General features: G+C 36.7%; 1 protein-coding gene across 5 annotated transcripts; it reads right to left on the reverse strand.

Annotated features, from left to right (window-relative positions):
• Positions 1-1,625: 1,625 nt before the first annotated feature.
• On the reverse strand, positions 1,626-102,608 carry LOC105056363 (sodium/hydrogen exchanger 7). Of its 5 annotated transcripts, none has more exons than XM_010938530.4 (23): positions 102,121-102,607; positions 95,343-95,393; positions 95,126-95,217; positions 93,993-94,070; positions 93,655-93,812; positions 85,268-85,369; positions 85,073-85,190; positions 84,425-84,477; positions 84,280-84,345; positions 68,909-68,953; positions 46,393-46,448; positions 40,906-41,090; positions 14,409-14,462; positions 14,218-14,325; positions 13,620-13,851; positions 6,597-6,899; positions 5,960-6,057; positions 5,538-5,669; positions 5,210-5,428; positions 4,907-5,113; positions 3,592-3,856; positions 2,434-2,738; positions 1,626-2,341 (listed from the first exon to the last, which is right to left on the reverse strand). In XM_010938530.4, exons 1-23 carry the CDS (start codon positions 102,314-102,316, stop codon positions 2,003-2,005), a joined length of 3,462 nt encoding a protein of 1,153 aa, XP_010936832.1. In that variant the 5' UTR covers positions 102,317-102,607; the 3' UTR covers positions 1,626-2,002. The 5 variants fall into 5 exon arrangements, with proteins under 5 accessions (XP_010936832.1, XP_010936831.1, XP_029123758.1 ...); XM_010938529.4 differs by having other exon boundaries at positions 2,434-2,750; XM_029267925.2 differs by lacking the exon at positions 68,909-68,953 and having other exon boundaries at positions 2,434-2,750.
• Positions 102,609-142,401: the final 39,793 nt, after the last annotated feature.

The following is a 142,401-nucleotide window of genomic DNA, read 5'->3' on the forward strand; positions in this document are numbered from 1 at the left end:
AAGCCCCAAGCGTGATGCCTGGGCCTGGACCGGCTCGCACACACGGGCTCGGGCCGTGCCCCGCGCGCCCCACATCGGGCCACGCCCTGTGCACTTGGCCCGCGCACTGCAGCATGCTGGGCGGCTCCCCGCCGCGTGCGGCCGCACCGCCGCCAGCCCCCGACGGTCCTCCGCCGTCTCGAATCTCGTGCTAACTTCAAAAACTCATATCTTCTCCGTCCGAACTCCGTTTGGGGTGATCTTGATCTCGTTGGACCCCATTTTTCATCGTGAATCTCGCTGTGGATCAATATGGATCGAATCTCGAGACATCAAATCCTAACAAATTATAAAAAAAAAGTTCAAACTTAAAACTTCCATTTCGTATGCTTTTATACATGGAGTTTCCGTGCAGGCATCAGATTTCTTACGGGCTCTGCCACTGAAAAGCTCCTCGCCACCGAACTGGGTATTGCCTCACTTGTCTTATGGAGTTTATACTCGATATCATTTGGACAAGTTTCCAACATACAACGAACGAAGGATTTCAATCATGTAATGCCAAAAAAATATGGTCCATGCCCGACATGACAAAGCCTCGGATTTCAGGTTGTCATGAGGCCATTGGATTTGGAAGTACAACTCTGTTTGAGCAAACATGAAAGAATGGATTTTCTTTAAGATTCTTCTTCTTTTTTTCCTTTTTTTTTTCCTTCCCCGTTTCCTACTCGTGAAAAATCAGGTGCATCCTTGCCTTCTCGTTCAGATAGCCCCGTTTGGCAAAGAAATATGTTAATGTTTTCTTTTTCTTAGAAAATTAAGGTTAGCTTTAAATAGTTGTTTGATTGCCAAAAATAAAAAAAAGGTTTGGAAATGAAAAGAGTCATAGGATGGCAGAGACAAAAGCGCGAATTTGCAAGATTATAGCCAATGTTAGAAATTACAATTTCCTGATTTTACAGCGTTAATGAAGTTCCCATGTACACTCGTTACCATGCACAAGATAGCATCATATATAATCTATAGTTCCAAACTCCAAAAAATACCATGATTTTTTGGTTGAAAATCCTAAAACACCCTTGCACGTTAAGTGGGAATTAGAGTTTTGACATGCATATAGAACGTTCAAATGTCACAACACTAGAAACTAAAACTTGGAGATGGTACAGTATCGTGATAACTTTTTTGAATATTTAAACCCCGGACTCATTGTATATAAGTGCCTTATGAGCAAAAGCTAATTTTCTCTTGGTCAGAAAAAGTTCTTTCAAGATTATTATTTCTCATTTAACTCTGTCGGTGAACGTTAAAAATTAAGCCAATCCAATATATCTTCGACACAGATTCATCAGAATCACCGAACAATATAATGTATTACCATCTTAGAGCCGCTTGGATGCGTAGTTTCCCAATTCTAGAGTTTTCATCCATGACCTCATCCACGACCCCTGAAACAAGAGTTTGAGCACAAATTTGGAAGTCCAAAAAGAAACGCAATCATTGGCTAAAAGTATTGATCTTAGTTGGGAGAATTAAAGATACTTCCACAATCCACTAAAAGATCAAACAGGATACCGTGTAGACATGCTTTTGGATCTCTGGTCTCCCATTATTCTTATAGTAGGGAGAATGAAAGAGAAACATCATTTCTATGTAAACAATATAATAAAATAGGAAAACCAGATTAAATGTAAAACTTTATCTTTTTGGTTAGATATAGCAAGATGCACAAAGAAACATAAAAAAACAGCTTAATGCACAAGGCTTTCTGCCATTGCAAGGTCCAGAGAAAGAACTGTCCATCAGTGAAAGGTTACTCTCCTTCCCTAGGCTTTCCTCCTCGAACTACCTTTTATTATAGGCAGCCTCAGTCAGATGTAAGCAACCATTTCCCCCACGTGAGAAAAAGCTGTTTCCTTATTTTGAAGTTGTGACCTCCAGATCAAAGCGAAACAACTTCATCCTACCAAGGCTTGCCCTCAAAATGCACACCCCACATTGTGGCAGATTTTCACAGTATTGTTTATTGTGGTGGAAACAAACCTCCTGAGGCCTGACGGAAAGAAAGTGTACTCGGGGAATCAATCCTCACAATAACCTCTTCACCTCCAGATTCATCACTTGAATTGCCTTCAACAGCCTTTGTTTTTCTTCTTCTGACCGGCAGTGGAGTGGTTGAATTCAATTTGGTGGAGTCTATGGAGCACAGCCTCCTGTTGATGCCACCTCCTTCGGATTGGACAGAAAGGAGAGGTCGGGCATGCACCGTCCTTGATGGAACTCTAGGGTATGACAAGCTGTGTGTATAATTAGCTTGAGAAATCCTCCTTAAGTTTCTGGAGTGCCTATACATGTCATTCACCTGTAGTTCATTGTTCCAGCACAACCATTGTGTTAGGTCCAAAATTGCAATTGAAGAAAGCCAGGCATGATGCAAATAATTGGCCTACATACCATGCTTCCATAGATGCTCAACTCCATTGCCTTGGCTGACAAACTAATCGGTTGCTTGTCAGATTCATCAGGACTCTGATTACGTCCCTTTGCTTTATATAAACTTTCAGGCCAGCTAAGAAAACCTCCATGCTCTCGGCTTAGGCTTCGCGGAGGTTCAATGGCAGCTTGGGAGACCCATGATGCAGACGTCCTCTGAAGAACACCTTCAGCCTCAACTGTACCTATGTCGAAAAAGATCACCCTGGCTCTTGTTTCAACCTGATACCAGGATCCCATGTGACAGAAGCTCTTGTTGTTCGAACCTGCAATTTCTTCTGCAGTTTAATTGAGGATAACTGAGATTGAAAGACTACCATCAGTTAAAATATACCCTCCAGTTAAAATTGTTAGCTTTTACTGATACAGTTGTACTGTCTGAATAAAATTCATGACAAAGAGTCATTAATTAAATTTATCACTACATGAAGTATTAAAGTGATTTTTTTTTTTAATTAGCAACATGATTAATTTTGCTGAAAAGAAGAGAAGAGAGTACATTACACCCAGATAGTGTTTGCTGGTAAAACAGAATCTACAAAGATCTGAGCCACAATCCTACTAGGAAAATTCGCACCCGAACCCTATTAGATAGAGCATATGATGAATTGGCTGAAGCAACAATGTGCTAATGACTTGTTTTTGTTTTGGCTATTAAGTCATTTTACATTCTAAAATACATCAGTTTTTCCATTTCATTTTTCATCTCCCCTACCTTTTTTATAATTATTGGTACTATATTCAACTGGCTTCATGTGGATAAGACATAGGTATGGGATCACATTTCTTGGTGTCTACTTGCCTCTGACCAAATAACTTGGTCATTAGAGGTTCAGTAGTAGGGAAGCAAGGTTTCTTTTTTTTCTTTCTTTCTTTCTTTTTTTTTTTTTTAACGGGCCGGCAACTTGTAGAGCACATTGCAGATAAAAAAATATAAAGTGAAAATTTTCCTTCAATGTTCCTCTATTTTATTATGATATGCCATAATTTGCTGCATTGTAAGTCCCAAAATATGTAGTAAGACTGTTTATTGGCCATCCACCAAAGTAAAACTAATGTTCGAATTGCTGTAAGAAAATAAGTTATTCATATAAATAAATAAAATTAACTCTCAATAACCTGAAGATTCTAGATCGAGAAAGCTATGGTCACTGTGTGATGGAACCAATGCTGCAGGAGGTGTAATCAAGTCTTGCTGACCATCTTGGGTCTTTATAAATCCTTCTAACAAAAAGCCAATGGAATTGTGTCTTATTTCTATGACCTCTCCTCTTATATAAATGTTCATATCTGATCTTTCAGAAACAAGACCTCTCAGCTCTTGCATTGTCATTTTTTCAAACATCTGGGGAAGTAAGAGTTTGGCTATGACTATAGCACTTTCCTGCAAATCAAATGTGCAAACTGTAAATACAAGAATAGGAAAATGGAATCACTTTTAACTTTAAAATTTGAAAGTGCACATCAAGCCTCACACTCCAATATATCTTGCCTCAAATTTATATTTAGTTGCAACTAACAGTACACATACTCCCGAAACTTTAATCGCAAAAAGACAAATAAAAGACTATCGCACATTATCTAATTCGAAAAAAAATTGCCATCATGCATATAAGTACTCATGTCAGAAAGTACGCCGCTTGGTTTTACCATGCATCCTATACTGTGGTTATGATTATCCCCAAAAGAAATCTGGCATGCGCTCCATTCAGTAATAAAACTTAAAGAATATCTTTATCTGGTGTTTCACATCTTCCTTCTCCTTTTTTATGCCCCTTAAGATATACGTTGCCTTTTAGCACTTTCTTCGAGCATTTACCTATCTCATATAGCCTTCAGGTTTTCTACCGCATCACTACAAGACTTGTTGAGTCATCAGCTACCCTGGTCAGATTGCATTCAGAAACCCATCCATACCCTACTGTACTGGCAGTATCTCTGTAATGCTGAGAATAATGTTGGTAATCTGAAAACACATGAATATTCCCATGTAGGTTTATCATGAACTGCAAACATAATTTCCCTGTTAAATAATCATGTTATATGACTATGAAAAATCACTCTAAGTTATGATGTGCACATGTTCAGACTGCAATCAGAACAACGATCTAGAAGTGATGATCCTAGATTTTCATAAGTTAAAAGTTGTTTTGTTTGTTCAAATATACCTACAATATGAGGTTGGATGCAAAAGAAAAGTTCATGGTAATAAAAGCTTAAAGCTAATATAACGATGAACAATTAGATAAAAGAAGCTGAATATTGAAAATACTTAAATGTAAGTAGACCAGAAACTAGCGTATGTAATTTTTGCACAGTAGCCATGATTGCTGCTACTCATTATCTGTAGCTACAGTAGAAGTTGTTTGCATGTACAAAAATGGAATGCAAATATAATAGATATCAACATAAACATGAGATAAGACATATATACCTGCCATAGAAAATCTTCAATAGGGGGGCCTGATCCAAGTAAGGACAGTATCTTTTCAGTTTCAATAAAGAAACAGTGTACTACAGAGTCTGTGATCATATCGCAAATATAAGGCTTTCCAGTTAGCACTTCATATAGGCCCAAGGTGGTTCCATGTGAAAAAGTTGGATGTAACGAATGTTTGTTGCTCAGACTCTTACTTGTCCACTGCAGGTGGAAAACGAAGATTTACTACCTCATACAAAGAACTGCCAAATCATAGGGCCTGATGATATTAATTATTATTTTGGTATTAAAACTAACCTTAACCACTCCTACTGATATCAGCCACATCCCATTTGGCCTGGAACCCTCTTTATACAGCGTCACACCACGAGTTTTCATTATTTCTTTCGTAGATACTTCAATTGGTTCACGGACTGCAGAAGGCAGTGCACCCAATAAAGGATGTGCACTTAATAGATCACTTACTTTTGGCATTTTCACCAAAGGTGGATTTCTTAGAAGCTTTTTTAAGTCAGTCTGCAATGTCAGATGAAATTTTATGCTCCTTAGTAACAGCAGAATGTTAGAAAATTGATTGGACTAACAACATAACTAATAAACAACATTTATTAAAAGCACCAGCTACCTGCACAATATCATCAAGATGATCCATCTCTTTTTTTTCTAGTAACCCAACCTTCTCAAGATTTTGCACATATTCACTCAGATGTTTCAATATTGAATATGTTACTTGTCTTGTTTTCACAACACGGAGAACCTGAAATTATTCCAAACATGTTTATATAATCATTGCTGACAAGATCTACTATAACATACTAAAATGAAACAAATATGCTTCGCTTAGAACAAATATTTCAATGGCAATATATATGTGTGTGTGTGTGTGTGTGTATCTGATGCAAGTGAGTCAAATCAATGAAAGAAATTGTATATACAAGTCGAGAAATGATGCTGGAATGTGACCATGAAGCTTATTGATTTCATAGAAACAATTCCAAACAAGTTTGTCGGAGCTAATGATGTTGGTGCAAACAATGATTTGGATACCTGAGGAAATGTGACATGAACATCTTCCAAGAACTTTCTAGCTTCCTCCCCCTCAGCGTTGCTTTCATTAATAACAGTAGTAGCAATTTCACTGTCACCTAGCATAGGAACAGCAAATTTTCAAGATTGCATTAGGTGCAGATAATCATGGACAATTCAAATATTCCTATTATTACACAAGATGCCGGAGATGTTTAAGAACGGATGTAACAGATAATATGCTCCTAATTGCATAATAACGATAAAATAATCAAGTCTTCCTGTCTGTGAGCAATTTGATCCAACAGGTCCTATCTTTGCACATGACTTTCTTATTGTCTTATCCAGTTTCATTTCACTCTCTTATGGATATATTACCTTTTCCGGGCATGTAACTAAAACTAGAATTTCCTTTTTGCCAAGAAAACATACACAAAACCATCTCAAGACAACAGGGTATGCCAAATTTCTGGAATCCATGGAAATAATTTGCTAATATCTGTAACATACTGTGAAAATTACTTTATCACATACACAGCAATGTTTCTTAACAGGACTGGCACCGGAAATGTCTAATAACAAGAAGAGAAAAAGAAAAGAAAATAAACTAGCACATAAGGACACATGCAACATTATGGCTACTGAGGAATGTACTTACCAATAAAATCACGAAGTTGCCTCCTAGCTATTCTGTGAGCACGAAGAAATGCAGCGCATATATAACATGCTGACTCCAACCTTTCTACTGTGAAATATGTGATCAGCCTTCGAGGGAGTCTGCTCATTTGGAGGAATCTATAATAGCTTGGAAAATGTACATTTGACTTTAAACCCTTCCAATCACCTAGAGGTTCACCAGATACCACATCCATAGCCTCATCAACAGATCGCATCAGAAGAATTGCAGTAGTCTGGGTTATCCTTCCCTCTTCAAGCATTCCCCAGTAAGCAGCCTGCACACCTGAACAGGAAATAACTTCAGATGTATAACAATAGTTTTTTATTTAATCAATACTTTGCACAGAAATGGCATGCTCAGTGGTAAATTAGGTCCCACTAAATGCGGATCATCTGACAATAACAAAAAAATTGATAAAAAGGGAATAAGCAAAACCCATACATGAATTTCGATCAAAATCAATAGCAGCTCAACATGCGGTTATAGGAGAAGCAGGCAATCAGTTTGTAACACAAATGCAACTGCATGTATCACACCACAAGGTCTGTGCACAATGAAATAGAGTAAGCATGAGATGGAGAAAGCACCATACACCAAGCAATAAGATAATTCAAAAGACAGCAACACTTTCTCCAGAAAGTAATAAATATAACAAAGAGTACATAAATCTGTCTCAAGCAGTGATCTCCAAACCAACCAGAACCAGTGGTTTGGCCCATACTGAACCAAATTGGTACCCAATCGAAATGGCTCAGTAGATTGGATTGGTTTGAGAGCCTTTGATGACTCCTTGTTCGCTTCACCATCAGATGCTACTTGCTGCTCCCCTATTTGATGCCGGCCGTCACCCGTAAGCCTACCCCTCCTGCATCCACAATGGCTCTCCAAGGATACCGACCCTCCCTAGCGAACATTAACCCTCTCCCATGGACCCCAAACCTCCGGTGGCCCTCGATCAAAGCCATCCCACTGGATCTTGACCGATTTGAAGGGATTTGCCATTATGCATGGTGTCCACGCTTCTAACCAGCCAGAATATGAGAGATTTCTCCTAAAATCTTTGCTTAATTCGAAACAACCCCTTCTCTCCACCCGATGCCACCCTCTTCGACACCATGATGCTACACCGGTAAGCCTCCCCAATCTCCCTCCCCACTTCTCTCTCTCTCCCTCTCTCTCTCTCTATTTCGGTACACCTCGGAATAGCATGGTAGAAGCCCATACTGTGCTAAACTGATCACCAACCTATACGAGACCTGAAATCGGTTCAACAGATTATAGTCTCAAGTGTTCCGATAAGCATATCTGGTATTTAGAACTAAACAAATTTCCATCTTAAACCATAGTTTGTAAAGGCACATGAAGACTATTTGAAGGCAATAGGCAAACCTAGCAAGGCAAAGGAAGTTAAAATGACATCTTCTTCCAACAAGAGAAGTTATAATAATTGTAAGGACCATGAGGTACCATCATATGAAAAGCTGAATGCACTATGGAATTTTTCTTCATTTTTTATGGCTAAGAAGGGTTAGAGACCTAAATCTCAATGTTCTTTTTTTTTTTTTTTGTATATCAACTAAGTTATGGACATAATGCCATTCAGTTCAAAAGTGACAATACTGTTAAATTTTGTTGCAAATTAAATTGGAACCAGAATAAAAAAAATCATGGTCAGCCATACCACCATGAACATCTAGCTCGGGGCATGCCCGACCATACCACCTCTAATCCAGGATGGTTTGGCATTTCAACATGAGACAGATCCTAAATCGCATAGTTCTAAACCATACCAAGCAGAACTGCTTGGTTCTATTCAGTTCAAGGTAGTTTGGGCCCTATTTTGCCTTAAATGATTGAGGAGGAGGCAAAGAAGGCTCTTGTGTCTTCTCTGCCTCTCTCTATTTTTTTTCCACTCAAAAATAGTAGGAAAGGAGGGGATTTTTGTGAATTTCCACAAAAATCAAATCCAAAATTAGGTAAAGGGCCCTCTCCCCTTCCCTCCTCTTTTTTCTTTTTCATGCTAAAAATCAGCCAAAATGGGAAACAATCAGGGACATCATGCCAAAATTTTAGATTTTAGCATGATTCTATAATGTGTTGTAAATCTACGAATTATCTACGTAATGCAGCCAAAATCATAATTTTTGGGCAATCATCCAAAATCCTAAGAAGGTTGGCAATCTAGATCCTTTCACAGATATTCCTATAATGGCTGCAAATGCAACTAGCCTACCTTCATCTTGATCCACAGCAAATAGAGGAACCACCTCACATGGAGGCACTTTAATGACTTGGTATATGTTTATTACAATCTAAGGCTCAATTAAGTTTAATGAAGAGGAAGCAAGTTGAAGAATAACAATTCACTTCATAATGATTTCACATATGATAAGAACGAACAGATGATTGGTTGGTTTGAGGGCCACCAGCAACAGTCAAAGCTTGACAATCCAGGATTGTCTCTTTGACTGACCAATATTATATCAAGGAGATTGGGGTGTGTGCAAAACAATCAGCATTATAACACATGCCACACTCACCTCCAACTGAGCAGCCACAGAGTTCAAGGGGAGTCGATCATCATCACATGGCTCCATATATGGGACATCCTTTCGAAAGATTGGACAGAGAGATGGTACCCACTCTATTAAGTAGGTAGGACCAGGCAAGGTGATAGGTATGGTCAAACCATCCAACAGAGCAAAGAGAACAGAGGTATCCAAGGAAGGAAGGCAGTTCCTAAAAGTCAGTAAGGAGGAGGAAGGGGAAAACCTATAGTTCCATTGAAGAGAGTGGATGAGGAGTATATACACTCTGATTTGAAGACTAGTGAGCCCTTGGATGATGGGCTGCCTAGATCATCTAGCAATACCAGCAAATGATTATAATGATAATGTAAGCAACGGTGCATCTGGTACCCAAGGATAGAGATATGGACATGGCATGGCTATATATGACTCATAGTCCTAGGATCTTCGATTCATCAATAAGTCTAAGCTCAGTCATGACATACAGGATAAGGACTGGACACAACCTGGTATAGCCCACGAGGATACCATGGCATATAGGAGATGGGGCTCTCGAGCTCGTTCAGGGAATAAAGCCGCTATAGCAAATAACCTTGAATATGGAGTAGGGTCTCTAGACATATCTAGATATTAGTTGTATTCCAAATCCTATTCTACATGGCCAGGCTATGACCTGCATAGATATCTTTCATCTAGGGCATCGTATTCGAGTAGCTACTACCCTCCATACTGTAGGTAGCTCATGGCTTGAATGTCGCTGCAGCATATTCAGATGGTCAGTACAGTATCAGATAGAGGATCAATATTAGGATGGCTATCCAACAAGTGCAGCTTATGAGATGCAAGGACAAGGGGCAGATTATCTAGAAAGTTAGTAATATCCTAGGTTAGATAATGACCATGATCCAACGTCTACCAGGAACATAGACACTCCACAAAATTTTAGATGTTTGTATGCATTTTGCACGTTATGTCCATGTGATAATATATGATATGTGTGTTCAATTAAATGTATTCATGCATTCAATTATGTTACAATTGCATTAATTGTACTTCAAATCCATTAGATGACAAAAAAGACATCAAAACAACAAACTCTTAAATTAAACAGTCACAAGATTAAAATAGTAACTGAAAATAAAAAATGGCAAAACAAAAAAATAAAAAAATAAAAAAATAAAAATGGCATATTGGTCAGATGATCAGTATGCTATAGCATACTGTCCATTGTATCATACATAAATAATACCACAGTACTGATCACCAACTGATACAACACCGAGTATCAGTTTGGCAGACCTTGAGTGAAATACAAACACAACAATCTATATACTAAAACATCTAATCTACAATGAAGAGAATGACTGGCAGAGTTCCAACACCATCTTCAAATAATATTAGCAATTGTAAAAAATCAATCAACAAATTTCAAGGTTACGACTGTTGTAAGTCAAACAATCTTTGAGATGAGTTTTCAACCTTAGACAATCAGCTTGTACAGACATCTATCCATGCAGTCTTGCACTATTTTATGCTATCCATGAAAGGCTTTGAATCAACATTTTGTTTTGGAGCATGATACCAAGGACCCAATAGGAGAAACACAATAATTAATATTTAAACTGTTTCCAATGAGACCAATTTCATGTGCAATAGAATAATATTTATGCCAACATTCTGAAGGTTGATGTTAATACTCAAAAGTCAAGTTAATTAAGATCATATAAAGAATGTGCATACATCAAACTAAAAAGCAAATAAACCTTCAGTCAATAATAGTCATGCGCTAGAGGTCTGAAAAATTCTTGATCTCTCTATTGACCTCCAACCAATCATGATGTATATAGCTTGGCGCCAAGCCCCAATAAAAGATCAATAATTTGGTGCCACGTACCTCATGGAAAAAGAGATAGATAACATCAACCATTAGTGGGTGACATAGCTCAATACATGCACTTCCATATAAAATTAAAGCCAATGGCATGAACACATGCTAGCAACAGATGTGTAAACTAATTCCTCAAGCATTCTTATTTACAGCTGGCTTTCATGTTACTTGAAACTTTTCTAAATCCTCCATCACAACTTTCGTCCATGTAACCATGGTTCGCCAAACCAGTGCCAAACCTACTGGCGGCTGACCGAGACAGTTCCAGCATTTAAAACGAGAAAACAGCAAGGGAGAGAGCGAGAAGGAAAGAGAGGAAGAGAGAGAAGACAGGAAGGAGAGGGAGAGGGAGAGGGAGAGGGAGAGAGCCTTCGGAGGTCATTGGAGGCAACTGAGCTCACTGTGCTGCTGCCAAGCTCGGTGGAAGCTGGAGGACAGAGGGAGGGAGGAACATGGAGAGGGAGAGGAGGCTACTGGAGGCCTCCAGAGGGCTGGCAAGGCCGTCACGCCGCCGCCAAGGCCAGTGAAGGTCAGAGGAGGAGCTCTGCAGTCCTCCCGATCAAAATAGGGGCTTCAGCCCCTATTCTTTTTTTTTTTTTTTTGGAATTTATCAGATAAAGCCAGCAACACAATTGCGAACTTCACTATTTTTTTTTTTTTGAGATTTTCGGTTGAAGTCAGTCCCCTCTCCCTCTCCCTCTCCTTCCCCCCACACCCTCCTCCAGCTTCCACCGAGCTTGACAATAGCATAGCGACCTCGGCAGCTTTCCAGCAGCCTCTAGAGGCTCTCTCTCCCTCTCCCTCTCCTTCCCTCCCCCCTCTTTCTCTTCCTCTCCCGTTCTCCCTCCACCCTCTCTATGTCAATTTGAGCTTGGTATAGAACGGCACAAGGAAAATACCGAACCGTATCACCAGCAAACCAATTTGGGCTCAGGTACCAACATGGCAAACCTTGCATGTAACCTTAGAATTTCCCTCCTTTTACTACCTATCTTTAAAGCCCCTAGATCAAAACTAATAGCATTTCATTGCCAAAATTTGAACCCAGACATCTAGAAGCCACAAAGATAGGAAGCAAAGCATATTGACCAGTAGGCATGAAGTTGTGTAACGTCCAAAACAAGCAGAGACAAATAAAAGAAAACAAAAGGATGTAAGAGCAAAGCCACTACAAATGCTCTTAAACAGACAATCTAAGGAAAAATTCCATGAAAATAACAAACACAGAATCCCTTAGCTTAGAAAGCAATTCTAGAGACTACCAACCACAACTAATTTTCATCAGGGAATGGTTTCTTTTTCTTCCAAACTTCCTACCACATGATGCCAAAGCAGGGATAGCCGAATCATGCCGTACCAGCCAGTTCAAGGCATATGGAATCGATTACCAATAAGGTTCAACCATTTGAAACAAGATATAAAAGCCTCAGTCCCATGGTATTTTGTATCGGCCCGAACCAACCAGTACACCCGATACCGTACCGTACCAATGGGGAACCGGTCCGATTCAGGCCAAATTTTCGAAAAAAGATTTGAACCGGACAGAACCAATAAGTTCCGTATGGTATCGACCCAAACCGCCTGATATCGGTGGTTTGGTCCGATACAGTACAATACCAATTCGATCTGATTCGACTCAATTTTTTTTTCTTTTTTTATGTTGTTAGGTGGGATTTTTTTGATTTTTTTTATTATCGTTACGGGCCGGTATGGTACCGTGGGATTTTTTTGATTTTTTTTATCGTTACAGTCCGGTACCGTACCATACCGGCTGGCAACCGGTACAGGTTCCGATATCGAGTCTGTGTACCTTGCTCGGTCCTATTTGAAGCTTTGTTTGATGCTTCGTCCCTCTTCAAAGCCCTCAATCCACATAGTGAGGGTGGTGGAAGAAACATCCAAGTGAGTCTATCTCTCCCTCCAGATAAGTAGAAGAAACATCTAGGTCAATCTCTCCCCCACCCCACCCCTCTCCCTCTCTCTCTCCCCCTTTTTCTCTCTCTCAGTCCCCTTCGTCGGATCCAAAGCTCTCGAAGCTCCCCTAAGGCCTTTGCCTCTCTCTCCCTACTCTCCTTTCCGTTCCTCTCTCATCCTCCCTCTCCATCTTCTCTCCCTCTCCCTGTTTCATTACACTCCGGCATGGTACAATATAGGCCCACACCATACTGAATCAATTGCCAGCCAATACGAACTCCATTACCAGTTCGGCAAACCTTGGCTAAACGGAAATAGGGCCTTCCACATCCACGTAATTAGATGACTAAACTATAATGAAGAGGCTAGAGATAGAAATAGGGAATGAAAAAGATCATAATCAAACAGCCACTAGCACAGTACAATCTTCAACAATTTAAAAAGATAACTAAGCGTCTAGAGTGATGAAAAGAAATAAGTGTATACAACAGCTGTTAGATGACATCATGAAAGAAGACAACTATATGTGCAAGAATGTAGCTAACTGAACACGTGTATGTGTGCACACATGTATTCTTTCTGGTGCACAACTGATGCAGGACCAAACACATGTCCACATCATGTCCTCACAATATGAAAACAACAGGAATATGAAAATGTGAGACAGCTTACCATTTAGAAGGCGTACTCGAATGTCTCTCAAATTCATAGACTGCAGATGATACTCGTTTTCAGCAACAATGTGAGGATGTACCTGTCCTTCATCCATGTTACTTAAGCAAGTGATATATCTCTGCACAGTGGACCAATCAGCAGGCCCTAGTTCCTCATCATCACCAAGATCACCAAATGCCTCTAATGCCTTGTTTAACATTTCATACCTTGTATAGTTCAATATACGAATCTGCAATTACAGGCAGATACAATGATAAAATTGCAGTAAGATTCCAACATAACTATGAATGAGATCTAAATGCGAAACTGCATCTATCATCCCCAATTTGACAAACTCAAGAATAATTACATCGAGCCAATTTCAGAAGCAAACAATGCATAATTGAGATGTCTCATCCAGCCATAGTCACTCCAAGGTCCCATGTACAACTTTGAAACCTTGCAAATATCACTGCCCACGCACACCCCCACCCCCCAACCCAAAAAAAAATCCACCCCAACATTTTTAGAGATCGAGAAAGAGAAGAAAGACAGAAACATTAGAACAATATAATATGCAATGAAATAGAAAAGACAAAATAAACAACAAAATAACCTTTGTTGCTGAGAGTTTATCCATTTCTAGAAGATGCAACAAGAACTGAGTGGTTGATCCATTGATAATCAGTGTCAGGAAAACAATCCCACCAGTGAAGAATACAAACTGCAATATGGATCATCATATCTGAGGACACCATAATCAAAAAATAACAAGAAAATTTTGGTAACTCTAACACAAATGCATACCAATGTTCCAACTTCTGGTTTGAGATGAGTATGGTCCAAGTTATCGCTAGCACGCTAATAACAATACAAAAACAATTAATTAAAAATAATGAAGCATAAAGGGAAATGCATTCAAGCAGTAGATACATGTCTAATTACAGTATAGAGTGGAGAAAATGTATTGGCATAAAAACAAATATCTATACAACGAGTTTGGTAATATGGATGTCATTAGGGGACCAAGTAAGAATATACATTGAACTGTATACGAGGTGTGCTCACCAGCACAGCAAGAATATCATAAAAGGATATTATAAATATGAAAACCATACATAATAAATTATGCACATGTTCATCCAACCATCTGGCCCACCCCTCAGACTCAAGCATCATGAATTTGCTAAAGGAGATGTAATAAGAGATATTGAACTTTCTAAACGCACAGGAAACAGTCAAACATAATACTAAAACCAACTACATAAATCCTCCGCCCCAGCCCGTATTGGATGTATGCCCTAGAAGCCAGATTGGCCGATACTTGTAAAATATTCTTAAGACATAATTTGTAAAATTAACTTTGATATTAATAAAATTGAAATATTTCAATTCACATTGTGTTTAATAGTATCTGTGAATCGTCCATTGGGTTAATGGATATGATGACACATATTCTCAAGAGTTGAAAATTTGAGACGTATTATTATAGTTAACTCATAAATTGTTACCGATCATAGGATCATCACGAGGACGGTGATCGATCCGAAAGATTGGTGTATGATCGCTTTTTTCGGATAGATGAGTCTTGAATCTACGATGTAGAGACACTGGAGCAAAAGTACAGATGCTTGTTAAAACAAGGATAATGAGCATGACTATTTACGAGCAATCACAATGATATCTACCTTCTCGTCAATGACATGCTCATAGCTGCAGTTGCATATTTAGTTCTCTGACCTGAGGTGCATCGGTCATCCACCTTGAGGGTGCTGTAGTTTGACTACTGAAGGAAAAAAAACTTTCTCCTAGGAAGGTCCAGGTTGCATCTAAAAATTTTTCTATTCATCTACATGATTAAGGATCAAATCCTTACCTGATTAGCAGCGGAACCAGAGATCAAATCTCAATTTATCTGGATTAAACCTTCACGGAGGCCTGAATATGCAGATTCTCTACTTCGCATGCACGCTAGACGCCGCAGAAAAGTGGGATGAACTCCAATCCAATTACCTTTGCAAGCCAACCAAATGAGGGAGGAGATGTACTGGTGTGACACCTCACATCAGCAAATGGGATGCCCAAGAAAGATCCACGCCCAAAAAGAAAAGGCGGCAACAAAAGGAGAGATGTAGGAGAAGATTAAGGATCTCTCTCTTCACACGCCTCTCTCTCTCTCTTCTCTCAATCTAATTTGTTTGCTATGCATCCATAGGTAGAAACCCTCTCTATTTATAGATGATTCTCATGACCCAATGAGAGTAGGACTCTTAACTCAAATCTGATTTAAATTGATCCAATACTCATGAAAGAAGGATTCCTCCATGAGATAGAATTGCCATCATATATGACAATCAACTTGCACCCACTCCCTCACCCACATGGGGCACCCTAAACCAACTTCATATCAGATGTTGGTCGGCCCACATGGGAGGGTATTCCCAGTGCAAGTAGGAATACTCATAGCTCATTCAAAATGGATCCAATTCAAATCCAATTCAAAGCTGGTTCGAAATAATTTCGAAAGGCTGTCAATCCCAAACTCTTTAGGACTTTTGTACCAAATCTAACTTGAATTTTGGATCCAATTTAAGATTAATTAATTCAGATCTAATTTGAAATTAATCAGCACTTAAATCTAATCTTTCATATGCTCCATAGATCATAGATCAGAAACTATTCATCTCCGGGATCGAACCTGAACCTCATATGTAGTGCTAGCTAGACATAGTCAACTCTTCAATCCCATTTGACCCATAACTTAATTCTCAATCAAGTTAGCTTATATGTTCAATCAAGTCTAGTACTTTCAAATTGGACATATAAATATAGACCAATTTCTTTCTACTTTGTCTGACTTGTGTACGTGACTCCATAGGTTCAAACATTAAACCGGTAGCACAGGAATCAATTCCTGCACTAATCGAGATACCATCTAGCAATGATTTTCGACGTCTAGATAGATCGAATTATCGCAAAAAAATATTGCAGAACCTATACACATGGTTACCGCATAATTCATCTTTTTGATCCTGAATGCTCTAGGATGGTCTCAGGTTCACTGTCACTGAGATTGCTTGATCCGCATTATATTTCAACCTTTCAAATCTATCTCATGGATTATCCTGATCAAGACTTTGCTAAATTGAAATACAGTGATACATCAACTCCAATAATCCAGAGGGATCAATCCAATCTTGATCCACACATAGACTTCACAAGTACTTGACCGTATCCAGTAGCCTTCCGTCACTGCATTAGAAATCCAAATAGTCCGACATCAAAGCACAGTGAGTTGCTTGCAAGTCACTATGAAAATCTCAGATCTGAAGGACACTTATACCCGTGTTTCGCGAACAGCTCTTGACAGCAGAACGCTCAGCAGGTGAGTCACTTGTTCAGTGACGATGTACCCCTATATCTCACCTGTATGCCATATCAGTGTCACAACATTTCTTGATTAAGAGGACAACCAATCCATATGGCACACAACGACCTCCACTCGATAAACGTCATCATCCTGAAATGACGTATCATTTGGTCGCGAACATATTTAAGAACTATACAATAAATCCTCTCTTTATCGCACATTAGCATAGTTCTAAGGACTTCATCACAACACAAGAGTTCAAAGAAGATGTTACTTTGTGATGAAAAATGCTAGAATAACTTTTATTCATTAGACAATAATTCATATACAAGGATGAACTCAATCGTCACACGATTGATTTTAGGACACAATTCCCAACAACTACACCATAACTTGATCTTCTAGCCATATGGAGCCTTGAGATGTATGTTGGCTGCAGTATATTTATTGTAGGAATTAGGTTGCATCAAGATGAAATCTATCAACCTCGGTAGAGGAATAGTCCTATGTAAATCATGAGATTGAGTCCAAAAGTCCATGACCATGGCAGTGTGAAAGATAGAAAGATGTTTCTATTGAATTTTACATCAGACTCGAATCGAATGATTCTATCATATGACAGGAATGAGGTTTGATAAGTTAACCTTGATCTCAGTCCTGTCGGGACTTATGACAAAAGAATCGGATCACACAATAACTGCACCTAGAGGTTCTTTTTCAGTTCTGATGGGTTGCCACTACATACTTTTAGGTGTCATTGGTAGATTGTGGGATCAATTAAAATTATTTTGATGATCAATAATTTTAATTAGCTCAATTGAAAAGAGTTTCAATCCATCGAAAATAGTTTCGATGATGTTACTAATAGAGATCACAACATGTCCCATTACCATGCAGAATTGAACCTATAGGATCACATAACAAAAGACTTTGGTCTAGGATTGCTTAATTAGACTCAATTGGTCCAATTGGGTCTAAGGCAATCATGCTAGCACATGATTAGACCCGAGTTTCTCCAAGATTGGGCTCCCTGTTAGGACTCAACCTAATCTATTTGGGCTCTTAATTTGGCACCAATGAGTTGATTGCATTTAATCTTCTTCAGTTAAATTTGAGTTAGATTCAAATTTCAAAGGATGCACGCCCATTTGAAAGTCAAATGGGGTGCACGAAAAATGGGATGAGAAAGGAGGGGCGCCAAATGTTGTCACCCTCCCCTTTTCTGCTTTCTCCGTGTGTTCTTAAGAGAGAAGGGATGCACGCCCCTTCTGGATAAGATCCAGAGGCATGCACCCCATATGGATAAAGATGAGAGGTTATGGTGGTTACCCATTTGAATCCACATTTGAATTTGAAAGGGTTTAAATTCAAATAAGGGATGAGATCCAATTTGATTTCAAATGGATTGTTGTAAATGTCCTAAAAGAATGATATGAAGAAGTGGGCATCCACCCTCTTCTTATTTTCATTCAAGGATTTCTGAGGGGCGTCACCCCTGCTTGATAAGAAAGATATTTGGTGGAGAGGTTAGGGGACACCCCATCTAAAATTTGATTTCAAATGGGAGCCATTCCATGTTGGTTGGAGAGGATTAGAATTTCGTATCTATAAAAGGACCCCTTCCAAAGGGTTCGATATCTTATCATTATTAAGACCTAAAACTCTACTTCCCTTCCACCTCCACTTCCCTCCTCACACACCTAGAGTAGGCTGCTGCTATATCCCACGCCCAAAGGTGTTGGGCTGATCCTCGAAGAGTGCTTGAAGGAGTTCAAGCACCGCCCGATTGAAGGAAGAAGCAAGGCTGCTGCAAGTGTTGATCCGACAACCCCAGAGATTGCTTCATCGCTGATCAAGAGCCCTCAGATCCACCTTGGAGAAGGCAGATCAGATCTGGAGAAAGAGTCCTAAATGAAGGTCCAAGTGGATACCTGTAGAGGCCGAGCATGTGCACGGCTCAACTGTGGACCTCAGCTTTACCCAAGGTGGATCATATCTGGAGAAAGAGTCCTAAACGAAGGTCCGAGTGGATGCCTGTAGAAGCTGAGCATGTGCACGGCTCAACTGTGGACCTCAGCTTTACCATAATCATCAAACTGCAGAGATCGTCTACCCGTGCAAGGTAAGGTAATGTGATCACTCCATATATGCATGCTGATTTTTATGCTTGATATATGCTTAATATCTGATTTAGATCTACACCTTGCGTGTCGGGTCGGATCAAAAATTTTTGAATTTCGCTACCTCTGATCCGAACCGATCCGATGCACAACCCGATCCTTCAACTGGTATCAGAGCCAGGTTCTACGGATCATATATCTAGATCTGATCTGATTCAGATCTGATCTGTAGTGATCAGATCTAATAAAATTAGATTAGATATAATTTTCAGCATGTTTACATAAATCTAAAAATAGTTTAGATTTGATCACAATCATGTTTTTAGATTAGATCTGTTTTGATATATGAGATATATGTGTAAATCTAGTTTAAAGTCTAAGTAGCCAAGCACTCCAATTAGATTTATCACCAGACTATCCGATCATAAGAGGAAACAGGGATTAAAGTCCTCTCGCCCAATCAAAGGATTCTTTTATAACGTGTAGGGGTGCCGTATGATTATATCCCATAAAGAAGAACAGCGAAAGAAAAAAATTTAATTTTCTGCAAAATTCTAGATCCAAAAATCTTAGGTTTTGATACATAATTTAGTTGTTTAGATTTTAAAATTATTTTAATTTCTAAATTAAAACTTTTTATTATGCATGGATCATTAAAATTTGTGAAACTCGTTGCTGGTAGCTCGTCGAGTTGACTCAGTTCTTCTTCGAGTCGACTCGAGATCCTGTGGAGCCGGCTCGGTTTGCAGACGAGCTGACTTGGTTCAGCGGACTGTGGCAAACGGATTCTCTATTCATCATAGGGAGCCAGCTCGATTTAGACTCAAACCGACTCACTGTGATGAGTCGACTCGAGTCCAGGATGAGTCGACTTGAGGGTGAGCAGAAAACTTTGTATGTGATGCAATATTGATCTAAATTATTTAGACATCTGATTAGACCCATGAACTTAATTAAGAATTAAAATGTGTTAATGGAAAAGGTAATTTTTGTATTTCTCCTTTTTCATCTTCATGAATACAACTCTTTAAATAGACTAAAAGGAAATAGCTATACAATTGTATCCAAACACATATGGAAGCTATACAATTGTGTCTAATAATCAAATAAGTATGCTAAATTTAATCCTGAAATCTCTATAGTAATCACTACCATGATATTTACGATCATAATAGCTATGATATTCTGACCATAATAGCCATGATATTCTGATCTTGAAATCTTTGAGAATAGCCATGATATTCTGACCATAATAGTCATGATATTCTAATCTTGAAATCTTTGAGGTCATGCTTATCATAGTAGTCATGATCTTGACAACTCATTATGATATTCATCATGATTCTATGTTTTATTCTTAACACTCCCCCTCAAGCGGGAGCATAGATATTAATCATGCCCAGCTTGTCACAAATGTAATCAATCCTAATCCGGATAAGACTCTTTGTAAACAAATCGACCAGTTGATCCCCTGAGTGTAACTGGTGGAAATGAGCTTTTGCTAAATCTTCTCCCTCACAAAGTGACAATCTACTTCGATGTACTTCATCCTCTCATGAAACACTGAATTTGATGTAATATGCATAGCTGCCTGATTATCACACCACAGCTTCATAGGAGAAGAATCTATAAGACCAATCTCTTCTAGAAGATGTCAAATCCACATCGATTCACATATTGTCTGCGCCATGGCCGGGTATTCTGATTCTGCACTTGACCAAGAGATTATATTTTGCTTCTTACTCTTTCAAGATATTAAATTTCCTTCCATAAATACACAGTATCCTGTTGTAAACTTCCTATCATTAGGCGAACTTGTCCAATCAGCATCAGTGAACCCCTCAATCTGTATACCACCATGATCTCCATACACAATATCCTTTCCTAGGGTTCCTTTCAAGTACCTCACTATATGGATTAAGGCATCCAATGTACAGCAGTGGGTGCTGTCATGAACTGACTCAATACACTCACAGAAAATGCAATATCTGGTCGAGTGATTATGAGATAGTTGAATTTTCCAACAAATCTTTTGTATTTCTCTGATTCAGTAAACATCTTCACCTCATCTACTATAAGTTTGACATTTGGATCTATAGGAGTTTCACAAGGTTTTACTCTAAGTAGACCAGTATCTATCAAAAGATCTAGAACATACTTTCTTTGAGAAAGAAATATACCTCTTTGAGTAAGCTAGTTCAATCCCAAAGAAGTATTTCAATTGTCCCAAATCTTTTGTTTGAAAACTTGCTTGAAGAAACTCCTTTAGTGAAGAAATAAATACCCTATGCATCGCTCCCTGTAATCACAATATCATCAACATACACAATCAACAAAATACAACCACTGTCAGTATGTTTGAAAAACATAGCATGATCACATGAACTCCTCTTCATGCCACACTCTATCACTACATCACTGAACCTGCCAAACCAAGCTCTGGGAGACTACTTCAACCCATATAATGATTTTTTTAATTTGCACACCTTACCATACTCCCCCCGAGCAACAAACCGAGGGGGTTGCTCCATATACACTTCTTTCTGCAAGTCATCAGCTGTTCCCTGACCCAGCCTACTTCGATGAATTCCCCTTCGCTTCAACTAGTGCTTTGGTAAATGCCGTACTAGGTGAAGGTGACTCCTTTGCTACCTGGAACTATAGTACCGACCGAGGGCCAACAATAAGTAGCAGTCAAAGAAATAAATATGCAAATAGATGTCATCTTAGCCACAGGAGAGAAAGTATCAGTATAATCCACACCATAAGTCTGGGCATATCTCTTAGCTACCAAACGAACTTTCAATCTATCAACAGAACCATCAGCCTTCATCTTCACCACATATACCCACTTACACCCAATAGTACACTTACCTGATGGGAAAGAAATCAGATCCCAAGTGTCATTAGCCTCAAGAGCCGACATTTCTTCCTCCATAGCTATCCTCCAGTCATTGTGTGACAACTCATCTAATATCTTAAGAATAGTCATAGAATCAAGAGAGATAACAAAAGAATGGATTGACTGTGATAAATGATTATAGAAAATAAAAGATAAAATAGGATGGGTACAATTGCGTTTACCTTTTCTAAGAGCAATAGGTAGATCAAGATTAGAATCAAACGACGCGAAAGCCGGTAGAGATGAGATAGCCATTGGTGGATCTGCTGGTTGAGAACCTACAACATCTGACTGGAGAGGTTTATCAGGACAGGTGTAGACATAAGTAATGGGAGAACGAGATAGATCAAATGAAGCTGTAGGAGTGAGATAATTGACTGTGTAGATCAGAAAGTCCTCCATAGAATCCATCTCAGAAGTAAAAGGAGAGGAACTAGCAAAGAAATGACTCGATTCAAAGAAGGTGACATCTCGAGACACAAGGTATCGACCTAACATAGGAGAATAACATCGGTACCTTTTTTATATACGGAAGTACCCAAGAAAGATGCACTTTAGTGATCGAGGGTCCAACTTATTAACCTGGGATCTCATATCCTGTACAAAACAAGTGCAGCCAAATGTCTTTGGAGGAATGAGAAACAATGACCGAGTAGAGAACAAAACTGTATAAGGTGCACAACCATTAAGAACAGAGAACGGCATGCGGTTTATAAGAAATGCAGCAGTATGAACCGCATCTGTCCAAAACATTTTAGGTACTCTCATTTGAAACATTAAGGCTCTAGCAACTTCCACAAGATGACGGTTCTTCCTCTCAGCTATTCCATTTTGTTGAGGGGTAACAACACATGATGATTTATGGATAACGCCATTCTATGTCATATAAGTGTTAAATTGGTCAAAAAAATATTCCTTGACATTATCACTGCGAAGAATATGAACATTGTAATTATACTGAGTACGAACCTCGAAACAAAAAATAGAAGAAGTTTAAAACAACTCTGATCGAGATTTCATTAGATATAACCAAGTATTTCTTGAATAATCATCAACAAAAGTTACAAAATATCGAAAGCCAGACATGAAAGTAATAGGACATGGACCCCAGACATCAGAGTAAACAAGATCAAAAAAAAGACAAGGCTCGTTTATTTACTCTTGGAGGATACGACACCCGATGGTGTTTAGCAACTCACATGACTCACAAAACAAACTAGTTATTGAACTTAACTCAAGACACATTTTCTTCAAGACTTCTAGGGATGGATGATCAAGACGACAATGAAGTTGAAATGGAGAAATATCAGACCTAATGGTAGATGCAATATCAGATGGGATAGTAGTAGCAAACTCATCCAGCAGATACAACCCATTTGACTCGCTTCCCTTACCAAAGATCTTTCGAGTCGATAGATCCTGAAACAAACAGTAGCCAGAAAAAAATATAACATAACAATTTAAGACTTTAATGATTTGGCTAACAGATATCAAGTTAAAAAAAAATTTAAGAAGATATAATACAGAAGACAAGAGTAGCGAAGAGGTAATGGATGTATCTCCACTACCTAAGACTTTGATAGTGGATCCATCTGCTAGTGTTACATTAAAGCACTCATCAGACGATTTATAATGGGATAAGATATCTTGATCACCTGTCATGTGGTCGGTGGAACCTGAGTCAATAACCCAGTATCTGAATGAGGATGAAAGGTAGACGACAGGGTTACCTATCTTGACTAGAGTAGCTTTAGAGGAGGATGTCGACTGCTGAGACTGCTGAAACTAGATGTACTTTGCAAACTCCTCATCAGACATGACTACGATGCGATCCTCTGGATGATGAGTAGCTGAATCAATTGGATGTGATACAGCATGAGCAAATCTGCATACCTGATACTGAGGTTGCATCTGCTGTGCTTGTGGAGGTTTAGAACACTGATGACGAAAATATTTTGATTCTCCACAGTTATAGCATACCCTCTGGCTCCCACGACCACCATATCCTCTACCTCCACATCCTCTACCACCACGTCCTCCATCTCTCCCTCCTCTATATCCACACTACCATTATTCTGAAATACAAAGACAGATCCACCAGACATATCCTTAGTACCTAAGGTACTCTCCCGGACTACACTGAGTACAGTAGTGACAACATCGAACAAGGAATCCACATTCTTGTTGGCCAACAAATGTGATCAAATCACCTCATACTCTGTACCCATCCAGACAACCAACCAAATACAAATAGTCTCTCACGTTGCTCCATCGTAGCTACATCAGTGGAGATCGACATTGCCGTACAAAAATCTTCTGTGGCTCATTTATACTCATAGTAATACTCCATGATACTTCACCCATTCTGACTTGGATGACTAACCTCTTGAGCCAAACTATATAACCTTCTTATATTTCTAATCCCAAAAAAACACTAATGCAATAACTCTCATAACTCTTCACCGTCGTAACATGCTGCATTGAGAGAACCATCTTTCTATCAATGCAATTGACAATCTGAGAAAATAGTCTCTTATCTTCAGCCAACCATAGTTTGGCTTCCCTTTCTCCCTTAGGACATAACTCAGTAAGGTATTCTTCCTTGCCAAGTCCTCCAACATCAACCTTGACAAGAAAATGCCATTCCACAAAATTAGATCCATCACCAACTAGCATCATATCAATTAATTTCTGATGTAAGGACACCACTTCAACACTCTTAGGACCCTCTTCTAACGCCATTACTCAAACACTTTATTAAACAATACCACAAGAAACTACACCCTTACACCTCCACAACTCGCATCATGCTACCACAAATAATCTGGGATCAACCCATCATCCCTATTAGACTTCTAATCCATAAGTTATTATCACACAACCTACATCCCATCAAAACAAACTCCACAATCATTGTAAGAAATCTGCACTGAAAGGCACAAACCAATAAACACATAAAGACACAAATAGTAGGCTGTAAAAGGACTGATCTGAATGGCGGTATGGCAGATCTACAGATCTAATTCTGAGGTAGATCTGATGGTCGGCAGGGGCTGCAAGGGTTAAGAGATGATGGGAGGCGGAAAGAAGATGGCGGCTAGACAAAGAAAGGGGGGGCGGCCGCTTGCTTTGGTTAGGATTTTGGCTCAAATACCATATTAATGAAAAAGATCATTTTTGTATCTCTTTTTCATCTCCATAAATATAACTCTTTAATAGACTAAAAGAAAATGGCTACTATGGTAGCTTTACAATTGTATCCCAACACATATGAAAGCTATACAATTATGTCTAATAATCAAATAAGTATGGTAAATTTAATCCAGAAATCTCTATAGTAATCACTATCATAATAGCCATGATATTTCTGACCATAATAGCCATGATATTCTGATCTTGAAATCCTTAAGAATAGCCATGATATTCTGACCATAATAGTCATGATATTCTGATCTTGAAATCTTTAAGGTCATGCTTACCATAGTAGTCATGATCTTGACAACTCATTATGATATTCACCATGATTCTATGTTTTATTCTTAACAATATGAAATTAATCGGATCTAAAAATTAAGAATTGAAGATCTAAGTCAATTTCATAATATATGGGTTCAGGGAGTGGATAGCTCAATTAGGTCTTGTCAAGGACCGCTGTACCGGTACCAGACATCGTATCGATGGCGAATCGATATGGTACGATACCGGTACCATACCATACCGACATACGGTATACTTCGACGTACCAGTTCAATACCGGTATATTTTTTGTTTCATTTTTTTGTGGGTGTTCAAATTATTAATTCATAAATATAACTCCAAAATTACATTATATTGCATATTATTGACATATTTGGGTTCAATTTTTGAGTTAGCGGTACAAAGACTCTTGATCCAAAATTTCAAATATATATTTATTTATATTATATTACAACTATACCATCCTAAAATTAAAAAATACATATATAAAATATGCATTAAAATGTATCTAAACGTTTAAAGTACAAAGCACAACAACTGATATACTAACCTCAAGATCTACTCTGCATTTAATTTCTCATCGAGTGTCTGTGACGCTCGTAGATATCTGGATCATTAACATAATCTGGAGGAACATCAGTTCAACTTTCTAACCAAGATGCACCGTACTCTTAAATATTCATCCCATAAGACATCCTCTCTGGATTGTAAGACATCTCAGATCTCTCACTCAAACTCTGGCTTTGAGAAATATCCTCGAGATGATGATATGGCTGTATAGGAGCCCATTTGAATATATCGGTAGCAAAATCTGATCCGTAAAATGCTTCAGACTGCATAGGATAGTTACCACTAGAAGATGATGTCTCGAATGCACCATATCCATATGGATCATAAGATGGCTGCGGATAATAGGATCCATAATGCGAGGATGATCCAGATACATCCATGGATCCTACTCTATGTGCAAGATCGTCTACAGCTGCATCGTGTGCTGGATGACCTCTAGGAGCCTGTCGTTTATATGAAATCAGCTCCCCACGGTCTCTACCGACTTGTCCACCATGATCCCTATCTTGTGTGGCATATGTAAATTGGGACTCACCGATGAATCGAATATCATCCTGTGGCTCTCATAAACAATGATCTCCTGTCCTTCAGTTCCTCCCTGATCATCAGATCCATGGCTACTACTACTAGTATCATCATCACTCTCTCTGATATCTAAATCTGAGTCAGATAGCTCCTGTACTCTCGAGAGTGGTGCATGTGCAACTGTCTTTTCTTTCCCCCTTGTGCCCCTCTGACTTTCTTGTGATTGAAAGGATGGATGTCTTCTTGCTGACTGCCGACCTCGTCTATACATCTGTCGCTCGAACCTCTGCAAAGATATATCGGACATCGAGTCATGTGATGAATGAGTCTCCTGTATCCTCTCAGACTGTGGTTGATCAGCTGAAACCTTATGTGAAATATTTTTTTCTGCCCATTGCCCTGGATCCACCCTGATCTCCCTAGCTACCACACTGGCTGGTCGTGGAGGGGACCCCGACTCATCAAGCTCTGCTCCTGCTGCTGACCTGCAAACCATCCAATGATTGGATCGTCATCCTCGTCGGCATAATCATCTAGCGTTGGATCAGTATACTTCAGCTGTACTTTCTTCTGAATATATTTTAGCCTTAACTTCAGATTGTAGTGAACATATACAAGATCATCGAGACATTTTTGTGTCAGACGGTTTCTCTATTTGCTGTGGATAAGGGCGAAAGTCGATCAATTGCGCTCACAACCACTAACAGAGACCATCTGAGAAAGAATACGGACAGCCACACCTCTCAAATATTCTGCAGACATTCCAAAATTTATCCATCATTCAGCTGCAAAAGCAAAATTACATATCAAATTTTATGATATTATTAAGTAAAATTACATATTAATCTATGCTGCTCATTATTGATATGTAATTTACTTAGATTCATCTGTTTTTTTGTTTACAACTGATGGAACTTCAAAACTGTCTGATCCCTCTCTAAACTGTTTCATCTGTAAAAAAATATATTTATTAAATTTATAAATATATCGTTGAGTACAGATCAAATTCAGTTGAATAATCATATTTGTTTTAAACTAGTATGCCTCTTGCAGACACAACGATGCGATTTTTAGATCGGACACTATCTTATATATCATATTACGAAGAGCAGCAAGAAGCTCGTTGTCTATATCTATCTCGAGAATGGTATACTGAAATCTCAGATTCAAATAATAAGCTGCAGATAAATTTCATGACTGATTAAGTATACTTTTACAAGTATAAAAAAATATTTTAAAATATTCTTGAATCCATGCTTACCGACTAGATGCAAATCTCTACCCATCTGATAGTCCCAACGATACTCAATGATGTTAATGAATTCTTGAGCATGCTTCGGCTCATTCACACTAATATATTTTTGTCCTCTCCATGTAATATAAGAAGCCCATCTGGAGGTATCTTTCACTATCCACGGTGCGAAGCACCTCATATAATGGCTTAATAGCCTTCACTATCTTTTCAGCCCGCTGCCAGAATGACTAACTCGTTATCAAGTTCTCCATATGACTTCCATCAGCGCCGACCCTCGCATATCTACTCTCCTACCACTCGACACTAACAAACATCTGATGTAAGACTACTTTCTTCTGAAGAAAACTATCAAGTGCTATATAATTAGTAGCAAATCGTGTGATATCCGATCTTAAGATCTCCCCTCAGTATACGTCCGCATCAATGAAAGAACCCATGTGTGGTTGTAGATGAATCTAGTCTGGGCAATCTCCACTACCTGCTGCACCCTACGAATCTTCCTAATATCCATCAATATAAGATCAATGCAATGTGCAGCACATGAGATCCAGTATGTAGTCGCTGCTCCATCAGCAACTCTCCGGCAGCCTTATATTGTGGTCCATTATCTGTAATGACCTGCACGGCATGCTGCTCATCCACTGAATCAATCACCTCCTCCATCAGACCAAAGATACATATGGCATTGTGCATCTTATCTGAAGCATCAATTGATTTGTGAAAAAATATTTTTTCATCACAGTATGTCAAAAAATTAATGATGCTCCGTCTAGTATGACCGGTCCAACCATCACACATCACTGTCAGTCCGTATGTAGACCATTTATTTTTGTAAGAAACAATCTATCTCTGCAAATCCTCTTTGTTGTCATAAAGCTGACCATAGATGTCTTTAGATCCTGACGGATCTACACCCTGACCGGCAGCCTCTATGGTTGAAATAACAGATCGGTAGTAAGGATTGGCTGCTGCATTTGCTGGAATATAACTGAAATGAAACCATGATCCAATAGCTCGCCACTTTCCTTCTTATCTTTTTTCACCATAGTATCAATCCTCTGCTGCTTTGAATCCTTGCTGGGCAAAGCATGTGGATCCAAATCATGGATGGTGGCTCCTGCTGGAATATCTCTGGAGGATCTCTTACTATCAAAAGCTCCCAACAAAGAAGACATGCTGTGTCTGCTCCCTCTACCACCGAGCTTTCTGACTGAGGTAGTCCTCCTGAACTCGAATTATCCCCCATCGATCGCTGATTCAGACCCCAATTTGTAGCATGATGGCCCAAATCGCTCTCTATACCAGGCCATCTCCTCCTACTAGTACTGATCAGCCAAGCTCGCCTGAATGACAGCATCAATCTGTACCTCATCATCTGAAGTGGAAGCCTCCTCTGACTCTCTAGAGTGATAAGGTGGCTCTACAGCTCGACGGTCTACTTCGGTCCTTTTCTACTTTGCCCTTTTCTTCGCTACTTTCGAATCAGCAAAGTATTTTTTCATCAATTGTTGGATCTCTTGCGGATATTTTCAACACAAACACATCAGGATAACTAGTCAGGTGCTGCTTCAACCTAGTCACCCCTCCTCTCTTGAACTCTATGTTGCACCATTTGCATCTCCAATGATACCGAGCCGAGAGCATCTCACCATGATCCCAACCAATGTCACGCTCTGAATCTTTTTTCTCACTCATTTCTATAAGTATAACAAAATATGACAGTTTAATAATTATTAAAAAAATTTTATATATAAAGAAAATTTATAAATTTAGAAAAATATGTTGTGCTTCAAATAATATTTTCAAATTAACTGTAATATAACACTAATTTTATATATTTTTTATTTGATAATATTTTTTACTATTTAAATATTTACAAAAATATTTTTAATTCCAAAAATTTCAAAAAAATCTCATTAGATTCAAATATTTCAATTGCTTGAATCATTCTAAACATTATTCTCAATTTCAAAAAAACTCTAATTTTTTATTTTTTATTTATTTTTTGAATAATTTGTATAAATAAATATATATTAAAAAATATATAATTAATTAAAGTCAATGAATGCCACGTTCTAAATTTTTTTATAAATATCTGCAAGTATAACAAAACACGATAGTTTAATGATAATTAAAAAAATTATATATAAATTTTAAATAATTTCAATAATAATTTTAAAACTTACAAATTCAAAATAAATATGTTATATGCTTCAAATAATATTTTTGAATTAACTAAAATATTACACTACTTTTTCATATTTTTTATTTTATAATATTTTTTTATTATTTAAATAATTATAAAAATATTTTTTAATTTTAAATATTTCAAAAAAAATTGAGGTTAGATTTAAGTAGCTTGAATCATTCTAAACATGATTCTAAAACTCTGATTTTTTATTTCTTTAAATTTATTTTTTTAATAATTTTTTTATGAATAAATATATATAAATATTTAAAAAATATATAATTAATAAAAATTAACAAATTTAGTGTCATCATGTAGATCTTTCAAAGATCTATCACATATAATTAAATCATACCAAAATCACAAAATTTTGGCATGATTTCCTTTTATTTTTATACTTTCTTATTTTTATCCTATTTTTAACAATAAAAACAAAAAAAAACAAAATATTTACTAAAAGAATAACGCATTACCTTACTTCCGACCAAAAATTAACGTCTCCTCGAATCAGTGCTGCAATTTGACAAAAAAAAATTTTTTCTTATTTTTTTGGCGTCTCGACAATTTCGTTGAGAGCCTCGGGAGTTCTCTGAAAGCTCTCAAGCTTCTCAGAGAACCTAATTACCTGGGCTGCCACCAAAAGACAGCCCAGGCCCCACTCCCCCCCCCCCACTCCCCCCTTTTTCCAAATGAGGCTGTCGATACGATTTGGTTCACATCGAACCGGACCGTACCGGTCCATACCGTCCGATTTTGGGTGGTATGGACTCGAACTGTATCGAACCGAGCGGTTCGATGAGGTTTGGAGGGGTTTTTCGGAGAAAACCCCTGAACCGGATCGACCGACCGCCGGTCCAGTTCGGTACACTATACCGGACGGTTCGGCCCGGTACGGCGAACCCTGGGTCTTGTTTGAGTAATTGATCAAATCGAATCAAATGTTGGTTAGAGTGGGATCAAATATACTTATGACCAACCCAAGTAGTTGTCCTTTGGCCAGATCGATTAACAGTCACATGTTATCGGTCAACTTAAGACCTAATTCGACTCAGTGGTTCAAGTCCAGGTCAATAGACTAATCTGATCGATTCTAATCAACTAATTTGATGTCTAAGTACATAGATGGTGGTTTATTAATTGATTCTATTGTCTGACCTGGCCAATTCGTTGGTGTCTAAGAAAAGCAACGGAGGGATCTTCATATATCTTAACTTATCTGACCATTTTGAAAGATTATGTTTTATATTAAGTTACTTGTTGACTCGAACTAGCCCATATCACTAGATTAGTCATAACCGTCATGACTAATTAAAGAAGAGACCTAAATCAAATCTCCCTAATAAAATATAAAGTCTAGCGGTCTTCCACCGTTGTAGTTGTGCGGGCCCTTCCCAAGGTTGACTGTTCTCGACTGGACACAATGGTTCAGTTGCACCAGAAAAATACAACCATGCGATTAGGCATGAGATGCTACGGGATGGAGATGGGGTTGGACTTAATATTTCGAATATGGTGAGTCCCAATGACGACTCCATTTCGTGTAAATGGTGGATCTGACTTAACTAAGGAGTGGACCAATATTTCAGACACGGTGAGGCTTCACAAATTAGAGACTGGAGATGGCTGCAACATGCTTGGAGAAATATTGGATAAGAGTTGTCTACTTATCGGTTGGCCCATCAACAATAACTGTTAGGTGAGGTGGTAAGCCAATCGGTGAGATCGCAGCACCCACTAGAAACCTTTGATCGCGGAGGTTTTCATTTCTCTAACCAGGAAGTGTGGGGATCCGAGAAAAATAATGGGAGCCCAAATTTATTTTTTAAAATGAAATCTCTAAAATAAATTGATTTAGTCAATTACAAAATCTAACTAAAAACTTTGACTCTCTACGAGAACAATATCTGCTTCCAATCTCCTAGCTAGAATCCTTGAGACCAATAGATTGACCAATCCGAATTTTAAAGATTGGCTCAAAAACTTGAAAATTGTTTTGAGTTCTGAGAAATTGACTTATGTCCTTGACTAGGACCTTCCCCCTCTTCCAGCTCCTCGGACCGCTGATCAGAGAGCATCTTATGAGAAGTGGTTAGACGACGACAACAAGGTTAGATGCTACATATTGGCGTCAATGTCTAATGAATTGCAACACCAACACGAGAACATAAGGACTGCCAGGCAAATACTGGATCATCTGCAAGAGTTGTATGGTGAGCAGAGCAGCACAGCTTGCTACAAAATATCCAAACGACTCCAAAGTGAAGATGCGTGATGGACAGTCAGTCCACGGTCATTGTTTGATAATGATCAAGGATCTTGAGGAGTTTGAGAAGCTCGAGATGTCCATAGATAAAGACTTGCAGATTGATCTCATTCTGCAGTCCTTGACTGATTCATATGGGCAGTTTATAGTAAATTTTCATATGAATAAATTCCAATGCACCATTTATGAGTTGGTCAATATGCTGGTTACGACAGAGGGAATCTTGAAGAGTTCAAAAGGCTATGTACTTGCTGTGGAGCAGACTTCTTTCAAGAGAGTATTGAGAAGAAAAAATCTGCGAAAAAACAGTTGGACAGCAAGAAGGAGAAGAAGGTGGTTCTGAAGAAGGCCGTTGATTAAGAAAAATGTTTCCATTGTAATATTGATGGCCACTGGAAGCGGAACTGCCCTGCTTACCTGGTGACACTGAAGAACAAAAAGGAAGGTGGACCTTCCGAAGCTATGCTCGTCATAGAAACAAACCTCACGATTTCTTCTGCATCCAGTTGGATGCTTGACTCTGGATCTAGTGCTCACTTATATACTTCTTTACAAGATCTTGAGGATAACAAGAGGCTGAGGGATAGTGAAATGATCCTATGCATCGGAAACGGAACAAAAATTACTGCTGTGGCCGTGGGAACGTTCCCTCTACGACTACCGTCGAAGAATCTTTTAATATTAAAAGACTGTTATTTTGTACCTGCTGCGAGCAAGAATCTAATTTCTATCTCTTGCTTAATGCAAGAAGATTATGTAATTAGTTTCTTTAAGGACTACTATAATATTTATTTTGGAAATAATAAAACTGAAAGTAGTTTCCCTATCAATGGTCTCTTTCAGTTATATGCAGATGTTTCTGTGAATTATGTCGAGCAAAATGTGAATGCCATAGGTTCCAAATATCCTAGAGATAGTGTAAATGAAAAGTATTTATGACACCTAAGGCTAGATCACATTAGAGAAGACAGGATTAACAAATTGAAGAAAATCGGACTTTTAGATCCGTTGACTTTCGAGTCATATCCAATCTGTGAATCATGCCTTCAGAAAAAAAATGACCAAGCTGCCCCTTGTAAGACATGGAGAAAAGACCACAGAAATACTTGCTCTGGTGCATTCTGATGTTTACGGCCTATTTGATTTGTCGGCCAGAGGTTTTCTCAACTTCATTACCTTTACCGATGATTTTTCACGATATGAGTATGTGTATCTTATGTGTCATAAGTCTGAGGCCTTTGAAAAGTTCAAAGAATTCAGACATAAAGTGAAAAAACAAACCGAAAAACCCCTTAAGGTTCTTCAAACAGATCAAAGAGGTGAATATCTTAGTGAAAAATTTTTGGATTATCTCAAAGAACATGGTATAGTCTCATAGTAGACTCCGTCTAAAACGTCTCAACTCAACGGAGTTTCAGAATAGATAAATCAGACCTTATTAGATATGATCTATTCCATGATGAGCTTCACAGACCTTCCTATTTTTCTTTGGGGACATTGTCTTTTTACTGCGATTTACGTGCTGAATAGGATTCCATCTAAAATCGTTCCTACCACATCATATGAGATATGGCATGGTAAGAAATTGAGTTTGAGTCATCTCAAGATTTGGAATTGTCCGGCTATGTCAAACGATAAGAGGTGGACATGTTAGAACTCAAGTCTCTTAGAGCTCATTTTATTGGATATCCTAAGGAGTCTTTAGGATATTATTTCTATCTTCCGAAAGACCACAATGTGATTGTGAGTCGGCATGCAGTCTTTCTTGAAAAATAGTCTATTCAAAATGGAGGCATGGAAAAACACATTAGGCTCGAGAAGAAAGTCTTTGGAGAGCAGCAAGCCTTGATACCTTAGAAACCAATTCAGTCTAAGTCGATCCACACACTTCCTCTTCCATCTCGTAAGTCTAGAAGGATTTTCCATCCTCCTAAGAAGTACTCAGATATTATCTCAGAGGATGTAGAGAAAATATTTCTCACAAAAAATGAAGTATATGGAGATGACCCCAAAACTTATAATGAGATGATATTAGATATCGACTCCGAAAAATGGTTAGAGGTAATGAAGTCAGAAATTGACTCGATGCATCAAACCAAATCTGGACCTTGGTAGATCTACCTGAAGATATTGTACCTATTGAGTGTAAATGGATCTTCAAGAGAAAAATAGGTGCAGATAGAAAGGTGGAGACCTTTAAAGCTAGGCACGTGGCAAAATGATATAGTCAGCACGAAAGCATTGACTATCAGGATACCTTCTCGCCCGTGGCCATGCTTAAGTCCATCTGCACATCGCTTGCTGTTACAACATATTTCGACTACGAAATATGGCAAATAGATGTGAAAACGACATTCTTGAAGAGATATCTTGAGAAAGATATCTATATGAAATAGCCGCTTGATTTCACTTTTAGTGATAGTGATCACAAGATTTGCAAACTGCAAATGTCCATTTATAGACTCAAACAAGTATCTCAGAGTTGGAATGCTCGATTTAACAATGCATCAAATCATTTGGTTTCATCAAGAACGAGGAAAAACCATGTGTCTTCAAAAAGGTTAGTGGGAGCGCTATCACATTCCTCGTATTGTACGTGGATGACATCCTCCTAATTGAAAATAATATTCCTATGTTAACCTCGATCAAAATTTGGTTGTCTAAAAAATTTTTCAGAAAAGATCTAGAAGAGGCATCCTTCATTTTGGAGATTAAGATCTATAGAGATAGATCTAGGAGGATACTAGGATTGTCACAAAAGATATACACTGAGGTACTGAAGAGATTCAGCATGGAGAACTCCAAAAGGGGTCTGATACCCTTCAGACATGGCATTCATCTCCAAGAAAATGTGCCCCAACATATCGAAAGAGATTGACAGCATCAGCAAGATCCATTATGCTTTGGCTATTGGGAGCCTCATTTATGCTATGCTTTGTACGCGACCTGATATCGTCCATGCTGTGAGTGTCACAAGCAAATATCAGTCGAATCCAGATGAAGAGCACTGAACTTCTGTGAAATATATCTTTAAGTACTTGAAAAGAACTAAGGATATATTTCTGATCTTTGAGAATGGAGAACTTAAAGTGCAAGGATATACTGATTCAGACTTCATGTCTGATACTGATGATCGAAAATCGACATCAGAAAGCATCGTCTTGTGCAATGATGGTGCTGTCAGCTGAAAGAGTTCCAAGCAGACTGATTGCAGACTCTATCATGGAAGCAGAATATATCGCCACATTAGAAGCGGCAAAGAAGGCGTTCTAGTTCAAGAAATTTGTTGCAGAGCTAGATGTGATGCCATCAGATGCTGTCCCACTCTACTGCTACAACAACAATGCCTAGCCCTAGCTAAGGAGCCGAGATCTCATCAAAAATCCAAGCATATCGAGCGACGGTTCCACCTCATCCACGATTACCTCGAGAAAGGATACGTTAAGATAAAGAGAGTTGACACCGCGGACATGGTTGATCCACTGGCGAAGCAATTGAGCCAACAAAAAACTGAAACCCACCTTGAGAAGATAGGACAGATTTGTAGCCAATTAGCTTTAGAGCAAGTGAAAATTTGTTGGACTGGCCGGCACTTATAAAATATTCTTAGGGCATAATTTATAAAATTGACGTTGATATTTATAAAATTGGATTATTTTCATTCATATTGTGTTTAATAGTGTCTGTGAATCATCCATTGAGTTAATGGATAAGATGATATATATTCTCAAGAATCGAGAGTTTGAGATGTGTTATTATAGTTAACTCATAAATTGCTCCTGATCGTAGGATCATCACGAAGACGGTGATCGATCCAAAAGATTGATGTATAATCGCTTCTTTCAAATAGATGAGTCTTGAATCTACGATATGGAGACATCGAGCGAAAGTACAGATGCTTGTTAAGAACAAAGGTACTGAGCGTGATCATTTACGAGCAGTTACAAAGATATCTACCTTCTCATCAGTGACATGCTCGTAGCTGCGGTTGTGTATTTATTTCTCTAATCTAAGATACATCGGCCATTCACCTTGAGGGTGCTGTAGTTTGACTACACTATAACTCGATCTTCTAGCCATATGGAGCTTTGAGGTGTATGTTAGTTGCAGTATGTTCATTATAGGAATTGGATTGTACCAAAATGGAGTCTATCAACCTCAGTAGAGTAGTCCTATGTAAATCATGAGATTGAGTCCAAAAATCCGTGGCCATGGCAATGTGAAAGATAGAAAGATGTTTCTATTGGATTTCATATCGGACTTGAATCAAATGATTCTATCATATGACAAGAATGAGGTTTGACGAGTTAACCTTGACCTCGATCCTGTCGATACTCACAATAGAAGAACCGAATCATACAGTAACTGCACCTAGAGATTCTTTTTCAGTTCTAATGGGTTACCACTACATACTACTAGATGTCATTGGTGGATTGTGAGATCAATTAGAATTATTTCAATGATCGATAGTTCTAATTGACTGAATTGAAAAGAATTTTGATCCATTAAAAAAAATTTTGATGTTGCTGATAGAGATGACAATATGTCCCATTACCATGCAGAATTGAACCTATGGGATCACACAACAAAGGACTTTGGTCTAGGATTGCTTAATTGGACTCAATTGGTCCAATTGGGTCTAAGGCAATCATGCTAGCACATATTTAAACCTGGGTTTCTCCAAGATTGGGCTCTCTATTAAGATCAGTCTAATCTATTTAGGCTCTTAATTTGGCACCAATGAGTTGGTTGCATTTAATCTTCTTCAATTAAATTAAAATTAGATTTAAATTTCAAAAGATGCATGCCCATTTGAAAGTCAAATAGGGTGCACAAGAAATGGGATGAGAAAGGAGGGGCGCCAAATGTTGTCGCCCTTCCCCTTTCTGCTTTCTCCGTGTGTTCTCGAGAGAGAAGGGACGCACACCCCTTCTAGATAAGATCCAGAGGCATGCGCCCTATATGGATAAGGATGAGAGGTTATGGTGGTTACCCATTTGAATCAACATTTGAATTTGAAAGGGTTTAAATTCAAATAAGGGAGGAGATCCTATTTGATTTTAAATGGGTTGTTGTGAATGTCCTAAAAGAATGATATGGAGAAGTGGGCATCCGCCCTCTTCTTATTTTCATTCAAGGATTTCTGAGGGACGTCACCTCTTGTGGATAAGAAAGATATTCGATGGAGAGGTTAGGGGATGCCCCATCTGAAATTTGATTTCAAATGAGAGCCGTTCCATGTTGGTTGGAGAGGATTAGTTTTCGTGTCTATAAAAGGACCCCTTCCAAGGGGTTCGATATCTCATCATTATTAAGATCTAAAACTCTACTTCTCTTCCACCTCCACTTCCCTCCTCATATGCCTAGAGTAGGCTGCTGCCATATCCCTTGCCCAAAGGTATTAGGCTGATCCTCAAAGAGTGGTTGAAGGAGTTTAGGCGCCATCCGACTGAAGGAAGAAGAAAGGCTGCGGCAAGTGTTGATCCGACAGCCTCAGAGATCGCTTCATCGCTGATCAAGAGCTCTCAGATCCACCTGGGAGAAAGCGGATCAGATCTGGAGAAAAGTCCTAGACAAAGGTTCGAGTGGATATCGGTAGAGGTCAGACACGTGCACAACTCAACTATGGATCTCAACTTTACCACGATCATCAGACTGCGAAGATCGTCTACCCACGCAAGGTCATGTGATCACCCCTTCATATATGCATGCTGATTTTTATGCTTGATATATGCTTAATATCTGATTTAGATCTATACCTTGCGTGCCGGGTCGGATCAAAATTTTTGAATTCCACTGCCTCTATTTCGAACCGATCCTATGCGCAACCCGATCCTTCAGCCCGCTCACCCCCCACCCAAAAGAAAAAAAACAACAAAGGCAAAAACAAAAAAACCAAAAACAAAAAAAAAGGATAAAAGGTTACCCAAAAAAACAGTGGTCATTGAAAAGGCACTCAAAGCTTCAGCAAGAAAACTGCAACTCATAGTGTTATCAGCCAAAGTAGCATTGAAATGTGAAGAAAGCTTGGGCGAAAAGCTGGAAGATGGAAGCATTCTATAGATAATATCAATAAAGAGTGACGTGCATCAGGCAATGGTACATTTGAAAGACATCACCTAATTTTGTAGTATCTATAAGCACAGGGAGTTAATGCAATCATTTATTTATGTATGGATCTTCAGCCTTCTCATAAATGCTGGACAAGTGAGAAAAAGCAGAGAACCAAATGGACAATGAGACAATCATGGTTCAGATGATCTTGGCAACTTCTTAAAAAAGGCTTCTCCAAATTAAGGTTTCACAAACCAGCAGAATGTGATGGTGCCACCAGTATCATAAAATGGTGCTTGGACAGACTCCAGGATGATGAAATCAGTTGGACTGGTACATATTGACCATATCAGTCTACAATGATCAGTACCAGTTGGTATAGGCTGTCCTGACCATCCCTGTTGTTTTTCATTCTTATCCCATTTCAAGACAGAAATGGTATAGGATTCAATACCGGTACTCAAAAGTCAAAACCCTTGCTTCAAATTCCTTTCCAAATGTTTCAAAACATTGTTTGAAAAATGTCATTGTTAAGCACAATTACTTTACTGACCCTTGAAGATTTCACATCCAGCCAATGTCAAACCATACATTATGACGCAAATGCCTCCGAACTAAATCGATTATGAGAGAGCTGATTGTATTTTTTTCAATTGGTTGTTTGGCATTGAGCAATAACTGCCTCACGTATAGTCAAATGCTTTGATATTTCATGTACAGTAAGTAGCTTTGTGCCATGAATCCCTACTACGTATAAATTCAAAAGGCAACCAACATCCCATATCTCAAGTGTAGCAGTTTCTTGCAATCTCTACCAAGGATTCAAGTCTCAAAGGGATGTCCCGCGACACTGAAATGGGGTACCATCTCATGTGTCCGGACAATCCTGCCATCCTCCTAGTGTCCTGAGAGGCATGTCTTGGGACATCCCTTCTTCCAAGTGCAGGACAAGTGGGGACAGCAGCATGTCCCATTCCATAGGAAACCCGAAATAGCCCAGACCCATAGAATTTAAAACCTTGATCTCTGCTACCTACCTTTCAAATATCAAAATGGTATTTGCATGTATAAGAGCAGCTTCTTACACATGCAAAACAGTTCCCATAGTGCAAATGTTAACTAACATGTGCACGACAACTATATAAAAGAGAGGACATCTTAATCAAAAGTCAAAAGCACAACCCACATACTGCACATTGATGAACTGCACATAAGCAGCAGGTAGCTTCTTTATCAAAAACTAATCAAGGATCATGACATCAGCAAGATAGATGGTTTATTTTCACAAAGAAAAACATTTAAATACTTTTGATTTCATCTTAAATTTTCAAATTCTGAACTAACCAAATTAGGTTGACAACTAGACTACCCAAAGATCACTATCCTTTCTTTGGTTCTCTGCCCAATTATTCTCTTTGTGCCAGAGCATTTTCAGCTGAAAAACCACATTATTTAATAACTATTCTTTTCCAATTCTCAAAATAGCAAGAATTTTCAGCGAGGACACCATATGATTCAATGGATGAACCTTGTAGGTTTAGAATCCAAATTTGTTCTTTTTTTCATAATTTGTTGTCACCGCTCTGTTCTTCGACTAGAGTTTACAGCCTTCTAAAGGAAACAACAAAACTGATGGAAAACTTTTACAGTTGTAGCCAAAAAAAGGTAGAATCATATCTTTCTTTTTTTAAAGTTATTCTAATTGAATATATGGTGCAGTCCCACCAAAATATCATAGAAGTTCCCAAAATAGTCATGATAATCAAATTCTTCTTAGAAGCTATAAACCCTCCCCATCTGCTATGCATTTATCACCAACATCACTCGGATCAAATTAATGTCTTGAGGAGATTCTGCTAAGAAACACTTGTAAAATTGTAATACCAGGTGCAATTTTGTGGCAAGCATATCTACACATATGGGAAATGTTGAGACTTCATCCTTAATTGCATAAAAATTTCCATAGTATAATAACATGCAATTGTGAATTTAATACACACACACACACACAGAGCAATGATTTCTAAATGCAAACCTTGGCCAAAAAATTTGTAACCACCATGCAAATTTCATTTCATACAACTTGTAAAAATTATGCCAAAATAATTTAGCACCTCTCCTTTTATAGGAAATACAATGACAAAGGTTTCTCTTAGAAATGGAAAAAGATATTGACTCCTTATCAAACAACTTTCTTGTCATATAAATAATTAGGTACTTGCAAACAATCTAATTAAAAAGGTATTTGATCACTGGAAGGTCAGAATGAGGACATAAGCTGAACAAAATTCATCCATGGTTATTCAATATGTAGGAATTTCTAGTTTTGAATCGAGGGCTTGTAATGTAAGACTTATTTGGTCTTTTATCAATTTTTCAATTTTTTTATCAAATCATGAATTTTGCAGAGCATTACATCAAATGAAAACTTGCAGCAATGACAGATGTTTCCCTTGCTCATCTAGAAAATTCAATAAATAAAGTCAGCAGTCACTTGACAAAGAAAAATCACCCAGAGATTAAAGGCAGTCAATATATATGAATGAATATGAGACAAGAGGGTAAAGACAATCAAATTACTTTGACAGATAGTGATAGCGACAAAGCCACGGCCCCTCGCAATCCCGACCATACAAGAATAATTGCTTCTTTCCAGTCCAAACCATAGCCAAAGTACCGCAAAAATGGATATAGTAGCCCAACAACTATGATTCGAGAGCATTGAACAAAAACATAAAGCAAAACAAGGTGGCCCCATGAAGCACCTGAATATAGATTGAAAAAAAAAAACTCAGAATGAATTTTTGAATCCAATATAACTAAAAATCATAGAATATTGATGATCACTTTCAATAAGATCAACAATGCAATAAGGTTTATGTCAACAATAAGTTAGGCAGTGATGTTGGTATTGTAGTACACATGGTGGAGGGCATTATGGGTATCAAGCAATAATTTACATTGATGGAGGTAACGGCTGATGGTGAGTAATGGTGGAGCCAATGGAGAAAAGAAAAGAAGAGAGGAAGAAGGAAAACAAGAATAGTGTTTGGGTTAGTAAATTAAGTCATAAGTTAATTAATAAACAAACATGTATATATAAAATTATGATATATCATAGTTTTGGTTTTTGTTTGGCTTACTTTGGACCAGGGGATCAGCCCCAGCCTAGCTTGAATTCATTTGGATCCCTGATACGGGGCCTACCCAAGTTCCTTGACCTAGGCCCAGCCAAACATGCCTCAAGCCAACATGAGCCCACTTCCAAGTCCTACCCATACATGGGTTAAAATATAAAGATTAAAGTCAACCACCTCTAATTATTTAAAAACAAAAAAAACAAGGCAAATGAGGTTATTGCATATCAACATTGTGCACTGAGATGCAAAGTAAACCTTGGTGCTAAAGTTGGCCTAACCAAAGGTCACATACACTTAGGCTATGTTTGGATTTTTTGGAGATAAGGAAAAGTGACACCCATGGCATTAATTTATACCAGCATGAATGAGTATAAACCTTAATTTTTGTTAGGGAAACATGGTGATACACCAACTAATGATTGCAATTGTTCTCTCTGTGTGTTTGGATGCGGATGGGGGATCAAAAATGCTAATTGGATATTACTTGGGGATAACTGGATGAAAAAGATTATTTTTTATGAAATGGACAAGTTTTCCCTTCCAATCCCTATTATTCTATAACACAATAGTATATTGTATAATATAACAATATGATAATAACATTATTAAAAATACTAAATATTAGAATACTATACTATGATATTACATGCTATATTATACCATAACATTATAATAGATATCATGATATTATTAAGTATTATGTGGTATAATAAGATCATAATTGTATTTAATATTATATGATGTAATATTATGTTAATGTTCGAGGAGGCCTAATTCAAAATGGTCATTTTATCTAATAATGGACAGGATAAGGGAGCGCATTTGAACCAAGTTATACCAGATCAAACTTCTACTATGGGACCCAGGCATAAATTATACTTGGTATAAGTGTGATCAAGAGAGCCTAATCAAATAAAAGGGCTAAACTTATCTGCCTGACAAGTTATTGCTTTTGTCACATATTCTAGGGATAAATGGGGATAGACCGCTTGATACCCCCAATCCAAATGTAGCCTTAGGCTTCATATAGAACTAGAAAACAAATGTTTATCCCCACTTTATGCAATATATCTTGCTAAACGCTTTGGAGACCAAACTAAATTATACCTTACAATCTAGTCAACACCTAGCATCCCATATATAAACCAAGTTTAAGCTGCAACTAAGGTACCAATGTATTAGTTTCAACCTGGGCTTAACCTGGTTTCAAACCCCTTCCATATCCCTACCACTGACAAGAAATAACCAAGTTAGCCGATCCTTTATAGAATACTACTAATAATAAAATATTTGGGTATGCCGCCTCGATACTAGGCCTCGTATCGGTGCCACCCTATTACTATGTCGATATGCTCGGTACAGGGGCCAATTTGGTGTACCGTGTCCCGGCACAGCCCCCATACCATGTTCCAACTCGGCACCATTACGGTACGACCCTTACCATTTGGTTCAATATGATATGACGTACCTTGAAATTAAATAATATTATAATATTATACCAACAGTATGACATACATACATACGTACGTATGTACGTATATACATACATATATAAAATCATTAGACGATCTCATAATATATGATATACTATAACATGTTATAGTATCATATAATGATATAATGTAATATATCACAAATTCACAATACTTTCATCTTATTTTAACATTATATGATATTATACAAGGTTTGTTACACCAATCAGCACTATACCATATTAGGCATATCATACCGAACAATACCGTACCATACTGGTATGCAATCTTGTACCATACCAACACTCGATATGCGTCGTCATTTGACTCATTTCATACCATATGATATAGCGACACCATAATAGAATGGTACCGGAACGAGGTCCGGCACCAAGACAGCAAACCTTGATATCATAATATAAAGCAATAAAAAATGGAAGGGCAAACTTGTCTAATTCTATAAGAATTCACCATTTTCTCCATTTATCCCCAAGTAACATCTAGCATTTGTTATCCTAGATCAGCATCCAAATGGACAAACAAAAAGGTGCAATCATCTATTGGGATAATAGAATTTTATTACAGATGAAAAAAAAGGATTATTCCCAATAAACCTAAAAAAATCTAAGCTACCTAGATTAACTTCTCCTTGTCTTTGAAAAACCCATCCATACTCCAAATGAAACCATAAGCTAAGGGGGGGATGCTAAAAGCCTTAGTAAAAATTGTTTAGAAAAGCAAAAGCAATTGCACTGTGGACATGATAAGAGCAAAAGAGCTCATAGTAACTAGTCAAAAGGAAATAGGGCATAGAGAATCATTTCCATGTACAATGACTATACAACCAAGAATGGCTTAAATTGGAGGAAAATGGAGAGAAATACCTTAAGCACCTCAAAACAAAAACAACAATGGAGACAGAAAATGTGCATATGATTTCAAGAAAGCCTAAGGTATTTTTGAGGCCACAAGCTAGGCAATCATTTTGGGCCACTGCTGATGAATAGGACAATGAATAAAGAAAAAATTTAGACAAGTTGACGAGGTATGCTGATGAAATGCTCCAAATATGGAGAAGCATTTACAATATTGACATGTTAAGTTCCAAAAAGAGGTTGATCTCTAATACAAATGTAAGAGAAGCACTTGTCAAATTAAGCCCAAGGAACATCTAAGAATGGCATGTAATCAAGGTTCTAAATACCGTAGGACAAAGCCATCCCAATTGTTCAATGGAACGTGATGCCCCACCTACTAACTATTGGGACCCAAGTGCATTTTCTTACTCATCCCATCCTGACAATAGGGTCGCCGGGACCCACACCATCCTACTGATATTTGAAGCCTTGCATGTAATACATATAAAATTACATAAACATGCTAGAAGTATAGGTATGATCAAAAGACCATACCATAAGGGTGCATATGCACAAGTTTAAACATACAAATATAGACCTATGTATTTATTAATCATATCATGATAGCATAAAGGGGCATGTCAATGTTGAAGATAGGTAGATCACAAGACTATAATTTAGATTATCTCAAATGATCCTTCCCATATTTCTCATTTTTTGTGGTAATGTCCCATTCCTAATGCTAAATAGGATAGTGGCATATGGGGTCTCCATTCACATACTAGCTATTACAAATTTTTTGGGACCATCTTAGATCTTGACAAAGCAAGCAATTGGATATTAGTATATTACATCTCTCACTGCTCAGATAAAGCCAAGTTGTGCTAGGCTAGATGTAGTGAAGGGCACTGGCATGGCCCAACCCAGGCCCAGCGGACCTGAGGCTAAACAGGCCGTGCCTGGCATGGCCCGTTACTAATTGTAGTGAAGGGCATTGGGTCGTACCTGAGGATCTTGAAGGAGTTCAGTGAGAGCAAAGACAAGCTGATATGATTTTATCTATTTTTTTTATTAATTGTATTAAATTTTTTAATTGTTGAGGTGAGTCACCTTTATAATTCTTTTTCTTTTCCCTCCTTCCTTATTGTACTCTAGAGGTCAGGCCTAGCCCCCCTCCCTTCTTATACAATTTTGATATTTATTAATAAACTGGTAGGGGTCCACACCAAACCCCCCACCTAACAAGATGCTTTATATTTAAATCCCTAATCCCCAATTTTTTTAATTTATTCATGCATATTTTTTTATAAATTTTAAAAAATCCTAAACGAGCCGTGCCCAAACGGACCGTGCCTTTCAAGGGGGCCGGACTGGCACGCGGGCCATGCCGTGCCTGGGCATGACCCATAAGAGGGGGGTCGAGCTAGGCTAGGGTTTTTTGGCCCACGGATCGTGCCGGCCCAGGCCCTAATGGGTCGTGTTGGGCCTGAGCCGCAGGCCAGAAAACCCTAGCCCAGCCCGGCTTTCCTCTTATGGGCCGTGCCGAGCATGGCCCATCACTATAGCTGACGGGCCGTGCCTGTCTCATGCCAGGCTGAGCCGTATCATGGGCAGCCCGGCCCGTTGCCCATCTCCAACCAGATGCCACTCATGAACTTGTTTGGTTTTCATAACTTCTATTTAGCATGGGTGTAATCATTGGAGGACAGACATCTTTAATCTAATAACCACAACATTGAACTTGCTAGTCCAATCTCTCACATGCTAACTAAATACATCAAGAACATTTACAACTTTGTTTGTTATCACTACAATATTTCTTCATGTCACCCTATTTTTCATCTGAAAATTACAAACTGAAACTTCCACAAAAAGTTGCATAACAATCAATCCTTCTCCTTTTTAGCATACTTGCAATGCTAATGGAATATGAGTTTGAGAACTAGAAATACAAAACGAGGTGCAGCAGAGGAGGGCAGAATTACATTAGACATAAGTATCATGTATTATTTTGCATGTGACTTCCATAAATGATTCATAGTGTAATTTACTATTGTCAAAGTGATATCCTTAGTAAGCTGGTGATGACAATCCTTGTTCAATTGCTTCTTTTAAGTTCATAAGGCTTGTTGGTCTATGATTTACATGTCATGAAGTTATATATTTGCAGAATATGGATGTTAGGGTACATTCACCTCTTTTTCTTTTTGTTTGTTCCCTCTTCCTTCTACTACTAGATTAGTGTGACAAGAAAATGAATGATGGAATCATAAATCATGATTCTCTGGAAACCTCACATGTATGGTTTTATTACATAATGACACAACACAATAGTATGAAGTAAACAAGTCGGTCAAAACTTAATAATAACACAGAAACTGACAAAAAATGATTTAGAAATTAAGAAGGAAAACACGAGCTTACTCATCATTGATTTAGTATCTCTAACACTATGCTAATGCACATGCAATACAAAGTACATTTCTCGTAACTTATCATCCATTGAAATTTCCTTATGAGCAATGTGATTTAATGCTAATAAGCCAAAGATAAGATATGCTGATATTGAGAAGAGGAAGTACATATTGCAAAACATACCATGTTTTTCGAAGTGGTTATCATTCTGCAGTACACCTTCAGCAATAACAACCCCACTGACAACCCAAGATAAAGAATAAATTACTAGGCAATTAATAGAAAGTGAAGAGCCATATACTATTGTAAACTTCCATTCTTCGCATTAAAAAAATCTATCTAGTATTATCCAAAGGCAGATATGCAACAATGCCAACGCATTAACCCATGCCTCAACATGGACAAAACACAACCTAAGCATCTTTACCAATATGACTGTCCTTTTGGCAGGATCCACCAGAGCCTCACCAAATATAAAGAAAAGATCAAGGAATATAGATGAATCAGATTTAATCTGTCAGCCAGCACAAAATGGCTAACTGAAAAAGGTGAATAAATATACAGTTTAAGACATACACATTAGAATTTCCATATATAAAAGCATTTCAATCTACTCCTAGATTATTCTTCATTCAACAAAAGATGGGAAACCTAGGCATCTTTTCCAGCTCCAATGTCATGGTCAAGTATCACATAATGCATCGTCACTGATACACATGTTCTTCAGCTTCATTCTTATACACCATTGTTTCCCAAAATATTTAGTATTGGAGTTATCACATAATGATTACCGACTTGGCATCTGCATTGCTGGCTACCCAGTTTTACATGCATGGTTGAAGTTTAGGAGTTAATACCACCTTGTCTAATGATTCAGCCAGCTACTTAATCATTCTGCTATATTCAATTTACCAAGCAAGTCAAAAAGTTCATGAGAACTCATCAAACATGCTTATAAATTAACCCCGACTCAAATTAGAGAATTCGAGATACTAATGAAAATTAACTAGGCATGTACACAAAATTACTTATACACTAAATGAGAGAGGTGTAGTCATGTAGATGAGGATACTTAATTATTGCTGCCAGTAATTGATCCCATTGCACTATTACTTCTCATCCAATGCTTGGATCCCCAGCACTTGGATACAAGAGAAGATCACAATGTGCACTCAATTAATAATTGCTCATAGGGAAATAATGTCTTAAACATTGCAACACCAAAGATGTTTGCAATACAAACTGACTGACTTAAATCAACTTTGATAAAGCTCTTGAACATGCACATGAAGCATGAATCTTTAAAGTTTAAGCCTTCGCCCATGTAAAATCTCTAGCATGGGTTTTTATTCAACAAAAGAAGAATGATGCATCCAAGGTTTTAAATCTCGTAAGACGGGCTGTCCCGATTTTTCCATGGAACGAGATGCATCGCTATCCCACCCTGTCCCAACACTTGGGACAAAAGATGTCCCAAGGCATCCCGATTAGGACATTGGGACACTAGCGAGACAGTCCTGTCCCGACATATAGGATGATATCCTCATCATGTCCCAGTGTCTTGCAGGACGTCCCGCTAGGACCTGAATCCTTAGATGCATCCATGTTTCGCCATTCCAAGTTCAAGCAACTCATTTTCCTTCTGGCTCATCAGCCCATCAAATCCTATGAACAATTGTACCAAAATCTTTTGCAGCCCAGCACACATATAGCAATTCACATTTGTCTTCCATATACCGATATAACCATCAAATTATCGTGGGCTGAAGAATATTAAAAACCCTATATTTGATGGTTGCTGGTGAATGAAATTAGTTTTTATGAAGTGAAGATAAAATGGAATGATTAGACCTCCAAAGATTTTATAAACAACAAAAATGAAATTAGTACCATAGCAAACTAGAAAATTACGCAAAATGCCTAGTTTTTAAATGACTATATCTTATCTGAAAGAGAGAAAGAGAGAGAAGTTTCACATTTAATTCAATCCAATCATTCTACAGTTTGAGTGATCTGCTGAAAGTTACCCATCCTTGTAAACACAAACCTCTTGAGACCTTGCTCATAGTTCATCACTTCAAATATTCATCATTATATTTTGTTCATTTTCTTTTCAGTATGCTGCATCCTCACATACATTATGAAAAGGTTTCAGCCAACTATTTGAAACTAGCCTGGCCATCTTCATATATATCAGCAATTGAATGATTGCTCTCAAATTCCAAAAGAACTCCAATAATTTTTGTGCAAATCAAGTTGTTTTGGCCCTTTTTGTCTCGTCTGGGTGTGCATAAAAACTTATTGGTAGACAGAAAGGGTATCAAATGGCAAAAGGTAGATATGTGCACCAACATGCCACTAGCATTAGAACAATCAGAAAGATGGTGATCGAAAAGAACATAAGAGTAGCATGGGTTCAATTGCCTTGACCTTTAAGCACTTTTGCCACCATCACTCAACCATTCGAAAAAGATGGATCTACATAGGGATAGGGGCAAGGTTCGCCATCTCAGTATCCGATCCCATATCGACACCATCCTATTACCAATACACGGTTTAGTACGATACAAGATTGTATACCAAGTATCAGTACGGTATGAGATACCGTACCAGGTGTTATAGGATGGTATGACAAACCATGGATACAGGGGTGTAGCCTAGGATACATTAGTAGAAATCTAACTTAGGTTAATACTGCTCCTGAAAAAGCTACAAGTAAACTAAGATAAAGATGCATTGATTTGGATTGTCAAAGGATTAATTACAGAGTACAATTACACTAATTTATACTAAGGAACAAAATAACTAAACATAACCACTGATCCCTGTAGCTGCCCATGTCATCACGATCTTCAGTGATTTTGACAATTCGCTCCCATGATCTCAAGCATAATCGTGAACCACATCATTATTCAACATCCCTCAACTCGTAATTAGTACCAATATATCATGATTAATCACAGCCAGGTTCCAATCTTTCAGCTTGCTTACCCACATCATGCTGAATTCTGCCTCTTCGCCCTGCGCATCCACACCATGTGATTTATAGCCGAACTCTATCCAATTTAGCAAGAGTCACATGACTTTTATCAGCACACAATCATTCCAACCCAACATTCTATTTTGGCTTGCAGTCTTATTTGGCTCTTTCCTATGTTTAGCAAGTCAACACATATTCATATTTGGCTGGCACTCCTATTTGGTCTTTCTCTCTTATTTGGTCTTTCTCCTTGTTTAGCTATTCTACATTTGGTTTCTCTTTACTTAGTATGTAATCGAGATATTCCTTCTTCTTGTAATTGCTACAATAACTAGACCTTGTAATCTATATATACTCCTATTGGAGAACAATGAAATGTAAGAATTAGAAATTATCCTCAATAAAGATATTACCTTCTTTATGGTATCAGAGCCATTGAAGCTCCAACGAGCATCTCTTCTTCTTCCTCTTTCTGTGCTCTCTCATGGCCACCAGTTCATCTATCTCCACCTCCTCCAATCCCTCTTCTCCTCCTCCACCCAACACAACGACCCCTCTCACCTTTCCATCGGCACAGCATTTTCTATATATCAAATTAAATGCATCCAATTTTTTGATTTGGAGAAAGCAAATTACTCCCTTCTTAAAGGGTCAAGGCCTGTTTGGGTTCCTTGATGGCTCTCACCCACAGCCCACCGATCCGATTGCCGCTACTGCTTGGCAACAACAAGATGCCCAACTCGTAAGCCTTCTTGTTGCTTCATTATCTGAAGATTTGGTTCCTCTTCTTCTTGACAAAGAGACTAGTTTTGAGTGCTGGACCACTCTTCATGAAGCCTTTGGTTCAGCATCTCCTACCAGGCTCATGTCTCTGCATCTAGAGTTGCAGAATCTACGTCAAAAATCAGATGAGACCGTCACCTCTCTGCTCCGACGTGCCAAAGCTGTGGCTGATGAACTTGCTGCCTCTGGTAATGCCCTCAAGCCAACCGAATTTAATCTTCATGTATTGCGTGCTCTATGTGATGATCTACAGGATGCGGTCCCTGGCATTCTCAACCGACACACCCCTCCGACATACACTGAACTTCATGGGCTGTTACTTAGCCATGAAAGCATGCGGGCATTTAGAAAATTAACTGTTGCTGATGCCACTCCTACCAATCCTATCGTCAATACTGCTCAACGGTTTGTCCATTCTTCTAATGACCCTAGGCCCTCTATTGGCCGTGGCTTTACTAGAGGTCGTGGAGGACATGGCAAGTTTGGTCGAGGTCGTGGTCGTTTTGGTCCACCTGGTGGCCGTGGTTCTCAATGGTGTTCGTTTTGCAATCGTAACAACCACTCTAATGCCACCTGCTTCTATCGCCCTCAGCAACCATATCCACACTTTTCCTCTCCACAACCCAATGCCAATTTCTCATATTCACCATATCCAAATCCAAATCCAAATCCAAATCCAAATCCATCTCAACATCACCCTAATCCACCACTTCTCCCTACCCCTCACCCCTCCACTGCCCTCACTTGGTACCCAGATACAGGAGCATCTCACCATATCACTCCTAACATTCATTCTATGTCCTCCTATGATGAGTACACTGGTCCTGATCAGGTGCATGTAGGCAATGGTAAGGGATTACATATATCACATATTGGTCATGGTTCTTTTTCCTCTCCCTACTCTTCTCTTTCTTTTCAGTTATCTAACATCTTACACGTTCCTTCTATTTCTAAAAATTTACTTTCCGTACAACAGTTTGCAAAAGATAACAATGTCTTTTTTGAATTTCACCCCTCTCATTTTCTTGTGAAGGATCGAACTACCAAGACCATAGTGTTATCCGGTCCGAGTAAAGGAGGATTATACACTCTCCATTCCATCCCTTCTCCGTTGTCTGCATCTGTTCACGTAGCTGAGAGCACCACTCTTGATGGCTGGCACAACCGTTTGGGCCATCCCCATTATCGCTTGCTTCGCTCCATGGTGAAGACCAATAATCTACCCTGCAAGTCTGCACATCTTCGTTCTCTTTGTCCCTCATGTCAATTAGGCAAGTCTAGTAAGTTGCATTTACCTCCGTCCCATCGTCGCAGTCAGTTTCCATTAGATCTTATTTATAGTGATGTTTGGGGTCCTTCCCCTACTCCATCTTTGTTAAGACACCGCTACTACATAATTTTTGTTGATGATCAAAGTAAATATATTTGGTTTTATCCATTAATGCGCAAATCTGATGTATTCTCTACTTTCTTACAATTTCAAGCCTTGGTTGAACGGCATTTCTCTCGTACTATTAAATCAATCCAAACTGACTGGGGAGGAGAATTTCGCTCTCTTCCTCAATTTTTTCGTAAAATTGGCATTACCCATCGTGTTGCTGCTCCTCACACCCATGAGCAACAAGGGGCTGTCGAACGTCGTCACCGTCATATTACGGAAACCGGCCTATCCCTTCTTGCTCATGGATCCGTGCCCATGTCATACTGGCACTATGCCTTTGAAACGGCTGTTTTTCTCATTAATAGGATGCCATCTAAAGTCTCTAGTGATGTATCCCCCTTCGAACTCATTCACAACAAACCACCATCCTATGCCTTCCTACGAATTTTTGGGTGTCTTTACTATCCTCTTCTTCGTCCTTACAATCGGCATAAAATGGAGTATCGGTCTCAACCGTGTGTGTTTCTCGGCTATAGTCCCTCTCATAGTGCCTATCGATGTCTCGATTTAAAAACAAATCGTACATATATCGCTAGGCACGTTCGCTTCGACGAATCTACCTTTCTTTTTCAATCTCAGTCTTCATTAACTTGTCCACCACCATCATCTCCCTCTTCCCCACCTTGGGGCGTTACATTACTTCACCCTCTACAAGAGGCCACCTCACTACCATCTGTTCCTCCACCAATTCCACATTCTCCTTTGCATCGTCTGTCCAACTCATCATCGGCTGCATCCCCCTTTTCTCGGTCTGCCTCAACACCTTCTCCTATGACCGATCCCACTCCAAGCCCCTTTAGCATTAACGACTCTGCACCTGTTCGGACCAGATTACTTACTGACCTCTCCTCATCAGCAAAACCTTCCCTTCCTACGCCTTCCCCTACAACTAGCTCCCTGCAAGACAAAAACTCCCCTGACCCACCTGCCCAAACCACCCGTACACATTCCATGGTACTTCGACCCCGTTCCAACCAGCCATCCGCCCTCACCACCACTATCCTCACCATAGAACCTACTTGCTTTACTCAAGCCTCTAAACACTCTGAGTGGCGTGCTGCAATGACTGAAGAATTTAATGCCTTAATTCGCAATGGTACGTGGTCTCTTGTTCCACGTTCATCTCATCAAAAGAATTTGGTCGGGTGTAAATGGGTGTACAGGATCAAGAGAAAAGCTGATGGGTCTCTCGAGCGTTACAAAGCGCATCTAGTTGCTAAAGGATTCCATCAGCAACTTGGCCTCGACTACAACGAGACATTCAGTCCGATTATCAAACCTACCACCATTCGATCTATTCTAAGTATTGCAATCTCTCAAGGTTGGTCCATCCGGCAATTAGATGTTCATAATGCCTTTTTACATGGCAACCTAACAGAAGAAGTCTACATGTCCCAACCGCCAGGGTTTGAGGATCGCGACCATCCAGATTATGTCTGTCATCTCCACAAATCTTTATATGGGTTAAAACAAGCACCCCGTGCCTGGTTTCACCGTCTCTCCCAATTTCTTCTCCGACTAGGGTTTGTTGCCAGCAAAACTGATCCTTCATTATTTATTTTAAGGATGAGGTCTCATGTCCTCTATGTGCTCATCTATGTTGATGATATTTTGGTAACCAGCAATGACTCCAGTCAGATTTCTCTTCTTCTTCAAAAGCTTGCTAAGGAATTTTCTATTAAGGATCTTGGTGATCTCCATTTTTTCTTAGGAATTGAGGTTGTTCGGAACTCTACTGGATTATTATTATCTCAAAATCGCTACATTAAAGATCTTCTTTTAAAGGCAGGCATGGTTGATTGTAAACCTGTTCAGACCCCAATGGCCATGACAAAGGATTCTGATTCAGGGGGTGCTCCCCATCCGGACCCCACACAGTATCGCTCCATTGTTAGGGCTCTTCAGTATGTTACATTGACACGTCCGGATATTTCCTTTGCAGTGAATAAAGTATGTCAGTTTATGCAGTCTCCTAATACTGATCACTGGATTATGGTCAAACGCATCTTACGGTACCTTCAAGCTACAGCTGATCATGGGTTACACATTCGCCGATCCACCTCTCGCTCTCTCCAAGCTTTCTCGGATGCAGATTGGGCGGGTAGTGGGATTGATAGGCGTTCCACTGGAGGCTATGCAATCTTTCTCGATCCCAACCTCATTTCTTGGGCATCTCGTAAACAGAAAACAGTTGCCCGCTCATCCACAGAGTCTGAATATAAAGCCTTAGCAGATGCATCAGCTGAACTTATCTGGCTTGAGTCATTGTTTCAGGAACTTGGCCATCCCTTACATGGTCCTCCGATTCTATGGTGTGACAATATTGGGGCCACTAATCTGTCGGCCAATCCTGTTTTTCATGCTCGCACGAAGCATGTCGAAATTGATTTTCATTTTGTTCGTGAACGTGTTGCAAGACATCAACTATCTGTTCAGTTCATCTCCACCCAAGATCAGCTTGCCGATATTCTCACCAAGCCCTTGGGTACCTCCCGTTTTAGGTTCCTAAAGGACAAGCTGAAGATTCGTGCTCCCGATTCTTCATCTTGAGGGGGTGTATCAGCACACAATCATTCCAACCCAACATTCTATTTTGGCTTGCAGTCTTATTTGGCTCTTTCCTATGTTTAGCAAGTCAACACATATTCATATTTGGCTGGCACTCCTATTTGGTCTTTCTCTCTTATTTGGTCTTTCTCCTTGTTTAGCTATTCTACATTTGGTTTCTCTTTACTTAGTATGTAATCGAGATATTCCTTCTTCTTGTAATTGCTACAATAGCTAGACCTTGTAATCTATATATACTCCTATTGGAGAACAATGAAATGTAAGAATTAGAAATTATCCTCAATAAAGATATTACCTTCTTTAACTTTCATCTGTTCTGGCTCCATCTAACTTGATCCATGCAGCACTCATTCACGGCCACTAGCTAGATCATTGAGGGGGTATAAATATGGCATAAATAATGCCCCTCACATGCCATCAGTCAATAGTCAAAAAGGTGATACATCCATCAGCCTGACTTTGGACTTGGTACTCATCTATATTGGCCACTTTGAAGGAAAAGCTAATCTAGACCTTGCAAACCCACCAGTCGCTTCACCAAGGAGGTGTTAATCTATACCATATTGCCTACCATAAAAGTTTGAGTAATGTATACCATAAAAATGTGTAGGTAATATTCTCTAAAATATTACCATATTCCGTACCATAAAAGTGAAGGTAATGTATACCATAAACATGTGTAGGTAATATTTTCTAGAATATTACCATATTCCCTACCATAAAAGTATGGGTAATGTATACCATAAAAGTGTAGGCAATATTTTCGAGAATATTATCATATTTAAATTTACGTATTTGTATGTATAGGCCCTTGTACATTCTTTTGAACATGGGAAAAAAACTTTCTTTCTCTCCTGTGCAGCCGCCTCCTTGATCTTCTACCTCCAATGCGTGTAGTATGTGGTGCTTTTCTAAATAGTATCAGAGTGACAGATAAGCCATTAAATCCAGGCTTTCTCCTTCCCTTATTCAATCTTCTTTCTTCTTCTCTTGTCGCGTTTTGAACCCCTCTTCTCCCCTAATCTCTACATCTTGTCTTTTCTTGCTTTCTTATTCTTTCCTTCTCCTTCTCCCTTTCCTCTTCATCTTTCTTGCAATCTCTTTTTCTTGTCTTTCACATTCTATTTCATAGATCCACTGTTGCTGTACGTTTTGGTGCCTTTTCCGTTGCTTTTGTCTGAATTTTGAATTTGTGGGTCTTCATCTTATGCATTGAAAAATGTGGACTATTGGAAAACATGTTAATCTTGACTTTTCATGCACAATCACTATCAGTACTAAAGGGTAGTGATCCCCATCCTGCATCTGCATCTAGCTTCGTTTCAGATTGTGTGATCCATAAAAAAAAGGGGATCTGATGTTTATTTGTATAGCAGGACATCACGTGATTTCTGGGATCCACTGCAGCGACTTCCATGTCTAAAATCATCCTACATTGATTATTTTACAAAAGACCTACAGTTTTCCTGCCTTTCTTTCTCATTTTCTCTCTAGGCGATCCTTTTGGGATCTGAAAATACACTTTTATCCTTTAGGTACCAGTAACTCATTTAGTCTTATTTGGTTGCCTTTTCTCACTTTTAGTCTTTAATGGTTTCCTTTTCTCTCCAGCCACCCATAAATGCTTCTTTCCTCAGCTTGTTCCTAAGAAATTAACTTCTTCTAATTGTCTTGTGTGAAAACGGCAAACTACCCATTTCATTGAGAGCCTGGATCTTGCTGGCCACTTGGAGGATACTGACCCAACACCACCTCGGCATTTAGAAGAAATACAAGGAGAAGGTGAGAGCAAGCGGATTGCCCTCATACCTAATCCTCTTCACCGTGCGTGGGTGAAACAAGATAAGGTATTGGTGGCCTATCTGTTGTCCACTGTATCTCAAGATATTCTTCTTGGGATTAAGGATGGACTCACTGCAAAAGGTTTATGGGAAAGTCTACATGATCAATTTTCTCTGGTCACATCTTCCAAAGCTATGCAACTCAAGACAGAATCTTAGAATTTGTGGAAGAATGATATGTCAGCAATGGAATACTGGAATAAGATAAAAGTGATAGCAGATGAGTTAGCTCTCATTAGCCAACCAATTTCAGCTGTAGATAAGTTCAGCAAATTTTGACAGGGCTTGGACCAGATTTTGACATGTTGGTCATCTCCCTTGAATGTCAGCCTAAACTTCCATCCTATGAAGCACTACGTCCTATGCTGCTACAATATGAGCAACATCATGTGAAGAAGTAAAAGAAGGTTGAGCAGACTGAATCTAGTGGTAACCATGATGTGCTTAATGTTAATGCTAGATTTGGTAGAAGTCAAAATAATCAGAGTGGCGGATGTGGAGAAAGATGTGGAAATTGGAATCCTAAACATAACAATGGAGGACATGGGCTGCTGCCCATACCCTAGAATGGTGGACAAGGAAATCAGCCATAAAATAATCAAAGAAATAATAATTTGGAAAGACAACAGTGGGGACCAGTATTTTGTCAGCTTTGCCAAAGAAAGGGACATACTGCTACAAATTGTTGGGATTTATCTACTTATGGAGCTGCTGCTACAGGGCTTAGGAATGCTAGAAATGCTAATTATGTGCATGCAAATGATGGTGGACAGCAACAAGTACAACGAGGACATGAAGCATTAGCTGCCACTTTCAAGAATTTGGGAATAAATGATGCTAATCAACAACAGATGTGGTTCCTTGATTCTGGGGCAAGCAATCATATTACTGGTAATATGGGTAAGATTTCTGATGCCAAATCTCTTATGCCTCATGGCTATGTTACTACAAGAGATGGCACCCTTCACACCATCACACATATAGGCAATGCTTTGCTTCCCTGTTCCACAAGTCATCCCACACCTCTTGTTTTGTCCAACACATATTTAGTTCCTGACATTCAAAAAAGTCTTCTTTCTGTTTCCCAATTATGTAATCAATTAGATTCTTATGTTGTTTTTACTCCTGATTCTGTTTTTATCAAGGATCTCCGAACGAACAAAACACTCACTGAAGGTGTTCGTGAGGGGAGCCTATTTGTGTTGAAGGAAGCTCATAGTCATCCATCCAAGTCTAATGTCATTCTAAAGTCATCCTCATTGCTATTCAGTGCTGCCAACGCCAAGAGAAGAGATGCCAGATTGTGGCATCGACGCCTTGCTCATTGTGGTAGTCACTTCTTAGAGTCCATGTTCAAGAAAGGTCTTTTGTCCTATGCCCCATGCAATAATGTTGACTTAGTGAATCATTATGTCCAAAGTATCAAATTTGTAAGACTCATTCTCTCCCTATTCAGATAACAAATAAACGAGCTTTTTTTCTTTTGAAATTGTCTACTCAGATATGTGGGGACCTGTCCCAATTCAAGCATATTCAAGAAATCGCTTTTATGTTACCTTCATTGATTGCTATAGTCATTTTACCTGGATATTTTTCATTAAACAAAAAACTGATGTGTTTTCCATATTTCAGCGTTTTCATTCTTTCATCCAAAACAAGTGTGGCATGCCTATTATTAACTTCCATAGTGATGGAGGTGGGAGTATATTTCCCATCAATTTAAGAATTATTTACATAGTCATGGTATACATCATCAGAAATCTTGCCCACATACACCAGAACAAAATGTAGTGGAGCGAAAACATCGGCATATAGTTGAGAGTGGCACGAGCATGATGCATGGGAGTTGTGCCCATTTTGGATTATGGACCGAAGCTTTCTACACAACAGTCCATATCATTAATAGGCTGCCTATGAAATTTTTGGGGCATAAGTCACCATACAAAATTCTTCATGGTGTGGTTCCCACGTATGACTATATAAAAGTATGGGGATGTAGGTGTTATGTTCATATTCCTAACACTTAAAGAAATAAGTTTGCTCCTAAGGCTAATGTTTGTAGGTTTGTTAGATATGCTGATGACTTCAAGGGATATCGTTGTTGGAATCCCCAAAAATGAAGCATAGTCATTTCAAAAAATGTCATATTTGATGAAAATAACTTTCGTTTGGATGACGAGCAGTGTCCTACTACACCTGTGAAGGAAATGACTATCTCTAATATAGATGATGACAGTGTCAGCTTCCAACCATGGTTTGATGATGTATTAAGACAAATGCAGGTTACAAAAACTGATTGTGATCACTGTAACAAACATGAAGTTGCTGTAAAGACAGACTCTCTGTCCATTAATATAAGTGACATGCATCATAGAGAAGACAGAATGTATGGATAGGTTTATCACAGGCATGTTCCGATGAATACCACTAAAGGAGACCATGCCAGACTTGAAAATGAAATAGGTGAGCAGCAAGGGCAGCAACTTTACACTCCACCTGACGTTCCGGAGTCTGTTGTAGAGACAGTTTTGCAGCGTTCTAGCAGAGAGAGGCATCCAATTGACAGATTGGTCTCATATGAAGCATTTAGTGTTGAGTATCACTTGTACATTTTTGCACTCCAGCATTAGCATGAATCGGTTTCTTACAAGCAAGCTTCCAAGGACCACCGGCACCGATGGATAGAGGCAATGAATGAAGAGATGACTGCTCTAAATAAAAACTATATATGAGAGATCTTGGATAGACCTACTGGAAAGAATGTTGTCGGTTGCAAATGGGTCTACAAAATTAAAAGGCGAGCCAATGGAAGTGTTGAGAGATGCAAGGCTAGATTGGTAGCAAAAGGATACATCCAAAAGTATGGGTTGGATTATGACGAAATTTTCAGCCCAATCATTAAGATAGGAACTATTAGGCTTATTCTGGCTCTTGCTGTTACTCATGGTTGGCATCTGCATCAAATGGATGTAAAGAACGCATTTCTCCATGGGGATTTAAAAGAAGAAGTATAGATAGAGCAACCACCAGGATATGCTATAGATGACCCTGGTAGGAAAGTATGTAGGCTCCTAAAATCATTGTATGGTCTAAAGCAAGCCTCCAGGGCTTGACTCCAGAGGTTTTCTGATGAGATTCGTAGCTTTGGATTCCAGCATAGTTAGGTGGATTACTCCCTATTCATTCATATAGGTATCGATGGAATCACTATATTGCTTATATATGTTTATGACATTGTTATCACCGGATCATCTCAGGAACATATCAACATCCTGAAGGATCATTTGTTGTAAATGTTCCAAATGAAGGATCTTGGAAAGCTGAGATACTTTCTTAGTGTAGAGGTATACAAAGTAAGAGACACTATGTTCCTATCACAGCAAACATATGCTTTAGATTTGCTTAGCAGAAGTGGGATTAAAGATTGTAAGTCAGAGGCCACCCCAGCTGTTATAGGTGAAAAACTTAAAGTAGATGGAGCAGCATATAGATATCCACATGAATATCGTAGCATTGTGGGAGCCTTGCAGTATTTGACATTCACTAGATCTGACATAGCGTATGCTATAAACCAAGTATCACAGTTCATGATCCCCGAGATAGGCATATGGAGGTAGTAAAAAGAATCCTCAGACACATTAAGAGCACTATAGGAGATGGGCTGAAGTATATAGGATCTATAGATAATCCCTTTGTTATTTGTGACTTTACATGTGCCAATTGGGCTGAAGACCCAAATACACGAAGATCAATTTCTAGATTTTGTATCTTCATTGAAAAAAATCTCATAGTCTGGAGCAGCAGAAAGCAACGGACAGTAGCAAGATCTAGTGCAGAGGCAGAGTACAGATTTATGGCCTCTCTTGCAGTAGAAATAACCTGGTTAAGGCAAATTCTTCATGTTTTGAGACAGCATTGGACGGTCAATCATTTATTGTAACAATCAGAGTGCCATCAAAATTTTCTCTAATTTAGTTCATCATGGTAAAACTAAACACACCCAAATTGATCAGCACTTCATCAGAGAGAAGATAGAGGATGGGAAAATAGAGGCTCGTTTTATTGAATCGGATAATCATGTTGCAGATATATTCACCAAAGGATTGTCAAAGGCGAGATTTTGATTTCTAAAGGACAAGCTATCCATGACTCAAACTCATGCATAGCTTGAGGGCTGTTAGTCCATACCATATTTCCTATCATAAAAGTGTGGGTAATATATACCATAAAAGATGTAGGTAATATCAAAGATTCCAAAACCGATACCGAGCCCCATATCAGTTCCGATGCGGTATGATACCATACCATATACCGTACCGTACTGTTAGTGCACCATGGCATACCGATTCAGTACCAATACGCCAACCATTTTTTTTGATTTTTTCTATTGAATTTGATTTTTTAAAAAAATTATTATTTTTTAAATTACTTTATATTCAAATTAATATTTATTTAAGTCATATAACAATTCTACCATCTAAAAAAAAATAAAAAAAAGTCTAAAAGACAAATAATGCAATAAATATATCTAAAATGCAAATTACAAAGAATAATATGCTAACCTCAGAATCTCTACTGATCTAATATCTCATCGAATGTCTCGTAGATATCCAAATCATCCAAATACTCCGAAGGAACATCAGTCCATCCCTCTAGCCAAGAAGCACTGTAATCCTGAATATTCATCCCATAAGATATGCTCTCTAGATTGTAAGATATATCAGATCTCTCGCTCATCTAACTCTGAGACGTATCCTCAGGATGATGATATGGCTGTAGAGGGCCTATCCAAATATGTCAGTAGCAAAATTCGATCCATAAGGTGCTCCAAACTGTATAAGATAATAGCCACTGAAAGCCGATGTCTCGAATATACCATATCCATATAGATCATAAGCTGCCTGCAAGTGATAGGATCCATTGTATGACGATGATCCAAATACATCCATGGATCCTACTCCATGTCTAAGGTCATCTGCAGCTATATCATGCACTAGATGACCTCTGAGAGGCCGTCACCTATATGAGATCGTCTCCTCATCGGGTCTATCAGGTCATCCACCATGATCCCTATCTTATGTGATGTGTTAATTGAGACTCACCGATGAATCGAATACCATCATGTGGCTGTATCTCATGAATAGTAATCTCGTATCCTCCAATCCCTCTCGAATCATTAGATCCATGACTGCTACCATCACTCTCACTGCCATTGGTCTCTGAATCTGAGTCAACTGACTCCTGCACTCTCGAGAGTGCTGCAACTGCCATTCCTTTTTCTTTGCCTTTTCGAGCTCCCTTAGTGCCCTTTTGTGACCGATCTCGTCTCAGCATTTCTCACTTAAATATCTGACTAGATGACTTGAACACGGAGTCACGTGATGAATGACTCCCCTGTGATCCCTCAAGCTATGACTGATCGACTGGAACTCTATATGAAATATTTCTATCTATCCACTGCCCTGGATCCATCCTGATCTCTCTAGCTACCACACTGGCTGGTCATCAAGTTTCAACTCTTGTTGTTGGCCTGCAGCCATCCAATCATTGATCTTCATCAGCAATGGCATAATCATCTATCATCAGATCCGTATACTTCAACTGTACTTCATCCTGGATATATTTTAGCCTCAATCTTAAATTATAGTGCACATAAACAAGATCAATGAGGTACTTCTGTGTCAGACAGTTTTTTTGTTTGCTGTGGATAAGGATGAGAGTCGACCAATTGCGCTCACACCCACTAAAGAAGATCGTTTGGGAAAGAATGCGGATGACCACATTTTTCAAATTTAGTACGGACTGTCCAAAATGGATCCACCATTCAACTGTCAAAAAATTAAACAAAATTATATATTAGATTTTATGATATTTTTAGGCATGTAATATCAACAAAGTTCTCACTGTTGATATATAATTTATCTAGATTCATCTTCTTTTTACTTACGACAGCCAATAAGACTCCAAAGCTGTCCGTCCCTTCTCTAAACTGTTTCGTCTGTGAAAAACATATCATTTTAGTAACAAATATATTATTAAGTTAAACGACCGCACCTTAATTGACCTAACATACCTCTTATAGATACATAGATGTAATTTCGGAATCGGAAACCATCTTATATATAACATTACAGAGAGCAGTGAGAAGCTCATTATCCATATCTATTCTGGATATGCTATACTGAAATCTCGGATTCAAATTGTAAATTGAAAATAAATTTCACAAATGATTAAGTAAACTTATACTGGTACAAAAAAAAAATTCAAATGATTCTTGAATTCATGCTTACCGGCTAGATGCAAATCCCTACCCATCTGATAGTTTCAGCGGCGCTCAATGATGTTAATGTATTTTTGGACATGTTTGGGATCTATCTCACTGATCTATTGCTTTACCCTCTCCATCACGTGATATAGGAAGTCTATTTGGGGGTATCTCTCACTGTCCATAGCATGAAGCACCTAATATGATAGCTTGATAACCTTCATTATCTTATCAACCCATTGCCAGAATGACTGACTAGTCACCAAATTCTCCATATGACTTTCCTCAGTGCCAGCCCTCGCATATCTACTCTCCTGTCACTCGGCACTGACAAACATCGGACGTAAGGCTGCTTTCTTTTGCAAAAGACTATCAAGTGCTATGTAGTTTGTAGTAAACCGTGTGACATCCGATCTCAAGATCTTTTTCTCAATATATTTCCGCATCAATAACAACACCCATATATGATTATAGATAAATTTAATAATAGACTGGGCTATATCCACTACCTACTGTACTCTATGAAGCTTTTCAATATCCATCAACATGAGGTTAATGCAATGTGCAGCACATGGTGTCCAATAAATATGCGATCGTCACTCCATCAGCATCTCGCCAGCGGCCTTATATCGCGGCCCATTATCTATGATGACCTGTACGATATTCTGCTCTCTAACTGAATCAATCACCTCCATCAATTTAAGGATGTATGCAGTATTGTGCACCTTATTTAAAGCATCAATTGATTTATAAAAAAATATTTTTTCATCATAATATGTCAAAAAATTTATGATATTCCATCTAGTTAGACCGATCCAACCATCATACATCGCCGTCAGTCCGTATATAGACCATTTACTCTTGTAAGAAGAGATCCATCTCTTTAACTCTTCTTTATTACTGTCAAGAAGCTGACCATGGATATTTCTGGATGCTGAAAGATCTACATCGGGGCCAGCAGTCTGTACGACTGAAATGACAGACCGATAGTAAGTATTACCCGCTGCATTTGCTGAAATATGGCTAAAATGAAACTATGATCCAATAGCTCGCCACATATCCTTCTTCAGCATAGTATCAACCATTTACTGTTTTAAATCATTGCTAGAAAAAGTATGTGAATCCAAATCATAAATGATAGCTCCTGCTGGAATATTCCTGCCGAACCTACTATCAAAAGCCTCCAACATCGATGAAATACCCATCCTGCCTCTACTGACTGGCTTTCTGACAAAGATGATCCTCCTAAACTCAAACTCTCTTCTAACGATCGTAGAGTCGGACTCTGATTCATAGAATGACGGTCCAAATCGCTCTCTATATCTAGCCATCTCCTCCAGCCTATGCTGATCATCCAGACTTACCTGAATGGTAGTCTCAATCTCTATCTCCTCGTCATATGGAGCAGAGACCTTTGATTCTCTAGAATGATAGAAAGATGACTCTCCAGCTTGATGGTCCATCTCTGTCCTCTTCTCCTTTGCTTACTTCACGGCTTTCTGATCAGCGAAGTGCTTCATAAGCTATCGAACCTCCTGTGGGTATTTTCGACACAACCACATTTCGATAACCACTAGCTAAATGCATCTACAACTTAGTCACCCCTCTTCTCTTGAACTCCCCTCTTCTCTTGAACTCTGTGCTGCACCATTTGCAACTCCAATGATGTCAAATTTAGAGCATCTCACCATGCTCCCAGCTAATGTCACACTCTGGATCCTTCTTACTCATTTTTGCAAGTTTAACAAAATACGACAATTTAATAATTTTTTGATTTTATTTTTTTAAATTTAATTTTTTTAATAATTTTTAAAATATATATATTTAAAAAATAATTAATAAAAATTAATGATTTTAGTGTCATCATGTATATTGTCTAATGATCTATAACATATAACGAAAGCATATCAAAATCACAAATTTTGACATAATTTTTTCTTATTTTTCTATTTTTTGGCTGTTATTGATCAAAAAAAGATGAAAAATAAAATATTTAATGGTAGAACAAAGGATTATCTTGCTTTCGGTCAAAATTTATCGCCCTATCAAAAGAGTTATGGAATTTTTTCTCATTTTTTGGGCTTTGTTTGCACCCGTCGTCGAAGTCTGAGAAGCTGAGAGTTTGCTCTCAAGCTTCTCGGCTCTCAGACTGAAACTACCAAATTATTGATAACCCAGCCTCACAAAAGCAGACAAAAACCACACCCCCGAGCCCCCCACCCCACACTTCCCCCCCCACATGCTGATGTCGGTACAGCTCGGTTCACGTGTGAACCGAGCCGAACGAAGCCAAATCGAATGAAACCACTCAATTTTGAGCGATTCGACAGCAAACCATATCAAACCGCTCAGTTCGATGTGGTTTGCTTGATTTATCGAAAAAAGAGGGTGAACTGAATCGGTTCAATTCAGTACGCCCCATACCAATCAGTTCGGGCTAGTACGGGAAACCCTAAATAATATTCTCTAAAATATTACCATATTTCCTACCATAAAAGTGGAGATAATGTATACCATAAAAGTGTGTAGGTAATATTCTCTAGAATATTATCACATTTTCTATCATAAAAGTATGGGTAATGTATACCATAAAAGTATAGAATTCTCTAGAATATTACCATATTCCTGACTATATTCAGATATATATATTTGTATATATAGGCCCTTGTACATTCTTTAGATATATATATTTGTATATATGCACCCTTGTACATTCTTTTGAATATGAGAAAAAAACTCTCCTGTGTAGCCTCTTCCTTGATCTTCTACCTCTAACGCGTGTAGTGTGTGGTGCTTTTCTACGGGAGGTTGATAGGTTCACCTCTTAGGAAAAATGAATTTGAGCCACAAATACAAACCATGGAAGATTTGGTAGAGCTGTGATTCAAATTTGAGCAAAAGTAAAAATCATGGAGGATCTAATGAAGATAAGAACCAATATTGTAACTGCCCTCCAACTCACCAGTATGACGGATATGACTGATTTGGAGGGGTATGTGCCCAATAAAATGATTGATGCCCCTAGCCCTTGGAGGATTATAGGCCTCTAACTGTTTAATAGATTGCTCTCCAGCATATAGATTTGGCAAAGATGACTACTAATGACAAGGAGGTGATGGTATCCACTTGGGTGGTTGCCCCACAGCCCTCAAAGTAAAGATAAGATGCACTATAGGTGGTCTAAATTGTTGTCCCCCATCCATCACTCGAAGAGGATTGATTCCAATGATGGCCATGTGTTGATGTGATTCCATCGACATTTCCCTTAGTAGCCATTTGCAAACCAGAATGGTTGAAGCCCATCACAGGTTCAAATATCAGTCTAATATTGTCCGAAGCATCATTGATTGCCTCGTATGTCTGATTTGCTCCTGCATTCACCTACAAGATTTCTTCCTCAATTTAAAGATTCCACGGACTCGTAAACATAAGGTTTTGCATCTTCCTTTTGACAAGCCAAGATCTCAAAGTCCGGTTCCTCAAAGCTCCCAACATTTCCATTAGAGCTGATTATAGGCCGGGCTTGGGCATAGGACATGTCAAATTTTAAATAGGCCCGACCAAAAATGACTACAGTCTAGACCTGAGGCCTACCCCATGACCAGCTCTAATTTCAATACAATTCGCGATTCATGTCATAAAGATATGATACAACTAATTCTACCATGGTATGCACCAGAATATAGCTTATAATATTGACTCTCGACAACAAAAACAAGTTTTTCAAATTTGTTCAAACATCAAAGCCAAAGATGTAGGATATCATTCTAAAAGTGGCCTCAGCACAATAGCCACTTTCTCTACAACTACTTCATTGATCTCCTTCCATGGTGACATGATGACAGCTACGTAGTTGTCTCACCAAGTGTGCTAAAAATTTATTTCCACCCTTTTTGTCTCATCTAGGTATGTCAAAGGACTTGTTGTAGACAAATGGCGTGACAAATCAGATGGCAAGAGGTAGGTACATACCACCAGTGTTAGAAGAACCAGAAAAATGGTGATCAAAGGGAGGATATGAGGATAGCGTAGGTCAAAATGCCTTGACCTTCAAGAACTTTTGCCATGGTCATGCCACCATTCAAGGAAAATGGATCTCGATGGGGATAGAGATGTAGCATGGGCCACAATGTAAAGATCTAAGTTAACATGACTCTTAAGAAAGCTATTGGTAAACTAAGATAAGATAACAAACAATACATTGATTTAGATCGTTAAAGGATTGCTTACAGAGTACAATTACACTAATTTATACTCGGGAACAAAATAACTGAACATAATTGCTGATCCCTGTAATTGCCCATGTCATTCCAATCTTCAGCGGTTTCAACAATTTACTCCCATGATCTCAAGTGTAGCTGTCAACCACATTACTATTCAACGTCCCTCCGCCTATAACTCTTATATCTTGGTTAATCATGGCCCGATTCCAATCTTTTGGCCTACTTGTCCAGATCATGATCGAACTCTAACTCTTTGGGCTGCACATCCACACCATGTGATTTACAGCTGAATTCTATCCAGTTTAGCAAAAATCACGTAACTTTCATCTGTTCTAGCTCCATCAAACTTGATCTATATGGCACTTGCTCACAGAAGCCAGCTAAATCGTTGAGATGGGGTGTAGAAATGGAGTAAACAAAAGTCTTAAATGGAACTAAAGAATGCTGCCCAAAATTAAATAGGTGGTACAATCTTCAACATGTTTTACCCAAAAGTCTTTGTTTTGGAATAAGGTTTGGCACTAATCAAAAGTGCCAGGAGACTAGACATATAACTATGATATGAAGCTTACACTAAGGCAGCATCAATACTGACTTCAAGCCATCAATGTAAAGTTAAACATGGTAGACTGGTAGTCCTCTTAATAACCTCCCTCTTTGGTCAATATCACCCCTATCTTTGACCTATGTCAGTTTTATCACCAAACAATCTGATCAATGCTTGAAAAAGATGATGTGGTACTTGAAGCCACTAACATTGTTCGCCGCTACTCCATATCACTTATCATTGTCTACATCATTGTCTGAATCTGGATGATGTCTACTTGTGTTAGCTGAATAATTGTGCTGCTCTGCTGTATTAGTTTAGTCATGTTACTGTCAGCTACTATTGTTATCTCTCCCTATTTTGGTTCGCAACAAGGTGGTAGAGCTAAGAAGAATAAGGTGAGCTACAACTATGAAGAGTATGACTTGCTCACTTGCACTAACTAAGAATAATGTGATAGACAAGGACGATAAAAAGCAACTTAGAATAGACAATTGGACAACAGAAAGGAATGAAGATGGAAGAGCAAAGATGTCCTCAACATGGAATTTTCTCCAGCTTTCTTTCAGATGATATATGATTCATTATTTGGATTAGGAACATAATAATTCAACCTTAATTACGATGTAATGGGCATCAAAGTTAATGAAAGAGCATCTTAGGTCATTTGGAAAATGAGATAATCGATCATTTTAGCACCACCACAAAATTTTCTTGTCATGTCAATTATTGTCTTATTAACTGTGGCGAAATTTCCAAGCCCAGTGCCTAGGTGTCTAGCATTGTAGCATTGAAATTTTTGGCAATGATAAAACAAGTATTCATGGAGATCCTTTATGAATTCAATGGGGTGGAAAATCTGAAATGAGAAGAATAAATATACTAGAAGTAAATACTTTAAGACAACATGTGTCAATGCTTAGAGAGGCACTTACTCCATGTAAGGAAATGTACTTGTGAGGAGCTGTTAATAAATTTGATTTAACCAAAAAAAAAAAAAATTCAGTCTCTTCTTAGTTTTAGTCTTCCACTAACCTTATCATTCCTTCAAATTCTTTGGACAAGTTATAAGTTATATTTACTTGCAAGTAGTTGTTATATTGATTTTATTTTTTTCAATATGATCTCTTGTTGCCTTCTTATCTTCCACCAACCATACCATCCCCTTGAACATTTTAGATAAGTTTCCTTGAATCTTCTCGTGACACATTTTCAATGAATTTCTTTTTCTACACAAGGAAAATTGCAAAGAACATGAAAATTCTTGAACTTACAAATAGCAAAGATGAAGAACAACTGAAATCCCAAATAGTCATTATCCGTTTTGCCTAGACATTAGTCATAAACCAGGGTTTGTCAAACCATTCTAGACTGGGCAATACAAAGCACACCAAACCAAACCAGCTAGGAACCTAGATGGTTTGGCCACTTGATTCAGTCCAAGGTCAGCTGGCCTGAACCAGGCCGAACCTTTTGGTTCCGCCCAGTTTCAAGAAATTTCGGGCTACTCGGAACCAAACAGGATTCAAGCCAAAATAAACTTTCCCCTCTCCCCAGATCCTCCTTTCTTCTCATGATTTCCCCACCAGAGTTAGGGTACCATCACTGCCATTGATGATGATAACAATGATCTCCTTCTCTTCTATCTCACCATGACAATAATGATGAAGATGACAACGATAATGATGACAACCACGACCACTGCAAACAATGATGACGGGTATCAAGGCCGGAGATCGTAGGTTGCAGATCAGAGTTATGCCTGTCCTTCCCTCTCCTTCCCCCTAGTTCCAGTATGCCTCAGGTTGGTATGATACACAATGGTACCAAGAGCAAATTGATAGTGGATGGGTACAAACCCTCGTCTCGGTTCAGTGAATCTTAGTTATAATTATTTTGCATGTAATTTCACTAATCAATCAGAAATAGAATTATCAATTTTACACACAAAAAGTCTATTTATTTATATGGACAAGGATTATGTATTTGTTAGAAGTAACAAGCATTAAAACAATTACCGCAATATGAAATGTCAAAGCATCTAGTAATACCTCAAGATAAAAATTAGAGTATTGGCAATGTAAGCTACCATTTCCCTGAAAAAGAGATGCAGAAACAAAAATAATAAATCCCTCTTCAAAAACTCCACAGAAACAAATAAAGTTATGCATACATTACATAAGATGCACATAAAAATAGAAAATCTATATATTTCCTTAAGCAAAGTATTACAAGTGACTAGGAAATTACAAAATTTGATGCATATTATAATTCTACAGGGTCTGCAACAAGAATGCCCATCTTGTGAGTATATATCAGGGTTACATTCTCCTGTTTTAAACAGCTAGTATGTGCGCATGAAATAGGTATGAGTTTGATCACTGCTACACTTCTAATTCCTTAATATATTATGAGATCCACTTGGAAAAGAAAGCATTCCAAGCTAACAATAGCAGACAAATAACGATTGGTTTCCCATGGATGGCATACTCCATATCAACTGTCTAACCCAGTTAGCACTGTTGTTGCACTAAAAAATTAAGTACCACACCTCCTCTCTTTTCCCATGTTTCAAGAGCAGCAACAACTAGAGAGCATATGATCAACCCAACTCTGCCATTTTCAAACAAACAATCTCAATGTCCACACGAAGTTTACTCATTGCAGGCCCATCATTGTTATCTTCAGCATTGCCACATCCAAACTTCTCCTTGAACTACCTAATGGCTATGCTTGTAGCATCAGAAATCCTCCACATCAAACTATTCCATTCCCTAAGCATGCTGGATACCCTTTCTCCCTTTTCCATCACCGCTTTACAATGGTTTGACAACCACATGCTTAACCAAGTCGAGCTCAAGCCAACTCAAGTTGAATGGAGCCAAGCTCTAGCTAGGCCTTCCCAACTCTTGCTAAGCACAAGTTGGCTTCCACTTGCTTGGCTCATTTACACCTCTAAAGAAGACAATTGACTTGATCAAACATCAAAAATTTGACACTCTAAGTAGATCATGACCTTTCTAGCATTCATACACGTGTGTATATATGTCAATATGCAAACATATATACATTGCACACGCATGCAAGGTTTTAAATCCCATGAAACGGGGCGTCCTGATTTTCTCCCGAAACAGGACGCCCCATGCCCCGTCCCATCTCGTCTCGGTGGCCGTCCTGATCAAGCATCCCGGTACGCACTTGGGACACCCTTTTATACGTATAGATAGTATTTTTTTAAATTTATCTTGAGGTTTTATTGGTCTATTTATTGTTTAAATATATTTGAACTTTAAAAGTGATATATTTATAATAGTTTGGTTCTATCTAATACTAATGCTCTGATGCATTATGATCTTCCAGGTTATTGAAGATCGTTTGTTGATTACAAAATGAAGATTTCTCATACTTGATGCATCCACGAGTATTTGATAAAGTAAAAATGTCGAAGTTTGATGAAAAAGCTATAATCCATATAATTTGAGCTTAGCCACTTGTATATAAAAATATAAATATGCTAATAATTTTAATTTTCAATGTTACACAAAATAGATTCATCAGTTTAAGATAAACATATCAAATTTATTATTAATTCCAAGTGGAATGCCCATGATGCTCATAAACATTTGGATTTTGTTCATAATCCAAGTCTTGAATATGATGCCAATTTTGATACTAAGCCCATCCTTATTCATCTTGTATTTGATGTTGTCCAGGATAACCCTCTTGATAGTATATTGGGTAATAGACTGCCTATCCCTGATTAGGATAATGAAAGGTAATACCATATTATGATCCAAAAAAGTATCCATATAAAGGTAGATACTGCATATGAGAGTACTCCTCAGGATATGACCATTGGGAGGATACATCTGCATCATTCGTAGAAAAAGAAGGGTCATGATGTGCGCTTTGGCTATTTGATGCTCCAACAGATCCTATTCTGGTCGATGATGATAACGATCTAGCTTGCTCAGACTCTAATTTACTTCTCAAAGCTTCTTAGTCCATCCATGCCATAAACTCTGGATATGCTCAACGTCGACGTTCTTCAATTATTCTCAATTTTTCATGAAAACGATTCAAAATATCTACGCCTGTATGCCACGTCCTACAACAATTTTTTCCCCTCCTTCTATAGGCCAGCAACTCCTCATCCTAATATGTAGATTTGATCTAGCTCTATGGTCCTGATCCTATGTAGCATGGATGAAATATGCTTCTTCAGTGAAAGGACTGATCCCATATACTTCACCACCCCCTCCACCCTGACCATCATGATCATCAGATCCATCATCACTTTTGCTATCATTATCATCATCACTATTATCACGAGATGATCTAGGCAATGCGGAATCTGAGGGCTCGGATGTTTCAGTATGACCATCTCGAACCTGCACATCATTAGTAGCCTCTAGGGCATCAATTATTGCCTTCCCTTTTGATTTGGACTTTGCATATCTCTTCTCAACTGCAACTCTCTAACTCTTTTTCGAGCTCTGACTGGCCTTTGCTTGTTGACTTATTTTACCTCTACTACTGGTCCCAATGCCCTGACTATCTTTGAAGATCCTTGTTTGATGTCTTGAACTAAACATTCCACGATCAAATCATTGATCAGAATCTTCAGATTGCCTGCTGTCCAATCCACCATCGTCTCTACCAGTATCTCGCATTCCACTCTGAATGGAGGATAAATAAGAGGCCGTCCATTGGTCCACATCTTGTATCCCTGCTTTATGTGCTATTGTTTGGCATGGTTGGGGGGGATCTCCTAGCTCATCCCATCGGGACAGGGGCCGTCCCATCCATCTCGTCGCGTTCCTCCACAATTTCGATACCTAGAACGGGTGCGGGACCCCGAAACGAGCATCCAGCCATCCCGCTTTGTTTCCGACCGGATCATGCACCAGTACAGCCATCCCGATCGAAACGGACACTATTTTCCTATTTCGATTGACGAATCGAGAGGGAGGACCAGAGGAGAACAGGAGGGAGGGAGCGGTACTGACCCTTTTCGCTTGTTGCCGTCATCATCGTCATCGAAAAGAAGGAGCACAGCCAGCAAGGAGGAGCCGGGAGAAGCACGGACGGGAGGGAGTAGCCGCTCGGGGAGAAGAAAAAAGGAAAGAGAGGAAAAAGAAGGAAGGAGGTGTTCAGATCTCCGACGAGAAAACAAGGGAGAAGGGAGGAGGGAGGGAGGATCGGAGGGGAGGAATGGCCGATCCATCAAAACCCTCAAAACCCTCTCCGCCTCTTGCTATTTTCGCCTCTTTCAGCCTGATGGCAATTATAAGGCCCACCCGATCTCAAAGCATCGAATGGCCTATGCTTTCCCTTGCGCATGTGCGCGTATTGGCTCCGCGAGCATGTGATTCGAGTATGCGCCCATGAATCCGTGAACACGTGATCGCTCTCCGCACATGCCTGCACATGATTCGACTGGCGCCTGCGTGTGATCGATTCTGCCCCCGCCCACATGACTCCCAAAGCACTAGTTGGAATATTTACCTGTCCTTCATATGTGGCTTTTTTATTATATACATCCAATGATCTTTACAACATCCAACGATCTTTACAGCATCCAACGGTCTTCACAACGATCTTCACAACAGTACAATTTAATTCCTATAAATTCTTACATCCAGCTCTCAATTTTCATATCCACAATATTTAGTGAATTCTTACGAACGAATATATTTTTTCTGAGCATTTCGGAACCTTATCTGAGAAAGAAGAAGAAGGGAAATTCTGCAATTTATACAACGGACATGAAAGGACTCACTTGTGGTATTTGTACTCCCATCCATTATTTTTATATTTCATGCTTATTATCAAATAATTTTTTTCTCATTTTTAGTAAATAAGCTGATAATCTGATACAAAAGTGTGCCCAATAGTTTTACAGCACTGCCTTGCCATTGTGAACCATACCCTTGATCCACATAATCAACTAAATATTTTTGAGATATTGGTGCTAAATATTATAAAATATTTATGAATAATAAAAATATATTTTAAAGATTACAAAAATCCTAAACGTAGAAATGGATAGATAACTAGATATAATAAATAATTAAGATAAATTTTAGTAATTATAAACATTTGTAGAAATTATAAAAATATATTCCAAACCTAGAAAAGGGTACATAGTGAATGTAATAAATATATTAAATAACTAAAAAATATTAATTATAAAATATTTAGAAATTATAAAAATATGTCAACAACATTATAAAAATCCTAAGCATACAGATGGTTAGGTAATTAAATACAATAAATAATTTTAATTTTAATTTTTTAACTAGATAGATCCCGAAAGCAAGCAACAAAAGGATACAGATATTGGGTGGCATTTTGGAAAAATAGGGAAGGATCGGCATCAATGGAAATGTAGTTACTGTGGATTAGAAAATAGAGGAGGTGGAGTCACCCAATTAAAACAACACTTGGTGGTTGGCTTCAGTGATGTCAAAAAATGTCCAAAGATACCTGTAGAGGTTCGAACTATGATGAGGGATCATCTACAAAAAGAAAAGGAGGCAAAAATAACATCCAAAACTCAAAGAGAAGCATTGGATCGTCGAACATCTGAATCATATGCTCATATAGACTTAGATGATGATGATTATTATTTTGATCCAGATGATTTAGAGGCAGCTCATCTACAAGAGGCTATTAGGGCCTCCTGACAAGACCAATGGCAACATGAGGTATTGAGACAGAGCACAATTTGGATGTTCTCAATTTGAGAAGGATGGTGGTTCTGATGCAGAAGATCATGTTCACATTTACACTTTACTGGATTAGATAAGAGTCAATCCACGAGAATGGAAGGATCTTCAATCAAGTCATTGTTCGGTGCTTTTGGGAAGAAGTCGAAGAAGAACTCAAGAGATCGCAGTATCCATGATCTAGATCCTACAGCATATCCAGATCCAGAGTCAAAGCAACCATGAATTGATAACTATATAAATAAGGATAAGAAAAAACAAATAGGAAGGGCAATTGCTAACTGGTTTCACTTAGGCCATATTCCAGCATAGATAACGACAAATACGTACTTTCGATCGATGATTAGTATGGTACAAAAAGCCGATCCAGATATTGATCCTCTTACACCCTATGAGATACATGGACCATACTTGCAACAACAAGTCGCAAATATAAATCTTGGATTGAAAGTTATAAAAGGGAGTAAAAGACTTATGGAGTGACATTGATGTGTGATGGTTGGTCTGGGCCTACTAGGAGTATTATCAACTTCCTAGTCTATTGTGATAGAGTGACCATCTTTCATAATTCAATTGATGCTTCATATAAAATGCATGACTCCAATTATATTTTGGACTTAACGAGGGATGTGGTTGATGAGATTGGTGAAGAGTATATCATCCAAATAGTCACAGATAATGGGGCAAACTATATAAAAGCAGGAAAGGATTTGATGCTGAAAAAGCAGCATCTGTATTAGATCCTTTGTGCAACACACTATATAGACCTGATGATGAAGGATATCGGACAGTTACCTAAGGTAAAATCTATAGTAGATAGTGGATAAATAGTACCGAAATACATCTACAATCACATCTGGGTACTTGCTCTTATGAGAAAACATATACAAGGGGACCTACTTAGATCGGGATTGACAAGATTTGCCACTAATTACATAGCATTGAAGAGCCTTCTTGATAATTAGTCTGATTTGACAGCTATGATGACTTCTGATGAATGGAGGGCTTCCAAATATGCAAGGGCGAATAATGGACGATGTGTTGAGAGTATTATATTGAGTAATGATTTTTGGGATAGGTACTCTAAGGTGGTTAAGACAGTAGAGCCCTTGTATATGGTACTACAGATAGTGGATACTGAGAAATTTCCTCAAATGAGCTATGTATATCTTAAGATGTCTGTCGGTAAAAAAGAGATTATAGCAGTAATAAGATAGAAGAAAGCAGCACCATATTTGCGCATCATTGAGGATAGATGGAAAACTCAAATGGGGATGGAATTGCACTTAATAGATAAAATTTATTTAAATCTCAACTCTTATCCTTTATCGACTAAACTGTGAATATCTTTGTTTTTAATCAATATTGTTCTTATTTTTTGTACAACCTATTATTTAAATCTTAAATATCAGTATGACCACAATATTGCCTTAGATGAGAAGCTTCTGATGGCCCTGAGGAATGTGGTGTATAGGCTAGAAAGTGATTTGAACTTGGCTGCAGAAGCCATAAGTGAGATAATAAATGAGTAGATGCTTATTATAGTACGATTGTTGGTATATTTTTGAATTATACTAATTTATTGAAAATTTAAAATTTAATGACCTTCAATGAGAAGTCTATATTGATTGGATAGAAAAAAAAAATTGAGAGAAGGGAGCTTTGGAGAACAAGGAGTACATCGATCCATATTTAAAATGTCACCAGGTATTAATATGAGACTAGTTTTTATTATCTTTACATCTATGTATAGTCCGAGATTTAAAAATTTATATACATATATTTATTTAAATGTAGGAGAGTAGTGGATCCAGTGGAGCACATCCGCACCAAATTTAAAAAAGATTACCATTCGAATTCTATCACAAACTGTCTCATCAAGTGGATGCGAGCGCAATTGGAGTACATTTGCCCTGATCCATACGAAGATCAAAAATCGTCTAACCTCACAAAAATTAAGAGATCTGATTTTTGTCCATTATAATATGAGGTTAAAGCTCAAGTATGTCAATGACGGAAAAGAGCTCAGACAGATGACCCATTTGAAGAGGACTTTGTTCATGATGAGTAGGATCCATGTTGAGCTGGATCGCAGATCAGGAAGCACGAGACCCACTGGTGTTGGATGAGCCAGAAGATCCCCCCGACCATGCAAAACAATAGCACATGAAGTAGAGATACAAGATGTGGACCAATGGGCAGCCTCTCATTTATCCCCCATTCAGAGTGGAATGTGAGATACTGGTGAAGACGATGGTGCATTGGACAGCAAGCAATTGGAAGATTTTGATCAGCGATTTGATCGTGGAATATTTAGTTCAAGACATCAAACAAGGATCTCCAAAGATAGTCAGAACATTGAGACCAGTAGTAGAGGTAAAATAAGTCAACAAACAAAGGCCAGTCCGACCTTGAGAGAGTCAAAGAGTTGCAGTTGAGGAGAGATGCAAAGTCCAAATTAAAAGGGAAGACAATAATTGATGCACTAGAGGCTATTAATGATGTGCAGGTTCGAGATAGTCATACTGAAACATCCGAGCCCTCAAATTCCGCATTGCCTAGATCATCTCGTGATAATAGTAATGATGATAATGATAGCAAAAGTGATGATGGATCTAATGATCATGATGGTCCGGGCCGAGGGGGTGATGAAGCATATGGGATCAGTCCTTTCACAAAAGAAGCATATTTCACCCATGCTACATAGGATCAAGACCATGGAGCTAGATCAAATCTGGATATCAGGATGAGGAGTTACTGGGCTATAGGAGGGGAAAAAGAATTATTGCAGGATGTGGCACACAGGCTGCAGATATTTTCAATCGTTTTCATGAAGAGTTGAGAATAACTGAAGAACGTCGACGCGGAGCATATCCAGAGTTTATGATATGGATGGATCAAGAAGCTTTGAGAAATAAATTAGAATCTGAGCAAGTTAGATCATCATCATCATCAACCAAAATAGGATATGTTGGAGCATCAAATAGCCAGAATGCATATCATGATCCTTCCTTTTCTACGAATGATACAGATGTATCCTCCCAATGGTCATATCCTGACAAGTACTCTCATATGCAGTATCCACCATTATATGGATATATTTTCGGACCACAGTATGGTATTATCTCTCATTATCCTAATCAAGGATGGGCAGTCTCTTACCCAATGTACTATCAAGAGGATTATCCTGAACAACATCAAATATAAGATGAACAAGAATGGACTTAGTATCAAAATTGGCATCATATTTAAAGCTCGGATTATAAGCAAAATCCAAATGTTTATGAGTATCATAGGCATTCCACTTGGCATTAGTAGTAAATTTGATATGTTTATCTTAAACTGATGAATCTATTTTCCATAATGATGAACACTTGAATTAAGTCACTAAAAGCATATAATTCTATTTAATTGTACTTTATTTATTAAGAATTTGATACTCTCTAGTCTATTTTGCAGGTAATTAGGAGTTTGAATTGATACGATTCAAATTAGACTCAAATCGGATTAGATTTAAGTGAATCAGGCAACCAGCTCCTATTTCAGTATGAACGCGACTTAAAGATCAAGGATCAAGAAGTAACCTCTTCAATCAAAAGTCTAGATTAGAAGATAAATGGAACCAAATGTGGACACGACTTAAATCTCAAGAGTTCAGATTAAAAGATCACTCTTTATGAAGATCCAAGTGTGAATGCGACTTATTGATCAACAGAGAAGAAGCAATATGAAGATCCAAGGATCTTTATTCACACTCCCACCTCTCTTTTCATGAAACCCTAGTCTCCTCTCTATAAATACACTCCAACCCTCCTTTCTCAATCCATCAGCCCCCTTGTGGAGTTCTTCATCTTCTTCCCTCTCTTCCACCTCTCCTCTCCTCCATCAAAGCTCTTTCTTTTCTCTCTTCCCATCAAGCCAACGCCTAAGTTTCTCTCCAAGCTGCTGCCCCCATGTCTCTTTCTCTCTTCTCCATAAGTCTAGGGGAGGTACTAATCCTAGCACGACACCATATTCCACCATTGATTCATTCTCCACATCTTAAAAAGTCTAGGGGAGATCCCAAGCCTAGCATTCCTTCCATCAAATCTAGGAGAGGTCCTAATCCTAGTGCTGCTATCCTTTTCATATTCCTCTACCCTCTTCTTTCTACCTTTCTTCCTTGAAGTTTCTAGACCAAGCTTTTCAGCCATCCTGCCGCTATCTGCACAAAGGAAGACGAAGGATTTAAGGAGGCGCATCCACCATCGGATGCAGTGAGAAGTTCAATTTGGTTTAGTTATCTTGTATCATATTTTTGTTTCTTTTCCATTATGTATACTTCTTTATTTGATCAATAAAAAATATTTTTATTGCAATCTTCATATTTCATTCTTAGTTTCTTACAATCTACTATTCTTTTCGTTTGTATTTTCAAAATAATCGACCTGAAATTCCTGTAGATATAATCCCGACTCACCCTATCTACATAGTAGTGAGTAGAGTTAATTTTGATGTACTACGATACATCAAATTTTGGCACCGTTGTCGGAGATCTTGGTATGATTGTTTAAAAAAAAATCAAAAAATTAAAAAAATATATATTTATTACTTTATTTTTCTAGTTGATTATTTTTTCTTTTGCACTCTTATTTTTCATACTTTATTTTGCTGATTGATAATTTACTTTTTATTGTTAATTAATTTACTTTAATTGCTTAATTATCTTCTATTTATTCTTTTTAAAATTTCTGTCTTATATTACTTTTCATATATGGTAGATTTACTGCTCTCTAGTTAGATTACTTTATTTGCATGCATAGAAAAATTTTTTACTTTTTATAGCCTAATGATTTACTGCATTCTATAGCTTAGAATAATTTACTGCTTTATATAATTAGTAATTTTCTATTTTCTAAGTAGATTAGACTTCTTGCCTTTTATTTAGATTACGTAGTTACCTTTTATTCTTAACTATGAGATTATCTTATTTGCATAGTTAAGTAGTTACCTTATTTATTACTGCTCATTATTCCTAGTGATTTACTGCTTTTCATAGCTTAGAATAATTTATTTCTCTAAAAGTAGATTTGATTTGTTGCTTTATTTGTAGGTTACTTACTTGCCTTTTAATCTTAGCATTATTTACTTTTCATTTAGTTAGATTATCTTCTCATACCTAATTAACCTAATTTAAAACTTACCTCTTATTCCTTCTTGCTTAAAGATAACATAAAATAAAAAGAATACAAAGACACCACATAACACTTGACTAATATAAATAAACTAATTAAATCTTAAAAGCTACTTAATATGTTTGGACATCTTTTCTTTTTGCATTGCATATTTTCATAAAACATTTTAAGGGCACTTAATCCAATTAAACAAGATAAGGTGGAGATTTGATCACCCTTTCTTGGCCCGCAAATCACAATCTTGCATTTGCATTAACCAAAACCTCTAACTTAAAATTAATTAGACGTTGGCCTCTAAGGACTCTCGAACTTAATAGGACAAGGAACCCTAAGAGTTGAATCGAATTAAGATTGCTCAGTTTAATTGATATCTAGAAAAATGGTTCAAAAATTACATCCCGAAGGAAGGTGGTTCATTAATTGATTCCGTTCGCTGATCTGGCCAACTTAGTTGGTGTCTAAGAAAAACAACGGAGAGATCTCCACCAACCTTACACTTGCCTGACCAGTTGAGTGGCTAGTCTTTTACTTGGAGTGCTCGAAGGTGACCTTGGAAGTTAAGAGCTATCTAAATCTAGGATAACCTTAGGATAGAGTTGGCTTGATTGCATTACTTGTTTGAAAAATCAAGAAAAATAATTAAAAACAACATTCTCATCTATCGTCTCTAGGTCTAGAACTCTCTTAGGATTCTCATCTTTAGAACTTCTCTTTCTTCATCTTCTCTTCTTCTTCTCTCCCTCTTTCTTTAAAAAAAATCAGAAGAGATTGTTCTGATCTAGACCCCTTGATTATATATTAAAATAATCAGAACAATCCGATAAATTAAATCTGTGCTGGGAATATGGATTTCTACAGTAGAGAGGATGAGCTGTCTCATAAATTAGATCGCCTACCGACTATTAGACACTCTCTACATCTTTTCTTCCTGCACAACAAGTTGAATGCCCAACCATGCGTCAATTTTCTGAGTTTAAGTATGAGCAAGTTCATCAAGATCAAACCCAAATAGCCTACGAACCAGAAAATAACCCATTCTTTAACGACTACAATCCAAGTTGGGGGTTCAACCAAATTTTTCATAGAAACCACAATCAGTGGTTAATCCGGCAACACAACGATCTACGTTTGTAGAAGCACCCAATTAGGACATGCCCTATTCGCAAAATTAACCTTCTCTAACTATCTATAGCCCATCATTTGAAGAGAAGATTTTGCAAGCACTAGATATGATTAAAAGCACCAATCAGCTCCTTCACTCTATGCAATCCTTAACCGAAATAAAAATTCAAATCGATCAATCAGTAATTACAATTCGTAGAAAAGAGGAAAGAAAGCTGTTTAGTCAGTCTGAGAGTAATCCAGAGGGACAATACCTGACTAAAAATTTTAATGTTCCTATAATTTTTTCTGAACAATCGATTATGACTCTCGAAAATGAACTAGTCATAGAACAATCCTGCACAATCAAAACGACCAGCACAGATAATTCGACTAAGGTAGAAATATCTAGAGAAAAATTCAAATAATGGGACGAACTAATTCCATCATCACCTTACCTACCTATAGTCCCATTCTCAAGTGTCCTAGAATCATCCATTCCTTATAACGGGAAAGGAGGACAAATTGATAAAATAGAATTAATTGAGACTTCTCAAGGACCACAAATAAATAACATAATAGAGGAAGTTACACCCACAATTCTCCTCCAAGATTCTTTAGATCCCTGTTTAGCTCACTTCAGGGTAGACGATTTTGATATCGATGGATATATCACAAAAACAAATGATCTAGTCGATGCACCCTACCCTAAAACCACCCTACTTTGGATCGAAAAATATGAGCCATCACCTAACCCCCCAATAGCTCTCTTGTTAGAATCACCACCAACTAAAGCCACTTCCTGATGCACCCACTGACACTCTTCTAATGATTCCTAATCAGGAAGCCCAACTTGTAGGTATTCTAAAAGCACATAAAGAAGCTATTGGGTGAGATATTTCTAAAATAAAGGACAATAATATTGAGATTTTTATAATTGATTTCTCTATTTTTGACACTACTTTCAAAGACTATCTCCAAAATCTTTCTATGGTGTTAAAACAATATATGGAGATAGATTTAGTGTTAATTTGAAAAAAATACCATGCTATAGATTAGGAAGAGATGATGTCGAAACATACCATATCCAAGACAGGGATTAAAGTAGATCAGGTTATATTGAAGAATCTCTTAAACTACTAACCCTAATCTCGATTCAACAAACACAATCCCTTCCTAGTCATTAGAAAAATTATGAAAATATTGTTAGTCCCTGGTATTATGTGCTTGCCCAGTACATTCTATTGGTCTAGACTAATCATTGTAGAGCATTCCATGAATATTTTTTGACTATGATGACAAGGCCTCTTGATTGGTCTTATCCTTTTGAAACCTTTGAGGGACCTATCCAAATTGGTTATAGGTGAGACTCCCTCATAACATCCGACTGAAGATGTTAAACTTAACGCTTGTTGGAAAGCAACCCAGCTTATGCAATATTTTTAGTTTCTTTTCATTTTGTAGGAATCTCTAGAAAGATAATTAGCCAAGTTGAATTTCTAAAGTGGAGTGGATAAGTGATGCTACTAGCCAAGTTGGGGGGAGAGCCACGTTCACACTAGCTGAAATCAAGAAAACACCACATCCAACAATGATCACTCAACAATGAATGCACACATTGAACTCAGGTGGTATCCTTTCCTGTTATGTTATAATTCTCTTCTTCCATTGAGGACAATGAAAATTAAATTGGAGAAGAGAATAACTAATTTAATTAAGTCCTTGAGTATAGTCAGAAATAATTATCTTTGTGTACCTGAATTTTGTCTCGATTTAGAGTTAATCAGGCACCCTAATCAATAAGTGATTGACGGTCTAGATAACTTTAGAGATATCGAGGAAATTATTAAGAAATCCAATAAATGGTAGGATTTAGACCAAAACGAATTTTGGAGTAATTCGAGAATCCTCTTTTTGCCTATCTCAATGAAAAATCTGCTTCATAAGGGTATAGGTGTAAATATCAAATTATGCAAAAAGTCTACCTTAATAAAATAGATTTTTAGCATTTCTCACTGAGTAACCAGATCTCTTTGCCTAAGCATTGTTGTTCACGTCAAAATGTGAGAATGTGAAAAAAATATCTTGTAGAGTCGATCTTAACTCGTAGCCTTTTTGACTCAAGTCAGTAAGTCTGAGGGATGTTTTATACCTAATACCTGAAAATCAACTGATTTGAGAGTCGTTGGCCTAAAGCTCGCTACAAAAGTTAATTAAGAAGCTTAAGGGGTTAAGACATTACACCAACTGTACATGAAAATATACTTTCCAAAAAAAATTAAAAAAAAGAAGAAAGAAGAAAAAGAGAGAGAATAAGGAGAATAAACTGCAAAAAGATATTACACCAAATACACAGTACGTTAGAGAACTTAAAGAGTAGAGTGAGAAGTTGGTGAATGAAGATCTCTAAAAATTTCTATGACTAATACTCAACTACTAATTGGGTCGAATTGATAATCCAATGAAGTACCTCTCCAATGGTCTAGCTGGGTATCAGCTACCGTTAGGAATGCCTAGGATAACTTTCGATTCAAGGACAATTTGGAGCACAATGCTAATATATCTATTTTACTCGAGGATGAGTAAAGTTCAAGTTGAAAGGTGTGATGAATATTTGAATTAAGTCACTAGAGGCACATAATTCTATTTAATTGCACTTTATTTATTAAAAATTTGATGCTCTCTAATCTATTTTGCAGAAAATTAGGAGTTTGGGTTCATACGATTCAAATTGGACTCAAATCGGATCAGATTTGAGTGAACCAGGCAACCAGTTCCCATTCCAATATGAACGTGACTTAAAGATCAAGGATGAAGAAGCAACCTCTCCAATCAAGGATCCAGATTAGAAGATAAATGAAATCAAATGTGAACACGACTTAAATCTCAAGGACTCAAATTAAAAGAACTCTTCGTGAAGATCCAGGTGTGAATGTGCCTTATTGATCAACAGAGGAGAAGCAATATGAAGATCCAAAGATCCTTATTCATGCTCCCACCTCTCTTTTCATGAAATCCTAGTCTCCTCTCTATAAATACACCCCAGCCTCCTTTCTCAATCCATCAGCCCCCTTGTGGGGTTCTTTATCTTCTTCCCTCTCTCTTCCTCCTCTCCTCCATCAAAGCTCTTCCCTTTCTCTCTTCCCATCAAGCCAACGCCTAAGTTTCTTTCCAAGCTGTTGCCCCCATCTCTCTTCTCCATAAGTCTAAGGGAGGTACTAAACCTAGCACGACACTATATTCCTCCATAAATCCATTCTCCATATCTTAAGTTTAGGGAAGGTCCTAACCCTAGCACACCTTCCATCAAATCTAAGAGAGATCCTAATCCTAGTACTGCTATCCTTTTCATATTCCTATACCCTCTTCTATCTACTTTTCTTCCTTGGAGTTCCTAGACCAAGCCTTCTAGCCATCCTGCCGCTGTCTGCACGGAGGAAGACGAAGGATTCAAGGAGGCGCATCCACCATCGGCACAGCGAGAAGTTCAACTTGGTTTAGTTGTCTTGTATCGTATTTTTGTTTCTTTTCCATTATGTATGCTTCTTTATTTGATCAATAAAAAATATTTTTTTTACAATCTTCATGTTTCATTCTTAGTTTCTTGCAATCTACTATTCTTTTTGTTTGTATTTTCGAAATAATCGGACTAAAGTCCCTATGGATACGATCCCGACTCACCCTATCTACATAGTAGTGAGTAAGATTAATTTTGGTGTGCTACGACACGCATCATGTAACATTAAAAATTAAAATTACGAGCACATTTATATTTTTATATACAAGTGACTAAGCTCAAATTGTATGAATTACAGCTTTTTCATCAAACTTCGATATTTTTACTTTATCAAATACTCGTGGATGCATCAAGTATGAGAAATCTTCATTTTGTAATCAACAAACGATCTTCAATAACCTGGAAGATCATAATGCATCAGAGTGTTAGTATTAGATAGAACTGATCTATTATAAATATATCACTTTTAAAGTTCAAATGCATTTAAACAATAAATAGACCAGTAAAACTTCAAGATAAATTCAAAAAAATACTATCTATATATATGTAAAAGGGTGTCCCAAGTGTGTATCAGGATGCTTGATCAGGACAGCCATCGGGACGCGGGCGTCCCGTTCCAGGAGAAAATCGAGATGCCCCCATCCCACAGGATTTAAAACCTTGATTTTAATGGCTAGAGTAATAATCACACTAGTGTAATTTGATGCTAGAGTATAATTCCCAACCACCTGAACAGCTATGAATGTCATTTTAGGTCTGAGAATGCACCAAAACTCTGTGACTTACCTCAAGCTAATCACCTTGAAAAGGGGAAGATTGTGATATAGAAACTTATATTCTAGAAAGAGCTTCATCTGATGTTATTTGTACAAAGAAAAACAAGAAGCTATAAATTATACCAAAAATGATGCAAACTTTGCTGGCCATCACCCTTAAAAGCTGTTCTTGCAACAGCTGCATAGAACCTGCCTACACAACATGAAGTCATAAGTAAAAAATACATAAATCCAAAGAAAACAAGTTGGCAAAACAGATTTTACTTACATTCCTAGAGTCATTACTGTCAAGACGCCAGAAACGTCTGCCCCATCTTGAGCCTGGCAAGTAAAAGATGAAAGTCACCCAAGCATCAAGGACTGAAAATTCAGAACAAGCTATCTTTGTAGCATGAAATATCACAGTACACAATGAATTTAGCATAAAATATCACAGTACACAATGAATTTTCTAGCTAAATCAAAGGTTAATTAGCATGAGCACATGAGCATAGGTAGCATTTTGCTTGAAAACACAAATCTCACCCCTTAAAAAGACATAAGAACTACATCAAATATGGCAAATGAAATGCATCAGCTCTTAGATGCACAATGTTAATGACATGCTGATCTGGATGGAAGATCCCATCCTTCAAGTAGAACTGACTGTAAATGATGCAGCAACTTTCTAAAAATCAATTTCCCTAACCATCTCCCATCAAAAAATATTGTATGCATAAATCCCATTGGTAGGTCACCCCTTGATAATGCTGATAAATAACTTAATTTTCAGATGAAGATATTAAAGTAAACATGAGGGAAGCATTTGGAACTAAAAAAGAAGAGATGAGCATCTTGATACAAGGCTTCCTAGAAATGTGTCCTATTCACTGTGAATAGTACATGTACTGGAACATCACAGAGAGGTGTATCTTACAGTGAAGAAAGCAAGGTAGCTGACAGCAAGAGTCAATGCAATCTCTATAACCGTGTCATTGAAAATAAAGCCCAGCCACAGTACAGATGCTATTCCAAAAGCTAGCCCCATAGCTACTCTGGACAAAAAATAAAAACCACAGTCATTACCACATTTTGGTGGGAAACATGTATCAGACAACAATTGAATACTTACGCTCCCAATGAAACTTGTGATAAAAATTTTATGATGTCTCCCACATTGAAGTTCTGGCCAAGGACCATTCGGTAGAACAGCTGAAATACAACGATCGCAGTTCTGGAAAAATCAGGGTACAACAGTTAAATGAGGTATAGGTGAGAAAACTGCTGTTTCTTCGAGATTGCTGGTGCATGACATATCTGCTGCTTCTTTTGTAATATAAAAAGCATGTACATGGCATACATAATAGATTAGTCAGTACTATCAGTGCTTCTTTTATCTTTTAGGTGTATCTTACTAAATTTACTAGATTATTTGATAAATTACTTTGTGATAAGAACTCATTAATCTTAATATATTTGATAGCAAAATCCAATATGGTGATGGTCAGCCATCACATCTCTGATTATAAGCCCAGTTGTCCTCTCTTAATTACATTGGCATTGCCACAGGACTTGCTTCTAAGCTTTTCAATGTGCGTAACCTCTCTATTTCTTTTCTTAAAGACTCTATCACATTGTTCTTCAAGCTACAGATAAATTGTTTAGCATTTTCCCAAAATTATAGGGCAATATGTACATGAGATTCTTGAATCAAAGTTACCTGACAAAAGTTAATTCTAAAGAGAATGATATGTAACCACATCTTAGTCATATAGTTTAATAACCACCAAAGTTAGTTCTTCCAACCAAAGTTCATATCTTCATTCAACCAAAACTTCTCACCATTTCTCCTTGAAGGAATATTATGAACATATGAACCTGGTGATCAACATGCATGAAGTGACCAAAGCAGCAGTCCTTTCATAGGACCGTACTATAATAATACTTACAATTTCACTATTAAATGCATTGTTTCCAACTCACTAGCGTCTTCAATAAATAACTTTCATCATCAAAAGCATCCCTAGTAGTCCCCTCCCCTGCTTGTATCATGTTTATAACCTAGCTCAAAGACCTCATAACACAATATTTTTCATAATTCTTGTTGGCTTTTCACCTATATCTCTGTTACTTTTAGATTCATGGTATGCATGATTTTTTTTCTAAAACAATTATCCAAGCCTATCCATATACCCTCTTTTAGAACTTAGTAAGGTTTGAAGTATCCATGCAAGTACTTGTACATTGCTTCTATGGTATAATACAGAACAGTACTTATATGTTGTACATCTTCTGGTGCAGCACAATAGAAGAGGAAAAATACGTGTCAGTATGGTACAGGTGCATCTGGCACCAGCAATACATTCCAAGGCTTAAATCTTTGGACTTTAGTGATTGGGTTCTTCAAGGCTTATGTTTGTTTGACATCTACTTGCCTTGTCAAACATTGTCATCTTCCCTCTTCATATAGATTTAATCAAACTTCGCTAGATAACCAAAGGATTACTTCTTGGTTGTGTAAGATAAAAGTGCAACCAATCAGGAAGGTCTTTTTTTAATTTGCCATCCGGCTTCGTTATTTTAGCAGACCTAAAGTTGCCTTAGCAATGAATCTCATAAAATTTGTTATACAGTTGCCATCAAGGTGAGAGCAAACAATGAATCTGCTCAATTTTCCTATGAAGACTTCTTGACTCAAAAGTGTGCTTAATATGACCCTATATTAATGAAAAACAGCTCGAGTGATGATATATTGTTATCTTTAAGTTTGCCAATATTGATACATATTGTCCCGTACAGGGTGTACATAGTGTACTGGTACCAAACTGAGGCTTGGTACAGGGGCATTCCAAGTTTCGATAAGCCAAACCGACCCCATACAAGGTGTACCAACACTATGCTAGACTAGAACCAGATCTAGTACCGAGACTATGAAACTTGATCTTTACACTATCCATACCAAGAAAAAATAAAAGCCAACTAACTGATCACCAGCTAGAGGGGTGGATTTGCATGTAATCAGTGGATCAGAACAATGTGCCATTGAAAATTGCTCGCACCAAATGGATGTAAAATGTCAATCTACCCCAGTTATAAGAATGTTATAAGTCACTAAAAGATGAGGATCTGCACAAATAAGAGACAGTGAGCAACCTTCAAACATTTCAGTCTCTTGTTTTCCCTCCTTTTTATCATCTCCTTCTTACCTTCTCCAATAATTAGATCATATAAAACTCAACTCAACTAAGCTTCTCCAACATGATCTGCCATACTACCCCACACAGCCCAGTACAGGGCATTCTGTACCATACCAATATGCTGTTATGTGCCATACCGACACTCGGTATGCTGTCTTGTATCGTACCAAACTGCATACCAATAGTGTAATACAAGGCAGGCTGAACCGATACCAAAGATAGTACCAATTGCCGGTCGGTACCGTACCAACACTCAGTACGGCGTGGCATGCCGGCCAAACCAGTCATGCCATTTTTTTATTTTTTATTTTATTTTCTATTAAATTTTGATTTCTAAGATATTTAATCAATTTTTCATTATTCTTGAATGATTTTAAGTCCAAATTGATATTTTTTTAAATTATTTGATGTTTGTACCACTTTGGTATATCCACGATTAAGCATGTGATGCAAATTTGAATCTAACATAATGTTATATCAAAGGAAAACAATCTTATAAAGACTAGATGTTATCCAATCCTAAAATTCTCAGATCAATTAAAAAATATAAAAAATAAATAATCAATACATATCGAGATTAGAATCTCGTCAAGCACTGATGTTGTTCATAAGTATCTAAATCATTTATATAATAAGGTGGAACATCGGCGCATCCCTCTAACTATGCAATACTGTAGTCCTCTGTGCTCATTCCATAAAGTATGCATCCTGAATTGTAACTTATCCCAAATCTCTCGCTGAAACTCTAGCTCTGAGATATCCTCAGACTAATAGTACAACTATAAAGGGGGCCATCTGAATATGCCGGTAGCAAAATCCAATCCGTAAGATACTCTGAACTACATAAGATAGTAGCCACTAGAAGACGATGCCTCAAACACACCATACCCATATCCATAAGGATCATAAGCTACTCATGGCCATGGATAAGAGGATCCAGAATAAGATGAAGAACTTGATACCTTCATGGATCCAACTCCACATGCAAGATCATCTGCAGCTACATGATATCTTGAATGATCTCAAAAAACCCATCTTTATGAAATTGTCCTCACAGGCTCTACCAAGCTCGTGCACCATGGTTTCTATCCTGTGTGGCATGCGTATATTGAGACTCGCCAATAAATCAAAAAACGACCTTGCAGATGCGTCTCATAAACAGTGATCTCCTGTCCTCTTTCTCCATGACAACTAGATCTATGACCATTAGAAGAACTATCATCACCGCTCTACCTGATCTCTAAATCTGAGTGAACTGGATCAACTAATTGCTCCACCCTCTCCATAGGGGCTGCAATTGTCTTTTCTTTTCCTTTGTAATGTAGATGTCTTAGTTGATAAATCCTTAATTTAATGGATCGGATCCAAAAGGATAAGAAATCAAGCTGATTGCGTCTGACCCTATCGATTTTGACCCTACCATGCGTGAATTCTCCTTATTTTAAAATGATTTCCCCTTATTTTTTTCAATTTTCATGGATTTTAAAGTCTCAAAAGCAAGAAGAGAAAAGGAGAAATGGAAGCGGGAGATTAGCTCACATTCCTCTATTTGATGAGCTCTCATTTTGCCTGTTGTTTCTACCATGGAAACGAGGTAAAACCGAAGGAAAAGAAGTCCTCAGAAGCCTCATTTTAAAACCCCCTCACTGCCAAACACTGTAGACACAGTATCAAAACAAAACAAAAAAACAAAACACCAAGACGTGGAGACCTTAAGGCCCTATTCTGGATTTCAAAGCCGAACCTGTTGTGCGATTTACCAGGACGTGGAGACCTTAAGAACACCAGCAAACTTCTCACAAAGAAAACGGAACCAGGGTTTTGCTTGAGAAGGAAGCGCCTCCCTTCTTTTCTTCCTTAAAGGTGGCGGCTAGGGTTTGCTGCCCCTCCTATATGACGTGCAACCAGAGAGAAAAGAGAGAGATGAGGGTTTCGGAAGAAAAGGATTCGATTCATTCCTTTTGTAACAGGTTACGTATATATAACCTATACAATGGGTCAAAATCCAAACCAAAAAAACTCTCTAGACTAACCCAAATGCACTCACCCAAACCCATGTATATCCATGGTCTGATCATGCATTCATTCCTTAAGTTAGTCCCCTTAAGACCCATCAAACCAGATCTTAAGATCCTAGGATCAAAATCTGATCCCAGACTCTAACAGAAATCCCATGCATCTGTTCCCGCAGTTCAAATCGGCTCAATTAGAGCTCGAGTCGACTCGACTGCACTCGAGCCGACTCAATCAAACCCCGAGTCAGCTCGGATGCCGTGCCATCAGCGTGCCATGAAACGCTGCTCTCTGTCTGATATCCGAATCGGCTCTCTCAAAGCTCGAGCCATCTCGACCTGATCCGAGTCGACTCCTCTGCTGGCAAAAGCTCTTCGCTTGGTTCCTTACTCCACCTTATGTCCCAAGTATCCAGAGCCCTAACCAGCTCTTCAAAGTCCTCGTCGCTGAACCTCGAGCCTGTGAAAACTATGCATTGCCTCCATCCTGAGACCACTCCTGTCCTAGCCTATGACCATGCCCGTCATAGTGAACCTGAAGCCTATCAAACCGACTCCACCTATGGTCACCTCCAAGGATATGGGGGCACCACAAAATCCCTATGATCTCCATTCTGGTGCCCCCAAAGTCTTGGCGAGCATCACTTTTCATCGAGTTCTGATCCTCTGAACTCTGACCAATGAGTGAAGCCAACTATGCAGACCTTCTCGCCACCGCAGTATATCTTAATCCTGGAGCTGTCCGGGAGACTGCCACTGCCTTCCTTATGGCTGAAGATCTCGTTCTGCGTCCGGACACCTCTTTTGTAGGTCCTATCATCAGCAGCTATGCCCACCACTGATCCAGCAGCTGCATCTACTGCTGCCTCTGCAACTCCACCTATCGCGCCATTAGCTACTCTACCTACGACTCCAACCGCCGTAGCTCCAACGACTCTACTCGTCGCTGCTCTTAGTGGCTCTAGTCACCACTGGCCCAATAGATCTGACCGCCGCTGCTCTTGCAACATGCTCTGCCACAGCATCAAAAAATCTTGGAGTGACTGTAGCTCTACTCCCCTGCCTCCAATCCACCTATGGTCCATGCTGGTGAAAGTCTCCTCATAAATCTTCGGGTCCTCTCTGCATCCTGTCGCCACTGTAACATCTATCCTCGATGCATATACCTCTAGGCCCTCTCTTGGTGCCCACTCACTGCTGCCAGAACGATTGGGAGACTCCACCTCTCTCTGCATCTCCTCACCTAGAGCCCGTGCCATGGCCATGATCTTCATCATCACCCGTGAAGAAATCTCTCCGGTGCTCCACGTGTGGACGCACCTATCCTCGATGCTCTACCTCCCTGTGATCCGACGATCCCGCAACAGACAGATCCAATAAACATACCATCAGTTGTCCAATCTGCACTGACTGAATCTCCGACTAATCCTCCATGACTAAAGCAATCACCTCGACCTCCCCGACACAACAAATCCCACCATCTGGTACAGATGACTCCTCAACCTCCTCCCTCTCATCACAATCCTATCACCTTTGGAGACATTCAGCACCTTTGAATTACTTCTGAAAATGAAGTCCTTTTCCTCCAAGTATCCAAGTGATACTATGCTCCTGAGATCCAGAACATGATGCACATCTGTCAAGGTCCACACCCTCCCATCATACATCCTCAGTCTGATGAAATCCACTCCTGCTACACCACAAGAGCTCCTATCTCCTAGTATCACTTGCTGCCCCTCACCCACCTATGTAAGAAGCGAATCACGTCCGATGAGGTGTACAATGATAAGAGCTAGCAGAGTCCAATATCCATCGATCTGTCTCATCCCTGTGTCCAACCGATAACATCAGAAGATCATCTGATACATCGCTCTCCGCCACCGCACTGGATGACTCCGGTCTGGAACCTTCTCCCTTTCCTTTCTTTCTCTGTGGACAATCTCTCTTCATGTGTCCTAGCTACCTGCACATGCAACACCTAACCTCCTTAATACTCCTTGGGGAACTCTGCCTCTCCACTGCCTCACGTCTATCCTTCCCCCTCCTAGACCTTTCAGCGGCCACCATAGCATCCTGGAGAACCTCCATACTACCTCTCACCATCTGCTCCCTCTGCTCATTCGTCTGAAGGACCGACACTCTCTTCATAGACTAGGGTCTCCTTCCCGTACAACAGAGTCGTCACCAGCGAATCATAGATCCCGGATAGCGAGCACAACAACATCAGGGACCTGTCCTCCTCCATAGCCACATCCAAATTGAGTAAATCCATACTCAGCTAGTCGAACCGCTGAACATGTCCCAATATATCTCCACCTTCCATTTGAAGGTTGTAGAATTATTTTTTCATCATAAGCTTGTTGCATATGTTCCTTCCCATGTACAAAGAGTGCAACCTTGACCACAATCCTTTGGATGTCTTCTCTTCCAACACGCTTTATATCTTCGAGTCTGACAAACACCACCTGATCAGCGAACAGGCCCTCTTGTCTAAAGAACTCCAAGCTCGATCTGTCATCCTCTCTGACTTTTCCTCTAAAGCCAAATCCAGATCCTACTGAACCAACAGATCTTCAACCCTTGTCCTCCACATCGAGAAATTTCTCTTTCTATCAAACTTCTCAAAGTCGATATTCAACCCGTTGCTCATGATGTCTCAAACCACAATTACAAATAACACAGATCTGATTGAGAAAAAAAAATACCTTTGACAGGAAAACTTTGCTGATATGAAGATCTTCAACTCCTGACGTCTCCTACCTTCTCCACGCTCGTCCTGGCTCTGATACCAATTATTGTGCAATTTCTCAGGATGTGAAGACCTTGAGAACACCAGCAAACTTCTCACAAAGGAGACGGCACCAGGGTTTTGCTTGAGAAGGGAGCGCCTTCCTTCTTTCCTTCCTTAGAGGTGGCGGCTAGGGTTTGTTGTCCCTCCTATATGGCATGCAACCAAAGAGAAAAGAGAAAGATGAAGGTTTCGAGAGAAAAAAATTCGATTCATTCCTCTTGTAACATGTTACATATATATAGCCTATACAATGGGTCAAAGCCCAAACCAAAAAAACTCCCTCGATTAATCCAAATGCACTCACTCAAATCCATGTATATCCATGATCTGATCATGCATTCACCCCTTGAGTTAGTCCCTTTAAGACCCATTAAACCAGATCTTAAGACTCTAGGATCAAAACCTGATCCCAGACTCAAACAGAAATCCCGTGCATCTATTCCCGCAGTTCAAGTCGGCTCGATCAAAGCTCGAATCGACTCGACCGCACTCGAGCCAGCTCGACCAAACCCAGAGTCAGCTCGAATGCCGTGCCATCAGCGTGCCATGAAATGCTGCTTTCTGTCTGATATCCAAGCCAACTCTCTCAGAGCTCGAGCCGGCTCGATTTGATCCAAGTCGACTCCTAAAGCCGAGTCGACTCCTCTGCTGGCAGAAGACCTTCGCTTGGTTCCTTTCTCCACCTTGTGTCCTAGGTATCCAGAGCCCTAACCAAGCTCCTCGAAGTTTTCGTCGCTGAACCTCGAGCCCGTAAAAACTATGCACTACCTCCACCCTAGGACCACTCCTGTCCTAGCCTATGACCATACCTGTCATAGTGAACCTGGAGCCTATCGAACCAACTCCATCTGTGGTCACCTCCAAGGTTATGGGGGCACCACAAAATTTCTACAGAACCAACTCGATTCCGCCCTAATTCAGCTCAATACAGGCTAAACCCAGGCGATTCAGTCCGGTTCGACAAACAATGGTGTAATAGATGGTACCAGTATGGGGTCCGATACTAAGATAAAGAATCTTACTCTCCAATAATCAAATCATCTGTTATTTTATTTTATACATTTCAATTAGCATTACCAAAATAATTAGATATGGTCCAGTACCGAGATGGCAAACCTTGATTTCAATCTTTCCTGTTTTCCATAATTTTTTTCATCTCCTTCTTCCTCCTTTGGTAATAAAATATTATGTTGTTTTATTTTATGCATTTCATTATGCTTATAGTACAGTGAGTTGAGGATATAATATAGCAGATAACAATGGCAATCATTTATGTTTCTGTGTTCAATAATGTGGGCAAATCTATTCTAAATGTATGTATTGGATTCTTGACCCCACTGATGGAAGCTGCAATTCCGCATCTCAACAGAATATTGCTAAATTAAGCATGCTTTAATCATCTATCAAAAAAAAAAAATCTGTGATCAAAATAGAGCAACTTCAGACAAAGCAAAATTCAAATAAGCACAAAAAGGAACTTTGGGTCTCAAGTAGATATATATTGAACATAAAAGTATACCCATCATTCATTAAGGATTCCCCTTCAATTATTGTGTTCAGCTTTTTACTTGCTCCAAGTTCTTTCAGCAAAGCCACAACAGCAACAGGATCTGTAGCACTAAGAAGCCCTCCCAGCAACAATGTTGTGTTCCAATTCCAGTTATATGGAAGAGTGATCTGCAGCATATTTTGCAAGTGTGGAGCAGAAGTAGATTCAATTTTTTTGAAGTCAAGTATAAGAAGCTCACAAAATAAGGTCATCATTGGAACAATGGGGACACAAGAGTAGCCCTTCTCCATATGGAATCTCTAACTAACTAGATATCTTCTTTCAAACATTCATTTTCTTATGCATACCTTTAATAAAGCTCCAAGGCAAAAGGTCGATATGAGCACACCAGGTCCAGCAAGTAGTAGCATTTGTGCCATGCATCTCTGTACCAACATGCATCTAATATCAGTTTCAGTTACAACGAACGTCAGGACATTCCATTTCTCTGTTACTAATAATGGTCAAGAGATCATATGAAGCATCTTTAAAGTATTATGGTATCTTAGTATATTGTAATATACTTATCTGCAATGTGCAGTAAATATAACAATCAAGTGTTAGAGAAGAAAGGCATTGAAATCATGAAATCAAGTTTTATGGCAAATACTGATTTCAATAACCAAAAAGAAGCACCAAAACAACAATACGGAAAAGGGAGATTATCTAATGCATATAATTATATTTTCACCATTATGTATCAGAAAAACAATATTATAATGCCCATTTTACCAAAACGATATTTCAATTAGCAGTATATTGTAATATACTTATGTGCAATGTGCAGTAAATATAACAATCAAGTGTTAGAGAAGAAAGGCATTGAAATCATGAAATCAAGTTTTATGGGGAATACTGATTCAATAACAAAAAAGAAGCACCAAAACAACAATAAGGAAAAGGGAGATTATCCAATGCATATAATTATATTTTCACCATTATGTATCAGAAAAACGATATTATATCAGAAAGGGAATTGTCACTGTGGTGTTATCTCATATACACCTGTCATGAACAGTCTTCAATTTTTCCAAGCGAAATAACATTCAATTTGTATGTGTCAAAGGACAGAAACAAATTATATTAATCTGTCGTCATTTTTCCAGCATCACCATATGATATTGTGGTCACAATATCCTTATTCAGCCATGCAAAATTTGGTTGAGTCAACCCATTTTACTTTCTGTAAATCAAATGGATTCTCTATCAAACTTCATAGCCCTTAACCAGGATATTTTGTCATGCTCCACATACAAGATGATGACCATCTTTATCAAGACAATGATCAGAATAAAATCAACTGAAAAACAAGCATAAAAATCACCATGTCCCAGCATGATCAGCCAATATAATGTTAAATCATGATTCTCAAGTCCTGAAGCAATACAAGAAGTGGAGAGATGAACTTCTAAACATCATTGTCATGCTAAGATGAATATACCTTTATTTGGTGCACTTCCATGGCAAAGGAGCTCTCAAAAAGAAGAGCAGGAAGAAAGACGGATAATAGGAGAACAGGATTAATATTTGCCCCTGTATAGTGGCACAATCAATTGTATTATAAAAAAAGTTGAATATACAGAATTTGGTCACACTGCTAAGATTAACCATTATGTGCTGAAAGCTTTATATTTGTTAACAATTGAATTCAGACTTACATAAGCGAATGCCAGCTCCCAGTTTTCCTAAGCCATGGCTTGTCCCATATTCTGAATTCAAATGATAAAAGTTCCAATTTCATATACTGCTCTGAAGGAAAAAGGGCAATAAACAATAAAAAACGAAATGCATAAACAAATAGTTGGCACAATACATAACATCAAATAACAAAATGAAAGGCAATTGGAAAAATGCAAATAAGGTTGATTCCACTGGCTGGGAGAACTAATCCTATGGTTAGGATCATTAGAGATTTTAAATTTAACTTTGGCTTATATTAAGGTGGTGACATATAATGTAGAAATGATCTTCTTGTTTGGACCTGCTAAAGATCCATGTTTACGAGCGGCAATGTAAATTGTATGCTTTAAATGAAACAACATTTGATAGGGGTTGCAGACTGCAAGTTAACAACATTCTGAATGGTTTATCAAATGTGTTTTTGAAGCAAGGGCATCATGCATGTGACAGATTGGATGATCGTCGCTGCAACCTTAATCTGGATTCAATAATGGCGTGTAAACCTGCTTCTGTATGTCTTGGCCAATAGCATCTACTAAGGCATCATAATTCTACCAACTCTAGTTTCTCTCTCTTTTTTCTTATTTTGAGGGAAGGGAAAGAGAGTGCTTCAAATGTAAAGTGAATTCAAACCTAGAAGCTCCTCCATTTGGAGACTTGGAGTGGCTTACAATCCTGCCAACTTCATTTTCATTTTTTTTAAATGATTTCGAACAAATTTTGTCATGCACTTTTAAATTCTTATCTATGGTAAGTTTTTTTTTTCTCTTGTTATCCTTCAATAAAGCATGAGAACAAGACCGGAATTTTGCAAGAAAAATATCCTAGTCATGTACATTTTACCATAGGAACTAATCCTGACTAGGTTGTCACGCCCCAAATTCGGGATATAACATGACCATGCTACCAAGGGATGCAACCTAAGATGATACGAAGCATAACATATGCATCGTAAATAAAAATAATAAAAAGGTTCAATTCAAATTCTTAACTAAATCAAAACTTGTTCATAGCATCTAAATCCAAAATCAAATACCAAATCCACGCCTCAAAATTCATAAATAGTTAAGTACTCAGTGATCATCTTATAAACTAAGTTTCAACTACAAAATATTCAAACTTGCTATGCAGATCCCCAAGCCTATATTCTCCGTCATTCCTAATCTTATTCCTCTATAAAGGAAAAAAAAATAAAGAGGTCTGAAACTACACCAACTCAGTAAGTAAAACCTACGCTTCCTTGTCCGATCAAGTATAAATTTTTTTATGATAATATAATATTTAAAAAATAACAGATATTACAAAATAAAATATTTCATAGGACATATAAAAAAATAAGTTATAAAACTAGTCATGCATACACAAATCATGAACATTTCATAAACATGATTCATAAGTCATTCTTATCATATATTTATATCATATTTCAAAACATTACTCTTAGATATTCATGCCATGGTCACTTTATCCCCGTGACATGGCCATCATCGCAATCTACAAGATATCATAACTCGTATTCGTTACCAACTTTATATCTGTTGGTATAAGGCTGTCTGTCGATTGACACCACTTCAGTGAGACTGTCATAACAATCTAAGAGTCTTTAAACCATTTATATATTTTCTTAGAGCATACACATATGTAGGTGAAAAAATAATAAAATTCATGCTTCATAAACATACTATTTTCATAAAACATATTCATAAAAACAATGGTCACAATAGAACATGCTTTTTCATATCTCATATACTGATCCTTATTTATGAAAAATATGATATCCTCAGCAACAAATTATTTGTAGGGAAAACATGGTAATTTAAAATAAACAAGAAGCATAAGATCTACTTACCTTATTCACCCTAGATCTTCAAAATTCGTTAGAAGAATCAGATAATCCTATTTAAAATATTAAATTATAATTGATTTTTTTTCAATTAATTCAGAAAAATTAAAAATAAAAGTCGCTAGTCTGATGATCGGTCCAATAGACCATCCGAGCACCAAAGCGATTTGGGATCTTCTAGTCGAGGCCAACATGAATCCTCAAAAGAGGAAGGCATGACTCGATATAAGATCCATAAGTCTTCTTAGAGAAAGAAAGGGGATGAAGAGAGAGAAAGTGGAGAAAGAATCTACGTATCCTTTAAAAGAGGAATCCATGATCAAGATCATCAGAAGTCACATCTGGATGACTCAATAGGGGTTAACAGTGATCAGATTCTATAAATATCTAATAATAACCGGACTAGAATCCAACATATTGCATGGATATCGAAGTGATTTCGAATCTCTTTGAAAAGGTCATCTCAAGTTCATCCTAGGATTCGTAGATCAGATAGAGAGAGAAAGAGAGCAGATGGAGAGAGACAAATCCTAGAGAGGAGAGAGAGACACAGGAGAGAACCATTATCTCTCTTTTTTCTTTTTTTTCTTTTCTTCTCTTTTCTTCTTCTTTTCTTCTTCCTTTTTCTTGGCCGAATAGAGAAGGGGCGGTGGTTCTTAGCCGAAAGACCGACAACAAGCCATGGCAGCGGGCGGCCAAGGATGATAAGGCAATGGATAGCCGGCAGCAAGGATCGATCGGTGAGAAAATCATGAAAAAAGGTCCAAAAATAAAGGATTCAAATGTTTTTCTTCGATTTTCTTCGATGGCCATTCACTGACAGCCATGATCATCTTGTGGAGGGTCGTGGGAATGCTGACGTACTCAGCCTAGGGCCCAGCTTTAAGGGACGGCGACATCTGCGGTCGAAAAAAGTGAGAAAATACTTGACCAAAATAGGGAAAAAATAGGGTTGGCTTTTGGAGGGGTTTCCTGGCGAAACTGATGACCAATGACCATACGTGAGGTCATGGGAAAAAGGAAATAGAGAGAGAAGGTGAGATCAGAGCTCACCTTGGGCTCCAATGGCTTCTTCATCCTTGCTTTCTGATGGGGGCAAAAATAGGAGGCCACAGCTTCAAAAGGAGAAAAGAGGGGTAGGGGCACGATGATCACTAGTGGAGTGGCTTGGAAGGGGGGAAGAGGGCTATATATAGACAGCCCTCGGGTCCTCTTTGCTTTGAGACTCGGCTTTTTCCGAAATCGATCGGAGAAGGAGAAGAAGACTCCCTTCTAGTTTTTTTATGGCCACTTTGAGATTCGTGCTTCGATCAGGTTATCACATTTTGTCCCCCTCAAAAGAGTTTCATTCTCGAAACTTGACATTCCTTCATTTTCAAATAAGTGAAGATACTTAATCTTCAAATCATATTTACCATACTATCGCTATGCAACTTTGATCTAAACCAACTCTTTTATACTCATCCTTTGCCTAACCCTACAAATCATAAATCTAAACTAACGTTCTTCCCATGATCAAACCTATTGCTCTAATACCATAAAATATCACATCTCAAATCCGGAACATAACACGGCCATGCTACCAAGGGGGTGTAGCCCAAGATAATACGAAGCCAATATGCATTTTCTTAAATAGAATAATAGGTGCATCATAAATAAAAATAATAAAAAGGTTCAATTCAAATTTTTAATTAAACCAAAACTACTTTAGAGCATCTAAATCCAAAATCAAATACCAAACCCATGTCTCGAAATTCATAAATAGTTAAGTACAAATCAATGTTTATCCTACAAACTAAATTTCAGCTATAAAATTCCTAAGCTTGCTATGCAGATCCTTAAGCCTGAATTCTTCATCATTCCTAAACTTGTTCTTCTATAAAAGAAAAAACATAAAGAGGTATGAGCTACACCAGCTCAGTAAGTAAAACTTATGGTCCCTTACCGGATCAAGCATTAGTTTTTCTAATGATAATACAATATTTAAAAAATAATAAATATTACAAAATAAAATATTTCATAGAGCACATAATAAAACAAGTTATAAAACCAACCGTATATGCATAAATCATGAACATTTCATAAACATGATTCATAAATCATTCTTATCATACATTCATGCCATGTTTCAAAACATTACTCTTAGATATTCATGTTTTGATCACTTTATGCCCATGATATGGCCGTCATAGTAATCAACAAGATATCATAATTCGTATTCATTACCAACTTTATACCCATTAGTATAGGGCCATTTGTTGATTGATCCTACTTCAGTGAGACTGTCATGGCAATCTAAGAGTCTTTAAAATATTTATATATTTTTTTAGAACATACACATATGTAGGTAGAAAAATAATAAAATTCATGCTTCATAAACATACTATTTTCATAAAATATATTCATGAAATCAATGGTTAGAATAAAATATTCTTTTTCAAATCTCATATGTTGATCCTTATTTTATGAAAAATATGATTTTCTCGGCAACAGATTATTTGCAAGAAAAACATGATAATTTAAAATAAATAAGGAGCACAAGAGCCACTTACCTTGTTCACCCTAGATCTTCAGACTTCATTAGAAGAATTAGATAATCCTATTTAAAATATTAAATCATAATCAAATTTTTTTCAATTAATTCAATAAAATTAAATAATAAAAGTAGGTCATTAATTAGGTGATCGGTCCGATAAACCATCTGAGCACCAAAACAATTCGGGATCTTCTTGTTGGGGTCAACACAGATCCCTAAAAGAGAAAAGCATTAATTGATATAAGATCCATAGGTCATCTTAGAGAGAAAAAATAGATGAAGAAAGAGAAAATAGAAAGAGAAAGTGAAGAGAGAATCTTCGTATCCCTCAAAAGAGAAATCCATGATCATCAGGGATCACGTCAGGATGACTCAATAGGGTTAACAGTGATTAGATTCTATAAATATCCAGCAACCACCAAATTGGGATCTAACATATTGTATGGATATTGAAGTGATTCCGGATCTCTTTAAAAAGATTATCTCAAGTTTATACTAAGATTCGTAGATCAGATAGAGAGAGAAAGAGAGCGGATGGAGAGAGAAAACCCTAAAGAGAAGAGAGTACCCTTTCTCTCTCTTTTTCTTTTCTTCTCTTCTCTTCTTTTCTTCTTCCTTTTTCTTGGCCGAACAGGGGAGGAAGGGGCGGTGGTTCTTGCCCAGAAGACCGTCGATGGGCCGTGGCAGCAAGCGGCCAACGGCGATGGGGCAGGAGTTAGCTGGTGGCAAGGATCGACTAGTGAAAAAATCATGGAAAAAGGTCCAAAAATAGGGGATCCATGGTTTTTCTCAGATTTGTTTCAATGGTCGTTCATCGACAACCATTATCTCACCATAGAGGGTCATGGGGAGGCCGAAGTACTCAACCTAGGGTCCGACTTCAAGGAAAGGCGATGCCGGCGGCTGAAAAAAGTGAGAAAACTCTTGGCTAAAACAAGAAAAAAAATAGGCTTGGCTTTTGGGTGCATTTTCAGGCGACACTGATGGTCGGCAACCGTGCGCGAGATCATGGGAAGAAGTGAATAGAGAGAGAAGGTGGGATCAGAGCTTACCTTGGGCTCCGATGGCATCTTCGTGCTCGATTTCTGGCGGGCGCAAAAATGGGAGGCCACGGCTTCAAAAGGAGAAAAGATGGGGAGGGGAGCGATGATCACCAATGGAGTGGCTTGGGAGCGGGGAAGAGGGCTATATATAGAGAGCCTTAGGGGTCCTCTTTGCCCTAGGACTCGGCTTTTCTCGAAATCAGTCAATTTTCTTTTTTTTTGCTGCTTTGAGATTCGTGCTTAGTTCAGGTTATCACATGGGTAGCATGAGATCTCTGAATGGTATAAGACTCTGTACATTCATGATTCAAGTAAATACAGCCCAAAATGATTAACCTCCCCTTATTTTTTCAAGGTGATTTATATATGAAAGTTTGCTTAGTGGATATTAAAAATTTCTTGCAAACCTCTATTCATTGCAAGTACAGTTCAGAAACTCAAGTCCTTTCAATTGGGAACAAGAAACATCCATTGCACGTGCACAACAAGCAAAGTTAATTCTGCTCAAGTAACAGTTGTGGTAAGCGTACGATGTGCATACTTGTGTCATGCAGCGGAACCCTGTTCAAATGTTTGTCATTTTGATCCATTAACTGTTTCTCTTTTTTTCTTTAATGAAGCATTTATTTTGAGAACTACCAGTCAACATCCATGTCTTATCAGCCTTGCAAAAGGACGGTTTATTCCTGTGTGCATCAAAACAGAGGAGAAGACGAGATGGAAAGTCAAACTGTACTTTTACTGGTGTGACTAGAACCCAATAAATCCTATTTGTGTTAAAATACACAGTTGCCCATATAAATTAAGAGTCAATGCCATCAAACAAGTGTGAATTCTGTGATACTAAAATAGCATCAAAATAGGACTCGGAGTTCTTGAATGTCTCATTTCATTCCACTAGCCATTATTTCTTCTTGATCCCGTGGTTTTTGAAAATTACCAGTTAAATCCAACAAAATCCGACTTCTTGAGAGTTTCCAGCTTTGATTGTTTACCGGTACTCATCACATGGACATAAAAAGGATGTTTCCAAAAATCAAGAAAATAATCAGTACTGGTCCGTCAACAATCTATAGACTCCCTGATTCACTAAGAAATCCAAGAAATCAATAATCCAAAATTCACGAAATCATATACTCGTCAGTCTAATGACTAAAAATGGTTATGCTTGAACACCGGTCCAGCAAGAATCCAAAGAAGCCCAGATTCACAGAGAAATTCAAGCAACCCAAAGATCAAGAAATCATCGGCACCTCACTAACGCCCGCTAAAGCGAGTGGAAAGTCAAAATACAGATACAACAGAAAAAGAAATCTCAAAACAGAGATACGAACCGAGAGATCCAAGACCGATGCCAAGAACGAGAAGGGCGACGGTGTAAGGAACTCTGGTACCACGAAGGAGATGCCTCGAAGCGATCCCGAGCACCAAGGAGACCCCAACGAACACCACCGCGTCGTCCGGTTCCGGCGCGCTGTCCCCCTCTCCAACCGCCACATAGGGGAGCGGCACCTCCGCCACGGCCGCCATTCCCCTCGATGGCGCGACACGCTGTCCCAGATCCCAACCGTAGAAGTTCCGACAAACAGCTCGCCTGGCGGCCGTCGAACGCCCAGAGAAAGAAAGAGAGAGCGTTGCTCTCTGTATAAAGGCGGCGGGAACGGACGGCTACGAGAAAAAAAGAGCGCAGATTGGAAAAACCATAACGCGGGCTATGATCCCAGCAAGAAGCTGCCTGCGGAGAAGAAGAAGATCTTGGAGACGGATGTCAGGCTCCCTTTCTTGCACAGGAGCTGCATCAAGAAAGAGGGATGGCTAACCCAGTGTTTATTCTGTTGTTATATATCGTGTTTGCTGGGCGGCGTTTGGCAGCTCTTTTGGTATTCTAGGAATTGGAATACGAATTTTTAGAGAACAATAATTCATCGTATCCATTCTAGTTTTCTATTTGATTGAAAATCTATTATTTCATCAAAAATAAAATATAATTAATATAATATTTTTTTAATTTAAAATAAAATATAATTACTTTTTATTAAAGATATAAAATAGATTATTTTATAGTCCAACATGCAATAGCTTAATCAAGATAGGTAGAAATAAGGTGCAATTAATGTATAATTAATGTAGATTGATCGAAATTGGTATCCTGTAGGGCCCACCACCACTTTAGAAGATATTTAGAGAAATAAAATAGAATAAGCTCTTTATACCAAGAATAAGAACAACCAAACACTGCTTAATGGATTTTTTCAATGATTGCTGCTGCTGATAGTATATCAAAGGCTAATCCGTATTTGGTTGGGATTTTGATAGATAGATGAAGTTGAAAGCAAAGATAAATTTTACGATTGCATTCAAAAAGTTATAGAGAAGATGATTAAAAAAAAATTGATTGTCTCTCCATCCTGACTTAGCAATTTACATCCTTCCGAAACATCGATCGATGAATTTTTTTGTATGGACAAACTTACTTCTCATTAATTTTTTTTTGACTAAAATATAATATATCTTCATTTTCTCATTCATATTACTTATATATATTTTTATATATACCATTAATTATATTATTAAAATTTATTATTGATTATTTTAATTTTAATACATAATTTTGATAATTATAATTAAATAATTAAAATTTTTTATTTTTATTTATTATTTTTAATTAAATATTTATATAATATTAATTAATTATTTAAATTAAATTATAAATAAATTAGTATATTTATATAATTAATATGTAAAATTAATTCATTTATGATTAATTTATAAAATTATTAATTAAATTAAATTAAATATTTATATAATTTTATATATTATAAATTATAAAAATTATGAATTTATATATTATTTACTTCTTTGATATAAATAAGTATTATAAATTGATAATAGTAATAATTTTATCAAAAGATGATCTAATAAAATTTGTATATAAATATCATCTATTCTCTTTTTCATTCCTCCAATATCAAATAGAGAAAAAAATTATTATCATCTATCCTTTCATTCGTTTCCTCATCCATCCTTCATACTAAATAAAAGATAAATAACAGACACGAGAGGATCTAATTATTGGATGTGCTAGATCTAGTGGACTAATCCTATAATCACTCGTCACATTATCCTTCATATTTAAATAATTCAAGATCGAGTAATGGGTGCCCGTCATCTACTGTACATGTGCTCGAGAGTTAGACAGGACCATAAGACCCGGTCCATATAATAATGAGTCTCTAAAGATGCTGTTTTGTTTGATATATCATTAGTGATGTGATCACCGGGATAATATGAGTATTGAAATGATGTGTAAATACTAGGATGATATATGATCACTATGTTTGGTATAACATTGGAATATAATTGGGAGTAGAACTTCACTGTACTTGATATATCATCAAGTAGTGATAGTGATGATATATAAAATATCATAAATAGCCTGACACGTTAATACATAATAATGATTCTACAACTTGATAAAACATTCTTCATTCACAACTCCTTAGGAAAAGATGTAGTAGTAGTAATAATATTATTCATCATCATCATTATTATTATAGGTATCTATTTTAATTGGACTATTAAAATGATATTATAATAATATTATATATAATCAAGCTTGGCTAGGTTTAGCTAATTTTGACCATCAATATTAGGTCCAGTCGTTAAGAATGATTTTAGCTTATCAAAACAAAATAAGAAAAAGAAAAGCATAAAAGTTTTAGCATGATCCATCCTTGCCGATTAACCATACATGGCTATAAAAATAAAATAGACATCAAATAAATAAATAAAAGATATTTATGCCATTTAACTAAAATCTGTCAATAAAATAAAATAAGCATCCATAGAAAAAGACAAGAATGATTTATATTTTCTCCCCAATTTACTGATTAAAGATATTTTGATCTCAAAATAATTTCAATACATCAGCAATGTCCGATGATGTGCTATCACCTACGATATGTATGGTGATAGCATCACTATATAATATAGTAATGTTATCACCGAATTTATCATTGAATCTTTCATCACTAATTGTAATGCCAAATAAAACGATCGTATCATCTAATTTATATCACTCTGGTGATGTGAAATAGCATTTCCCAGCAAATAGCACCTTAAAGGGATAAGGAGCGACGCTCACGTAGATGGGTTTGGATGATTGTACCTTTCATGCGAAAGAATAATTGATCTTCTTTCAAGCGCTGATTGTAGGATCGTTCCTTTCACAAATATGAACGCACCCCTAACTTCTTCTACACAGCTCACAGAGCGCCTATTGCGAGATCCAATGGTAGATTTATGCGAAGGTAGCTGAATGCTTCTCTCCCATGAAAAATACAACCCTTGTCGCCTTATGGATCCAAGCGTTACAGCTCAGCTCTCCTTGACTGATTGGTTAATTAATATACTTTATTGATATTAAATATTATTGTTATGCTCTTCACTCAGGCAGCTTATTTTGTTTTTGTTTTTTTTTTATTGTTATTAGTTTAATAGCATTTTCAAGATTTAAGTTGATGTCAGTGGCCCTTGATCTCTCCTCGATGAAAGCATGTGAAGTAAGGTTTTTAAGGAATTAGTTTGTGATTCGCTTGCGCTGGGTCCACCAACAAGAGAGTCAAAACTTAGCATGCTGGGAGTGGACCTGGGCACCGGGTGTCCGGCTGGAATCAGCATATTTGGAAATTTTTAATAAGGGAGCGAACCTTGTTGATGCTGGATCCCTGAGTCCATACCCATATCATTGGACAACTAGATGTCTGAGATTTTAGCATGTAACGTTATCTCAAACTCCTTGAATTGAATTGGATTTGTCATCTAGTTAGATAAGAATAAAAAATTTTCTTCTTTTTCCTGCCAGTGAAATACAGACCAAATCAGGTTAAACTCATTTTCTAATCAAAAATATAAAATAATTATAAAATAATAAAAATATTTTAATTTTTTAAAAATTTGAGTAGAAAATAGATTCTGGCTCGTTTATTAATTGGATCCGAAGCCGCGTTGCCAAATTGTTCTCGCATTAGAAGTCATGCTACTTTGAGTATCAAATGTGGCAGATATTGCTCTCCAAGCTTATCCCAACCTATTAAAGCGGTCTAATTGGTAAATGTCGGGTTAAATGATCCTTCTAAATAAAACACAACTACCATGCTATAGATAAGGAGAGGAAACTCTAATAATATCTAATCATATGAATATTTTTTATTTACATTCCGACATGCACAAATATCATAACTGTGCATTGACTTGAAACGAATACAATCATTCAATAAATGTGGATATAATTTTTGTTTTGCATCTCTCGGTATCTTACTTTCGTAATTCCCTGGGAATATTTTTCTTACATTTCCTGTAGGAAATGAATGGGTTCCATCTTCCCACTAACCAAAAAGGAAGAGGGGTTTGTGTATGTTCACTTGATACAAGAAGCCCGATACCAGCCACAAAAGAGGCCATGCCTTCACAATTTGACTATTAACCAACCAGCTACTTGTAATATATAGTTTTATTTCCTTAGACGAAGTAAAAAAAAAAAAACATTGTTGCCACCAGAATTATAAGTTCATATACGATGACAAGGCCTCATTCTAGAACCAATAGATTTTTCATTCACTGATAGTTTTCCACATGGCGCAGTGATTTATGTGGAGGTAACGGTGTGAAGCCACCATCCCTTGTGCCAAGTAACACGCCAATTTATAGCAAAAATATTTTGGTTGTTGGGTCTTTTAGCCTTGTCTGTACAGCATATAAAGATCCCACTCTTTTTGTAATTAACTTCAATGAAACAAGTCTAGCACATATATTGTTGTATCAAATTTCTGATTTGATCATGGAAAGATCTTTGTCGGAGTCAATTCTGATCAAAACTTATTTTATAGAAATTGATTTCGACAAAAATCCGATGACCAAGCTAGGAGTCTGATGCGACACATATATTCATGCCAGGACTTCAAAACTTGTGACTGGGTTGGACATGTTGCTATCCGTGAATCTTTGTTTGGCGATAAGATGATACATGACAACCAGATCAATTATTACACATACCTTGTAGACCCCAAGAGCTGGCCGGGCCAACATGTTGCTATCCGTGAATCTTTGTTTGGCGATAAGATGATACATGACAACCAGATCAATTATTACACATACCTTATAGACCCCAAGAGCTAGCCGGGCCATCTATTGCCCGGCCAGCTAAACCAAGGCCGCATGGTGGGAACCACACCAACTTTCCCACGCCCGACAAGGCAATAAAGCCATTTGAACACATGCTTTTCTTTCTTTCTCCCTTTTTTTTTTTAATGAAATAATGTAGAGAAAGTAAGGTATTTTCTACACTTAATTTTATTAATTAAAATAAATATACATACAAAAAGAAATAATATTTAAAGATTTTTTGAGAGAGAAAAAGAAAGATAAGATCAAGCTAGAAAAGGGATACGAGTCCAAATTTAAAGGTGTCCGTGAATCATTTTTCTCCGACCCCAAGTGTTCCCAAAGATATGGACGTATACTTCTTCGCTCGACAAGACTTAAGACATGCACCAAATCAAAATAGATCGTCTTAATAAGCTCCATATCGATCACTTGATCTCAAATAAGAAACCTATTTGATTATCTTGAAATCAGGGTTATCATCCAAAATAACTGTGATTATTTATTCATCTCCAATCGAACAAGAATTATTTAGTAAATAAAGTTACAATCATTATAAAGGGGAAAAATGCATTAGGCACCCTTGGGCCAATGTGATCCATTCTTCGCAATTTACTGGGGGTAAAATAGATAATAAAGCCCTTCATAGGCCACAAAATACTTCATGCATGATGCAGGTTTGGTGCTCATTCCGTGTATGCTAGGAGGATACACGAAGGAGTATGCTTACTGAGGTCATTATTTGTCCTTAGAATAAAAGATAATAGATGGTAATTATACATAAATATATCTTGTATGCTATGTGGTGGAGAGATTCAAATTTAAACATATCTATTTAGATGAATAAAATTATTATTTCCATTATAAAGTGAACTAGCTAGTGACCTGTTAATAAGTTGCAGAAAAGGTATCGGGAAGGAAAGTAAAAATTTGCATGGGAAGGAAAAGTCTTTCATAAATGTGCTAACAAGGTTTGGTGGTTTTTTTAAATTTTTTTGTAAAAAAATTAATTTTTTTAAAATGAAATTTTAAATATAAATTAAGTTTTTAAAGATGATAATAGATTAGGTATGGATTGAGTAGGTCATTATTTGTACTCATCTCATACTTGTTTCAGGATGGAATAGAGTATGGGTGAAGTTAGACCAAGTGGGTTGGATGAGTCGGATTGGATAAAATTATAAAAAATATTTATTTATAAATCAAATAAATAAAAAAATATAAAAAATAATTTTAGTACTTCACACAATAAATAAAATAAGAGTTAAAGATATAGAATATAACAAACCCAAGTTTCAACAACAATAAAAATATAACAAATAAATATTTTTTTAAGAAACAAAATATCTTAAAATTAAGAAAAATAATCAACTAAAATAAATAAATAATTAAATATCATATTAGGTAACCTTTGTTCAAATTTTCTTAGGAGTGGAGCGACTAAGGCAAAGGATAAAATAAGAAGTTGTGAAGAGTTATATATATCCTTGTCTGGTTTGGAACAAATTCTATCATTACCCGCACTTATCTTGTGTCTGCTGCGAGTCAGATTAGATCAGGTACTCGATGAGGTGGATTAAATTGCCAACCCTACTCTTGATGCAGTTTTTGGGTAATCAAAACAGCTTCAATGAAATGATGGTCCAGCAATAATGGTTAATTCAATTTTTACAAATGATGTGTACACTATAATTATAAGAGCCTTTCAAATTATTTGTCTCATCTGCCTGTGTACCATTTATACTATGGAATCAATTACATTTTGGTATATATATCATGATTCAGTCCTACATAGGTATGATGACTTAGCTACAAATGATGCAACAACATGATAGGTCCAAAAAGAAGAAATCTGTATACACGTAATTGGAAGAGAGCATCTGCAGCTTTATCTACTATTCGCTGGTAAACTTTCCTTGGCAATGGGTAAGCTTAAATCATGGCTATTTGCCTTCTCATCAATCTACGGCTTCCAAGCACTTTAGCAGCTTTGATTCGTCTTTTTTTTTGGGGGGTAAGCGGCAGCTTTCATTCGTTAGGTGTAGGAATTAACCTAGGTAAAAGAATGTCCTTTTCCTTCTCATCTTGGAGTAGCTTGAGTACTGTGGTGGCATTTGGCAACTACAAAATCTTAGAAGCCCCAATCCAAAATCCTCAAAAGAGTGTACCCACCAAACCAAATTTGTTTTAGCATAACCTTTTTTTCTACACCAGATATGGCCGCCATAAAAAGATCCTTCTTTTCCCCTTCCTCCAAGAGAAAATTATTAATTTTAATGATCCTGTAATGCATATCTTAGATTATCCAATAATAAACCAGCACACGATTCAAATAAGTAAATTTTTTTTTCTTTCAAAACAGTAGAAGTTGCCACCTGACCAACTATAGTTGATAGTATTTTTTTTTCATCTAAAATTTTTAATCAAGCTTGGATAATAGTTGGGGATGGCAATGGATCAAATATGGATCAGATCGATCCAAATTCATATCCATCTAATCAAAAAAAAATCCATATCTATACCACCCTATATCCATTTTGGATCGGATTGGATTGAATTGGACAAAATAGAGATACAATGACGGGTCGAGTTGGGTCAGATATACTTGAAATCCCTTTTTCGATCAAAAATTCAAAGCCCCTTCGATCTCCAATCAAAAAGAAATAAAAAGCAAAAAAGCAAAACAAAACAAAACAAAACAAAAATAAAAAAAATGATCACTTTGCGGGAAAAAGTCTTAACTTTTATTTTTTTTTTTCATCTTTCTTTTGATTTGTCTATAGAAATCTCAATCAGGTGGGAGGCTAATTAAAGGCTTGGAGTGGCCAAATAGGGAAGCTTAGATTATTGCTCGGATTTTATTGGAGTTATAGACACCACCCTCCTCCCCTCCTCATCCACTGTCTAGCTGGCGGTCCTCCGGACCCCCAGACCCATATCCCTAGTCGATGAAGAAGTGGACGATGCTCGATCTGATGAACGAAATCCTATAGCTATCCCCTACTCGAGTGAACGGTCCTGATCCTGCTTCCTCTACACTGCTATTACCCCTCCATCTACCATCTAGTCCTCGTCGGTACCAACAAAATCAAGCTGCTTTTTCTTCGCTATCGACATCCTCCCCATCCACTACTAAGCCTTGTCTGACCGCTACTAAGGTTTGGGTATTGGCATGAGGGGAGTGGGGACTTGGGTGGTTAGGATTTTGTTAGATTTTATTTAAATGAGAGAGAGATTATCGTGGTAAGACATATTATTATCCGAATCCATTTCTGATATTTTTTTTTAAAACTCGTACCTATCTATCTTTTAATCGTATCGGATAAAATCTATCCTATTTTGATTGAATCGAATTGGATATTTGATGGGATGAAGAAAATACCATGTCTAATAACTAATAATATATATATTTTTAATAATAGATGATGTGTTTGTTTGTTATTGAATGATCATTTTAATTAATAACTTCTCTTTCTTTGGGGTACCAATAACGAAAAGGTCCTTATTTAATTTTTATCTTTTTTGGGGACGGCCGTTGGAAAGCAACCTTTGACCCATGGGACGGTGGAAACTCGCCCTCGAGTCAGCTTTTTTTTCTTTTCCATTTTTTGCACGGACGGACGGAGCTTCTCCTCCACAGAGGGCCACCCCAAAAGTAGTTCACTAGGTTTAAAAGTGTGCTGCCGTGCATGAATGATACACGACAATAAAAGGAGACATCAAGTAGGTGAAGTTATTAAATGAGATCATATGAAAGTTGGTAACGTAGTTTCCGGATCACCTGCTTCATTGCTTGTTGCATCCCACTGGATATGTGCATATTTTAAGTTTGTTTATATTCTGATCAGCCGTATTTCTTAGGTTGATAAGGTTAGGTTATTTTTTTCGCAGGGATGCATTAGGTCACAAGGCTCCGAGCGGATGCATGCATTCTTATCATGGCGTAATACTGTTTGACTTAAAAAACATATTTCCTTGCTCAATTTACCCGGGCGACCTGCATCAGCTCTCTTGTTCTTTCACTCATATAATAATGAAATGAAGACAATAATGTCTTCGGGGTTCAATAAAATATACAGGAGGGCGAGGAGATCATAGGCCTATTCATCGCAGAAAGAAAAATGCCTGGTGCTTCCGTAGTGGCACCCATGTACAAATATTTTATAGAAAAAGTCATCGCACCTCCCCATTCACCAGACGCTACATCATAATGCGGCGGCTGGTGGGCTGGACCTATACGGCACTCCCCTCCACGAGAGAGTAGTAATCAGAAGAGAGGAGACTGAAGAGGGGACGTAGCAGCGCTTTAACTCTGCAGTAGAGAGAGACTTTATGCACCGCATGCCATATAATAAATGTGATGCAGAGCATGGAATCCAATTATATCGGAGTATCTGATCATTATTTTTTAATATATATTTAATAATATATTTAATATTTATAAATTTATTTTTAATTTAAAATTTTAAATAATAAAAATATTCATTCTATTCTGAAAAATTATAATATTCTGTGATTATATTATGATATCCTGTGGTCAAATTATGATTTTTTACACACATGAAGTCATAATTTTTTTCACAAATCATAGAGAGAAGAATATTTTTATTATTAAAAATTTATAAAATTTTTAAATGATAAAAATATCTTTTCTTTTCTTATGACATCATGTGGCTAAATTATGAACAGAAAGTCATAATTTGACCGTAAAATATCATAATATGGTCACAAAATGTCGTAATTTTTTCAAAAGAAGAAGAATATTTTCGTAATTCAAAATTTCAAATGAAAAAGTGAAACTGCACGCATTAAATACGTGTTAGAAAGCGGTGTTTATGTGGCCTAATTAGATAGAACAGTATATTCTTTCTACACCGCATGTGGTGTACAAAGATTACTCTATTTCAGTAATGAAAGAGAGAAATAGGGGAGAGAGGGAGAAATTATTGGTTATACCAGTTATACCTGACGGTGGATTCATGCAACCATGAAAGATTGACCAAAAGGAAACATAAAGGAAAAAGATGAGTAATAAAAGCGTATTTCTATGTGTTGATTTATGGTTGGATTGGTCTAACTAAAAATTTTATTATGTTAATAATATGCTATATATTCTATTATAATTTAATATCATTGAAATCATTGGCTTATAATTATTTTTTGTTTATCTAAAAATAAATTTTAAGATTTTTATTATTAAAATAATCACCAAAATAATGGATATTGTCATAATAAATAATGTTTAATAATAAAAATAATATTTTTTTTATTTTTATTGGATAAAATAATATTATTTTTTGGGATCATACCATCACTTTTAGAAGGCATTTTGAGGTAAAAAATTTTGACTTTAAAAAATATTATTTTATTCAAAAGACGGTATAAACGAAAATAATGGCCATGATTTATATTATACTAGTCCATTATAATAGGAAAAACTTGAAGGTACTTTTATAACGATGATTATTTTCATGTGTGTTGATTTCTTAGAGATGATCTAAATTGTAATGATGGCTATTACTATCATTGTTTAAAACCATGATGGGATGACGTTAGAACAACGATCTCATGGTTCTCATATGTCTCTCACTAGCTTTCCCTTGTGATCTAAAATTATTTATTTGGAGGTAACTAAATAACTTCTTAATTCAACTTTTGTTTAGTGAGGACCAAATAAAGATGAGAGTGCATGTGCCATATACAGGAAAGTACATCCATCACAACTTCCCCCCAGATGAGCACGGCCTTCTATTAGTATGCATAACGTTTGAATGGAAAAAATGACGTGATATTTATCAAAATTTTGTTGAATTAAAAATATCAAAAAATGGGATGATAAATATTACTATGGTTGTTATTTGTAATTATGTTTGAAAATGATAAAACCAATAAATAATGATGTTATTTGCTTCAATCATCTTTTGTCACACACAATTAATGATGGGCCTTGTATCATGGCAACTCAATACTCTGCCAATTGCTTTAGCTGGTGAAGCCACCAAGAGATCCAATATATTAATGATCTAAGATCCAATTATTTTTGCAATACAGTATAATCTATTTTGTAAAAACATCTAGAGAGGCAGAAACCTCTATTTTTATTTTGGTGAGAGAAACCTCTCTTTATTACTTTCAAAAAAAAAAAGTAAAGAGTCAAATGTGTTGATAAGATATGGAAGAATAACGTGCAAACTATTTATAAAATACAATATCTTCATTACTCACCTATGTAGTAGTATCAATAGGATATGTATTTAAAGTCTAATGATCGCATCATATTTTTGTAGCTATCTTGCATAATTTAATGGTTGGATGGGAATGGACGGCGAAGGCCAAAACTATATTTATTTTCCAAACCTCTTCAACGCTGAATACATAAACATTTCAACAAGCAGGGCTACGTTGCATTTATTTGTAGGATAATGTATGCTACCGTCACTAGCCCTATCAACATAGCCCGTAGTTTTTTTTGTTGTTGTTGTTATTACAATATAGCCCCTAGTTGAACTATTAATGAAAAACTTTTGACAAAGCAAAATTATAGGAGGATATCCATCATGATCTCGTTTCCATCAGCATGCATGTATGCACCCAAACAAGTAAGTTCCACAAGTTAAATATTTCAAAATGTTTTTCTAATTGCATAATTGGAAACTAAGCTTCTCGCATGCATCTGAAGCCATAATTCTTATCTCTAAGATGTCACACTCCATTTATGGATGGCATCATATACAAAGATTGATGATGATGCTCTTTTTCATTTTTAAAGAATTACAATTGAAATTTTATGTTTAGGGCCCACTTGGTCGGGGTAATCTAGTATGAAAAAATAAATTCCATATCAGATTATCATATTTGGTATAAAAAGTGGAAGTGAGAGATAGTAAAAAAATTGATTGCTTCTGTTTATTTTTCAAAGAGAGAAGGCAAAATAAATATCATGAGAGGTTGGTATTTGATAAATTTTCTAATCGTAATAATCCATACTTGACAAAAATATCTCAAATAAAACTATATATGTAAATATAATCATTAAATTTATTCTAATATTTTTTCAAATACATTCAATAAAGAGTTTTTGCAAAAGAATAAGATAAAGATGGCATCATATAAAGAACTATGTGATTATGGTCATTATATAAAAACTAATAAGAAATGACAATGCTATTCTAATATTAAAAAATATTTTATATTAATGATATATTTGTACATTTGGTCGTATTCGTATATAGATTTATATCCAACCAAATGTAGTAATTTTTTTTCAGTATTATTTTTTAGAATAATTTTTTTATCCATCAAATATAATAAAAATTAGTTTTCTTCATAATCAATTTTTTAGATAAATAATTCTAAAAAATTATCAGATTATTCTGTAATTTAATATACCCAATCACCAGAATAAATGTTTAGGAAGACTCACCTCCCAATCTCAAAAATAGGAGGAGGAATAGGAATAAATATCTAGAGCAATGCGCATGTAACCCTTAGCGTGTAGGCAATCCACCATTAATGCTTCCATGTGAGCAGCTGACTAAGTAAAAAACATGCAAACGAAGCAAGCACTGGCCTAGAGACAACATCAAGTTTCGCACCTGATAGATGATGTCACAGCTTGGGAATCCACCTATGAACGGGTCTCACATTAGATAATGAAAGAAAGATGGAGAGGTTGATATATTGATTGGGCTTATAATTCAACAGCTTAAATTTTTGGATCAACTTGGATTTCAACAGCTATGTTGAGTCTTGTTGATTTTCCGCCTACTCGATAGTGATATTAGAGCCAATCAGATGAAATTTTTTTTTTTTCTATTCGAGAGAGCGATTGATTTTTTTTTGTGATCTTAAATTCTCAATCGATATTTTGCATATTTTTCAAAACATGACAAACCTCTTTGGACCTTCCACGGCGTTGGTTATGAAACTTACATCGTATTCTGTAAGAGGTGTAAAACACGATCCAATGGTTAAGAATGTGGAAGAGGACCGACCATTCTTGCACCTCCAAAGATACAACGCAAGTCCGGGCCAATGATAAGGACTCTTAGGCGAGACTTTTGAAGGGGTGCGGTGAAGTACGCAACGACATTCATGACTCCTGAAATGGTAAAATCCGAGCCAGTAGAAGCATGGCGGTGGTGGCTATTGAGTCAATTTTTAGTTTTTTTTTTTGGGTAAAGTGCATTGTAGCTTGGAGTGGAGATTTGTAGTTTTTTTTGGTAAGAAGTGGAGATCCATAGTTGACGAACATGTGAGTGAGATGGCTAGGAACCTGTGTTTTTCAAGTGGTTCACCTAACATCTCTATCAAGTCCGGCTAACATCTTCGATGTTACTTCAAGTCATTTATATGAATTTTGACTCTACAATTTATTAATTAATCTATCCTATTAGAAAATATTGTACGCTACTTGCTGAAAAAAAATATTGTACTCTAGATAGCAAGGCTAGATAGAATAAGAAAATCAATAATTCAAAGGATAAAAATCCATACATTAGTGATGCCTATTATGTTTATAAGTGGCAAATAACAAATCCCCTTGTTTCGGATGGCATTCGGCAGAATCATCCAACAATACTGTTCTGACATCTGTGTCCTGCTTGAGATCTATCTTTCGAGGACGAGCATTGTCTCGGTCAGAAGACAGATTCTGTTAGTATGGAGCACCTATGCAATGGAGTCCAGATATCTATTCGGAGGGATCATGGTGCTGTGGCATCGCATCTCGGTTTGGTGGATGCTTTCTGTAAATATGAGCAATAGGTTGTATTAATCATCTCGAAGCGGACCATATGCCTTTGATTTTTGTCGAGAGTGTACACGAGCAACGAGTATATGGAGTGGAGGGCACTTTGGTCGGAGAGCTCCAGGATGGTGGTGCAGATCTTGCTTTCTCTTATCACTGAGGATTTTAACTGTATTGTGGAATCCCACGAAAAGATGGACAGTAAATAGTACGCTGATAGTATTGACTCTAGAGAATTCAGAGAGTTCATTGGTGACTTAGGCATGATTGACCTTGGCTACACTGGATCCAGATTCACTGATGCAACAACCAGTAAGGGGCAGCCAGGGTTTGGGAGAGGATTGATCGGGCGCTTGCCACTATTGATTGGTTCCAGCACTTCCCTAGGCACTAGATGTAGCACTTTCTGAGGATCGCTTCGGATCACTGTCCGCTTTTTATCATCACGGATGGCCCACACTTGTCCTAGGCTTCATTCAGATTTGAGAAGTTTAGAACCTTTTATTTGAGATTATGAGACATGATTAGGGAGATTTGGAAGATGCTGGCCCATAGTGATGCGAGATACCGAGTGACCAAGAGGCTTGCCTTTGCGAGGTGCAGCTCATTCAGTGGAATTATCTTGAGGTTAGTGATATCTTTAGATGGATCGAGGGGGTGGGGTATGTTGGGTTCTAGTTGCATAGCGAAATATGATTTTTCAAATTTTAATATGCATTTAACTATTGAAAGTAAGTTTTAACATTTAAAAAATGCTAACTGGAACACAAATCCTAAGAACACCATGATGATTACAATCAAACATTTCAAGCATGTAATAAGGTAAAAGATTATACCTTTCTAAAGATGATGATCTGGTGATTAATGATCTCCACAAGACACCAAAATAGGTGCCCTCCAATGGTGATCAACACGGAACAGATCAGGGTCCTTCCGAATTCAATATAGTGCTGCAGCCATCTTCATAAGTGCACTGCTAGATTTTTTCTCAAGAATTAGATTGCACCACCACCTAATTGTCTTCTATCCTCCATCAGAACCATACCAGAGATCTTTTTACAAAAAATCTCACCACATAAATCAGGTTCAGATGTTCAATACTTGAATAATCTAAACTCTAGAACAAACAACAATTGCTTTTCAAATTCCTTCTTGACTTTTTTTCTATTTTTCTCTCTCTTTTCTTTGTTTTTTTCTCAAATTTTTGCTATCATTTTCTTTTCATTCTCACGCCTAGGTGCCAGAGGAAAATTAGCCCATATCCCATATGGAGCGCCCCTTTATATAAGGAATGAAAGGGCATTGGAAATAACCCTTGGCGCTTTACTTCCTCATGTAGGACCACTTTATTTTCTACGAAGAATAAATTCTCTGTGGAGTTTGTTGGATGTGGAAGAGCCTTCAAGCAGAAGGACTCTTCCACTCGAACACACACAATCCCAAACGCCATCAGATGGCACATCCCATAAATAAATGGTGTGGAATAAGAAGCAGGGAGTTAAGAGACTTCAATAAGGACTCTTTCTTCTTACACGCACATAGAAAAGATGCATCCCCAATAAAATGGCATGGAAGATCCTCCACACAGAAGGATTCATCCTCTTCTGCACCCATAAATTCCTAAAAGCCATCGGATGGTACGTGGAATAAAGCAACGTGTGGGAATAAGTGGCAGGGAGTCAAGAGGAGTGCTCCAGAAGGACACCTCCTTCTGGATGCCATAATTAAATGGGGTGACTTTTTTTATTTTTTTGCATGGAGAATCTGGTAGATGGTGCGGAAGACTTTTCTTCACATGAAACATTTTCATCTAAGAAGGTAAGAAATTAAAAGATTAAAGCTAATCTAATTAGGTTCAAGGCAACAGATTAGGTTTAGCTCAAACATCTTTGAACTAACCTAATAGGAAACTTGGATTAATTCATGTGCTAGTAATTTAATTAACCTATAGGATTTACAATAAATCCTATAAGATTAGATCAAGATCAAATTCTTAATGTGTGTGACTCATTGGGTCCCATATCTAGCCAGTAGTGGACTTAGGCTCATGACCTAAACCAATCTAATTAGATTAGATCAGCCTAAATGTATCAATTAATCAGAACATCCTCTAATTAATTTTTGAATTAAACTCTTTTAATTCTTATGAGTCCACAAGTCAATATTGATGTCTAGTAACATGTCATGACTATCCAGAAGATATGAAATTTGATATAAATATTAAAATTATCCTTCCATGATGAGTTACTGTGTAATTCAATCCTTCGATCACACAACATCCCAGATAGACCATGGGCATAAAAAAATGTCAAGCTCAAATACCTATCTATATGTATCTCGATCTGATGATGATGACTTGATTGATGAACCAACAAAAAATTTTTTTACTGTTCATCCTTGCTCTGGTCAGAGACTCTCTGAATTATCACCCTATGAGATCACATAGGATATTCTCTCCTCTTACAAAGAATGATCGATTCCTTGTTGATCACTCACAACCTCTATGTATACTTCACCATACCTAAAACATTCCACACATGTCTCAAAGAGATGCTAGAGTATGAACCAAAGCATGAATCCACATGCACAAGGTACCATGGTGATCTCAGGTCTAAAGATCACTTGCACCACTCCTACTGAAGAATCATCTTTTGACATGCTGTAAAGCTCCATCAGATGTTCTTCCTATGGATTTGTTCAGTGAACTCATTCTCTAATAAGCACCTACATCTTTGTATTAGTGTCATCACATAAATGATTGTGAGATCAATCACCCTCTCTATCGAGTATACATAGGATGTACCAGTCTTATTAGCATCATCGATCTCCAATTCGATGATCCTATGATTGAAAATATTTTAGACTGGAGCTATCAAGATTTTAGGTCTCACTAGCATGATCGCATCATGGCCCTAAAATCATTATCCCAGTCTATGGGGTTCGTCATAAGTATCACTAAAATATGATACAGCAAATGATGAAACATAATATTTTAAATATAAAATAATCAATATCATACACATGAGTAGGAAGATTATACAGAAATCCCATCGCATCATCCATGCGATTGATTTCTAGGATACTATTCTTTCAATCTTCTATTTGCATCAAAATCAATCACCTTTGTACCTGATTTTCATGCTATCAAGGTGGCGATCACACTACTACTGTGATAAGGCTTAGTGAACAGGTCAGTAATGCAGTTTTTTATATCCACTCACTCTATGATCACATCATGAATGAGGTGAAAGTGCCTTAGGACGTGCATGAATTTTTAGTGAGACCACACCCAACTTAATGATGAACCATTTCATCAGGCAACTTTCTTTAGCAATCTTCACTTACAGTAATATATTGAATCAACTACAGTTTACTATTTGAAATTCTTTCAATTTACTGCTTCTCTAGTACTTCTTAATATTTTTTATAATTTTTCAATAATCTTTTTCTGGATCTATCTGAAAAACTAATGCGCAAAGCATAAGTCATATCAAGCTTGATATATAATATACATGGATAAGTAAGCATTTTTACATCCATCCATGTTGAATTTCTTCAACACGAGATTAATGTACTTAGACTGGGACAAGTCTAGCACCCACTTAGATCTATTTCTATAGATCTATATACCAAATATATAGGATACTTCACCCAAATCTTTTATAAAAAACTTCTGTGATAGGCATGGTCTTGATCAATTATAATATCGGATATCAATCCCAATATGTAGTATGTTATCTACATACAAAATCAAAAAGTCAATGGCACTCCCACTAGTCTTCTCATACACATATGGTTCATCCACATTTTGATAAAGTCAAATAATTCGACTATGTCATCAAAATGAATTTTTCAACTCCATGCCTGCTTTAATCCACAAATGAATTTGTCCTCCCACTAGAGATAAACTCTTTAGATGGTATGCATTTAAAGCAAGCAACATCTAAGTAGACATTCCTGTTAGTAACCTATTGGGTCACACCTACAGGTATTTCAACCAAAGTCCATACTTGGTTAATATACAGGAAGTCCATCTCAAATTTCATGGCTTTAAGCCATCTATCAGAGTTCCTACTTATGACTGCTTTCGAATAGGTCATAGGATCATCATTCTCAATAATGTGTGGTGTATTGTTATTCACGATAATAAAATTCATATCTGAGTCGGACATTACACATTCTGATTGATCTTCGGAGAGAAAGTATGTGTCATGGTTGTGTCTCATAAATGGGCACATCTGGTCGAGGATCAACTTGTAGACTCTCCATAGGTTAATGCGGGATAGATCATAGATCTTGAACTTTTCAAGTTCAATTATCCTCCCATTGCCCTCCTTTTTTTTGGATAAATTTCTTTTTCAAAAAGTGACATTCCTACTGACAAAACATCTTTTATTGAAAAGGATGGTAGAAGAAGTATCACATACTCTTTTTAGAATAACCTACAAATTTATACTTATCTGATCTAGCACCGAGCTTATGTACATCAACTCTTTTTACACAAGCCGGGCAACCTGCCTCTTTCCTTTCTATATCTCATATTAAGTGATAGTAACATATTTTGATGGTACCTTATTCAAAATATATGCAGTAATTTTTAGGGCATATCTCTAGAATGAGATTGGAAGGTCTGTGAAGCATATGATAGACTACACCATATCTCATATGGGGTGTCCATTTCTGGCTTGAGTTACTTGAGCCTTTAAACATGTATAAGGCCCAACAGCTCACTCATCTTTTTTTCATGTCCAGTAAATGGGGATCTTAGTCATTTTACCCATGAAATAAGACTTACAAGTTCTATATAATTCAAAATCATACAGATTAAAGAATTCTTCTTTGTATTATTTATTTTATCTTTAACTTACTAAAATGGTCAAGTTGGCAATACCAGAAATATGTGATATTCATATTTTCTTTCCTTCTTGTTCTCATCAACATGAAGAATAATATCATTGAGTGATAAAAATATGAGATCATTATTATGAAATTTATAGCCATAAAATTTACCAGAAGGAGAGCAATCTTTGCCCTTTATATTAATTTTAAAATCATATTACAATAACAAAATAATTGAAATAATATTTTTGATAAATTTAGGCATATAATAATAGTCTACTAGTTTTAAAATCTTGTCAGAAGATAACACATATAAATAGGTTCCTTCAGTTTCTGCCTGGATGGGCTCTCCACTAGCACCAAACGACATGAAGTCACCTCTTTTCAGTTTTACAGTCCCTGCAACAATTTGCATAAGTGAGACCTATAGATGGTATCTAATACCCAAGAATTTAAAGCTGAAGCACTCAATGATAAATTAGTCTGTATCATATATAAACCATTAGCAGATGCAACTTTTACATCCTGCTTTTGCTTTACACTTGTAAGATAATTCTTATAATTTATTTTCTGATGCTCAACATTGTTACAATGAAAATAGGTATCTTTGGCGAAGACATTCTTCGCCTTCTTCTCTTGGGAGATGCTATCCATAAACAGAAGGAATCAGAGAGTATTTATAGGATCAAATCTTGATTTAACTCACCATCCATGATAAGAACCCAACTGACCTAATTGCATGATTAAGTCAATCAAGATATACTTGACAGTCATATTGTCATCTCATCATATCTTATATGCGATTTTTCCTCCTTTTAAGCATCAGCCCCAATCGAATCGGGATCAGAAGCATAGGAGACTATCTCCTAAGAAAGAACTATTCTCAAATTTCTCAACCAGTCCACATGATTCGATCAATTTAAAAAATACTATGCAGTGATAGTGAAGATGCAGATGCATATATATGAGAACAAAAATATAAAGAGACTACTCATAATGACATACATAATTTAGATAAAGTCTTTTATCTAATCGTGTCTTCCACTTATTTGGCAAATTTCATAGCTCTCTTGTATGAAAAATGAGAAACCCTCTCGTTAGTTTTCTAAGTAGGGTTGGGATTCTAATTTCTCATAAAAAGTCTTATAGATTGCATGACAAACTTCTATAAGTTCAAAGATAGGTAACTCTTATTAATTATATCTCATACGACCCTCAGCACAACTTTTATGTCTAAAACACGTATAGCTTTATGGATAGTATAACAAACTATAATATTTTAGTTAAATCTTATCCTTCATTCTTATATGATCATATCTGAATAATACTATTCTTGTGGATAGTACAACAAGACAGCAGTATCCAAATATGCCATAACCATCACTAAGTTAGTATCATATCAAGCCCTATAACAAATCTTGTGGATAATACAATAAACTCACTATAATTTTTGATATACTCTATTGACTTAACATGAGCTAAATATCATAAGTATTATTATGCACCAAGACAGTATCACATCAGTTTCCACAGTAAGTCTTGTGATTGCACAATAAACCTACTATAGTTCTTGACATAATATAGGCTTGGTATGAAAGAAGGCATAAGTAGTGTTCTTAACACTTCACCATTATGACTTAATATTATTTAAATGAAAAACTTAGGTCTCAAGCATATCTATAATATATAAATCCATCATATGCAATTTATATTTAATTCTAATTACTAGCATATAAGAGCAAATAAAAGAAATCAGATGGTTATGGACTTTTTTAATATAATTCATCTAAGCTACAGGATAGATTATGGGTCTAACCCTAGGTGCATCATAGACTGAACCATCTCATGATCGATCTACATGCACCTCTGCTCTCTAATCACCTGGTAGTCTAGTCTTCATCTCCATAAAGGCTTCTACGAATGCTCCGTCTTTATCCAAAAATAAAACGAAATAATTTCTATCTATTTTAAAATAAAATTTTTTATCCTTAATTTTATATCAACATGCAAAAATCCCAATCAGCATTTGAAAACATTACAAAGGAAGGATCAGTAAGGTATAGCTGAAAATATAATGCATCAAGGGAATCCAGCCCCTATTGCAATTATTGCAGATATATCTATACAATCAGCTCACACAGAAACATTCATACAAACATCCATCGGATGGGTGTATCAAGTCCACAATCATACATCTATATAAAGCATGAAAATAAACTATCCATGGTATTCTAATTATGATATCATTCATGATCATGTCACTTAAAATATTTAATTTCATGGGCATAGGATCCATTTAGGATTTTTGATTCAGATTCAACTCTTGAACCAATTTTAATTATGAGTCAACCATATGTCATCTTCTTGAGTTAACCAATTCTTTAACAAAGCGTAATCAAATCAGATTTGCTAAGATTGGATCAACTAAGACTCAAGTCCTAATCAAATTAGGTCAATGACAATTAGACCAACTTTAATTAAATAAAAATTTTAAGCTAATTAGAACTATGAATCTGATTTGATCTACAATCATAAACCTTAATCCCATTGGGCCAATGAATTGTAGTCAACATCAAATCTATTAATCAAAAATTTTTAATTCATGTTTGAAACATCTCTTCCATGATTCAAATTTTTCAACCCCACACATGCCTAAGACAAGAACCATGATGGAAGACCCACCATGATGAATGTCCAATCAATGGTGGCCAGCCCTTGGGTCTAAGGTGAACGCATCATATGCAATAACCCTATGTCTTGGCAACGTACATCACATGTAGCATTCCAAGGTTCCGCGCATTGCATGCTCAAGGCTTACAATTCTATGAAAAATAGATTGCAAGATCTATCCTAAACTTGTCACACAAGTCTAAAAGGCATGGAATTATATACCGAGATTTGATCATGGACTAACAACTCTTATTCTTAACAAAGGATGCAATAAAACAATAATTAAACATCTTGAAAAATCAAATTTTGACATAACATAAATTTGATCTAATCAATATCATAACAATACATGATGTTTGATTGAATCAATCAAGGATGGCTCTGATACGACTGTTGGATTTTGGTTGTGCAGTGGAATATGATTTTCAAAGTTTCAACATACATTTAACTATTGAAAATAAGTTTTAACATTTAAAACATGCTAATCAGAACACAAACCCTTGAAACACCATAATGATTACAATTAAACATTTCAAGTATGCAATAAGGTAAGAGATTATACCTTCTTAAAGATGAGGATCTGATGATCAATGATCTTCATAAGACACCAAAGTAGGTGCCCCCCAATGGTGATCCACATAAGATAGATTAGGGTCCTTCCCAATTCGATGTAGTAATGCAGCCATCTTCACAAGTACAGTGCTAGACTCCTTCTCAAGGATCGAATTGCCCCACCATCTAATTACCTTCTATCCTCTACCAGAATCATACCAAGAATCTTTTCATAACAGATCTCACTATATAGATCAAATTCAGATGTCCAACACTTGAACAATCTGAACCCTAGGACAAGCACAATTACTTTCCATATTCCCTCTTGACTTTCTTTCTATTTTTCGCTCCCTTTTTCTAATCTTTTTCTCGAATTTTTGCTGTCGTTTTCTTCTCATTCTCACACCTAAGTACCAGAGGAAAATTAGCCCATATCCCATATGGAGCGCCCCCTGCCTTATATAAGGAATGAAAGGGCGTTGGAAACAACCCTTGGCACTTTACTTCCTCATATGGGACCACTTTGTTTTCCATGAAGAATAAATTCTCTGTGGAGATTGTTGGGCATAGAAGAGCCTTCAAGTAGAAGGACTCTTCCACTCCAATGCACACAATCCCAAGCACCATCAGATGGCGCATCCCATACATAAATGGTGCGGAATAAAAGGCAAGGAGTTAAGAGACTTCAATAAGAAGGACTCTTCCTTCTTACACGCACAAAGAAAAGATGCATCTCAAATAAAATGGCATGGAAGATCCTTCACACAGAAGGTATCCTCCTCTTCTACGCCCATAAATTTCTAAGAGCCATTTGATGGCGCATGGAATAAAGCAATGCATGGGAATAAGTGGCAGGGAGTTAAGAGGAGTGCTTCAGAAGGACTCCTCCTTCTGGATGCCATAATTAACTGGGGCGACTTCTTTATTTTTGCATAGAGAATCTAATGGGTGGTGTGGACTTCTTCCTCACATGAAACACATTCATCTGATAAGATAAGAAATCAAAAGATCAAACCTAATCTAATTAGGTTCCAGGCAATAGGTTAGGCTTAGCTCAATCATCTTTAAACTAACTTAATAGAAAATTTGAGTTAATTCATGTGCTAACAATTTAATTAAACTATAGAATTTATAATAGTAGATTAGATCAAGATCAAAATTTTAATGTATGTGATCCATTGGATTTCATATCTAGTCAGTAGTAGACTCAGGCTCATGACCTAAACTAATCCAATTAGATTAGATCAGTTTAAATGCATCAATTAATCAAAATACCTTCTAATTAATTTTTGAATTAAACTTTTTTAATTTTTATGAGTCGACAAGTCAAGATTGATGTTTAGCAATATGTCATGATTATCCAAAAAATATAAAATTTGATAGAAATACCAAAATTATCCTTCCATAACGAGTTATAATGCAATTCAATCATTCGATCACACAACATTCCAAACAGATTATGGGTATGAAAAAATATTAAGCCTAAATACTTATCTATATGTATCTCAATCTGATTATAATGACTCGATTAATGAATCAATAAAATTTTTTTCTATTATTCATCCCTGCTCTGGCTAGAGACTCTCTGAATCATCATTCTATGAGACCACATAAGATGTTCTCTCCTGTTATAAGAAGTGATCGATTCTTTGTTGACCACTCACCATCTCTATGCATATTTCATCATACTCAGAACATCCTATACATATCTCAAAGAGTCATGCTAGGTATGAACCAAAGCATGGATCTACATACATAAGGTATCATGGTGATCTCAGGTCCAAGGATCACTTGCACCACTCCCAATGGAGAACCATCTTTTAGCATGCTGTAAGGTTCTATCAGATGTTCTCTCTATGGATCAGTTTAGTAAACTTATTCTTCAATGAGTACTTATATCCTTGTATTAATGTCACTATACAAGTGATTGTGAGATTAATCACTCTCTCTATCGAGCATGCATAGGATGTATCAGTCTTACTGATATCATCGATCTTTGATTCGATAATCCTAGGATTGAAAATATTTTACACTACAGCTATCAAAGTTTTAGGTCTCGCTAATATGATCTCATCATGATCCTAAAATCATTGTCCTAGTCTATGGGATTCATCATAATCATAATTAAAATATGATACAGCAAATGACGAAATACACTGTCTCATATATAAAATAACCAATATCATACACATGAATAGGAAGATTATATAAAATAGTCCCATCATATCATCCATGTGATTGGCTTGTAGGATACTATTTTTTCAATCTTCCACTTGTACTAAAGTCAATCGCCTCTGTACCTGATGCCCATGCTATCAAGGTAACGATCACACTGCTGCTGTAATAAGGCTTAGTGAACAGATCCATAATGCAGTTCTTTATATTAACTTACTCTATGATCACATCATAAATAAGGTGAAAGTACCTTAGGATGTGCGTGGATTTCTAGTGAGACCACATTCTACTCAGTGATGAACTCTTTCATCAGGCGACTTTTCTTAGTAATCTTCACTTGCAGCAATATATTGAATCAATTACAGTTTGTTGTTTGGAACTCTTTCAATTTACTACTTCTCTAGTACTTCTCAAGTACTTAGAATATTTTTCATAATTTTTTAATGATCTTTTCCTAAATTTGCCTGAAAAACTAATGCGCAAAGCATAAGTCATATCAAGCTTTGTACATAACATACATGAGCAAGTAAACACTTTTACACCCATCCATATTGAACCTCTTCAATATGATATTAATGTACCTAGATTGGGATAAGTCTAGCACCCACTTAGATCTATCTCTATAGATCTATATACCAAGTATATAGGATGATTCACTCAAGTCTTTCATGAAAAATTTTTATGATAGGCATGGTTTTGACCGATTGTAATATCAGGATATCAATTTTAATATGTAGTATGTCATTCACATACAGAATCAAGAAGTCAATGGCACTACCACTAGTCTTTTTATACACACATAATTCATCCACATTATGATAAAGTTAAATGATTCGACTATCTTATCAAAATGGATGTTCCAACTCCTCTATGCCTGCTTTAATTCATAAATAAATTCATCCTCCCACTAGAGATAAACTATCTAGATGGTATGCATCTAAGGCAAGCAACATCCGAATGGACATTCTTGTTAGCAACCTATTGGGTCACACCTACAGATGCTTCAATCAAAGTTCATACTTGGTTGATATACAAGGAGTCCATCTCAGATTTCATGACTTCAAGCTATCTGTCAAAGATTCTACTCATGACTACTTTCGAATAGGTTATAGGATCATTATTCTCAATAATGTGTGGTGTATTGTCATTCTTAATGACAGAATTCATATCTGAGTGGTACATTACATATTTTGATTGATCTTCGGAGAGGAGATATATGTCATGGATCAGGAAGGACGATCGAAATATTAGATTTTTTTATCAGTCAATAGTGATCTAGAGATCTACCAATTGCATTAGGCAGCTGAAGGAGAGTGATAATTGAGTGGTGGAGGATAGTGATGAGATCAGGGGGTAGATTCTTTAGTTCTTTAGATTGTATTGAATCACCCCCTTGGGTGTGGATGCCTTCCTCCAAGTCCCAGCATGTTGCATCTCTGATGAGGAGAATAAGGTCCTGGCTCACCCAATGTCTGCTGAGGAGGTGCGGGAGGCCCTCTGATCTCTTGAGGAGGTTAAGGCCCCAGGGTCAGATGGATTCCCCCCTTTCTTTTCCATGGTTATTGGCTTATTATCGGTGTGAAGGTGGTTGAGGCTTTGTAGACATTTTTTGAGTCTAAAGGTATTTTGAAGAAGTACAAGAAGATGCCAATCACCCTTATCTCAAAGAGATATAATGCATTGATCCTGAGGCACTTCAGATTGATCAACCTTTGCACCATTCTCTATAAAGTGTGTGCTAGGATTTTGATCAAGCGATTGAAGTCGGTTGTCCCTCCCATGATTAGTCCAAAGCAAAATACTTTTGTCAATGGCTATTGCATCATTGACAATATCCTGCTTGCCCAGGAGTTTACGTATGATCTGTGGCATGCTCCCATTCGTTAGAGCCTGATGGCGATCAAGTTGGATATAGAGGGGGCATATAACCAGATGATCTGATAATTTTTGCATTAGATACTCTCCAAGTTAGATTTTCAGGATAGATGGATTGACTTGGTCATAGACTATGTAGAGACTCTGAGCTTTGCCATACCGATCAATGGTGCTCAGATGGACTTCTTTCACTCGACAGGCAAACTTTACCAAGGATACTCTTTTTCTCCTTATCTATTTATTTTGTGTGCTAATGCTCTGTCCCGTGCTCTTTGAATGGTGATTCAGGAGTATTATCCAGAAAGATAACAACCCAAGAGAGGGAATGAATTAGATTCTTTAAAAATTTTATCTAAATTAATAATCTAAACAAATATGTACTTCAAATTAAATTTATTTGAATATTTATGAAGAGTAAATAATGTGTAGCAATGGAATAAGTAAAACTATGTAAGAATTAAAATGATACAAGTCATGTAAAATAAGAAATAAAAGCAAGTTAAGCAAGCACAATATAAATATGATCAAATTTATAGTTGTTCGATGTAACCTCACACTTACGTCCACTCTCCAAGAGTCTCTTGAAAATTTCACTACAATCCTCTTGATTATAGCATCTTTGTTTTATCAGGACTCATAAACAAATTCAGTTAATTTTTCGAGTCATCAATCAAAATCTATACAACGATTATTTTTCAGATTCACAATTAATCTAGTTGATTTTATGGGCTCACCAACCAAAACCTATAAAGTCTAATTTTGGACTTGGACGGATCTAATCCCTAAATTTCTTTCTTCCAAAGAAACTCGTAAAGAAAACCAAATACAAGATATGAATTTCATACAAAAAAAAATAGAAAATATAAACTCTTTGAAGATCGGAGAAGTGGTTGTTGAATTGCTCTTTTGAAGCTTGACTTCTCTTTAATTGATATTTGAGAGGTTGCTTATGAAGTTGAAGATGATCACTCTTGAAAGCTCTTTGAAAGTAATGCACAAATCCCTCTTTTTTCTCTCTTTTCAATGATATTCAATGTTTCCTCCAAGAAATGATGTTTTCTCTTTCAAATTCTCTTAATCTTGCTTCCCAATTGATTCTCCACCTTTTAATAGGCCTGATAATGGCTGGAAAAAAGTTTTGATTATTGGAGCCCTTGGAATAGTCGTTAGATCTAAAAACTAGCCGTTAGAGAAGTATAGAAAAACAAACAGTTATGTTGTCTCTATGTCATGAGTCGACTTGATTTTTTTTGGAGTCGGTTCGATTTTTTTTTCAAATCGGCTCAATTTCATTTCGAGTCGGCTCAGTCTCAGGCTTACAAAAATTACTTCTGTCCTGCGAATAGAGTCGATTTGTCTCAAAAATGAGTCGACTCATCTACATGTCAGAACTATGTGTCTGTGCCAAAATATATCAGAGTCGATTCCCTCACTCTATGAGTCGACTTGATGGTTTGAACTTGAGTTTTTTTTACTTCAATCACTTCCAAATTTAATCTTTCTTATCTCAAATACTTCCAAATGTTATTGGCTTTTTTCAAGTTTATTTTCTTCATAATGAACCATTCAAACTTGTAAGAACTTGCTCTTTTAGGTACTTTGGCTTGGTATCTTGAGAGAATTTTTTTATGGATAATTTCTTCATTATGAGCATCTAAAAAATTCTATATTCATTCTTGAAATACATGATTAGTACCATAATTATTTAATATTTTATAATCATTAAAATTAATTATAGGATCAACAATCTCTCTCTTTTTAATGATGATAAAATTTTGAGTATATACATAAATAAAACATAATGTGTTTCAATTAAATTATCAATATGAGTCATGAAGTGATAAAATAATCACATATAAAGATACAATTCATGAAATCTTCAATGAAATTATAAATTTGATACCAAGATGCTCATTTCATTTAATCTCAAGCAATATATGAGTATACCAATCATTTCAAAAATATTTTAATCATTTTAGGCATATACTTATCACAACTCTCCTCCTCTTTGACAGCATCAAAAAGCATAAGGAGAGTATTTAAAAATAATCATTGAAATCAATACACATATTCAATTTTCAAAATTTGATTTGAATTTTCTTCATTTCAAATTAACTTGGATTTAACTTTTAAAAGCAGATTTTAGAACTATGGGTTAGAATAGATGATTCAAAGCAAAGCACAAACCATATTTAAATTTGTAGAAATCATTTCTTTCTTTTTTTAAGAGTTCTCAATCCATTTGAGTTCAAAAAAAAAATTTTTTTTTTTGAATTTGTCTCAAATGATATCATGCCAAGAATATATCAATGCAAAATATATTTGAGACTAAATATTTATTTCTTTTGCCAAAGATGATGCAATAGAGTTAAAGATAAGAATAAACTATTTGATATCAACTGTGAGAATCATGATATCGATTTTTTGAATTATGATATCAATTGTGATAATATTTTTAAGAAATTCTAATTAAAATCAATTAAAAAAAGTTTGAGTTTATTTCTTTGAAAAGCAATCAATTTAAAATAATTGATTTAATTCTTCTTAATACCAAATATCTTGAGATTCAATTCAAATAGCAATTATCCAAATATATATATATATATTGATCAATAAAGATTTAAAAATATATCTTTCTCTTTTTGAATAAAGTTGATGCATTAAATAGATTCTCAAATTCAGTTACAAAATTACTTTAAAATTCAAAGATTTCAAGAAGGATAGAGCTTTTCAGAATAAAAAATTTAGCATATCAAAGTCAAGCATTTAGAAGTTCATTTCTTTCTTTTCCTAATAAATATCAATCAATTAAATTTAAAAAAAATATCATAAATATATTAAAGCAAAATGTATCATCAAAATCAAATAAATTATATCAAATTCATAACTTGTATCCTGATGTGCCAAATTCTTCTCCCCTTTTAAGTACTAAATTGTATTAAGTTCAGATTTTATGGCACATTTTTTTTCAAAAATAATTAGAATTCAGATTCATTTTAATCAAAATAGATCTCTCTCTTTTTAGATAAAATTGATTCTTTAATCAAATTTTCAAATATATCTCTTTCTTTTCTTAAGAAGTATCATACATTAAGTTCAGAAAAAGGTATTGATTTGCTTAGTTTATCTCAAACGATATCATATTAAGAATATAAGCTTTGTAAAATTATGTTTGAGATAAAGATATTCTTTTCTTTTGATCAAAAAGTAGATTAATGAAATACAAAGTAAATAGCAAGTTGTATGACATCAATTGATTAAAACTGTAGTCTTCTTTAAATATTTAGCTTTAAAGATAAATAATATATTTCTTGAAATATTTTGTTTGATATCAATTTCAAAAAGTTCAAGAAGAGTATATTTTAAATTTAATTATTGAAAATAATCAATCAGAGTAAAGCATCAATATTCATTAATAAGTTTATTTTTTAGATCAAAAATAATTTCTTGATACTAATTAATTGTCAAAAAGAATGATGAGATGATTAAGACATATGAAGTATAAATAGTTGCTCAAAACGAAGCAAATGATCAAAATTACATAAATACTTAAATAAATCTATAAGACAAGCAAAGTATAATTGTTTATCAATGATCTTTCTTCTAAGATTAATAATGATTTTAAAAAATAAATCAAATGAATAGAACAACAAGAGTATAAAATAGATCAAGACAAATGATTATCAATAATTTCTATTTTTATTAAGTTTCAAAATGATTTCTCTTTTGATATTTTGATAATATTTTCTCCTCCTATTTTTTGTAATAAATGCAACAAAACTTAATTTTCTTAATTCTCTCCTTTTTTTCTTCCAAAAAATATACATCAAAAGTAAACATCACAACAGTATATTTTTTTCCCCTTAATTTTATAAACAAGATAAAATTCAATTAAGCAAATAAGTATAATTATTTAATTCAAGTAAGTAATTATTTTTTTCTTTTTGTTTTACACATAAATACATACTCAATCAAATAAATATAAACATCAAGTACATTATATTTTTATAAAAGATCAAATTTTTATTGATTAGCCGAAATATAAATATAGAATATGATGAAAATATACAAAATGTATAAGTGCTAATTTCTATACAGGTGACAGAAATGGATTAGTAGGTTCACTAAAGCTTTATGAAGGAAATCCTAGCATTCTAAGCAAGGATAGGTCAGGGTAATCCTAAGATAACGGTCCAGACAAGGTAGAAAAAGAGGGTGGTCTAATGTCTTAGGATGACTAAACCTGGTCACAAACATCCTCTCTCGTTGAAGTGAAAGTCTAAATTAGCTTGATGAACCAATGCTAGAGCATCCATCAGCTCTCTCTCCTTCTCTGTTGTGCCTTTGATGGGTATTTCTAAATCTTTGCACAAACAGAAGAAGCAATCCTGGTGGAAACTCTCTCAATAAGTGAATCCTCATCCAGTCTATCAGATAATCATGAGCTGCTCTCTAGATGGCTGGTTTGTGAAGGAGAAATGGTCTCGCATGCTACTCTACTGACTCTTCAGTTCTGATATCTATCATAATAAATTTGATGTAGGAGTCTTATCATCATTATCTGCTATAGTATGAGTACTGACATTGGTATCCTCGATATCCTCAACATCATCTAATACAATATGGACATTTTAAACTTTTGATTTCAAGTTTTCAACCTCGAACTTTATATTTTCATAGAATTTTCGAACTAGATTTGGATAGGTCAAGAGATCCAAAGAACACAAAAATTTTCAGCTCAATTTTTTGACTTTTTGTTCAATTATAAATTCTTCTTACTCCAGAAACTCGATTTGATTTTTCTTTCTTGCATAGGAGAGCTATTTAGAGAAGCCTTAAATTTTTTAATTTCTACACGAAATTTCTTCTTCCTCTAGATGAATTACTTTCGGGGTGCCATTGGAAAACAAGAACCACTAGAATCAGATGGAAATGGAGAGGGGAGGTCCAATTTTGAACGAAGAAGTATTTGAAAAAGATTTCGGATGGAACTATTTTTTTTAAAAAAATCACAAGTCAACTCCTCAATTTCAAGAGTCGACTCCTTGATATAGAAAATAGTTCAAAGAATTTCAAATAAAAAAAAATTGATCAATTTAGTTGGGAATCAATGGGCAATTAAATTAATAAACAAGAATGATGTTCAAGTCAATTTGAAAAATCAAGAATTAATCAATTGGGGATTTAAAAATTAATCAAAACAAATCAAGGGAAAATATAGATAATGGCTCTATGAGTGAAGTTCAATTAGGAAATTTTCAAATCCTTAAGGGGTCAAGCTATGATGCAATGCAAATCAATAATATCAAGCATGTATTTTTTTTATATGATTTGATGACTTATCTTGATATTTTTCAAATCAAGCAATTTTTGAAATATTTCAATAGTTACATGTCTCATGAGAATGTCAAAAATTAATTTGAATGTTTTGCATCTAAATGATTTCATATGCAATCAAGCTCATTTTAATTTAAATTTTACAAGTAATAATATGTTATGAAGCATTTGGGAGCATGCTGAAGTTAAAATGAAAAATCATCACAATATCATGCATATGTATGAAGCATCAAAATCAATCATTCAACTAAAGTAATATCAAAAAATAGTAATTGTATGATGTGAGAAAGATTTAGCTTTTATCAAATATCAACATCCTTCTTTTCAAATCCTAAGCATTCATCCTTTATGAATTTGCTTCTTTTATTTCATTGAATGCTTGCATACCTGCCTGTAATATCATTTTTTAATATTTGGTACCCAAGCTATCTTGGGTCCATTTGAGTTCAAGCATATAATTTTTTTTGAAATTTAAATTTATTTAATCAAAGTATGATCATTTTTTTTAATATTGTATTCAAAATTTTATGGCCTACTTTGTTATATTTAAAACATATTGTAAAATAATTTTCATGTGTAGCTTTATCAAACATATTTTTGATAAATTTTTATTTTCTTGAAGGGTTGAAACCAATTCCAGCTTGGTTGAAATAGTCTTTTTATTATTCAAAATCATTTGAAGCTTTTAAGAACTCAATGTAAATTTATCTACAAAAGACTTTAATCTTTCAATTTTTTTTGTTTCTTCACCATATTTAGCAATAAGATCTTTCTTTTCTACATTCATTTCTTTTAAACAATTCTCATTTTCTTCCACTAAAACTTCTAATTTTTTAGATTTCTCTTTTAATTTAATATTTTCTCTCATCAAAAATTTTTCAGATTTCAAATTTTTTTTATTTTTTTTAACCAAAACTTTGTTTTCCTTCAAAAATTTTTCTTTTTCCATTAAAATCTTATTCTTTTCTTCAGATAAAGATATATTTAAACTTCTAAGCTCCTTATTTTTTAGCCTTATCTTTTTGTATTCATTCATTAACTCATTAAAAGCTTCAAATAATTCTTCAAATATAAAGTCAAAAGAGTTTTCAATATTTACCTCATCATTTTGAGCCATGAGGCAAATATTTGCTATATCTTCTTCCTCTTTCTCATTTTGCTTTTCTTTGTCTTGCTCCTCTTTAATCAGTGTTTTATTTTTTCTTTATTTCTTCTTCTTCTTTTTCTTTTCATCCTCATGAGCTATGAGACTTAAGTTTGGGAGGGCTTCCTTATCTTCTTAGGAGCTTAATTCTTTCTTTTGATTTGCTCCCTTATAGATTGTTTCTAATTTCTTCCAAACATGTTTTACTGAAATACAAAAAGAAATTAGATTGAATTCATTTATATCCTATGAACAATAAAGCATATTCATGGTCTTAGCATTTAGTTGAATTATTTCTTTATCATGATCATTTAATGTATTAGGTGTGTGTGGGCCATCAACTACAATTTTTCATAAATTATAATTATATACTTGTATAAAAATTTTTATTCTAGCTTTTTAATATATATAATTCGATCTATTACATAGTAAGGATCTATCTATAGAATGTCCTTCATTAAATAAAGAATCAATTTGGGTTACCATGATCTTTGGCTCTAGACCGCTAGGTCAACAATAAATAACAGAGCATCTGCTCTGATTGTAATTGTTGTCCAGAAAGATAGCAACCCAAGAGAGAGGTGAATTGAGTTTTTTTAAAAATTTTAATTAAATTAATAATCTAAATATATGTTTCAAATTAAACTTATTTGAGTATTTATGAAGAGTAAATAATTTGTAGGAGCAGAATAAGTACAACTATGCAAGAATTAAAATATTATAGGTCATGTAAAGTAAGAAATAAAAGCAAGTCAAGCAAGCATAATACAAACATGATCAGATTTATAGTGGTTCGATGCAATCCCGCACCTACATCTATTTTTCAAGAGTTTCTTAAAAATTTCACTATAATCCTCTTGATTACAGCGTGTTTAGTTTATCCGAGCTTACAAACAAACTCAGTTAATTTTTTGAGATCATCAACTAAAATCTATATACTGATTATTTTTCAGAATCACAATCAAATTAGTTAGTTTTATTGGCTCATCAATCAAAATCTATAAAGTCTAATTTTGAGCTTGGACAAGTCTAATCCCCAAGTTTCTTTCTCCCTTAAAAAATTTGTAAAGAAAAATAATACAAGATATGAATTTCAGCACAAAAGGAAAAACAAAAAATATAAACTCTTTGAAGGTCAGAGTAGTGGTTGTTGAATTGCTCTTTTGAAGCTTAACTTCTCTTTAATTAATACTTGAGAAGATGTTTATGAAGTTGAAGATAATCACTCTTAAAAGCTCTTTGAAATCAATGCACAAATCCTTCTTTTTTTTTATTTTTTCAATGATATTCAATGTTCCGTCTAAGAAATGATGTTTTCTCTTTCAAATCTTCTTAATCTTACTTCTCAATTGATTCTCCACCTTTTAATAGGCTTGATAATAGTTGAAGAAGGAGTTTTAACTATTGAATCTCTTAGAACAGTCGTTAGACTAAAAAACTAGCCATTGGAGAAGTATAGAGAAACTAGCCTTTATATTGCTCCTATCACGAGTCAACTTGATTTTTTTTGGAGTTCGCTCGATTTTGTTTCGAGTCGGCTCGATTTCATTTCAAGTTGGCTCGATCTCAGGTTTGCAGAAATTACTTTTTATTTTGCAAATGAAGTCGGCTCGTCTCAGAAATGAGTTGACTCGTCTGCATGCCAGAACTATATGCTTGTGCCAAAATGTGTCAGAGTCGACTCCTTCACTCCATGAGTCGACTCAAATGTCTGAACTTGGATTTTTTTACATGAATCACTTCCAAATTTAATCTTTTTTGTCTCAAATGCTTCCAAATGATATTGACTTCTTCCAACTTCATTTTCTTCATAATGAGCCATCCTAACTTATGAAAACTTATTCTTTTAGGTACTTTGGCTTGGCATCTTGAGAGAATTTTTTCATGGATAATTTCTTCATTGTGAGCACCTGAAAAATTCTACATTCACTTTTGAAATACATAATTAGTATCATAATTACTCAATTTTTTGTAATTATCAAAATCAACTATAGCGTCAACAAAGGAACGAAGTTAGAGTCTTACTAGCCTGTCTCTGGGATTCAGCCGCTCTCGCATATTCTTTTTATAGATGACTGTTTGCTTATTGGTTGGACCTCGATTTGAAATACAAGATGCTTTGCAACTATTATTGAGGCCTACTACTGGACTTCTGACCAACTCATGAATTTATAGAAGTCTATTATCCCCTTTAGTCCCAAGATAAAGGTCTAGGTGCAGCAGGTGATTCGAGATAGGTTAAGGATCCCTGAGCAGATCGAAACCCTGACCTATGTAGGAGTTCCTTTGACAGGGTAGAGACTTTGGAGGGCCGATTGTAGGCCCATGAAGCAGTGGGTCTGGGATTACCTTGAGGGTTGGCAAGCCAATATTCTCTCCATGATGGGTGGGACTACCCTCATGAGATCGGTTTTGAATTTCATTCCGGTCTACCTCTTGGCGAATATTGTTATGCCATGCTCTTATCTCAGGGATTTGAAGTAGCAGTTCTGAAATTTTCTATGAGGCTCTAGATAGGGCAAACATGGGCTTCACCTGCTTCCTAGGAGGTGGTCTACTAGTCTGTGCAGGACGGGGGCCTAGAGATCCAATTCCTATTGGCTAAGAGGGGGTTATGTTTGTTAGACTTGAAGCTAGATTCCTCATCCAGCCTGATTTCTTGTGGAGGAGGAGGATGAGGGCTCGGTGTGAAATGTAAATCCAAAGGTCCCAAATCCAGATCGATCACGACTGCTCTTTCATCTGGAGAGAGATTTATATTTACGCTCCAGTAGTAGTGACCCAAATCAGATGGCTGATTGTAGATGACATTTCAGTTTATGTGAGTCAGGATACTTGGATTTCCAACTTGTTCCTCTCACGTTGGCCAACCTATATCTGCATAGAAGTAGACGATCACCTACAGATTTGTGATTTAATCACTGCCGACAGCAGGGGTTGGAGAGCGCAGGATGTCACCCATTTCTTTAGCGATCAGCTTGCTAACAAGGTTCTTACTATCTCGATTCTTATCCATCGAAGCTAGAATTTGAGGATGTGGGGCCGGTTTTGCTGTCCTAAGGTTCCTGCGATTTGTTCAAACCTATTAGGTGGAGGCTTTTATGCTTGACTATTGCATCTATATAAGTAATATCCTATACGTGAGAAGAAAGAAATGCAACAAATCTTATGGTCCAATTAAGTGAAAGGGAGAGGAGAGGAGAGGAGAAAGCATAAGCAGTCAAAGGACCTGGATCAAGGACTCCGCAAGACATGCTGCTCTGCATCATATGGAAGATACTCTCCATATTTTTAGCCTTGGCAGTATTTTCAAACCACTAGCACAGGTCTTTGTCAACTTTGAAAATTCCAAGACGCAACCACTTCTTATCAATCAAATTGATAATATAGTAGCCCTGTAAACACAATTGATTACGACTTAACTTCTATCCATTTTAGAAACGTCGCGAGCCACCCTCCAGGGGATATAAATGTATTCACTAGCATATATAATTTGTTTAACATTGAGTTGAATCATCACAGCTTGGAGGCTTGGCTTCTACTGAAACCTCAGGTCTTGCCATCCGTATTATTACAATAAACATGAGCTTACAGTGCCACCAACCAGCAACATAAGATCTTTAACAAGAAAAAAAATGAAAACAACATGAGATTATTCCTCTTCCTAAGCTTTTTAGCAAAGCTAACAATCTTAAAAAAGTCAGCAGGGAAATATAATAAGCAGATATTATCATCATTTGTTTGTTAGCTATCCCACGCATGAGACTGATGTTGTGTCTGGAACCGTGCGAAACCTGCGGGAGATCTGTTATTTAAAATATACTTTATAGTAGCTAGCTCTTTGCAAGGTTATTAGAAGCTAATTATAATGAACCGAGCAAGATTTCGGCCGGGCTTTATCTTATATATCTTCATCTGGACATAATTTAGTTTTGTCCAAAACTTTGGATTTGATTTGAGTGAAGCCAGCCCATCCGCAGCCTTGGTATGAAACAATGGGAATAGCAACAAAGTGGGCTTCCTCTTATTCTCGGTAAATCTATCAAATTCAAGAATGTTTCGTGATAAGGAATTAAGCTGATAATAGTTAAAGCTGGTACTTAATGAGCGTATATATAGATGGAATAAAATAAAGTTGTCTGGACACTATAAAAGGGGTGAGCTTATTCCACAAGAAAAGCATCTTTTGGTACCTAGTTGGAGTAATAAATAGGAGGGGATGAGGAGAGGGAATAGAGTGCATGTGACATGCACTTGATTTTGCAAAGATTTGAACTTGATCATAAGAAAAGTTAACTCTCTATTACCTTTGTGTCTTCAAGAAAATCAATAGGATATGGTAATTGGGCTTCATCATGGGAGGGAATAAGTTTAATCTACCCTTCCTCATGGAATTGGTTTATAATGCAAGTAGAAGAGATATTTTCCGAAGGCATCATAAAGATAGAATAAGTCTAATCTGTTCGTCCAATGCCATTTGCAAAATAAGGGAACAAGGTATTATTCCCCACTTATTCCGCATCCAAACACAGCATGGGAGTTTACATCTGTGCTGCTTCAAACAATGAACTGTCTGTCAGGTAGGTGGATACAGTAGGTTATTAGAGTTTATCCTGCCCACTTCCACATCAATCTTAACCAAATATCTTTGTGGCCATGATTGCAGTCATCCTTCTACGAGACCCCTTATCCCCTCTTCTCTTTGCTTCAAGACAATGAATTCTGATCTCAATAATTAACCATAATATGATGACTGGCCTTGAATGGGTATCCTTAGGAGAGGTTTGAACAGAGTATGTGTTTTATGTAGATAATTGTCAATTTGCAATTTTGCACCAAAACTAACTTGGAGGAGCGTGCGAAGCTGGATTCTATGCATGGAATCCAGCCACATAATAAGAATCACGACCCTCTAATAATAACAATCTTAGTCCTCTGATAAAAATAATCTTACTTACTCTTATTTCCTGAATTAGATACTTTGCATCCACTCTTCACAGATCCCTTATATCTACGGAGAAGTGAAATGAATGAAGTGAGGCCGAGAGACAACCATTGGCGACTGGCATTGTGACAGCCTTCAATCATCGTTAGGCTATCTGAGCCTGAAGTCTTTTGGGCAGGCTCGGGTCGAAGTTTTAGGCTCATTTGGCTAGGCCAGGCATGAAAAATAGGCTTACTTGATAAATGGGCTAGGCTTGGGCTTGGGCTTGGGCTGGCGTTTTAATTTCTGACTGAGTCTAGCCCAGCTTCATTATCTTATTTTGCACAGGTTATTTGTCTATATTTGATGTGATTATAAAGTTAATTGATGATTATTGTCGATGTTTGAACTTAATGACATACTAGATATTTTGAAGATTATTTGCAACATATAATTTTTCATATTTAGTATTTTTAAGAATATTTTTAAGGGCCTGTTTGGCTGTCTAGGCCCACAATTCCATGGGATTGGGCCAGCACAGCTCAGAAAATCAACCTGACCAAGTTTATTAGACAAAAACTTAGAGATCTTTGGAGTGGGCTGGCCCCGAATCTCATAGAGAGAAAAAGATGATCTGTTGAGGATATTTTTTTCTTCCCATGGGATTCGAGCTGACCCACTCTAAAAGTTCCGACTTTTTATCTAAACAACTCTATTATATACTGATTTTTTTGGCTGTGCTGGCCCAATCCTATGAATCTCATGGAATTTTGGGCTCAGCCAAACAAGCCCTAAGTGTTTTTTAGTATCCTTTAGAAAAAGTTATGAGTAATTCTTTGTACACCGCCCCCGGTGTAGAAATTCCAATATGGAGTGCACCGCATCATTTGATTGGTCCAAGTAGCACCTATGTGGTATGATGTGACGGCTCCTATTTTTTCACGGACTGCAGCCTCATACTCTACAGCATCATTAATTATAGTTTTTTCAAAATAATGAAAAGATACTTTTACCCCCATTGCTTGGCAAAGTAAAAGATACCTATTGAGAGAGAGGGAGAGAAAAGCCCGATTGAAATTTTTTATCTTCCATCTACTTCGTTTTTCCTTCACTCCAGTGTTCAGTGGTTTTTTTATTTTCTTCTACCGTCTTCTCTCCCAAAATACCTCTTTATCTTTCCTCCACTCTAGCGACTAATATTTTTTTTTATTTTCTTCATTCGAACAACTGAAGCAACTCGACTGGACCATCTCCGTGGTTGGCCTCGTTCTTCTGATGGAGACTCCTATCTCGAGAGAGATTTTACGATGAGAATTTTATCATTTTTCAGAAGGTATACTATTTATTGAGGGAGAATTTTTAGATAAGTATTTTTATTTAGTAATAGCCTCTTTTAAGCATCTTAAATTACAATATGGCATTATAGGTTAATATATTCAGACATTTTCTAAGTAAAACACCTCTTAAGTATACTTTTTAAAATTTTTATGACATCCTACGTCAAAATTATGAAAGATTAACGCCTTCGATTTTTTATTTAGTATCGGGATATTATAATTTTTGTGAAGGAATGTCATATTTCTATTTCCACATATATTCATCATATTTTTTTTCTCCATGATATATTATAATATTTTGGGAGTCATAATTCAGGCCATAGATGACAAAAAGTATTGGTAGGCGGGGTTAATACCTTCGTTTTTTGTTTAGTACCAGGATGTCATAATTTTTGTGAAAAAGTATCATAACTTTTAAGAAGGAGTGTCATAATACTATTTCCGCATATATTCATCATTTTTTTTCCTCCGTGGCATATTATGATATTTTAAGAGTCATAATTCAGACCACAGATGACAGAAAATATTGATAAGAGGAGTTAATACCTTCAATTTTTTGTTTAGTGCTGAGGTATCATAATTTTTTTGAAGGAGTCATAATTTTTATGAAGGTGTGTCATATTTCTGTTTCCGTATATATTCATCATATTTTTTTTTCCATGGCATAAATTTAGTTCGTGGATGATAGAAAGTATTGGTAGGAGGGATTAGTGTCTTTCATTTTTTATTTAATGTTGGGGTATCATAATTTTTAATAAATATCATATTTTTTAAGAAGGAGTGTCATAATTCTATTTTCGTATATATTTATTATTTTTTTCTCTATGGCATATTATGATATTCTGGGAGTCATAATTCAGATCACAGATGATAGAAAGTATGGTAATTTATTATAACAGAAAGATAGAAATTTTTTTAACATAATGTGATATTTATTTTTTTTTCTTGATGCAGTTGGTTTCCTAATTATTCCACAGCTTATAAGTGTGAAGCCCTCACAACTCTTTAAGAATTTTTGTAAGTTGGCAAATTATATTCAGAATGTTTGGAAGATGGGTTTTTCAAATGCTCACATAAATATAATCCAAAAGATTCTATTTGGTGCCTTCGTCGACATGCAATTGGATTGCGTACATGCGCGGAATGTTAGTTCTTTGACTTTTGTAATTGGATAAAAAATTTATAATTTAATGGATGTGACCCCTTCAACATTAATGAAAAAAGTAATTATATCTCATTTTTTCAAACTGGAATGTTGTAACTTTATTGATTTCAATTCATACAGTTTTTTGAATATAAGATGTTACCATCTGTGCCTGGATGTTATAAATTTCTGAATAGAGTCATAATGTTATACAAGGATATCATAATACAGTCTATCATTTTTTTAAAATAATTTTCTATAGGAGTATCATAATTTTTGTGAAGGAGTGTTATAATTTTTATGAAGAGATATCATGATTCTATAAAGGGGTATATCCAGATCATTTTTACCTCCGTACTGTATTATGACATTCTAGGAGTCATAATATAGGCAAAGAATGATAAAAAGATCTAGAAGGAGGGGTTAATAACTTTAGTTTAGCATTTTATTCAGGGGTGTTATAATTTTTATGAAGGAGTGTCATAATTTTTAAGAAGAGATGCATAATACTATTTTCGCATATATTTATTATCTTTTTTTTTGTGCCGTATTATGACATCCTGGGAGTCATAATATAAGCAAAAGATTATAAGAAGACCTGAAAAGAAGGATTAATAACTTCAGTTTATCATATTCTGTAGGGGTGTCATAATTTTTATGAAGGAGTATCACAATTTTTAAGATGAAATGTCATAATACTATTTTCT

The sequence above is a fragment of the Elaeis guineensis genome, chromosome 13, assembly GCF_000442705.2.
Source record: "Elaeis guineensis isolate ETL-2024a chromosome 13, EG11, whole genome shotgun sequence".
In the NCBI taxonomy this organism is placed as follows: Eukaryota; Viridiplantae; Streptophyta; class Magnoliopsida; order Arecales; family Arecaceae; genus Elaeis; species Elaeis guineensis.

Coding starts and splice junctions, on each gene's coding strand:
- LOC105056363 (XM_010938529.4), bottom strand. CDS start 102,316: ATGGCGGCCGTGGCGGAGGTGCCGCTCCCCTATGTGGCGGTTGGAGAG. Junction 94,071..95,125: donor TGGAAGTGCACCAAATAAAG/GTATATTCATCT, acceptor ATGTTGGTACAG/AGATGCATGGCACAAATGCT. Junction 85,370..93,654: donor GAATCCTTAATGAATGATGG/GTATACTTTTAT, acceptor TGATTTTTCCAG/AACTGCGATCGTTGTATTTC.